Source organism: Canis aureus, chromosome 25 (genome assembly GCF_053574225.1).
Source record: "Canis aureus isolate CA01 chromosome 25, VMU_Caureus_v.1.0, whole genome shotgun sequence".
Lineage (NCBI taxonomy): Eukaryota > Metazoa > Chordata > Mammalia > Carnivora > Canidae > Canis > Canis aureus.
In genome coordinates this window covers 31,178,332-31,322,510 of record NC_135635.1, presented here as the reverse complement: position 1 = coordinate 31,322,510, position 144,179 = coordinate 31,178,332, and the positions used below count along the sequence as shown (strand labels likewise).

The window sequence follows — 144,179 nt, the reverse complement described above, 5'->3', positions numbered from 1 at the left end:
CTTTAAATATTTTTCTTAAACTACAAGAAGCTACTTTAAATTTATCTTATAGAAAAAAATCAGCACAAGGTCCCTGACTTCTGTGTGAAAGTGCCTTGTGGAAGCCTTAGCCACATGGTACTGATTTTAACTAGCAACTCAGTAATAACCGTGTAGACTGACCTTTAATAATGAAACATATTAGCCTGGCCATCATTACCATCAGTTGGATGCAGAGAACCTTGTAGTTCCAAACTACCCTCTCAAATTAGGTTGTGTGTGTTTAAAAAACGGAATATTCATTTTCGGATATTGCATATTAATTTAAGGCTTTAGTGAAAGATATGTATTAAGGACACTGAATCAAGCAGTGGAGCATTCTTAAATCTTTTCTAAATGTAAAGGAAGTTTATTTGGGGTTAATTTCTTAAGGAGGAAATTTTACTTAAAAAAATTCTGGATTGTGTTTTGAGATCTTGAAAACTTTTAGTAGGTGAATAATCAAGTGGCATTGATTTGAGGGTGAAAAAGACATGTCAACAGATAATTACAATAAAATGTGATAAGTGCTATTATAAGGATTTGTGCCAAGTCCTCTGAGAGGGCTCCTCCCCTTCCATATGGGAATTTTGGCAATGACAGAATCAGGGTGTGGGTGAATTTGCTGAAGTGATTACAATCAGGTCAGAGAATTAAAGAACTCTTGAAGTAGGGACTTAAAACAGTCTTCCTACTGATGGTATGTTGAGTATGAAGGAAATAATGTTAAATAGAATAAAAAAAGACATTATTAAGATTATCAAAGAACTCACGGTGGCATTCTAATTGGAATTAAAATTCCCCCTAAAATTGACTACAGTTATAATGCTTAAAATTTATGTAGCACTTTGTGCTTTACAGAGTAATTTCTCATTGTATTAGCATTTGCCTTAAAAAGTAATTTAATTTTTAATATATTCATTCATATACCATTCATTCACTCAATAAATATGCTCTGTGCCAGATACTGTGTCAGGAGTTGATAATTCCAAGATGAATAAGAAACTGCTCCTGTGTTTATAGAATTGTATTCTTGCTAGACTGTGAACACCTTTGAAAAGGCATTTATAGCATTTAGGTATTCGCTACATGTTTGCTGAATGAATAAATGAGTGTGTGTTTTGGTTAAGTTGGCAAATAAAAGATTCTTTTACCAAATAGAAGTTTGGGCATGATAAATTTGTAGGTACTGGAGTCAGAAGCCCTGTTTTAAGTTTTAGCTTAGATATATGATATGATACTGGAAAATTCACTTAACCTTTCCAGTCTCAATTTTTCTCACTGTGGGCATAAATAATAACTCTCTTAGAAGGTTGCTATGAGGTTAGATGTGAAAGTGCTTTCTAATCTGAAATGTTATTTAGATGTTAGTCATTATTACAAATATAGTCCCAATATTCTACATCATAGAGCAACATTTAAAGATAAGTGCCTCTATCAGGAGTGAAGCAATATAGCCTTTCTAGAATGGGTAAATCGAGAGTCCTAGTCATGGCAAAATGCCAGGTACCCTGAGGCAAATTACACTAGTGATTAGAATCAGCAGTCAAGACAGAAGTCTCTGTATAGATGGGTAAACCAAAGGGGACTGGAAGTTTGTGACTGGGAGGTAGCACAGATCCAAAGTAGTTGTAACTGAAGATACAGGGTTCTAAATCTGACCAGCAACAGGCAAATGTTGGTCAATGAATGCTAACAGTCACCACTCAGACATCTGAATTTTGGTTCTGGTATTCTGAGGACACTTGGAGTTTCATTGAATGGAAGCTACGGAACTGGAAAAGTATATAGATAAAGGGTTATCATGGATGTCCCTAAAAATATGTGAAGACAGAAGTAATTGATTGAGGTTGGGCTCACAGACAGTGGGCTCGAGGAAACGGGCGGTAATTGTGGTACTATGACTTACAATGATTGCCACCACCAGCACCAATAACTATATGTTGACAGTTTACCAAGTATTCCCCATTATCTCTGCTAATACTCATTAGACACTTGTAAAGCATTTATTCTCATTCCATTTTACAGACCAAAGCATCCATTCAGATGAATCAAGTCAATGATCTAAGGCCATCTTACAAGTAGATTAACCTAGGTCCTATGAATCCACATCCCTGTTCCTTTGTATAAGATGATTAACCCTTTATGTCAGGGTCCTAGGATATCAGAGTGCTGTGCAGAGCGGGCAGGATGAGCAGAAATTGTTTCTGGGTAGTCAACAGCATTTACTGCAGGATATCTTGTCTTTTACGTATGTGTGTTTTCTTCCTTATGAAGTGATAACTCCTTGAGAGCAGTAAACATGAACTTATTCTCCCTTTTCATTGACACAGCTCCAAGGACAGTATTTGCAATTATTAGTATTATAATAAAAAATATCTATTAAAAGTCTGCTTTCTATTCAAATAGCTAATTCGTGAATTACTGTCATTCTTTCCCTCTCTAACAGACATAGGCAGATTTCACTACTAAACCCATTTCGTTTTCGTGCTGCTAGATCCCTCTGGTGTATCCTACGACCAGCACATCATGGCAAAACTCTTCAGACAGGGAAGTTCCTGAGAATGGCTCCTTGCTGACTTGTTGTCCATGACCGTGATCCTCTTTTCTCTCCACGTACTATGCAGCACATCTAATCTGCCATACCCTATCCCATTTCTTTTTCTTGGTAGCTTCTCCATTCTTCATATTCTTTGAACTTTACATTTCAAAACTAAACATTTAGCTTATGAAAGGAAGGAGAGACAGAAGGGAAAAGTGGAAGGTTAAAGTGGAATGAATGAAGTGAAACAAATTAAATAATTGTTAGATTTTAAAACCTAACTTGTATTTAAAATTAGATTGCATGCTTTATCTTTAATGACTGAAAACTTATTCATAGAATGGAAGCTTAGGTGAGACCAAAATGTGGGAGCTTCATCAGTTTATGAAGCTGTGTCTGGTAGCATAGGATCTGTCTAGCTCTCCAGTCATACCAGACTCTTTCTCTCCTAGCCTAATTTTTTAGAAACCGAGTGGGATGAGCTTCAAAGGGTGGCCAGCTGAAATTGACCATGCTGAGACTGAAGCCTTACTCAGTAGTTCTTGACAGTTCTTCAGGCTATAACAGAAACATTGTGGGAGGTTTGTAACCCATCCAGGCCCACTCTTCCTCTCTCTAACGAGTTAATATGGCAATGGGCATATAAGATTTGAAAAAGTTTCCTCATTGGTTCAACGCCTATCTTTGCCCTGAGAATTGCTGGCCTAGTGGTTAAGAACATGATCTTTGGATTCAGTCATTTCTCGATTCAAATCTGGGTTCAGCCAGTTGCTAGATCTTTGACTTTGAATGAACTACATAATCTGATCATCTTGTTCTCTTGTTTGAAAAATGTAATTTAGTAATTCCTGAAATTCCTACACAAGATTTGTTGAAATATCATTTCAACAATATTGTGCTAGACCTGCCTGGTAAAACTAAGGACCCCTGATAAAAGAAATGAAAGAAAACCTGAATTAGAGGAAAGATGTATCACATTCATTGATTGAAAGATTTAATATAGTCCTTCTCAAATTGATATAGTCAATCCAATGTTAATAAAAATCTTATTGTAAATATGATTTTCATAGAAAATTGCAAATCGATTCCAAAATTTATAAGGAGGTACAAAGGGTATGGAATAGATAAAAAACATTTAGGAAAAGAGAAAGGAAGATGGAGACTTTCACTACTTGATTTTAAGATTTATTATAAAATTATAGTAACCAATACAATGTGATCTTGGCATAAAGATAGACATATAGATCAATGGAGCAGCATAGGGTCCAGACATATTATCAATTGATTTTGTATAAAGGTGCCAAGATAATTCAATGAGGGGGGAAAAGGCAGTCTTTTTAACAAATGGTGCTGGAAAGAGTGGCTATCTATACAGGAGAAAGACATGAAGCTCTGCCCTTATTTCACAACATAATACTAAAATAAACTGGAGGTGGAGCATGGATCTAAAGACAAGTGATAAAATCATAAAACACCTAGAAGAAAACATAGAAAACTCTCTTTTAAACATTGAGTAGACCAAGATTTCTTAAGACACAAAAAAGCGCACAAGAAAATATTGAATAAATTGATCCATATCAAAATGAAAAGCTTCTGCTCTTCAAAAGACACCACTTGAGTGAATGAAGAGGAAAACAACCAAAAGAGTAAAAATATTTGCAATATTTAACAAAGACTTGAATCCAGAATAGATCAATTACTCTTACAACTCACTAAGAGACAAACAACCCTCCAAAGTGAGCAAAAGATTTGAACAAAATCTTTAAAAAGAAGATGTATAATGATCATATTATTTTTCTTTTGGATACTTTATTTTGAAGAATCTGGAAGACATCCTTTACTATGCATTGGTGCCATATTCGTACTAAGTGCATAAGTATTATGACCTCAGGTACAGAAGGACCACCAAAATGAAGGTGGAAACTTGGGAAGTGGGCCAATGGTAAGAAGTGATGCTGGACACCTTTCTGAAGCAGACTCTGAATGAATTAGAAGGCTGTCTAGAAAAACAGTAATGGATTTGTACCATCTCTGGATTCCATATGTCTAAATAGGCTAACAATGAAATTGCTTTGAATCTGGTAATGGACTTGACTCATGTACCTTTCCAAGTATTAACTGAGATCTTACACTTAGGCAAAGAACACAAATGTACAAAATATTTATAGGATGGCTTGAAAAATATTTGTAGTTTTAATAGTTCAGTGTTTGATATATTTTCAGGGTTAATTTTTCTAGTTAAAATCATCAAATCAACCATACACCAACCAACCAAAACATAAAAACTAGATGTTATCTTAGGTTACAAAGATAATGACCTCTGCATTAAATGGCAAGGTAGGGACTGACGAGGTTGTGGAGATTTCATTAGGAAGGTGATCAAGTTAGTGAAGAACATGAAACATATGTTGGATGAAGAATGAATGAAAAAAGAAAGGTAAAATATTTGAGAGTCTGTCATGTAGAAAAGAATACAGAATTTTTCTTTGCAGCTATTAAGGCTGGAAACAAAGTCAATGGGTAGAAATTACAATGTGGGAGGTTTGGTTTTGAATAATTAAGTTATATAGTTTTCAGATGTTTTGCTTCTACTAGAGTATTTCTGGGAGAAGGGGAGAACTCACTTCACCATAGGGTAGCTTGATCTTCAATGAACGACTCTAATTGTTAACAGGGAGTACCGGTTCATAGTTAAGAGAGTGGGCTCCAGAGTTTGAATTCCATTTCTGCCATGTACTAGCTACATAACTTTGGACATGTTGCTTCACCTTCTGGAGCTCATTTTTTCCTAACTTTTGAACAGCTCTTACCTTATAATATTTTTGTGAAGAACTAATGCACAGATGGTACTTAGAACAGGATCTAGCACTTGGTAAGTGTAAATTAAATGTTAGCTACTAATTACAATTATTACCTTTCTGGGGGACTGAGGTGGAGATTTCTGTGTGAAGTAGGAGGCTGGGCAAGATGATTCCTAAAATGTTTTCCAATTCTTTGTTTCTGTAGATTCAGCATATTGAGAAACATCCTTCTTTTGAGAGGTTTACAGATCATTGGAAAGTGACATCCAGCCTTGAATGTGGAATTCTCTTCCATGAAGATTTTTTTTTCTTCCATGAAGATTTTGAAATAGTAAGCCCATCTGGTATGATTTCACATGACTTTTTAGGCTGGTTAAAATACTTGCACATGGGACTGGCTTTTCTCTACAACAAGTCTTTGATCCATTGTTCCTGGGTCACTTTTCATGTGCAATATTTGCAGTGAGAAAAAAGAGCAGGACATAATACCTCTTTCTGTTGTTTCCCAAGCATTGTACAAAAGGACATAGTTACATGCTATGGCAGTTTATTAGAACACAGAGTCTAAAATAGAGAAATTGCCACTGAACTATGAATTAGTAAATACTTACAGAATGTATGCTATGACATAAAACATTGTGTGAAGCATTGGAAAGATACTCACCATTTACAGTCTAAGTTAAATACTACTTAAAAAAAAAATCTCATCCAGATGTGTATCGTTACTGTTTGCCGTGTAACCAAACATCTCCAAATTAATGATTTTCTTTGTCTTGGACTCAGCCAGGCTGTTCTTGTTTCAGTTGGGGTCAGCTTCATCTTGGCTGGGACGCTCTGCTTCTGGATGTAGTTGGATGTTGGCAGGAGTTATGGGTGACTGGGCCACACATCTCTCATTTTTTCAACAGACAAGCTTGGGCTTCTTCTCACTGCAGAATCAGGGGTTCAAGAGAAAGATCTCCGGAGCCTAGGCTTAGAACATAATCCTCTACACCAAATTCTTTTTTTTTTTTTTAATTTATTTTTTATTGGTGTTCAATTTACTAACATACAGAATAACACCCAGTGCCCGTCACCCATTCACTCCCACCCCCCGCCCTCCTCCCCTTCCACCACCCCTAGTTCGTTTCCCAGAGTTAGCAGTCTTTACGTTCTGTCTCCCTTTCTGATATTTCCCACACATTTCTTCTCCCTTCCCTTATATTCCCTTTCACTATTATTTATATTCCCCAAATGAATGAGAACATATAATGTTTGTCCTTCTCCGACTGACTTACTTCACTCAGCATAATACCCTCCAGTTCCATCCACTTTGAAGCAAATGGTCTACACCAAATTCTATTGACTAAAGCAAATCACAAGCCCAGCCCAGATTCAAGACAGATTCCATCTCTTTACGGAAGATCTACAATTCACATTCCAAAGAGCATAGATACAAGGGAGGCCAATGATTGAGGCCATCAGTGCAATCAAGCTATCACAAGATGCAATCATCAGATGAGAAGCCCTAATATAACTCTGCTATAGAGTCAGACACTCTGCAAGACAGTGTAAGATATTAACCATATTCACCATACAAAGCTTCTCAGAAGTAATAGAAAGGGAATCCACACTGGGGCTCTGGCAGCCTGACTTTTTTTTTTTTTTTTTTCCTCAGACAGCATTCCCAACAGATGTCCAGTAAGCTGACAAATATCTAAAAATTTTAAAACAGCAGATGATATCAATTATAAAATTATAGTGTCCAGAGTAATTTAACCGGAGGTGCCAGAGTAAATAGCCAGCAATGTGAATGTTCTAGAAGTATGCCGATTAATTATATAGTGTGAGAATCAGGGACTTCTGTTTACAGACAAGGAGTTAAACTCTCACAGCAGTGCTAGAGAAGACTTTTGAATTAATGGCTAATTTCAAATAAAGCATTTAATGTCACCACTTGAAATGTTTCAGTAATAATTCAAATGGTTTAATTCTAAGCCACTTATGATTAAATTTCAAATATGCTAAGGTATTATTAGACATTTATGGGAAAAATCATTTTTTTCCCCTGCAAATTAAATGTTCTTCTGTGACAATGATTTAAGTTATGATGGGGGGGTTCTTGTTTCCTTTTAATTATAGCCCAAACACTTGTGTAGATAAAGCAGCAATACGATCACTATTTCATTTTGGAGCCATTATTACCGAAATGCAAAATATCTCAATATCTACCTCTCTCCCCCTCCCCCTAGGTTTTCTTTTTAATCCCATAAAAGCATCTGTCTTTGATTTCAAGTGGAGTACCTGCTGTGCAGGATGCAATGCAAATCCAATTTGTGTGTAACAAAACCAAATGGGCTGAAATGAACTCTGCATTTTAAAGATGTTTTTGTTTAATCATTGCCATCACTCGTCTTTAATGAATGCATAATCAAGTTAAACTTCAGGCAAGAAACGGAATGGCTCTTCTTAAGACAGAGAAAGCAAATTCCTGTGATATCCCTCACTGCTGATCTGCCTCCTATTCCTGTGTTGGCAGGAAAAAAATAAGAAAGATCTTCAAATGCATATTATGGCAAACTGTTGAGAACCATGGCGTGAACGGCAGCACTGCTCATTTTTTCTGCCTTCTTCAGAAATCATTATAATTATTGTTTAGAGCAGAAAGTGAGATGTAAGATCCTGGATTCTCATTTCATCGTCCCCTTTTCTACATCTCACAGAAATAGGAGGTATAATAAAGTGCTTTGGGAGTTTAGAGGAGGATCTGGGGCATTTCTGTGCCACATATCATCCAGCCTAAATGTGGATATACAATTAACTAAGTACAGAGTTTCTGTGTGGCAGTGAAACTTTGGTGGTTCTTTCTTTGGAAGGAAAGAATCTACTACAAAGACCTCAGGATGTCAGATGACTTTTGTATAATTGTGTAACACTGGGTGAATAGATCAATTACAAACAAGGAAATGTAGAAGAGAATGTTTCACTCATTTCACAGATGGGAAAGCCAAGCTTGAAATGTCACTGACTACTGTGGAGTCACATGGTTAATAGATGGAATAGTCAGAGCTGGGACACTGATCTCTTGGTCCTCAATCTTTCCAAAGCGATTCTAAAATAGAACACTGTGTTATTACAAAACAGAGACGATAGACTTCAAAATGGGAATCGTTAGGTGATCAACTGTGTACATGAGTTTTGTATTCAAGGTGAGCCTGGGTGATAGAGGGTTAAGCACAATGTATATTTGTACATTTTTTGGTTGTCAAGCAAAAAAATCTAGAGATTTATGAGGATGCTAGAATACAGGACTTTGTTTCTTCTGATTATTTTTAATAGATAAGAGTTAGGATTGATTTTATTTCTAGCTAAGAGTCTACTTGGTATGACTTATAAAACTCTGAGATGGACAGTTTGAACACCCACCATTATGTTTGGAATTCCAACATTGCAAGTTATTTTTATGTGATATGCACTGTCTATTAGGTAAACATTCTTTTGGAGCACTAACTTTGTGAAACAGCATCTGTCCTTTACCCTTAAATTTCCAAAGGGTCATTAACTTCCTTTCTGATTAGGAACATCTCACTGGGAGCAGGGTCCTGTGATTGTATACCACGATTGTGTTGACAGTTGTGGGGAAAGTTAAGGAAGGTTGGAGCACTGCTTACAGGGCAAGCCGGTTAAGACCTGTAGTGACTATTATGGAAAGCCAGGGGATGGGCCAACACTGAGAAAACTGAGAAAACACTAAGAAAAGATGCATCTACCTGCAACTTTTTTGAGGGTGGCTGCTCCTGCGTTAAGCCACTCGGAGGGCAGATATAATGATGCATGTTCCAAAGATTCCATCTTAGGAGTTCCGTTGTCCTTGTCCTTGATCTGTTTACCTTGTCTTCCACTTTTACCTGTTCTATTCAGATAAGGATATGAAAGTTGAGTTTTGAACAGGTCTAAAATTTCCCATGTGACAGGAGGAAAAAATTACAAGCATAATAATTAAAACTGCGTTCCAGGAGAACCATATGACATGGTATTTTTTATTGGCCAAACTCTTTCATCTCATGACAGAACAACACCAAACAACTTTCAATAATATTGTTCTAGAGAGGTTAAAAGACACAGTGTTCTTTCCTCACTGAAAAAATTTCAATTCCCAAATTGCACTAGCTGGTCAATGAGACCTCTTGACCCCTCTAATTTTTTCATTTTTTTTTCTACTGCCAAACGGAAGACTTCTTCAATATTGGTATGCCATGCACACCCTGAGGCCAGAAGGTCATCCATGTAAATGGACTGAATCAAACAGCTTATTATGTTCAGAATCTTTTTTGGAAGTTAATGTCATCACGTACTTTGGTTTAATGTGGTAGATCATTTTGAGCAGTGGACTATGACCTAGGTATCCAAAAATAAATTTATCTGGGGGAGATATACTTGCCAATTGAACTCTCAATACTAGTAGGTAGCTACCAAAGGATCCCATTTACAATCGTTTAAAAATTGTTAAAACCAAAAATCTTTTAGCATTCTTTGCAGCATAAGGGTTTATATCAAATCATAACGTATCATTGTAGTGATAATTCAGTTGTTATCAACCTAGGTGGCCACTGGATGTCCCCACTCTTCCTCAAATGCAGCCAAAGCATCACTTAACTGGCAGTTATAAAAACAATGCATTTTGCAGGGGAACCTTTAGAAAGATCCTGCAAGAGTTCTGGTGTGCTTAGCAGCACTGTTTGCCCCTGGCAACAACAGGGCAGACTAGAAAGGCTGATTTAAAGTCTTGTGTTGAGTGGAAGAAATTCTTGGGTCATGTCACTATATGTTATGCATGTTTACTTCCATATCTTTTCCAATGGCTCATTTTTCTAAAAAGCGTTTAAAAAAGAAGGAAGTCTGTGGATATTTCTGTTATAATTCACGCCGGTAAAACAAGTATGACTTGGAAAGGGTGAGAACATGGGAGCATGCCAAACTTGCAAAATACATGAAAACTGCCTCATGAAGGTACAGGATATAAAGCATAGGAGATTCTTTAGCAGAGTGGAATCTCTGAATTTTGATCACTCAGTTATTCTAAGCAGTTGTACCTAACCAGGTAATGGCTATAGGACAAATGATTGAACTTTAAATTTGGAGTTAGAAGACCAGGATTTGAATCATATTACTAGCTCTATGCCATTGAACAAGTATGCTTTATTTCTCTGAACCCCAGGCCCTTGTTTGTAAAATGGAGATAGAAGTCCCGTCCTCAGATTTGTTGAGAAGCTTAAATGATATTTTATATATATGAAGGGTCCTAGGACATGGTGGTTACAGAATAAATGTCAAATATATTAGAAATCTGAGATGCAATTAAAAGTTCAAAAAGGACTTTACATCTTCAAAAAATCTAGGTCTAGTTAAAATGGAAAATAGAAGGCTTTAGTTTTACTTACAATATATTTTCTTATCTACTTGGAATTAATGAACATTTGTTTAATCACATCAACTCTCCCTTTAAAGTGTCAGGGAGAGAAAATAATGCAAACTACTTAATGCTTCACCTCAAAAAAGGCCTTGGAAAGTAGAACCCTCTTAAAAAATGCTGTAGATACTTTGTTAATTCTTAGGATTTTATAGAGAGGGAAGGGGAGACAAATGATATGAGTTTGGGTTTTTGTTTTTGTTTTTACTGATGAGAAGCTGAAGCACAGAATGCTGTGCAAAGTTGAGGAATGATTTTGCACCATTAATTACATGGCTGTGTCAAAGTCAAATTGGGGGGATGAAATGCGGTAGAATTTGCATTTGTTCTGGAACCATGGTCTGAAATGTTCAGACAATTATGGAAAACTGAGAATTTTCCTCTCTGAACAGGGTTGGTAAGGCTCCCAAATGAAGTCCCATTTCTCTAATTCCATTCTACCACCAGACTATTTTATTTTCGTTTAGGGAAAACAATAAAACTTGCTTGTAACTAAGGAGCAGTCCTGGCACACAGTTCCTGCTGGGAAGACAGTATTGGAGCTCATCTACTGGGAGACACTTTCTCATGCTCACTTCCAAACACTGACTACCAGGCTACTAATTAGTATTTCTCAAAGGAAGAAGCTGACTCCTTTTTTGGTTATGTATTCTCTACAATAATACCAATGTTTCTATATAGTTTAGCCAAAAAAAAAAAAAAAATCAGAGAGTATTTCTGTCATTGGCAGCTTTAGCAAAAGTTATTTCAGAGATACTGTCTGATTTAAATGACTGAGAGTAAAATTCAAAGGCTTTTATTAGCTTTGGTTTGGTTGAGAGTGATTCTAAAATGCTGAGAGATTTGGTAGTTCAGGAGTTAGGTAGATAAAGAAATAATATTACTCAGGGTTTGTGGCCAAGGCAGAACTTTGTAAATTGGCTCTGGTTATCCCATTGAGAGCTTTTATTGTGCTTTTGTTTCATAAAAAGAATCCACCCACAATATGACCTCACAAGATGCTCAGAAGAGTGAATTACAGGCTCTGTTGCCTTTAAGATCTTTGGACCTACGACCCAGACATGCGTTAACCAAGAACTAGGGTAAGTCTCACTGATGTTTTCCTTTTTTGGAAACTAGTACTATGTCTTGATTATTAGTTAGGCATTCAAGAAATGCTGATGGAAAAAAAATGTTGCCCACTGTGATTAAAAATGATACTCTTGAAATTAGTTTTCCAGTTTGGGTAATAAGCTTGACTTTATCCAGATTGTTTCCCCCAATTCCCCATATTGTTTAGCTGTTTGTAATTGGGAAGAATGCTGAATAAATAAGGAAAGGGTAGAAGTAGAACTGCCAAGCAAAGTTGGCTCTTCTGTCTGAGAATTGAACTGCAGTCTAATTAGCTCTAACTAGCTGAGCTAACCAATCATAGAAGTCTAAACTGAGCTCAAACTTTTGTATATATCAGAATCATCTAAACAGCTTATTTAAAGCACAGCCTTGGGCATCATCCTCCAAAATTTTAATTCAGTGGATCTGTGGTAGGACCTAAGAATTTGCATATTTAGTAAGTACTACTGTGATTCATCCTCAGATGGTTCTTGGGCCAGACTTTGAGGAACAATGGTGAATGATACCCGAATCATTTGAATTCACTGGAGACTAGTCAGGATGCAATAAAGAAACAAAGCTTTACCTTCCTCCTGAGGGATGGAGAAAATGAAGGCGAAAAGGGGACAGGGAGGAAATGATGGTTAGATGCCTATAGTATTAACTGTGAAAGTCATACATCCTGGAAATGTAGGACTCTTTCCTTTATCATTAGATAACTACTACCCATTGTCTGTGAACCACACATAGTTTGGAGGGTAGAGTGGTCAAGAGCATGGGCTCTGGGACCAGGCCATCTCAGTTTGACTCTTGGTTCTGCTACTTATTAGCTATGTGACTTTGAGAAAGTTACTCTCTAAATATCTCGTTGTCTGTAAAATGGGAAGAATTAGTCCTCATCCCATCGAGTTGCCATGAGGAGGAGAGTATAAGTAAAAATGCTTAGAACAGTGCTCAGAACTAAGGCCTGGCCCTTAATAAGTGCTAGAGGAAAGTTAGCTGTTAGTACTCTGACTTCCAATTCAGTGCTTTTCTGGGAAGGAAAGGGGATGCAGGTGGAGCTGGAAAAATGAGCTCACTCAGAATAGAAGAAAAAAAAATCTAGAGCTTGCAAGCTCTTAAATTGTGCCAAACCATTTTGTGACTAGACTTCAGTTAGTTTAAGATAAGATATCTCTATCTTGTAAATGTATCTGTATTTGAACTACATTTGCAGTATTTGTTTTTTATTTTGGTTTTGCTTTGCTTCTTAGGGAATTCCTGTATGAAAAAATTCTAATGTTGATGTAAAGATAGTAATGCCCTAGAGCATTAATTCTTGGGCTTTGAGGGGTCTCTGAAGTGAAATTTTGCCCATATGTACTTACATGTTTTTGTGTATACGGGGTAAGAAATTTTTCCCTAGCACATTCTGGGAGAGTACTAGGATACCAGAAAGGTTAACTTGTGTCTTCTGAGAGCCAATTTACCTGTGACCTCTTCCTGACCCCGCTTTCTGTGACCCTAGGTGAGTGGTTGTCAACCAAGGACAGCTTCGCTCCCTGCTCTGGGGCATGTGACATTGTCTTGGGATGTTTTTGGTTTTATAAGTAGTGGGTGCTACTAGCATCCATTGGGTAGAAGCCAGGGATGGGCAAAATATCCCACAGTACATAGAAAGCCACTCATACAAAGAATTATCTGATCTGAAGTGTCAATAGTGTCAAGGTTGAGAAACCTTGTTCCAGAGGTAAAATCAGCAGAAGCTCAGCTGGGGACTGAAGGCAGAGCTGGTGAAGCTGAGTACTAAGTGAGAGGCAGCGGAGTTGGTGACAAGGGAGGCCACCACTCCTTTCCTTTAGAACTGTTCCGTTAACAGTAGTATGGGCACAATGCTAGATGCCAATGGCAGATAATCTTTGTTTATGTACAGAATACTCCTACCAACACTCGCTTTGGGTCTTCATGATTTGGCACCATGTGGGTACACCCTTGCCATGTTGTCTTACTACTTACCCTGCTTATAGGTCCGGTGTTGGGAATCACTAAAAATGTGGATGTTTGATTCAGAAGCAGGCAAATTTAAATTTCTTTCTTTCTTTTTTTTTTTTTTTACAGCATAGACTTTATCAGGGGAGACATTTCTTCACATGGGTAATGGTAATGGAGTCCCTATAATAATTAGCACTAATTGAGATCCAGGTAGGAGCTTTCGTAGAAAGGCTGACAACTCAATCACTCATGGTGATGACCTGGGGACTGGGGGACTAATCTCATAGGTCTTTGTTTAGTCACATGAATGAAGAAAAGGGAGGCAGAATTGAATGAGATTATTGTTTTCAGGAAGCATTACATTTATTGTAAGCAATTGGAAAGTTATTTATCTGGACTAAATGCCATGAGCCACACACACACACACACACACACACACACACACTTAAGAAGAATCTGAGCCATACCTAATTATACACAGAGATCAGAGGGTCAGCAGGATTATTCTTTGAATAATATATAGGTTCTGTCTAGTAGCCTGGGGACAAGATCACATATGTCCTAGTCATGTCCCTAGAGTCTCTTTTGTATGACTTTTACTTAACTTTTCTTCAGTTTCTCCATTATTAAAATGACCTAAACCTTTATTGTTTTCTGTTCTGTGAAAACTCTCCCATACCTCTGGAGAACTACATTTGGAGGGGAGGCTAACATCAGAGAGATCTGTGAAGTTTAGAAAGATATGAATTCATTAGCATTCTAGAATCATATCCTGGTTTTCTGGGGAAATAGAGTAAGTGTAGGAGAGAAAATCATTTAGACAATGAGGACGTTTCTTTTAGATGGATCACAGATGAGAAAAAATTCAGTGGGTAAAAAACCTGAAAGAGCCAGGGTACCTGCTATGGAAAATAGGATGTAAGACTTTGGCTTTGTCATATAAACCTAGGGAATAGATGCCAATCAAAGTTCACAAAATTTTGACAGTTTCTATCATTTCTCATGAGAGTACAGAATAATAAGTCATCTGGATTGGATGAAGGCAAATTTTCCATAATCTGGGACAAAGGTGGTAGATGCCAAATCTATGAGTGTCAGTAATCTTTGCCCTGTGGTTCTTGTGCTTTTTCCATGAGGAGAGAAAATAAAGAATTATTGATTCTAGTTCCAGCTTTGCCACTCGGTAGCTGAAAAAAAAAAGTGTTCTTCATATGCCAAGAAGAATCCCAAACAACTTTCTATGACAGAAGTTTCTATGAGAAATAGAGTAACATTTCTGTATACCATACTCTTGGGACTCCCCAATTTTGAACAAGATCTCCATCTTGGACTTCCTCCTGGCTGAATTCATCAGATTTAATTTACTGCTAGTGAGTCCCAAGCTTGTGTCTAAGCTACTGTCACTGAAGACAGTAGGACACATCTGTTCTTTTTGGCAAAACCAAGCCAGTGAGGTCACTGACTCCCTAGAAGCCTATTGGGATAGAGATCTGTCAACATTATGTAGTCTCTGTCCATGGTGGAAATTCTTGGAGAAGAGTTCTATGCCCCCAAACTTGCTCTGCTAGCCTTGGTAGTTGAAAAGTCTTTGAAAGTCCATTAGTTTTACTTTCCTATTGCCACTAACAACTCCAAGTGATCTAAGGGAGCCAGGCTGCTCTGCTTTGGTATTTAAGTGACAGGGTGGAACACAAAATGGACAAGACCTTTGTCAGGGAACAGAAGTGGGACTTCTGTGAAATGAGGACATCAGAATACAGAATCTAAAATGCTATAGCAGAGTTACACTGCCAAGAGCTATCAAGATACCCAGGGGGCTCTGACAAGGGGATCTGGAAGTGATGATACCTGGAGTGGTCTTGAGTACTTTGGAAGGAAGATCCTTCTGGTTGGTGGCCTCACTGTGGGTATATACTGCAGCGGTGCCAGTGACATCCTCTTGAGTGGCTTTTTAGGGAGTGTGTGTGTGTGTGTGTGTGTGTGTGTAAGAGATGTCACACAGCAATATGTACTCCATATGAGGTGGAGAAGTTTCCTCCAAGAGAAAGTATGAGGCTTACCCCAGGGGAGACTTTGATTTGGGCAGAAGCTCCAATGATCACTGGTCCCTGGTCCAGGGGCCGATCGGACAAACATGGTGTACAACAGTAAATGTGACCCCTTGTTTTCACTCTCCCTCTTCCACCTCTAACAGCATCCCCATCAGCCTCCTCCCTCTAACCACCTCCTATTCCCTATGATGAAAACCACCGGGTCAGAAATGAAATCTCATGGGAAGTTTGAATAGAACTCAGGTAAGTAATTGCAGCGCTAGTTACTACATGTTTGCAAGCAGTTCTTATGTAATAATTAGAAATAGAAATGCTTTCAGGGGGTATAAGATAATTCGATTGTAAATTTCAGATGATAATGGGAAAATGCTAAAAGAAGCATCCAAATGGAATATCCTGGAATAGAACTTGCACATATACCATAACTTCTTGGAAAAGAGCCATAGCAAAAGCTCTTGCTCTTGCACAACCTCACCTGGTGACCCTAGCTTGGAACAGGAAAATCATCAATGTAGGTTCCATGACTTCTCCGGGTTCAAATTCTGTGACTTTTAATTACACTGAGCTTTCTACCCTGACACCCTAGACCAGGATCATTATAATGAACTCTGATCTTTATTTTATTTTTGCTTCCTTGCATCCGTTTGCTCTACTTTTGGTGACTGTACCCCAATTTTCCTCTGGCCACCTACTCCACTCCTGGCTTTCTGTACATGCCCTTCATTCCAGTGGAGTAGTCTCAAACCCTAACTTCAGAGATGGGCATTGGGATAGATCTCTGAATAATTAGAGAATTATATAGAGAATCTAGTTGCAGTGATTGGCTCAGAAATGGGCATATGATCATTGGAATTAGCAAGATGCATTGAGACAGTCACTGGAAGTTTTGAGAAAGAACTCTACCTGGTTTGTTTTCTGCAGCCATCTAGTCACCATGAAATAAGAGCCTGCCTGAGAGAAAGGCCAACATGGGGGCAAGCAGCAGCAGCAGATAAGGAAAAAAGAGACATTGACTTTTGATGCTATTGTGAGCTTTCTATAACATCATATCAAGAGACTAGGACTAATTTTCCGGGTGTGTGTCCGGTGCAGGTACACAAGGCCCCATGCTCGGAAGGATGCTCAGCTGTTGTCTTGAAAATCTTAATACACTTCATTCTTTAACTTGTGTTTTGTAAGTGATGTCCAGGGGGAACAGTGGAACATGGGTATGAACACAGGAATACATGTAAATGTGTCTGCTTTCCTTGCCACCCCACCAGCATATAGCATTCATGATGAACCAGAAATACGGAATTTTAGTAAACTCCACAATGTGTAGAGGCTCAGTGAGATTCAGAGCGAGTACAAGGTAAGCCTGCCATGTCTGTGACTGAGTAAGCTGCGGTTCTGATGGTCCAGGGAGGCCATCCCTTCCCTCTGAATCAGAACTGACTTGGAATACAGCTAGCAAGCAAGGGCATTCTAAAAAACCATAATCAGACAACCCACCCTGTCAGGACTTTTCTTGCCTGTGTATTACTTCCCTGTATTAGTTAACCATTACTCTGAAAATGATCACTGGAAGGAAAGGGTAAGAAAGAGCAACTTTTAGTTGCTTTTCCTTTCAGTTCTTCCATATTCATCAATAAATGTAGGATAGACTGTGTTGGCAGGATTTATGTGTCTCAAGAAGTGAAATAGAAATAGTTGAGTTAGTTTCTGCAGTGTTTCCACTATTCTCATAAGATTGATATGTATATGCATGGAAAGGTTATGAAATATGAGTTGTGCCATTTTGGTGATCTTGCATGTGTGTTAAGTGGCCTTACATTTGCATTTAAACCTGGCATTGCACAATATAGAGATGAATGGTAAAATCCGTGCTAATAATTTAACATCATAATTTTTCTCTGCTTAAGATTACTTATATAGAAAAAAGTAAAAACAGATATGCTCCTAAAACCTAAACAACCACCACCATGATAAATTGGAGGGAGACAAGAAAAAGTGAAAAAAGCCTAATGTTTTACTATCATTTTTGGTGCCTTTTTTTTTTTTTTTTTTTTTTTTGCTGCTGCTTTTTGAACCAGGGGTGCTACAGTTTCATTTTTCACTAGGTTTTGCAAATTATATCCAGCCCTGCAAGGGACCGGTATTAGTTCGCTAGGGCTCCTGTAAGAAAACACCAGACTTGGTGTCTGAAACAACAGAAGTTATTTTCTCACAGTTCTGGAGGCTTAAAGTCCAAGGTCAAAGTCAGGGTTGGCTTCCTCTGAGGCCTTTTCCTTGGCTTGCAGATGGCCATCCTGTTGTTGCCTCTTTACATGGTTGGCCCTCTGTGCATGTGTACCTCTGGTGTCTCTTTGTCCAAATTTCTTCTTTTTATAGGGACAATAGTCAAATTGTATTAAGGTCCACTAACCTAATGACCTCATTTAACCTTAATTACCTCCTCAAAGTATTTCTACAAATATAGTCACATTTTGAGATTCTGAGGCTTAGGGCTTCTATGTATGAATTTTGAGGGACTACAATTCAGTCCATAGTTAGGCTATTCAAAGGCATGAGCAATAAATTTCCTTTTTTTTTAAAAAAAAAGAAATGAGTTAAAGATTTATTTGTTTATTCATTCATTTGAGAGAGAGAGAGAGAGAGAGAGAGAGAACACAAGCAGGGAGAGTGGGAGAGGGAGAAGCAGGCTCCTCATGAGCAAAGACCCTGAGGCAGGACTCCATCCTCAGACCCTGGGATCACACCCTGAGGTGGAGTCAAATGCTGTACCAACTGAGCTACCCAGGCATCCCTAAATTTCCTTTTTTATTTATTTATTTATTTATTTATTTATTTATTTATTTATTTATTTTTAAATGTTTATTTATTTATGAAAGTCACACACACACACACAGAGAGAGAGAGAGAGAGAGAGAGAGAGAGAGGCAGAGACATAGGCAGAGGGAGAAGCAGGCTCCATGCACCAGGAGCCTGACGTGGGATTCGATCCCGGGTCTCCAGGATCGCGCCCTGGGCCAAAGGCAGGCGCTAAACCACTGCGCCACCCAGGGATCCCATAAATTTCCTTTTTTAAATGCCGGGTGTGTTGGAGAGCTTGTAGCTGGTGTATTAAATTAAGAATATGCAGATTATGACCTGCTGAGAGATGGGGCATAAACTGCACACATGGGGTGGCAGATAGCTTCTTTAGCATCTTTGGGGAAGTCAAAACCCCAGAGTCATTTTGATTGAAGTTGTGGTTTCAATACCCTCACTCAAAAGAAATAAAATCTCAAGATTTATTACATAGAAATCCCAGAAGTGGGTCAGACACAATGAGCCTAGGGAAGGGCAGTCCTCCATCCCAGGTCATGTACGAACAGGGAATAGAGAGCAGAGAAGCAAGCACCTATTACATATAAGGTGGTAAGGACAGAGGTCACTAACTTTTTGTAGGCTCAACCATAGTGGTTATTTAATAGATGCTCTGGGAAAACCAAAGCAGGAACTTGTGGCGGGAATCCTAAACTCAGGTCCTTATCTAAATGTCCAGACTCTGGGTGTGAACAGATCATACAGTAAATGCCTAGGCAGCAAGATAGTTGTGTTCTCATCCCATCAAAGTAGATTTCTGTGGGATTTTTTGGGTCACTTAGAACTTAAAAGACTCTAACCGAGACTGCTTCTCAGTGCAACCTCTCAGCTCCTACTCCTCAGTATTCTATTCTCTGTAGACAAAATATTTTCAATGCTCTTAAGAGACTTGGAAACAAGGGAAGAGAGACAATGTTGCCATAAGGTGCAACGAGTTGTGTATGAAAATATACCTTCACGTTTTATGCATGAAGCTCAGAAAATATCAGTGGTCATAGACATCAGGTCTCAGCTCCTTCATTCTGCAGGTAGCAGAATGAGAGCCTGAGAATGAGAATGCAGGTAGTAGAATGTGTGCTTAGAGAAGTCAAATTAAATCTAGGTAGCCTGGTAAGCAAATACTAATACCCACATTTCCTGATGCCTAGGTCAGGATTCTTCCCATCCTACTCAGTGAACTTTACCTCCAATGTCCACAGTACCAAGATGAAGCACATATTTTTGATCCCTGAATTGACTCACTTGTTTGATAAAAACCTCATCCCTCACCTCCCGGGTGGTCTTTGTGAATTTTTTAAATGAATGATCATTTGAATGAAAAATGTACCGAATGTACAAAAATGTACCAAGATCCCCAGCTAAATTCAATGTAGCAAAATATGTGCAATAGAAGAGTGTTTTCTCATTTTAAAACAACCTCTTTTATAGAAATAATGCAAATGCATGCATTTCTCATTCAGGAAAAATCACAAATGCTACAATCTAAACCGAGATCTTTGTAGATGTGACTTCAATTACAGTATGTGCAAGGTAATCAATAATTATAGAAGGCAACTTCTCTAAGGCAATATTGGGCTGCAGAACCAGGATTGAGATTTGAAATTTAGAACACCCACTACTCATCCCCTGGAGTTAATTCTACATGCAGGGCATAGACTTTGGTCTCAAGAACGAACAGGGAGCAGAAAAACACTATTTTACTTGCACAATTTTCTAAAGAGGAATCACATATGGGGTGGATGGATATTTTTTATTTATTGAATATTCTCAGCATTTCTCATTGGTGTCTCTAAGCAGCAACACTTAGATCAATAGCAAGGCATAAAGTTGCAAGATGGGAATGAAAAATGAGATTAAGAGTAATGTTCGTAAAAATGCTAAGATACCTGCTTGAGAGACAGTGGAGGCTGGGGGACCGACTGTCTCAAGCTCCCCCCTGCTCTTCTTACATGACAGCACTGATGCTATGACCTCCTTAAAAAAAGCTCTTTCTAAAGTGTGGAAAAATATAAGGCTTCGTGGAATTTGAGACAGTGATAGAATGTGATTTCAAGGGAAACGACCATTTGGTCAAAGTTGATATACTTGTCACTGTCCTAAAATACCTCTGACTATCAAGTAATTTGGCTGTTTTTTTTTGGGGGGGGTGGGCTTGGTTCTAGTTTTTCACAAATATGCTAGCACATCCAAATAAGCAGTCACTTGGACAACGCATGTATTACATACAACATAGTAGCCATTACTTAAAACATCTTTGGGATTGTCTTTATTCTTTGAATTTTTTCGGAGCTAATAAACATGCGTCTACTGATTTCTGGAAACCGCCAAAAGCTTGGAAGTGCCAAGCTTGGTGAACAAAGCCATGATTTAAGCAAATCATCTCTTTTCTTCTTTTTTTTTTTTTTTTATTGTACAATTGCTTATCAAACACGGAGAGTCAATATGAACTAATGGAATTGATTTTCTATTGTATGGTTTATAAAATGATGCTGAAGTGTTCAGAAAGAGTTGAACAATGACAATACCATAAATAGAACTTCTGAAGGTGGCTGTTATGAAGGGTCTAATATTCAAGTACATCTGGTGATTTTTGCGGACACATGCATATACATACAAATACACACAGAGCTTGCCTACAGGTTGTACTGTTTTCAGTTGTCTTGGTTGTGTAAAAAAAATATAACTTTGTATGATTCGACTAAATGTACATTCCAAGACACCATTACTCCTTGGTTATAAACATGACAAACTAAGTCAATTCTGAGTTTTCTCTGTTTCTGGTTTAAGCCCTATTGAGTGATCATTTCTACTTCTTCCTAGGTCTGATCTAAGCTGTGGTGTTTTCATAGTCTCATAGCAATAGTGAAGAGATAGAACTACTCCTTGGTGCTTACCTGTCCTGCACTGGTCTCTCCTGAGATAAGCAGTTGTCCCATTTGATCCTCTATGCTGCATCATAATTCTGTGCTCCCTCATCATGATGTCAGGGTCCATTTGAGGACACTTGTTCTCTCTCTCTCTCTCTCTCTCTCCTCTTTTTAGAGCTAACATCTGTATCCTAAAACAGGTGAGGAAGAATGAAGAGTCAGTGTACTTCCCATTCTTTTTGGAGTGTTGCAGACTGGGAGAAATCTTGGAACCTCTACCTGAGACATTTTATGAAGTCATTCAGCTCCACTGCTGCCTTCTTTGGTGGTGTGAAAAAATAAAAGCCATATAAAGATGTGTCTGGAGCACAAAAATGATCCCTATGAATGTTTGTTGATCCACTGGCTGAAGGCAAATGTTTCCCAGAGTTCCAGAAGGGAAGTAGGGAATGTGTTTTTTCTTCTTTTGGATTCCCAAAAGTAAACCGGTTTCTATTCTTTTCTCCATTCTCTTTGAAACTATTCCTGAAGTGAGGGAAGAGGATGAAGGCCCTTCCGAGAAGCCTGGCAAGAATAATTCTAGATATCTCTAAGGACTCCCTGTATCAATGTAGTCACTTGAGGAAGCTGCTGAGCATCCCACCATATTAGGTTAACTTATAGACTTTTAGGGTCTAGATGAGACCTGCCCTTCATTTTCCTCTGGATTGTGTGCTCCATGAGGAGTCTTTTCTGTTTTTATCACCTTTGTATTCCCAGGTACTGTACTTGGCATATAAGCAGCCAATACGTACATTGGAAATAATTAATGTGAATGAGAATAACCAAACTATTTGAATCAGTAATTTGGACATTTCAGAGGATTATTGGTATTTTCTAGGTTTTGGTAGTTCAGTTATCTCAGAAGACTGGTATTATTGTCTTAGTCCTGGCTGCATCTTTACAAATCTGGAGATAGTGGGTTAAGAGGGAAATGTTACTGTTCCCAAGTTAATACCCTTTATTGAACCCAAAACTCAGGACATGATCTGGTTTTAAGATACCATTGATTTAACTTTTCAGATAGTTAGTTAAAAAATTTATTTTTGCACACATTTAAGGTCCTATTAGAGTGCCTTGGGACAACTTGAGAATTTGACAAAGTCAGTAATCATATGTAAATTTTTGGTTATATAACCAACAATCCATTTCTTACAGTCCAGATTCCTTAGTGACCATAAATGACTTTGAAAGGAAGAGTAATCCTCACCAACTAGTATGGGGAAATCTCTAATGGACACTTTGCACAGTGAAGATTAGGAATGGCTGGTAAATCTTTAATGGACAATTGGCTCCACTCTTCATGGGTTTATGAGAACAGCTGCACCAAGCTTACTAAACTGAAATGTTCTGCATTATGGTAGGAAGTGTCAACTTTTGTCTTCCTTCCTTCTTTCCTTCCTTCCTTCCTTCCTTCCTTCCTTCCTTCCTTCCTTCCTTCCTTCCTTCCTTCCTCTCTTTCTTCTTTTCTCCCTCCCTCCATTTCTTCTTTTGTTTGTTTGTTTCTTCTTTACTTTTATTTTCCTTAATACATTTCTGGCCATTGTTTCTTTAACCTAGCTAACTAGATTTGCACAGAAGTAATTCTACTTATGATTGGCACATGTGGGGGGAGAGAATAGTGCTTATTTCCATGTATTTAAACTGTGTCTATATCCAACTCAGTTATATGTAGGAGCTAAATTTTTTTTATGGATACAGAATACATTTCAAGAAAGATACCAGTTGTTTGGAATTTCCTCTGGACATATACCTTCCTTTTATTAGTTACCAAAGGCAGAGAGTTATTACGGATGCTCAGAGTCAAGATGAAAATTTATCATGTGCATGCAATATTCCATCTTTATTAACTTGGGTTAATCACAATGAGACCACAAAGCCAATATGAAGGATGGGAGTTTGAAGATGTTAGTCCTTTATCTTAAATTTGGAGAATATCATTGAACTATAGTTTTGAAATCTAGAGCTACTTTCACTGGGACAAACAAGCATTCATTTTTTTTTTTCTTATTTCCTTTCCCTTAGTTTTGAAGTGGATCTTCCAAAGAGATGGAAAAACTGGATGATCAGGATGCATTTGTTAAGCAACTAATTGCATGTCACTGATATACTGATAACATTTATAGTACACTTTAAACAAAAGTTTTTAGTTTGGAATTTTTTAGAGATACACAAAGTAGTGAGGGTAGTATATGCACCCAATATGCACCTTCTGTACACAATCCCAGCTCCAACATTTATCAACAGCCAAATTTGATTGACCTAAATTTTTTACCATTCCCCCTACTTTAATTACTTTGAAGGAAATATTAGACATCACAGCATTTCATTCACATTTATCTTAAGTGAATAGTCAAAGGAATAAGAATTACGAAAAAACCCCCATAACATCATGTCATTATTACCTAAAAATTAACAATAATTCCTACATTATTAAATATTGTCAGTGTTCAATTTATCTCATTATTTTTTACATTTGTGTGTTGAATCAGGATCTAAATAAGTCCAAACATTGGAATTGCTGTGATTTTTTTAACTTTCTTTTTAAAACTTTTGTTATAATAAGAACATTTAACATGAGACCAACTCTCTTAAATTTTTAAGTGTACAGTACATTATTGTTCACGAGAGGTCTAGTGTTTGACACCAGAAATTTAGAGCATATTCATATATTTAACCAAAAGTTTATGCTAATTAGTAACTTCATATTTCTTCTTCCTTCAGCCTCTGGTAATCACCATTCTATTCTTTGATTCAAGTAAATATTCCATCTTTATTAACTTGAGTTAATCACATGAGACAGCACAACCAATATGAAGGGTGGGAGTTTAACTATTTTTTATATTTTCTCCCATTCTATAGATTGCCTTTTTTCATTTTGTTGATAGTTTCCTTTGCTGTGTAGAAAGCTTTTTAGTTTAATATGGTCTCACTTGTTTATTTTCGTTTTTGTTGACTGTGTTATTCATATCATATCATAAAATCCTTACCAAAACAAATATCATTAAACTGTTCCCCTGTTTTCTCTTAGGGGTTTCACAGATTCAGGTGTTACATTTAAGTATATCCATTTTGAGTTGATTTTTTGTGTGTAGTATAAAATAGGATCTAACTGCATTCTTTTGCATGTAAATGTCCAGTTTTTCTAATACCATTTGTTGAAGACACTATCTTTTTTCCATAGTGTGTTATTGGCACCTTTGTCAAAGATCAGTTGACCCAAGAGGTGCGGATTTATTTCAGACCTCTGTGTTAAATTTCACTCATGGGAATACTGTAGTTTTGTGATATACTTTGAAATCTAGAAGTGTGATACCTCCAGCTTTGTTCTTTTTTTCCTATTTCTGTAAAAAATTGCCATTGGAATTTTGATGGGCATTACATCTGATAATATTGTCTTCCAATCCATGAATATGGCACTTTTTTTCATTTATGTTTTATCTAATTTCTTTCATCGATGTCTTAGTTTTACTATACAAGTCTTTCACTCCTTAATACTTATTACTAAGTATCCTATTATATTTGTAATTATATATGAGGTTGTTTTCCTAATTTCCTTTTCAGATAGTTTGCTATTAGTATGTGGAAACAGAATAATTTTTATTTGTTGATTTTGTATCCTGCAAATTTACTGAATTGGTTTATTAGTTCTATAAGTTTTTTATGGAGTCTTTGGGGTTTTTCCATATATAAGATCATGCCATCTGCAAACAGAAACATTCTACATCTTCCTGTCTGATTTAGATGCCTTTTATTTCTTTTTCTTGCCTATTTGGTCTTGCTATGATTTCTAATACTATGCTGAATAGAAGTGATGAGAGTGGGCATCTTTGTTTTTTTCCTGATCTTTGAGTCTTAGAGGAAGAGTTTTCAGTATTTTACCATGGAGTTGGTGTAATCTGTGGATCTTTTCTTTCTTTCTTTTCTTTCTTTCTTTCTTTCTTTCTTTCTTCTTTCTTTCTTTTTTCTTTCTTTCTTTCTTTCTTTCTTTCTTTCTTTCTTTCTTTCTTTTCTTTCTTTCTTCTTTCTTTTTTCTTTCTCTTTCTTTTTAAAAAGATTTTATTTATTTATTAAACAGAGAGAGAGAGAGAATGAGAGAGCACAAGTAGGGAAAGGGGAAGACAGAAGGAGAAGCACTGAGCAGGGAGTCCCACTGAACAGGGAGCCTGACATGGGACTCCATCCCAGGACCCTGGAATCATGACCTGAGCTGAAGGTAGATGTTTAATCGACTGAGCCACCCAGGTGCCAGTCTGTGGACTTTCCTTTATTTTGTTGGAGTAACTCCTTTTTATTCCTGGCTTGTTGAGAATTTTTATTGTGAAAGGATGTTGAATTTTGTCAAATGTTTTTACTGCATCTTGAGACAATTATGTAATATTCATCCTTTATTCTGTTAATGTGGTCTATCAAATTAATTGATTTTCATATATTGAACTATCCTTATATCCCAGAGATAAATACCACTTGGTTATGGTGATCTTTTTAATGTTGTGTGTTGTATTTGGTTTGCTAGTTTTTTATGGAGGATTTTTGCATCTTCATTTATCTGGAATATTGGCCTGTAATTTTCTTTTTTGGTGCTCTTTATTTGGCTTTGACAGCAGGGTAATTTGGCTTCATGAAATGAATCTGAGGTGTTCTCTCTTCTTTAAGGATTTGAAAGAGTTTGAGAAGCATTGCTGTTGATTCTTCTTTAAGTGTTTGGTGGAATTCACCAGTGAAACCATCTGATCCTGAGCTTTTCTTTGTTGGGAGGTTTTTGATTACTGATTCAACCTCTAGTTATAAGTCCCTTCAGACTTTCTGTTTCTGTAGGACTCAGTCTTGGTGGATTGTATATTTCTAGAAATTTATCCATTTTCTCTAGGTTATCCAGTTTGTTGGTGTATAAATATACATAGTGATCTCTTGCTTCCTTTTTATTTCTGTGTCATCAGTTGCAATGTCTCTTTATTTCTTTCCCGGGCAGTGGCTTCTACCTTACTGTGGCATTTATTGCTAAGAATTCCCCCTTAGTAGTGCTTTTGCTGTATTCTATAAGTTTGGATATGTTGTCTTTTCACTTTTCATTTGTCTTCATGTATTCTCTAATTTTCTTTTTAAATTTCTTTTACCCAATGGCTGTTCAAGAGTGTGTTGTTTGTACAGCATAATGTACAAAATTGTCACATCACTACATTGTACACCTGAAGCTAATTTAACATTGTGTGTCAAATATACTTTAATAAAAAAATACCTTGTTGCTTAATTTTTACATATTTGTGAGCTTTCCAGTTTTTCTTTAGCTACTGATATCTAGTTTAGTTCCATATGGCCAGAAAAGATGTATGGTGAAACTATAATCTTCTGAAATTTGTTAAGACTTATCTTGTGACTTAACATGTGATCTATCCTGGAAGAAGATCCATGTGCACTTGAGAAAAATGGTGTTTTGCTGCTGTTGGGTGCAATGTTCTTTATAGGTCCAAGTTATAGGTAACTTTATAGGTTAGTTAAGTACTTTGTTTCTTTTTTGAGCTTCTGTTTGGATGTTCTGTCTCTTATTGGAAGTAAGGTACTGAAGTACTCTACTATTATTGAATTGATGTCTATCTCTCTTTTCAGTTTCATCACTTTGTTTTATATATTTAGGTGCTCTGATGTTGGGTGCATAAATATTTATAATTGTTATATCTTTCTTTTGAATTGACCCTTTTGTGAAAGTTTTTGACTTAAAGTCTATTTTGACTAATATTAATATAACCATCCCTGCTTTATTTTAGTTACCATTTGCAAGGAATATCTTTTTTCTAATAGACAGCATATAGTTGGATCTTGAAGTTCTTTATCCTTTCAGCTATTCTATGTGTTTTGTTTGGGGGAATTTAATCAATTTACATTTAAAGTAATTATTGATTAGGAAAGATTTTTATTGTCATTTTGTTATTTGTTTTCTGTTGGTCTTTTAGTTCTTTGTCTCTTTTTTCTTCTCTTGCCATCTTCCTTTATGTTTTATTGATTGTACTGATATCTATCTTTTGCACAGGACAAATAGTAGAGTCAAGATTTGGTGGGAATCACCACACTGTGTCTTTCAAGTTCTTGATAGTGGCACTAATTTCTGCAGTTCTTCTAGGAGTGTGGTATTGCTTTTGGTTTACTAAAAGCAATACCTCCATAGAGTCCATTCTAATGGATTCCACTTGGCCTTTCTCACCATAATAACCCTTATTCTACAGGTCAGGGAGCTAATGTGGGCATTATGCCAGCTGCTAAGAGTGTCTGTTCCAATTATTCATTCTGGAACTGGAGAAACAGACACAGAATGGGCTTAGGGACCCACTGACCCACTGTGTGATAGACCTTAACTAAAACTGCATTGACCTTCTGGCACCTGTTAGTCCTTACTCTGTCTTGTGGGCCACAGTGATATTTTGGGTCTCTTGGGATGAGTGTCAGTTCAAAGCCAGTATCCAATAGTCTTCTCAATGTCTGATTATTTCCTTTTCCCCCCTGTACAGGTACTCTGGTAAATGGCAATAGATTCCTTTTGGGGAAAGCTGGGAGGAAAATTAACAGTATTGCATTTCTGTAGTGTACTGTGGTTCTTTCTCAAGGGGACCTGGACTCCCCTTCATCCAAGTGCTCTGGGTCTGTAAATGGGCTCAAGCCTAAAATTGAATAGCCATGACTCTCTGTCTTATGATCCAAGTTAGACTTTTGTTCATTTGACCTAGAATTTTTCTGCTTATACAGAGCGTATAAGAATTTGGTATTTCATATCTAGGAACATCATAAGATTAGCTACCCAATGCCAAAAGTCCACACAGGTCAGGATATTCTGATTGCCACTTTCATTCTGCTGTCCATTATGATAACTATGCCCATCCTGTGTTTGGTGGTTGAGTGCTGCCAGTCAGCTCCTGACACCTTGGATCCAATCACTCCTATTGCATTTAGGTTTCTCAATTCAGTGACTGCAGTTTCCACTGTAAATTTTTACCTACCAAGAAGAGTGATCACAGAGCTCTTCAAGGATTTTGGAGCTCCCTCACAAATTTATTTCTCATAGTTTTGGTAAAAGGTGTGTCTTCTATTTTTTTTTTTAAGATTTTATTTATTTATTTATTTATTTATTTATTTATTTATTTATTTATTTATGAGAGAGATAGAGAGAGAGAGAGAGAGAGAGAGAGAGAGAGGCAGAGACACAGGCAGAGGGAGAAGCAGGCTCCACGCAGGGAGCCTGATGTGGGACTCGATCCCGGATCTCCAGCATCAAGCCCTGGGCTGAAGGCAGTGCTAAACTGCTGGGCCAACCAGGCTGCCCCTTCTTCTGGATCCTTCCAGTGTGAGTGAGTAGGTCTTAAATAAAAAATCCACACTAATATTCCAGTGTCTCTAAACCCTTGAGTCCCTTCTTATACATTAAACCATTGCAGGTTGGGCTTTTCCAGTTTGTTCACTATGGGCTACCCTTTGGTTCATGTTTTGGCCAACTAAATGAAAAAACTGTTAGAAAGCCCTAACTTTCTGAGCTACAACATTACATGCACAATCTTGGTTAGTGAACCCATATCAATAAATTCTACCTTACCCAACTTTATATTCCTTCTACCATTATCCAAAATCCTTAGTGTTTATATCCACAGATGTTCCCTGATTTTCTGTCTTGTATAAATTAGAAAATTCAGGTGTTTCTTCTGGAATGTAGTGCATCTCTTCATGGGACACATGCTGTACCTCATCTTTAGGTGTTTACTGACACTTGAATATAATTATTAGGGCTAAAAGCAAAGAGGGGTGATGGGGTGGGTCTTGAAGATACTCAACACTAGCTTGAAAGGAAACTTCCTTGGAGAGGCCATTACAGTTTCTTTAGGCAATGCAGACTGAGATGGAAAGGTCAACACTATTATGCGTGAAAAGGGTGATTGCACTGAGGGTGGGGAGACCTCTTCCACTGGCAAAGACTCATGAGAATTTAGTTTTAATGTCCCCAGTTTCATCAAAGTATTCTCACACATCCCTGTTTCAGCCTACAGGATCCCATTCTTTTTCAATGAATGCCCTCATTTTAGTAGTAGACACTCTGAGAGGCCCGGAGTTCAACTTGGGTTGCAACTCAATACCAAAATTGTTCTTCTGCATTTGATTTTCAGCAATTTCATCTCTGCAGCTACAGAAGATAGAAGTCTCCTTTGGGACACATAAAAAAAAAACTCCTTAGGTTATTCATGGAGTGCTTGAACTGGAAATTGAAACCTCTTAGCTCATCTTTTTTTTTTTTTTTTTTCACTACTTTGTCCACCAACATTAGAAGTAATCAGCCAATGTCATTATATTCATTAGTTTTTAGAAAATACTCAAAAATATCATTACAGAGTTACCTAGCTTCTTGATTATTATAAGTAGTTGATTAGAATTATCTCATGCAGATGTTTGGGCTAGGTCATGCTGTGGACTATCAGTGTTCTCTTTACTATTGGAAACAGAGTCATCACCATCTTTATCTCTAATCAGGTTAGAGAATCAATTCCAGAAATTCTGGAACCAATTCAGAAAACTCATTCTTCAAGTTCTGTTTCTTTAGAACCACTTTTTGTATCAAAATCTGTATTAGTCAGGGTTCTCTAGATAAACAGAACCAACAGCATATACATATAGAGATTTATTATGAAGAACTAGCTCACACAATTATGGAAACTAAAAAATCTCACAACCTGTTGTTTGTAAGTTGGAGACCCAGGAAAGCCAGTGGTATGCTTCTAGTCTAAGTCCAAATGCTTGAGAACCAAAGGTACAATGGTATAAATCTTAGTCTGAGGGCAGGAGAGCAATTTCCCAGCTCAGTAGGCAGTTAGGAAGGGAATGAATCCTCCCTTCCTTCACTTTTTGTTTTATGCAAGCCCTCAATGGATTAAATAATGTCTACTCACATCAGGGAAGATAATCTACTTTACTGATTACACTGATTTAAATGCTAATCTTACCTGGAAACATCCTCGTAGACACACCTAGAAATAATGTTTAATCTGGGCACTTTGCGGCCCAGTCAACTTGACACATAAAATTAGCCATCACAGTTTCTTTCCGTCTTATATACTGATTATCTGTAGGAATTTCTAACTCCATTTATAATTCAATTATGAGTAGCAAGGAAGTGAAGACTTGCTAATTGTGTATCTGGAGAAATTCCAAATTCCATGAAGATTTGTTGTGATGAATCAACAGGGACTTTTTGTTATGATAAATGAGATTTCTACTTCTCCATCTCTTCCAGCTTTCCGATTGGAAGAATTCAGGGTCCGGTGTCAAGGTGATTAATATTAATGGGTAGCGATTTTTTTCGGAGTAAAATAAATAGGAAAGACAGAATCTTTTTAGTTTTCCCGAAATAATGGTGAGTAATATCATATTAATTAATATATATCTGTGAATGGTTTGGGGAGTATAGAAAATGTCCAGTGAATAATTGCTGATTAAAGAGGAGGAAAAAATAGTAGCTAATTTTTACTGATCATCTCTATGTCTGAGGGTCTTTGCCACATGTATTATACATGTTGACGTACAAAGTATCATGAAAAATATGTTCTTACTCTATGTTGCAGATGTAGGAACTAAGACTCAGAGAGATTAAACGACCTTATCAAAGGCTGCCCAGCTACTAGTATGCAGAAACTTAATCCAATTCCGGTCCTGGTTTCAAAGCCTATGTATTTTTTACTCTACCAGCATTTCCAATATAAAGTGAAGAAGATCAATGCTGAGAAGTATTCTCTGAGTAAAAATTGTGTGGCTACGTGAATTTAGAAAACTCTGGATAGAAAATTTGTTTCTTAGCAATTCCCAATATATATAATAAAGCTTCTGAGAAGTCTTGAGGAAATCAAACTAAATTGTTAGCTAAATCTAGCATTTGACTATGGACACTTTTGTTCTTTCATAATAATTCTTTGGAGAATTCATAGTCTACTGAGCTAGGCTAAGAGTCAAAATTTATGCAAGTTTTACTAGCTAAACAGGTGTTTATCAGTGGGAAAGTTGGATCACCTCTTTGGGCCTAGATTTCCTCATTTATGAAATAAAAAATTGGCTGGATGTTTCATAAGGTCCTTTTTAAGGAGAAATGATTGATGACTGATTCATTTCTAACATGAACAAAATCCATTTTGCCTTGCAGAGATCACCACCAAGGTATCTGAAATCTCCACTCAATTTCCTACGGGACACCTAAAATTCATTATATATAACATGTTCATATCTTGTCCACTATCCTATTCCCCCATCCTCCCATATTTCTTTATTTTTCTATTTTATTAAGTGGCAGTAATAGTTACTTAGTTGCTTGTCAGAAACCTTTTCCTTTGTTATCGCCACATCTGATCAGTATAGCTTGGTAATTAAATGTGTGGGCTTCAGTGTTAGACTCTAGAACTCCCAGTTCTTGTTGTAGGAAAATGAGTATGTAGCTTTAGAGATAATTAAATGCACAGTAGAAATTCAATAAATGGGTTTTTCCTATTATTCTACCTTTGAATTTCTTCTGTTCTTCCCCACTTCCCCATCCCCAGTGCTGCCACCATAATCTCAGACCTCATTATCTTACCCATATTCACTTGCAGGTAGTCACCAACCTGGGCTAACTTTCATCTAGTCTCCAGCAATTTAGCCTCTATATTCCTGACTGGGAATTCTTTTTGAATCACATATTTTGAATTCACATATATCTTTTGAATCTGTCATATTTTTCTGCCCTTGAATCTTGCACTCCAGTCAAACAACTGCTGCAGTCAAAAGTCCAAATGACTTGTAGTTTTCAGAATTAGCTGTGCTGTGTCACACTTTGGTATTTGCTTGTGCCACTTTCTAATGTTACCTGAAATGCTCCTGCCACTGCCCTTTGTTTGTCTAACACGCATCTGTTCATCTTTAAACTTAAAACATCCACAGCAACATTTCTGGTCCCAGATGAATTCCTAAGATCTTGCTATTTCTCATGAAGAGATGAAGCCTATTACTTCTCTTTTTAAATCTAGACAACACTTTCTAACATCTTCAACAAATAAAATCGATGTAGGTGATGCTGTATAGTCCCTGAGATTAGGTCTTAAGAGGCAACAGGGTTTATGCTTGGCTTTCCTTTTTTTTTTTTTTTTTTTTTTTTCTGGGATGTGGGTGGATACTTGCTTTTGGAGATCAGCCACCAGGCTCCAAAGAAGCCCAAAGTAGTCCATGTAGAGAAACAACATGAAGAAGTCCACATGGAGAAGAACAGGTTTCTAGCCAATAGCCAGCCTCAGTTGAGAGCCGGATTGCTCTCTCTCTCTCCCTCTCTTTCTCTCTCTTTATATATATATATTATATATATATATACATATAATATATATATAATGTAGAATATTAGAAATGTAGAATAGTATATATTATATATACTTTATATATTTATTTATATATATAAATTTATAATATTAGAAATGTAGAATAGTATATATATATATATATATATATATATATATATATATACTTTTTAAAGTATAAATGATTGATTTCTAACATGAACAAAATCCATTGTTTCTTGTATGGATCACCAACAAAGTATTTGAAATCTCCACTTAGTTTATATATATATATATTATATATAAGTTATATATATATAATATATATAGAGAGAGGGAGAGAGAGATGATGTGTGTGAATGTATATATGCATGTATGTATATATGTGGAGATAAGATATATCTCCACAGAACATATCTGCGCAAAAATCTCTGTCTTCTATATTCCCTATATATGGCCACATGTAGGAAATAAGGATACTATAGTGAAAGAGATGTTCTCAATGAAGCAAGAAGAGAGGAAAGTATCCTTTTAGATAGATTTACTCATTAATGTGAAAAATCATTTACAATTTAGCATGAATTAGAAGAGAAAGCTGGAAGGAGAGAAGCCCTTGGATTTTTTCCACCTGCTCATCTAGCCAGTGAACCTCATGGACAGTTATGCATTCAAGCTTCTTTGTAATTTAAGCCTTCTCTTGCACGCTGCATATGGTGATCTGGGCTAGCCGTATGGGATGTGACTCCTGCTTCAAGAGTAATGCTGAAGTTTGTAGCACTCGCTGCCGTGGTGGGAAGCAGACTGTTGTTGAAGTGTTATTATTAATGAGGATGACTGCTGGACAGCTTGAACTAGAGGATAATTTATTCTCCGTGAACTTCTAATTGCAGTAAAATGGTTCATTCATTGCCACACTTGTCCATCTTGTTTGTTCCCGTCTTTCAGGCCCGGTTGGCTGCAGGGAAATAAGGCAGAGCTGCATAAGCTGCACGAGAAACAAAAGTCTGCATTTCTGGAGACTTGGCGGAAACTGGTTGGAGAGCTTTATCCCTCGTAAGAGGCTTGGGGAAAGGATGCAAACCATTCCGGCACTGGCGTTCTCACTGGGGCGATGATCATGTCATAGGAACCAAGGCACCTACTATGTGCCAGACGTTAAGCCAAACGGGAAATGACTTTCCAGATGGCCTCTCACTGCTCTCGCTTCTGAAGCTCCCACTTTCTCGCTGGCATTTCCAATAGAGAGCTCTTCCTCTTATTTTAGAATTTAGCATACCCTTTCCATTCTCTCATTTTGCCTCAAGAGATTCCATCGGGAAGATGAAAACTGCCCATGATAATGACATGTGTACTTTCTTGGTAGTATCTTCGATGTTATAGTGACTTCCTCCTGATTTTTTTGCCAGATTTCTGTCTCTCATTGATTCCACTTTTCTCCATCTTTTTATCCCTGGTAGAACGATTGCTTTACTCTTTGCATAAATGTCACTAAACGTGCTCCTGACTTGCTGCTACCATGGTGATAGACGCTTATCATGGACTCATTACTGTATAAGAGATTTGGTCACTTGTGGCTTACCAGGCTTAAGTAACAACTGGATGCCCAGTCAATAAAATGATTCAAACCTGTCTAAGATGGATGATAGATTAGGGTTTGGGTATTATTATTATTTAATAGTTAGTAAGGTCTCTGTGTGGACTGGTGACAGTTTATCACCCAGGGAAGTGATCTTGGCTGTCAAATAGCATCCATTCTACTGTTGACAATCTTAATGAGACACTCAGCCAGAGAAAGAGGGACAGAAAAAGAAAGAGGGAACAAGAGAAAGAAAAAGACAGAGAAATCAAGTCTTGCCATCACTGTCCTTGACGACCTTTGACAATTTCGCACTTACTGGATAACAGGCCCGGAGAAATCCCAGGGATTTCTCTGTATGTATAGATGCTAAGGAAGTAGAGAACCTACTTGATCTCAGGCTCCCATCTTGATCTAACAATGATCGCTTTATGTGAGCAACAGATGGCTTACGTTGTGATTTAAGGACCACTGGGAAAGTAGCCATACAATAATCATTGGATAGATGTACCCATTCACTGCCACAAAGACTGAAATTCTGTCCTTCAGAGTCATGTGTTTGGCTTTAAGCAGGAGACAGTAATTATTCACAGAAGGGGCAGTTAGGGGTGTTAAGAATTGCTTGTTAAGAATCAATCTAGCCATTACTTACTGAAGAAGTCAGTTTCTTATGTGTTGGGATGGAAAAAGATGGGAATCCATTGGGCTAAAGCATTGCTGTCCCTGGAATCCCCCTGAGATTATATAAAAATCTTCTGTAGACAACAGCTGTACTGAGAAGCAGTATATAGAAAGGACTTGACCCTGGATTTTGTAGCCAGACTTCTGAGGTCTAAATTTCTACTCTGGCCATAGTGCCTGTATAATCTTTGGGAAGTCATTACCTTCTCTAAGCTTCATATTTTTATCTGTAAAATGGATTAACAATTGGGCTTTGCTTTAGGGTTGTTGTGATGACTAAATGAGCTAATATACCAAACTGTTCTCTTAAAGCAGTGTCTTACCCTGAGCAAGTATTACAGGAATCTTCACGATTATTAATAATATTTTGGGGGGCAAATTTGTGTTTCTCAAATTGTTTTTCAAGGCGGTTTGGGATTGACTGTAGCACATCCAGACCATTTTGATGAAGGGAGAAGGAAAGGATGTTTTTGAGCCCAAGCCCCCCCACCCCCCAGCCCAAAGGGGTCACTCTGGGTGCATATTTTCAGGGTGGTGCTTCTGACAGCCTATAATCCATGTGAGGACAGCTCATGTCTCCACCAAAGCTGGGTGAGGAGGAAGAGATGTTAGAAAGATCCTTGTTTTTTTTGTTATCCAGGGTCTCTAACCCTGCCATAATCTTTCCTCTCATTCTTGTTTCCTTTTAGATGATGTAGAGAGCATTTTGTCTAAGCAGTTGGGGATGAGCCAGTGTTGATGACATTGTGAGTGCTGTTTGTAGAAGTTGCTAGCACCTTAGAGACAGAAAGACCAAGGTTCAAGTTCTGTCTGTGACATCTACTATTTCTGTAAGTCTTGATAAATCACTTAACATCTGAGAGCTTTAATTCCTCATTTACCAAATGGCCATGCCAAAATGTGCCTACCTCCCAGAGGGGTGGTGCTAATCAAATGTGATGATATGTGTGACAGCAACCTGTAAACTGTAAAGGGTGACATAGATGTAAGTTGTTATTATTCGTGGTTCCTTTCATTTCCCGGTTCTCTACAAGCAGACCTGCATTTTAGCAGCACCTGTGTGCTGTCATCACTTGGCTGTTGATTTTATTTGAGGGCTTTACTCATAAGCCTATAACTGGTAATTGTACACTGGCTTCTCTTGCAGTGGAGGTGGTATATGCTCAGCACCGCACTGGTTCAGGAAACTAATTTTGAAGGTTTATGTCCATAAAACAAGGAATCCTGACAGTGTTTGGGAGGGATGATTCTCCCCTCAATTTGTGAATCACATGGTATTAATAGGAAACTTTTTGGAATCATGAGCTGTTTTTTGGTGATACTGTTACTCTGGTGGTTGATAAAACAATTTCAGAAACCAAGAGAATTAGAGGTTGGCCAGGGTGAAATGAATGCTGTAAATCAAGATTACCTGAGGGGATATGAGAGACAAGGGATTAAGTTGAGTAAAGATATAACGAGGGGAAAATATCCAAGGAGCTTGGAAAAATTTACTAAGTTGCAAGAGTAGATTTTGGAGTACTATTAAAAAAAAATCATTCTGATGGAAACATTTTCACGAGCAAATTCATGTACTAAGATTATGGTTTGCTTAATTTTGTATACAGGCTCAATGTAGTGACATTTGGCTGCATTGGCTTGAAGTGTTACAAGAAAAAAAGGAAGAGGCAAGAGATGTCACTGTCAGTTGTGGACAGAATCAGATGGGGTCAGATCTGTGCTCTGTGGGTCACAGAAAACATTTTCAAATACCTTGCCTTTCAGGTCTCAATCATGGACAAAAATAGAGCACAGAAGGCGCTTCTTCGGGAAGACTTCATTTTCCCAATCTTTCACAACTGAAAAAATGGAGCAAATGAGTGTGGGTACAGACCCTTGGCACCGAGTGCCTGGGAGGAATTGGAACAGTGCAGGGACACAGAACTTTGCCCGCCACTGAGCATATTACCCGAGAAATACAGTAGAGACCCAGCAGGCTTCTGCAAACAACACATCCCTTTAAGTTAATTGGTGTTATATAGAAGCTGAAATGCTCCGCTTATTTACAAAGCTACAGATTTATGTAAAGCAAAACCAATTACACTTAATGCCTAAACTATTCCAGGTGCTCAATGATAATGTTGCTAGGCTCTAGAGAAGAAACTGCAGTGTGAATGCATCCTGTTCCGAATGGAGGCATGTGTAGTTACTGCAATTTAGCTAATCACAAGTGTCAACCCCAATGTGAGAATTCTAAGCTCTTTTGGTGTTTGCTTTGGGTCAACTTTATAATTCTGTAGATCTCTTTTCATCTCTAAGGACGAGTGAAAGCATAATGAGCACTTTTTTCTATTCTGATGTAGAAATTAGGGAGATGAAGGCAAATTTAAAAAACACACACACAACAACAAAATAAAACAGACCCTTTTTCTAGTGGTGAGAGAGACTGCCAGAGCTTCTCACTTGTACTAAGGTGAGGTGTTTAAAGGTTTCTTGATATTTTGGGTGTTCATTAAACCCAAATTGCAAACGTGGCATTTAACCTTTTGCAGCAAAGAAAACCTCCAAGACATATCCAGGGGTTGGCCTTGCTATTTTGTCAGAGAACAAATACAAAAAAGAGAAAGATTTGGAAAAGTTACAGGGTAAGAATTCATGTGTGCAAGAGCTAGTCTTTTTGTCCTCAAAACAAATAAGGAAACAAAAAATCGTTTGAGTAAGAGAAACACCTGGTGCTTTACAGCTGCTCTTTTGCAATTAAAAATGCATATCATATCTAATCAAGATGAATAAATCTTTTATTCTATAGTTCTAAAATATTTTAGGCCTACACAGGGGAGGAGCTTAATTGCAGAACCATTTGCAATTGCTGATAAACCCACCTATCCTATCCACTGTGAATTGTCCTAGAAAGCAGTGGTGCTTATACTTTAGGGAGCACTGGAATGATTCAGGTGTATTTGTTAAAACCACTGTTCTTGGAAAAAGAGTTGGGTTAAAGTAGTCTTTGATAGGGACCAGAAAGATTCTCCTAAAGTAGGTGACCCTCAACCAAACTTTAACAAGCACTACTACAAAGGCACGGGGCATTAATTTTACTTTACGTTAGTTTATTATTATTATTTATTCTATTTTATTCTTTTACAGTGGGAGGGACAGGGAGTTGGGGAGGGTCTGAGGGAGAGAGAGAGAATCTTAAGCAGACTCTACACTCAATGCGGAGCCTGATGTGGGACTTGATCTTGTGACCTTGAGACCATGATCTGAGCCAAAACCAAGAGTCAGATGCCTTAGGTGCCCCAGTTCATTATTTTTTATATGAGTTTCCACATTGCTTTGTTTATACAGGAAGAATATCTTTTGGAAGATGATTTTGTAGATGTGTCTAAATTGGTAGCACTGGACACCAAAAGATGTCATTGGGGTTAGGGAATTGCTTTAATCTTCTCTATTATTTGATTTATCACTTACCCTCTCAACACTCATTTTACCTTCTTCAATTTTCCTTTTTCCTTTAAATCATTCCATCATTTACCTTTATTTTATATTTCCTTCAGTATGTGAATATTCTTTCTTTGTTAAGGACCTCTATTTTAGTTAACATTGCTTTTCAATTCAGAGAAAATTTCCTTACTTCATATCTTGATAGTGTAACATCAAGATTAGATACATACATATGGATTTATATGAAATAACATATAGATTTATTATTTAGTCAGACATATACAGTACATGATCACAAGGCCTGGCATGTAATAAGTGCTCAATAGACATGTAGAAAGGAATAATGTTAACATATGATTATTTTGATTCTATTAGTACATTAAAGCTAACAAATATAATTTATATTGCTTTTAGTGGCTGAACCATTATTGTAAAAAGTTGCAAAATATTGTAATGTATATGGAATTGTCATTTTGTTGGAGTACTGACAGACTTTGAAATTACTTTATTGTAATGTATAATGTGTTAATGTAAAAGGCATAATAGTTCACTAAAGGAGTTATGATTGGTCTTTATAAATAAAGTACGCAGATCATATTCATAAAGTCACTCCCATACATATTAGTTCTTAAACTAAAATGCATAAGATGTTCAGCTCTAGAAAACAATGAATACTTTGCTCATAAGACAGGTAGAGTCAAATATAGTTTCATAGGGCTGTCTCCCAAAGATCAATACTCGAAGAAACTTCCTGTGTACTGCCATAAAATTTCAGAGACTTTTCATGGAGGAGAAGTGTTTCTTCAAGATTACATCCACTGATGTTCTGGGCATTAAAATGATTTAGATTACAATACCTAAAAAGAAAGAAAGAAAGCTTTTTTTTTTAGGACCAGATGTAGATGACTTGATAAATCATTTGCTTTCTTACTGTGCTTGTCTACTTTTTATTATGGCCCATAGATACTGGCACAACAGTGATGATTATTTAAGAGCCCTGCTCACCAAAACAGTCTTTATAAAGCGACAAAAGGAGTTTTAGGACGTATTAAGGTTTCTCATAAGGGCCTTTAGATGGCGCTCTTTTACAATCTGCAATGGTCTGACAGCAAGAGACTTGGAAAGTCTGAAACCCTATCAACTCAACAATGTTCCTGGAGGCCAGGACTCATGAAAGCTTCATCAGATGCGTGGGGGATTTGTAAATTCGGTCTTGAACCTATGTGAAAAGCACCACTGTCAAAGAAGAAATCCATGAATACATTTCTAGAATGTGTACCCTTCACTCCTGACCCGAGGAATGCCTGGTTTTCCTCAGTGTCTTTTGAAGTGCCAGCCACCATGCTAAGGCACTATACCCATTCGACCTTATTGAATTCTCATTATAAGCCCGGAAGGATGATATTTCTATCCCCATTTCACAGATAGGGAAACTGAAATTCTAAAAGTTTAAATAAGTTCCTCGGGGCTCATGTGAGCCTTGGTTTGGAATCAAGTTCTTATTCAGAATCTTGGCCTTTTGGTTCTGTGGTATACTATGTCTAAAGACACATTATTTTCTTAAACACCTTTGAGTAAGCTTCAGGAGGACTTGACCTTCAGACTGCTTTATTCACTGCTATGTCCCCAGGACCTTGAACACAGCAGATGTTCACAAATACTGGTTGAACAAATGAATATGGGCGATAAGTCCAATCTTATCAAATACATGTAGGCCTCTGGGGACAGACATCTACTTCTGATGTGTGAAGTTTTCCAAAGTCCATTAGGCCTTCTTTTCCCCTCTCAATATATTGTTAAAAGAAACTGCAAGAGAAGAATGTACTTGAATAACTAGTCTTTTGTCTCTGATTTATGTCTCTTTCAATAATTGTTATGAGTTATGCACAAAAGATTACTGGTACCATTGGCAAAATTAGTGTGGTGGTATCAACTCTAAGATGTATTTACAACATTGGGGGAACAGCGGCGATGTTATAAAAACAAATACCCTTTGCTCTCCCTCCCTAAAACATCTGTGGTATCTTTATTTTAGCAGTTAATATGGGATACATATTTATATTCAGCACTATAGTGATGTTTTTGTCATGCTTTTCAGCTAGGGAGAGACACTTTATCTATCTACTTTCTTCATCTCCAACCTGGACACCCTCAGGTATGACATGTTACCTTTAGCCTATTTCAGATTTGATGGAGGAGGACTCTAATACAGACAGTGGCAGAGGGCTGTGTCATGTTTTGGGGTGGTTTTTTCATTTGTTTTTGTTTTGTACAAATGAAAAGTAAGTCTGGCCTAATATTCATAGATAATTCCTAACTATACTGAGTTAGGTGATATCCCAATGACCCTGACAAGATTTACTTGTTTCTAGGACTTATGCAAGGATTGTATCACACTAACATAAAACTCCGTGATGGGGGCACCCTTGGGTGCCAACACAGGTCTAGGGCCACCTATTTATTGGTGAATATGCTGTTTCATAATTAACATACTGTTCTCAAAATCTTAGGGACAAGAATGACTTGGGATTGTCCTGTTCTTGATAGATTTGCTGCCATTATCTGGCTCTGAACATGGCTGGGTTTGGTAAAAATTGGATTGTGACTCGATGTTTATTGCAATCAAGTACTTTCTGATTCCTAAATATGTTTCAATAATACTCTCCCTAGAGTATCTATATTTTCTCCTGTTTTTTTACATACTAATTGTTTGTTAAGTGTTTGATAGTCACAATCAGGATAGAAATAAATCAGAATCATTCACTCCTCACCAGAGACATGATGTCCTACTACTTACTGTAAGTTCCATATGATTTCTTGCCTGACTTCTGGCTTGGCCCATCCCACCCCAATGGACAATAGACACCCAAAGTAATGTGTGCCTCTGCACTAATGTCATTAGTTTTAGATGCTTGATCTTTACTGGCAAGTTTTCCAGACTCTTTTTTTCTTCTGATATGTGACATCCATTCTTTCCCTATGCTGATCAACAGGTGATGGTGGTATGGTTACTTTAACTGAAGGGACTGGTTTCTTTCCTACCCACCAGAGTCAAAGGATTGCCACAGAGTAGATAGAGGGTTCTACTATGACACTTAGCACACTATGGGAGAAAGTGTTTATAAACAAACATACTTGGGTTTTAATCCTAGGTGTGTTAACCTAGTCAATTTACTTACCTAGGTTTTCACTTTAGTTTTCTTATTTATAAAGTGGTAAGATTTAGGTAACAGGAGGGGCTAGAGAGTAAATGTTATTTGTCTCACATGCGGCACAAGATATAGGCGTGCGCAACACTGGACAATTAATTTCCTTCCTCCCTGCTTTGTTTTAACCTTTCTCTCTTTTTTTCCCCATTTCCTCAAAAAGTATACAGAAAAAGGAGGAAAAAAGATATAGGGAAATAGAGAAGATATGCTAAGAATCAGATTTATTTCTAAATAAATCTTCTGTTATCACTTAGTCCCTTCTTACCTTTGGTTCCTCTAATATTTCATGCTCTGTACAAGTTTAGCCTTGCCTGCCTCCTTCTCTATACCCCACTCCACCATATTTCACTACTTTATACTAATTAACATGTCTGACAATCACAGAGAAAGAATCACAAATAATTCAGTTTGAGCACTAGATATTAGCTCCATGTAGACTGGTTCAGTTCTATTTTTTCTAGTGCCTGGAACAGTGCTTAGTATATTCGTTGAATGAATGAATGAAGGAATGAATGAATGAATGGATGAGTAAATCCCTGAGCTAATAAATTCTGGTTCCAGTGCTAGTTCTTCTATGAATTCAGCCCATAATTTTGGTCATCTTGGCCACACCTCTGCATGAGTCTAGAAGCAGAATTAAAAAGGAGGAAGCAGGGGGCATGAGACAAAGTCTGAGGGCATTGTTATTACTGTAGCTAAGATTTTTGAACATTTTCTCACTCCCACAACTTTATGGCACAATTACTATTCTTATTATTTCATTTTACAAATGAAGAAATGGGCTTAGCAAGGTTAAATACCTTGCTGACGTTTGTACAGCTAAGTCGTGGAACTGGATTTACCTGGGCTAATTTGAAAGATCACCTTTTAAACTACTTTATGAAAAGACAAAGGTCAGATCTTACAGGGGGAGGAAAAATAAAAGTTGAGAAACTGAAGGTTTATGAGCAGTGGCATATGGGCACCACTTAGGTGTCTGGAAGGGAAAGCAGCTTTGCCTTCACCTTCAGTTTTCATTGATGACTTTATTTTGCTGCAAAGCTGAGGACATTTCTGTTGGATTCTCTTTTTTTTTTTTTTTAAGATTTTTATTTATTTATTTATTCATGAGAGACACACAGAGAGAGGCAGAGACAGAGGCAGAGAGAGAAGCAGGCTCCCCACAGGGAGCTTGATGCAGGACTCCACCCCAGGACCCCAGGATCATTACCTGAGCCAAAGACAGATGCTCAACCACTGAGCCACCCAAGTGCCCCTCTGTTGGATTCTTCTGTAAGACTCTCTGATATTCTAATTTTGTTTTTAATCCAAGACTGAGATAGGTATTTTAGAGAAACTATACATTGTGAAGGGTTAATTTAATAACATACATTTGGAAGGTAAGAAATTTAAAGATTCAGGGAACCATTAGGACTTCTGATTTTTATCATAATTCTGCCTTGTATGAGATTTAAGTGCCTCTCTCCTATACTGGACCATAAGCTCTATGAGAATAGAAGCACAGGAGCACTAAACATCTATTGACTTACTAACTTTGTGTTCTTCTAATTTTCTTCAGTACCCATCACATGACTGGTGTTCCAACAGAGATTTATTTAATGAGTAAATGAATGATTTAGGCAAGGGATAAGGGACAATGATGGGATAAAATATGACTAAAAAGACAAGTGAATGGAGGGAAATGAGACAAACAAAGATCTCTGTAGTGTCGACAATGTGACAGACATTATGCTCAGTCCTCTACCAAAATTCATATCCCTAAAGCCCTAAACCCAACAAGATGTTGGCATTCTTGATTTTATTTTAGAAGTATAAAAACAGAGGCTCAGAGAGGTTACACAATTTACTCAAAAGTACACAGCTATCCAAGAATATGTCAGTGAGAGAGAGAGAGGTGGTATGGCGATGGATGGATGGTAGATGATACATATTAAGCCACTGAATGGTCTCAGGTGACTGACTAAATGATTTTGCAGTTTGTTATTGACCTTGAAATGGTCACTGCTGATTTAAAGGTCTGAATGGAATCCAAATCTTAAGCATCATTAGATTTCTAGCTATTTGTTTAATGATATTTGCTTTTAATGATAATGACTCATTCATTCTTATTATCAATATGGTTATTTCTAATTCTAAAATAGTACTATACAGTGGAGAAAAAATATCTTCCTTCAGAACATGTTTTAGATTAGAGTAAAGCACAACTTTATTATAAGGATCAATGGAAAAAGTGAAGTGTAAATTGAAATTTCTTGCTCTGAGTAATCTGTTAAATTTCTCTAATATGCTAATTTGTCCAGTCATGGCATACAGGATTCCCGTTGGCTCAGTGATGGTTCCCAGATCAATATTTCATGGACTCAGAAATTGCTCATCTTACCACACACTTACCTTTGTGAAACACTCCAGAATCCCAGGACGTTCAACAACGTTAATGATGCCAAAAAGAAGAAGAAGCTTTCTAAATTGCCTTTGTTTAATGTGTTTGGAAACCAATTGCCTGTTTGGAACAAATGTAATTGTTATTCAACTGCAGAGTTATAAGTTTCTGTGAATGTTTTATCGTTCCACTATTCACAGAGATTTATTTGCTTCAATAATATCTACAAAGCAAAAAAGCTCATTTGAAACTCATTGTCAAAATTCATTTAATTCTGTAGTTAATGATAAAGTGACAAAACACCCCAAATATTTTGAAAGTCAAAACGGCTGATTTTGCATAACATAATATAGGTTCAGAAGAACTGGGCTATAAGAGTAACCCTGATTATGCTGATTTACCAGGACCATGTATATATCTCATTCATCCTTATATACCTAGTATCTAGAACAGTGCCTGACATCTAGGGATTGTTCAGTAAATATGTATTGAATGAATGAAAACTATTTACCACAATAGAAAGTCTGTTGCATATTCTAATTGTAAAGTTAATGACATAATACACATAGATACCAGATGTTAATTATTTTGACAACTTAAATCCAGTGTCCCCTCATTATAATATCACAGACCCTAATTGTCAAATTACTGGCAATCTCTGGTTGACATGAAAATATTTTTTGACCTGATAAGTAATGCCTTCAAATTAATACTTCTAAATAACATACCCCCACTTCCATATCATGTCAAACTGCTATATACAAAACTATTACATGAGTAATAGTGAGTATACATGAAACTACTTAGGATTCCAGGTAATTGGCTTTATTTTGCTGCTAAATTTTAACTTTTGCTTTGAATCTTTGCTATGATTCTCTCTCTTTTTCCATATCCAAATCTGTATCTATGCATATCATCTATATTTCTACACACATTCAACTTTCCTACAGTGAGTTTGAGATATTATTATTTAATACATTATATGAAATAATGTATTATATATACAACACTTTTTTTATGCAGTAATCTTTATTAAAAATATTTTATTTATTCATGAGAGACACACACATACACACACACACACACACACACACACACACACAGAGAGGCAGAGACACAGGCAGAGGGAGAAGCAGGCTCCATGTAGGGAGCCTGACGTGGGACTCGATTCTGGGTCTCCAGGATCACACCCTGGGCCGAAGGCAGGCGCTAAACTATTGAGCCACACAGGATCCCCTTTGTGCAATAATCTTAGAACAGCAATGGGATCTTAGCATTAGCAAATATATTATAGATACTGAGTATAACTGAATGTTAAAAAGATTGCTCAAAAGGCAAACTCTATCTTCATGGAGAGAACTTAAATTCAATTGCAATTCTGAATGGGTAGAATATTGCCCCCAAAAGTTATGCATTTTGAGAAAAAGAATTGATCTTATTTGAGCAGTCAGATGCCAAGGGTTTGGCATTTTCTTGCTTTGTTACAGGAGAAGCTCCTAGAGTGGTTGTGAAGGGGGGTGTGGTACCAGAGTAATCAGGCTATGTGCCCATCGACTTGATCTTCAGGGCTACCTTTGGTACATGGGATGTGAGTTACTTCCTGAACTAGGCAATGGTTCTTGGCCTCTTCCTTGACAGTGCACACTTTTAAATGAGATTTGAATTAAATGCTCTGTTCAGGGTTAGTAGTCAGCAAGTACATAAGTATGACAGCTGTGATTCATTGTGCCACTTCTCGTCTAAAGCTGTTTCTCTTCTGTCACTTAACAACGACTATTATTATGGACCAACCATACAGATTAGCTTGTGTCTTGGACCCATAATTAAAATCTAGTATTGAGTTTAAAGCTATGTGGTAGCTTCCCCCATTTTATTAATTTGTGTCCCATTACAATAGAAATGAATGGCGTGATTGCTATATTGACATAATGCATTCATCTGATAGGAGTACATTCACAGAACGTTTCCCTTTGTGTTTGTCTGTTGAGTCTAGGTAGCTCTGTGTGTGCGTGTGTGTGTGTGTGTGTGTGTATGGTAAGTGGGTGTGTGTATGTGTGTAGAAACTAAACATTTGATTGTATTTGAATGAAAGGAGTTGGGGTGGAAGTTAAGGCAAGATAACATCACACATATTTTCAGGAAGAGCTAACTCACCTTGCTAAGCTTATTCAAACAGTACTATTACCTTATTTCTCTTGAATTAATATCCCAATCATATTTCTGTCCTTTTCATTTCACATCAGCACCTTGCATGTGATGCGATTAGACCATTTTATCACTGTGTTTCTCTGGCTGGAGTAAGAGGAGTTTGTACAGAGTACACGAAGCCTCAGAATTACCATGACATTAATTTTTCTTGGAGCATGAGTTTTGGTCCATAATAAGTAATTGAAAAGGCTATCTTTATATTATAACAAAATCAGATGAGGAAGAAGAATGTAAATTTTGTAAGATCTTTAAAGGTAAAACATAATATTTCTAAAACATTGTGCAATTGCAGCAAATACCAGCCCATTGGGATATGGCACCAGCTCCCCCTGCGCAGGCCAGTGTTTTTGTATCTATTTGCCACTGGAGAACATGTGAGGGGCACAGGTGAAAAGCGCCATGACTTGGAATTATGGGCATGAGGGGTGACTGGAGGATGTTGTGCCAGGAAGGTTAGGGAAAGGCAGCTGGAATTTATGAGCAACACAAAACATATTGTGAGGGGTGTTATTTAAAAAATAAAATGAAAGATTGCCATATCACTTATTCAAACTCCTGAGAACATTTCTATAGTCCAGCCTGAATATCATTTTTAGTGTTCAGCTTCCTTCATAAGGCCAATCTTCATGCTAGTCCCATATTTTTGCTTTTGCTTAGCTATAATTTTTATGTTCCCTATGTAGCTAATTTCCGTGGTAAGCTCCATGGTAAGAGTGATCACCTGAATTGATAGTATGGAGTATACCCCAGCATTGAGTTGGACAGAGAGAGATACTTCATGAAACCTAAAATTTGTTTGATTTCTACAGAGATGATCAGTCTATGTAAAGAGATAGCTTTGAGTATGAAAAGACAGAGAAAGCATCAACTGTGGAGGCAGAGAGGCTTTTTTTTTTAAAGATTTATTTATTCATGATAGACAGAGAGAGAGAGAGAGAGAGAGAGAGGCAGAGACAGAAGGAGGGAGAAGCAGGCTCCATGCCAGGAGCCTGACGTGGGACTCGATCCCGGGACTCCAGGATCAAACCCCAAGCTGAAGGTGCTGCTAAACCGCTGAGCCTCCCAGGGATCCCCAGCAGAGAGACTTCTGAAGTCAAATATTGTCTCTATTATTTACTAGTTTTGTTTAGAGGCATTTGCCCAATTGGACCACTTTAGCCTTGATTTCTCCTCTTTAAAATGACACCACCTTTCTCACTGAGCTGTTATGAGAAGTAAAGGAGATAATAGACGTCAGGGTTGGATACAGAGGTGGCGCTCCATAAACTTTAGATTATCAATCCCCACACACACTTTAGAAGTAGCTCATACAAAATCATGTAGCTTGAGCTTGATCTTGGGCCCATTTCCTGTCAGATATTTCTTCATGTTCTTCATGTACCTTTTTTTTTTTTTTTTTTTTTTATCATTATCCCAGGACTGGTTGTAAAATGTTCCATTTAACATTGTCAGTTGACTCAGCTCTTAGGTACTATAACTTTATTTTAGTAGCTTATAAACTTTTATTGTCGTAATTCACATTTGTGCCATTTTTCATCTGACATTTCCAGTAGCTGATTGAAATCTGGGGCATCCTTGCAAAAGGAGACAAAGAGAAGACTTTAGCTCTAGAATGGGATGAACCAAACTTCTCCAGATCTTAGCTTGGGTAGGTAGGAAGGTTAACAACAGGAGAAGAAGTGTACCACATAAACAGTCAGGGACAGTGAGTGCCATATGTTAATGCTCACAGTGGACCCTAGTTAAGTATTCTAATAGTATAACCAGTGTGGTTAGTAACGAGCAATAGAACATTCACAAAATATTTTGCAAGCCTCAGAAGTCCTCCAAATATTTCTTGTTCAGTTAGATTTATTTGTTCATTTGAAAATCATTAGTTAAGAAGTTTTCATGTACCAGCAAATGGGCATTCCAAGTTGCTTAAGAAAAGGAGCTCATAGATTAGTAGGGGAGACATGCAAACCGATAATTACTCTGGAATATTAGGCCTTATAAATACTAAGTAAAATGTTTCTGTTTATTTTAAATTATCATGGCCATTTTAGAGACAAAAGGACTATGGAATTACCTACATTAATTCTTGTATTTTACAGATTAAGAGCGAAAGCACAGAGAGGTAAATTGAGGCATTGCTCAGTAGAACCCTCATCTTCTTACAATAGCACTACGAAAGCCCCCATTGATGCTAATAGACTTATGTTACTATGAACAGCACAAAGTTGCTAATATGAAAGAGAAATAGGCTTTCTTCTTGTCCTATATTATGCTTTGCATTGTAAGGCTCGAAATGTCATGTGCTGGCTTTATGTCTTGGAGTCCAACAGGGCCCCAAAAGACTAATCACATATTTCTCTGCTCTTTCAGATACACTCCTCACCCAGTGGGAAGTCCTCCCCACCTGGCTAGCTTCCCTATTAGTCAGACAAGCTGCCTGCTACTGGTCTTCATCCTAAAGCTTTTGCATCCTTACCAGCCTTCAATATTATTCAAATAGGCAATCACATCATCCTGCTGGACCCAACAGTTGCCTCACTGTGTTGTTACTACCAAACCTGCTTCCACAGACCCTTGTTTACTTCCAAGTGCAGACCCCATATAGCCCTGCATGTCACCTTCTCCTCCCCTGGGCCGTAAGTGTATGTGACTAATAACCTGCAGTCAGTCCATCATTCCAGTGCCAGGTGCCATGTTTTCAACCATCATATCCTATTTAGGTTGAGGATCCCTCCCACACCAAACAGGTGAATAGGAGGTAGATCAGAACATGCCCCCACACAGAAGTCAAGGTCAGTTCTAAACAGAATACTGGTAGCTGCTGTTGCTATAATGTATAATTACTGTTTTGAGGAGAAATAGTAATTCTGTATTCCATTCTAGTCAGTAGCCAGCACCAAGTACCTCTGCTTCTAGACTATATCAGGGAGTATGTCTCCTTAAACCTTAAGACAGGAAGTAGTGGGAGCATGACAGTCAAGGGGCACTGAATTCAGATAGCATAGCTCCCAATGAGAAGAATAGAGATGAATGTAATTTTTAGGGAGCACTCCATGTATGCTTGAGACCAGTTGACCATCACATCATTTGATCAGATTGTTGGACAACCAGAAAATGGTGTAAAATTCTCACTCTGGCCCAGCAGTCTGCCTCATAGTAACATGGGTTTTAATGGGTGAACTTTTGCAGAGCACTTTACTAAAAATTTGGAAAGTGACAGCCGCTAAGGGAACCTACACATATTCTTAGTTGGCAAGTACTGCCTCTCAGCAAATCTCTTATTTTGAGGATGACTAAATGCAAAAAAGGCCAATATAAAAAAGAAAAAGCAACTATAATATACATCACAACTGTTGCTTACAAAAAACACTCCTAACACAAATTGACAAAAGTTAAAATAATAATAATAATTTAGGAAATTATAAGGCAGAGGAAAAGGAAAAATCATGACAAAGGGACACTAAGGATCTTTTTATATTTATAAAAGGCACAGTTCAAATTAAAGATATGTCAATGTACATCCCTTAAGTAATAAAAACATAACAAGTCTGTTGGAAACAGGATAAAAACAGGTAGATCAACAATTCTTGTGAATGATTATATCACATTTTGGTCAATTTTTGATAGACTAGGCAAAAAAAGAAATAATATAAAGAATTAGAATAATGCCATTGATAAGAATTTAGTAAAGATTAAAATACTGTTTAGTAAAAAAAACATTCCTCTCTTGTAGAAGTTTTAATAACACCAATAGCAAACCAAATCTCCTAGAAATTAAAGATACTGCTCTTAAAAAATTACTGCTCCTAAATAATTAGTTGGTCAAAATGAAAATGGAACCTGCAACCACAAAGTATTTGAAAATGAAGAAAATGAAGAAATCACATTTACAACTTTAGGGATAGAGATGTAAATTCTATTCAGAGGTACATTTAAAGGCACATGTGTTTTCGTTTTTAAGGAAAAAGTAAATGCACTAAACATTCAGCCCAAAAAAAGCGCTAAAAAACAAAACAAATATAAGGAAAGTTAAAGGAAAAAAAATAAAGTGTCAAAAATCTTACGGAATAAAGACAATGTGGTGTATACAAATATATATATATATATATATATATATATATATATATATATATATATATATAAATGTAATGTTACTCAGCCATTAAAAAGAATGAAATGTTACCATCTGTAACAACATGAGTACATCTAGGGGATCTAATGCTAAGTGAAATGTCAGTCCAAGAAATATAAATAGTATAATATTTCACTCATATGTGGAATTTAAGAAACAAAACAAATGAATAAGGAAAAAAGAGACAAACTAAAAAACAGACTCTTAACTATAAAGAACAAACTGTGATGAGCAGAGGGGAGGTGGGGGGTTGGGTGAGATAGGTAAAGAGGACGAGTAATGTAGAGAATTGTTGAATCACTATATTGTACACCTGAAATAATATATTCGTTATAATATATGTTATGACACTGTATGTTAATTATACTTCAGTAGAAAAAAATAATACTTAAGAAAAATATGGAAATGGGATGATTATCTAGGAAAACCCTAATTGTCCAAATCGAGCCAAAAAGAGAAAAAAATCTTACTGGCAAGAAACAGTGGGGAAAAGTTACAATTATCTTCAAAAGAGACATTACATCCTGAATGCATCTTTTGATTTTCATGGAAGAAATGAATCTTTCCTCTGGATCTTTCCAGAGCATTAGCAAAAGGATCATCAACTACTGCTTCTGACAAGTATTGTTTATTTAATATTGAAAATCCATTGATTAAATGTACTATATTATCAGGAACAGTAAGAAAATCAAGAGGTGATCTCAAGAACTACTTAAGGAGAATTCAATAAAATCTAATCTGATTTGTTTAAATCTTAGAAAACGAGAAATAAGAGATTTTCTTATGATAAATAATATCCTTTAATATTATCTTCATAAACCTAAAAATATGCTTAATAAAAAATAAGAGAGATCCATATTAAGATTATAAACAGGATAAAATGTGAATGTCTTCTGGTATTAACATTGCTCTATAGGGCTGCATCCTGATAAAGATGCAAAACAGAGGAGTTAATATGGGAAAAAAGGATTTTTAGAAAAATTGTATTTAAGATTAGATAATTTTGCTATGAACTTAAAAAGATAAACTAGAATACTCTCATAAATTTACTAAGAAAGTTTAAGAAGTTGAATGCAAGACACAGACATAAATTTTAATAATCCCCCTATATAATAATAATTATCTCAGCGAGTTATAATGAGGGAAGATGCTTCAGTTCACAAAAACAAAAAAAGTAAAAGAGCATAAAATGCCAACAATAAGTTCAACAAGAAATGTCCAGGATAATAATGAAGAAAAGAGTATCTTATTGAACTGAATTTTTTTACATTGAATAAATAAAAAGGTTATATACTTAGATGGAACACTACGTATTATCAAAGCTTTATTTTTTTAATTAACTAGCAAGTTTTACTTTTTTAATTAAAATAAAAATGAGATTTGGGGAAAACTGATAAGATGATTCTAAAATCCATCTGAAAATACACACCATAGGAAATAAGATTTTTACAAATGAAGAATAACCGTAAGGACAAGTATGATTAGCAATAGTTGATATGTAATATATATCATAAAGGTGTAATAATTAAAAAGAGGGTGACACTAAGCTAAAACCAAGCGGTAGCTGAAAGGTAGCCCCCAAAGAGCCCGAGAATCTCCTAAGAACTAAGAATATAAGAAAGTATATATTATTAACTGATTAGTTCTGTTCCGTTTATCCTATGGCTACGGAATATTTATGGTTTAGCTTTTCACAACAGATATCAAATTACACTGTGAAATTTGGTTATTTGAAGGAAATAAGTGTTTACTTAACACATAAATAAAGTCCACATGGATGAGAATCTTATATTCAAGATATGAAACTACTGAAATTTCCACAACCATAGATAAATGCAGTGATATTAGTCACAATGAAAAAGGTTAATAGATCTGATTACATGTATCAGCAAAACCTATGCAAAATAAACTCCTCTATGAAATTAAAATGTTAACTAGGAAAATATTAGCAATAAATTTGACTAAGTGATAATATCCCTAAAGTTAAAAAAAACAGGTAAGTCAAAAAGAAAAAAAGACAAATAGACAAAAAGAAAAATGAGCAAAAAATATGATCAAGTTCATCACATTAAAATTTTCAATTTTCTGTTCTGAAAAATACAAATTAAAGTAATAACACAATATAATTTTGTCAATCGTATTAACAAAGATCAAATATTATGTTCAGGGCTGCAATTAACACATTAAGACAAGTAGTATTCTACTGCAATGGTGGCATAATTGATGCAGCCTTTTAGAAAACAATTTGTCTTTACTTCTTAATAGTCTTTAAAATGTTTATCCTAATTGAATGAATAATCCCATTTCCAGGATTTAATTTCAAATGACATGGAAATCTGCTCCTGATACTTCTAAGAGGAAGAGAAGTAGGAACTTGATATAATTTTTTAATTGAGCATTCAGCAGGGTATATTCAGAGCCTAATTTTGTTTAGAACTTCTCTCTCTATATAAAATCTCATACCCACACACAGATGCACACAAATAAAAAAATATTAGGAAAAGCTTTACCCAAATAATAATTGCCATCATCTTGTTGGTCTTTCCCCACCCCTACTTTTAGAATTTGGATTTCATCATATATTACCTTTACAGCAAAAAATAATATTTTAAAACCACTTCATCAAGCATACATTTGGAAAACTCTTACTTCTAAAAATCATTTCTGGTTTATTACAAAACAATGGAAACGGCTGGTGTTCTGTTGTAACCTACTCTTCCTCAGCAGTTGAAGCATTGAATAGTGGCCTGGATGCTGTAACTTAAAAGTTACGTGCTATGTATAAAACTGTCTTAAGATATTATTTGGGGGATCCCTGGGTGGCGCAGCGGTTTGGCGCCTGCCTTTGGCCCAGGGCGCGATCCTGGGGACCCAGGATCGAATCCCACATCGGGCTCCCGGTGCATGGAGCCTGCTTCTCCCTCTGCCTGTGTCTCTGCCTCTCTCTCTCTCTCTCTCTGTGACTATCATAAATAAATAAAAGTTGAAAAAAAAAATTAAAAAAAAAAGATATTATTTGGGAAATCATAACATCCCGAGTAACAATAATCAATCTATTCTGAAACCTAATTTTCATTCACTTCAGTGATATGTCCCTCTACTCCCTGCTGAAACCCTAGATTTACCAAATTTCTCAAATATACACAGCATTATTTTATTTTATTTTATTTATTTTTTTTTTCACAGCATTATTTTAAATGCTACAGCATAACGCTTTTGATTAGAAGCAGATTTCTGCTGTCTTTTTGGAGGGAGATTGAGTAGTTCCCCTTTTTGCTAACACTGTTTTATTTTGAATGTAATGGAACTCTGAAAATATTAAAATATGCCTTTTGGAATCTCTTCAAATGATAGTTGGGCACAGCGAACCATTACTTCCCCTCAGACTTTGTGAGATGTGTTTTTAAAGTTATTTTTTGTAATGCTAGTGAGCTAGTAAATGTCCAAAATTGTTGAGACAGAGCCGAAACGGGTTTTATACCTTACTTTACCTCTCGATTCACTACCTGCTGAAGAATAAGTAATTAAAAATGCGTATCTGCCATTCTCCAGGACAGACGTGCGTCTGTGCCACGGGAAATGAGCCCTGGTGTAGCAAAAGGAATTTGGGAATCAGGAATCCATCGATGCTGTAGGATTTGGGCAACTTATATAACTTTCTCAGTTCATTTTCCTCTTACCTGTGATGGGGCTACAAACATTTACCCCCAAAGAATTGTTGTGAAGATTTAATGAAATAATAAATTTGTGAAGTACATACAGCAAAGTCTGCATATAACTGACACTTAATAAATGTTAATTTCTTTCCTTCCTTCTTTCAGTAACCTGATTTAAATGCTTCATTTGAGATTCATAGTTCTCCTACCTGAGTTAATTTTTAAAACACATTAATTTTCATGATATCTGAAGGAAATAATATCTAACAACTATCTGCTAACTTTGGCTTTTCTACCACTTTTTCATGTTTGTCTAAGTACTCGTATTATTACCCTCAATTTACAGACAAGGAAACAGAGGCACAGAGAAGCTGAACTGTTTACCTAAAGTCATGCAAAGGAGACAGAATAATTATTTGTTGATTCGATGGGTGAACTGAGGTTGGGCCCCAAATTCGCACATGCTTGATACCTTGCTCTCATAACAATGTCTGCTTTGAGACTCTAATTTGCATTTTTACTTTGGGAATTGTGGATAAAATGAAGTTAGGTTGCTGTTTTCAGGAAGGGACACCGTGTCTTTCAAAAATGTAGAGAAATCACTATGCATTGTTCACCTGAACTGCAGAAAGAATGAGCATGGGTGATACTTGGGATAACAGGCTTTTTCATAAGGGTGAGTTCATTCTCTTGAAGAGCATTGGGAGGCAAAAACCCATCAAGATAGTGTGTTCTCATGATGATTTCAATGAATTATCATGGAAATGAGTTTTAGAAGAGAGGTAATGCTTTGTGATAATAGCCCGATAATGCCATTAGCTATGAACTGTAATTGTAATAGCATTAGTCAAATGAATATATCTGATATTAATTTGAGTGTCAAATATTTCTATAAGATTCTTCTTGTTAATTAAACATCAGCCCCGGTATTATTAATTCACTATCTGGCCAGTGCTTGCACATAGTAGGAACCCAATATGTATTTGTGAACTGAATTTATAAGTCAACCTCAAAGTGGAGCTATTTAAAATGGTAAAATACTGAGTTTAAATAATATCATGGATGTAACAGGAACTGATTTTGCCCAATATCTCCTTATTTGTAGAGTTTGTTCTCTAATTTGTAACTTCAGTTAGCTAATGATGGAGATTTATTTCAGAATTTGAAAAGATATCCACCCTCCCTTGCATATTTGGAGGGAAATTGCATGTAAGATTTACTTCACATTACTTTCATTCAAGAGTAGAATTTGTGCCTTTTTCCCCATCTTGTGGTCTTTAGACTGTTTACAAGTCTACCAGACAGCTTCATAACTGCATTGGACACCTGAATAGCACTGGACAAAATCACGCTTTAGGTCATTCGGTATCACTCTTCATGGTTACCAGCATCAACTGGCCTTCAACACTGTTGGCAATCTTAATGCTTTTCTTCTAAACCATCTTTTCTTTCTCTTGCGATAACACGTTCTTAGCTCCCTGCCCTTCCTTTTCCTCATTTTCATCCAAACCCCCTTTTGCTCTCATGAATGGCTCACTGCATACTTCATTAAGAAAACCGAAAGTCTTGAAAAGTAGCTGCCAGCATCTGTCTAAAGCAGAACCACAGCTCTGTTTGACCCTGCACCCATACCTCCCATTCTTTCTTCTGTATGAATGCAAGAAAGAAGCATCCACCCTCCAGGGAGAAGTCAATCTCTTTTCTTTCTCTTGAATTTTTAGCTTCTCCATATACACCAGATGTTTTCATCAGTTAAATATGTCCAAGTATCTCTTGAAATAAATACAAAAGTATCTTGAACTCACACCTAACCTCCTAGATAAAATACAGAACTCACAGTTAAATTTGAATATCAGAACAACAACAAATTATTTTTTAGGATAATTATGTCTTAAACAGTGCACAAATAAGTTTTTGGTGTAAAGTATGTTCACAATATTGCATGGGACATGCTTGTACTAAGAAAAATATTCATTGTTAACCTGAAATTCAAATGTAACTGGGTGTTCTGTATTTTTATTTGCTAACTCTGGCAAATCTACCCACTTCCCCATCTAGCCACCACTTTATCTCTTAAGTCTTCTTCATTGACAGGTTCCTTTAAAAAGTTGTTTGAATGTGATACTTTATTTACTCACCACCTACATGTTCTTTACCCCTACTCCAATCTGGTTTTCATTCCCTTCACCACTGAAATGACTCTTGATAAAGTTTTTGGTGATCATAAAGTTGCTAAATCTACAGATATTTTCCATTCTTCATTTTACTTGACCTCACAGTAGGATTTTACCCAGTAGGATTTTATCCAGTTTACCATTTCCTATTTGAAACAATCTTCTCTTTTATCTTCACTAAAATAGTATGCATATACATACACTCACACTCACATATATACACGTGTATGTTTGTGTGTGTGTGTGTGTAAGTATATTTTTCCCAACTTCTCTGGCTGCTACTTTTCTTTCTTTGGCAGGCCATTCTTCCACCATCTGAACTCTAACATGGGCCTTTTCAGGTTTAAGTACTGTGCTCCTTTTTTTTTTTTTTTTTTTTTGCCCTCATTCTCAATATTCACACTAGATAATTTAATTCACTTCTGTGGGTGCCAATCCTATTTTCGTGCCAAGGATTCTCATAATTATATATCTAACCCAGATCTTTTTACTGAGCTCTAGAGATTTCTATTTGGATGTCTCACAGGTATGCCAAAATTAATGTGTTAAAAAGTGAACAGGTGACAAGTTTTCCAATCTGTTTGTCTTCTAGTGTTCTCCACTTAGTAATTTGGGTGGATTTTTGTCCACCCAGTTGCTCTTGGCAGAATCTGGATGCTTCCTTGATACCACTTCTCTTTCCTGCATCCTACCACCTCCTGACTCCACTAGGCATTCTTGATTCTACCTCTAAAATCATGCTTATTCATTTCTCTCCATCTGCCTACTTCCCCTAGTTTATCACTATCCTAGACTTGCCTGAGTTAGTTCAGTTGTAAACTTCACCCAAACCATTCTTTTTGCCTTCTAATTTATACTGCATCCATAGTAATTTTAAAACAAATAGATCATGTTACTTTTTTGGTGCCTTTATGATTTCATATTGCATTCAAATTTAAAAAAATTCCCGTAAGCCAAAGGTCCTGCATGATTTTGCTTTTAATTCCTCAGCCTGACTTTATGCGATTTCCTCCCATTTGCTGATCATTTTCATGTTACTATTTTTTTTCTTTTTCTTTTTTTTCATGTTACCAGTTTTTGAGTTCTTCTGATGCACCTATTAATTCTTACTTCCAGGGCTTGGTATATATACTTGGTATATATACTCTCTGCCAGAAATATTTTACTCCTATATTCATCAAGCCAAATACCACTCATCCTTCTAGTGTTAAATTCAATGTCTAGTTTCAATTTCCAGCATGAACATTAATGCATATGCAATTCCATGTAGACTTGTAAGTTTTCAGTGTGAAGGAAGTGCCACTAATGACATAGGTCCATGAGGCCAAGAAGAATCTTAGAGTACTACTTTATTTCATCTCATCCCAATCCAGACCTGGAATTGAAGCTGAGTAGGACACTTGATGTCCTCATTTATGGAACACATTCTTGTTTGAAGAATTATTAAAGCCATACCAGATCATCGTACCCATGATAATAATCCTGGCCTAATTGAAAAAAGTTGAGATCCCACTCAATTTATAATAACAACACCACAAATCATTATTTATGTGCACTTTTATTAACCTCATGCTTTATATCTATTTCCTCTGGTCTTTATAGAAATCTTAGAAGTTATTAGTGACATCATCTTTGAGAAGGAGAAACTAAGGCTCAGAAAAGTTAAGTACTGTGGTCAAGACTCACAGCTTGTTAAAGGCTGAATTGAATTTGAATTCCAGTTTGTCTGACTCAAAAATCAGCCCTTTCTACCTCTTGCAAGCCAACAGCAGTAGATAATTGCTTCCCATAGTCTAAGTGGTATTTTGAGCTCTATTTTGATACTGTTATGAATCCTGAGGCCTCTGAGCAGTCTCCAAAGTTTGAGGGTGTAGAATAAGTTATATCTGAGATTCAAAACCTCATTGTACAAGGAGAATTCTGAATCTACTTCTGATTGAAGACCATGAGCAGGATTTGCCTTTGAGAGTTGTCAGGGGTCTCATCAAAGAAGCCCCAGGAACAGTGGCATTAGACCAGCTGGATGGGCAAGTAGAGTCTGGCCTGGCTAAAGGTAAATTATGAGGTGGCAGGTCACGTTCTCTACCTAGGTCTAAAATCTCATCTCTAAACACAGATGAAGTTGGATCTGGGGCGCTGAGATGAATCTGAAGAAACATATTTTTAAGAAAATAGGCATGGGTCCATGGAATCCATCTAAATAGCTTTTCAGGTGGATATTTTCTTTCAAGTTTACTGTAACTGTAAATTCCTGTTTCAAGAGCAACTCAGGGATTCATGCTGACATGGCTGTCAGTGGTCTCAATAATCACAGATATTCAAATGAGAATTTTAAAAGATCATATTTTTAATTTAAAATGATCTTGTTGGGAATCAAACAGCTAAATTCTTGGCTCCTTTCCAGAATTCTAGGAGGCAGGACTAACAGGGATAAGAAGATATTTCCCTGACTTCTTGATTCTGCCCAATTATTCTTTTTCCCTTAGACAGTTTGCTTTGGATCTTTCAATCACCTGCACGTCCATAACTAAGATGTCACTTTCCACTGAATTCTATTTTGTTATTTTCGTCAAAAGGTAAGCTTGAACCCATGAGTGTGAGAAAACTGATCTGGTTGCTAATGGGATAGAGTGGAAATAAGCAGTTTGAGTGACTTCTTCACTCCCTTCTATTAGCATTGCTACTTTTAGAGAAACTATTCCTGAAATGATTAGTGTAGGAGGATGGGTTTAGTCTTGTATCTTCTCCTTTAAAGCACTCGGAGTTAGAGATCCCAGAAGGATCAGTTTTCTCACTTGTACTGAAAATGTCACTCTAACAGTTATCTGTCTGCACAGTCAAGTTTTGAGAAATCTTTTGAATTTACCGCATTCACACCATTCTCCATCATGGTGCTAAAAATGACTAATGCGGCTTGGAGCCCGGGAGACTGTGAGAGCCGATCGTCTCTCCCAATCGTACACCAACACTCACACACACTCACATACACACATGCTCAGCTGACATGAATCCTTAAAGGTTTAAAATATCTTATATGCTAAATGGAATGTGGAGGCGTGTGGGATGCTTAAGCACATAGTTATTGTGTTGGTGTCACTCTGGTTTATCAAGAAAATTGGTCTGGTTATTTGACTAAAAGACTGGTATGTTTTTAACCAAAGGGGCCACTATAATATATGACTTAATTTTCTATTTAAAAGAATCTCTGGTATGGAAATGATCAAATGCATTATTTAATTTTATCCTCTCGTCATCTCTGAGAAAAGTGCAGTACAGCATTCCCTTTTTTAAATAAGAGGAAACAGTCTTAGAGAAGATGGTGACCTACTCAATGTCATGTATACAAAAGATCACTCTTTTTTAGGGACCCTAATTAGTCACATAAGCCAATTTAGGGTCACAAGAACCAAATCCTCTAAATAAACTTCATTTCCTTTCTTGATGAATGCTATTCTGATGGCTAAAGGAATTTTCACAAACACAGATATATCCTGCTTCCAGAAAAACATATGACAAAGTGTCCTGTGACGTCATTCAGGGAATGATGGAGAAGTGCATGGGCTGAATGATAGTAATTAGATGAAGTGGGAGCTGATTACATCCAAAAGGGGAAGATTAGTTTATAACTTGCAGTGAGATTTCTAGGAACTTTCCACAAGGCTCTATTTTTGTTCCTGTCCAATTCAACAATTTTGTCAATTACCTGGAAGAAGTCTAGGAACTTGCTTACTAAGTTTGCAGATGACACAGAGCTAGTAAAGAAGTTAAGATTAGTAATTCACTGGGTGACAGAATCAAGTTTTAAAAATGTCTATTATTTAAGATGATGAGTTGACATTTATCAAGGATAAAGATAAAGTCTTGCATTTAATTAGAAAAAAATTGTGAAAGATGAGTGAAACTGAACTGGGAGCAACTGTTAAAAACAAACAAACAAAAAAGCCTCAGGTTTGAATTGGCCGTAAGCACAATCAACTACTGAAAAAGTCAACACGATCTTTGTTGGCATTCAGAGAAAGCGAGAGAGGGAGAGAGACACCAGTTTGATAAAAGTAACATCTTGAGTATTGTGTTTAATCCTAGATGCCATACTACTAGAAACATAGCTATCTTTACTGAGTATTTACTGTGTGTATTAATCATTTAATCCTGATAACAGCATGATGAACTATGTATTGTTGTTAGTGGTAGAGAAACTGAGAACACATACTTAGACTGCCTGGATTTGAACAATGTACCTCATTATTTCTCTGAATATTTATCAAATGTTGGAAGAGTTGATATGTGGATAGAAAATCAGATTTATTCCTTGAAATACTGTCATCAAGAGAGCAGACACAGGTTACATCAATGCAGAGAATTTTTCTGGGCATTGGAGGATGCTGGTACATCTAGTTTTCAGTACAATGTTAGACTAGATGGCTTCTGATGTTAATGTCCAATTGTCAGATTCTGATTTATTGGGATTGGACTTAATGTAACACAATATTACTATGAACAACAACATAGCAAAAACCTTTAAAAGAAGAAGTGAATTAATTAGTGGTAATTTAAATGGTGTTCTCGAATACAAGTGTACGAGAGCGCCCTACTCACATCCATGTGTCTAAGATGTCCTTGCCATTTGTCCTAGGTAAATTCTGCCAAAATTATATAAACTTTTGTTTATCGATCTTTTATTATATCTAGAATATTATCAGCAAGTAATATACAACATGCAGACCCCCATCAGAGGAGGTTGTATTGCAGAAGTAACAAATGTCATTAAAAAGTCCTTATATTGGGATCCCTGGGTGGCGCAGCGGTTTGGCGCCTGCCTTTGGCCCAGGGCATGATCCTGGAGACCCGGGATCGAATCCCACGTCGGGCTCCCGGTGCATGGAGCCTGCTTCTCCCTCTGCCTGTGTCTCTGCCTCTCTCTCTCTCTGTGACTATCATAAATAAATAAAAAAAAAATTAAAAAAAAAAAAAGTCCTTATATTGGGTGACTCCTAATAGCTCTTTGGTGTATTAAAAGCAATGTTGATGTTGGTTTCAAAATGCTGAAAGGGTCAAATCTCTGTCAGATACTAGTTGTGATGACTGGACCACTTTGCTTTCTTTTGTCGGTCTTAATTATTACATCTCAAAAATAAGGAGAATATTGCCTTTATAAGATTGTTGCAGTAAATGCAATAATGTAACAGTTCCTACCATACTATTCAGATTTTTAAGAAAAATTTAGCTTTTCAATGAAATGGATTGCAAGAATAACCGTGTAATAGAGAATTTGCCGGGCCTTTGTCCTGGTTCCTCTTTAGTAAACACTAAACCTTTTGAGTTTTCTGAGTAATTGGAGTATCTTTGTTACTCATGATGGACCCCTGGAGGCCCACCTGATGGTTTATGCTAATGAGATGACACAGAAGGGGCCTGGCCAGCCAGGAAGACCAAGCACGGTGATTAGAGGGTTGAGGCTTTGACTCATGTGATAGCCCAACTTCTGGAGGGAAGAGGCTAGAGACTGTGTTCAATCACATGGCTAATAATTCAATCAATCCTGTGTACATAATAAAACCTCAATGAAAATTCTGCACATGAAGTTCAAGTAAGCTTCCCCGGCTGGCCATATTCTTCATATTGTCACACGTTGGTGTGCCAGTTGGCCCTTGCATCCCTGAGGATGAAAGAACTTTCATTTCTGAAGCCCTCTTAGGCCTTGTTCTGATTTTTTTTTTTTGCTTTGTTTTTGCTATATAAAGCTGTAATCATAAGTACTGTGCTTTCCTGAATTCTGTGAGTCATTCTAGCAAATTGTCAAGCCGAAGGGGAGCTGTGGGGACTTCCACATTTGTAGCCAGCTTATCAGAAGCAATGGCAGTCCTGAGGAACCTATGAACTTGTGGCCAGTGACTAAACTGAGCACAGTCTTGTGAAGTTTGGCCTAACTGGGTACCTTCCTCAAACATATATGTGAAAAATGGAGATTTATATACCAAGATAAACTGATGGCGCCTGGGTGGCTCCATAGGTTAAGTGTCTGCCTTGAGCTTAGGTCATGATCCCAGGGTCCTGGGATTGAGCCCCGTATCAGGCTCCTGCTCAGGGAGGAGCCTGCTTCTCCCTCCCTCTGCCTACAGCTTCCCCTGATTGTGCTTTCTCTCTCTCTGTGTCAACTAAATAAAATCTTAAAAAAATATAAACCGATAGTAATATTGACTTCATGGTTCTTCTAGAATATATCAATGTGGTTTGATTATAGACATTTTTAAAAGCAAATTTTCAAAAACATTTTCATTGAGTAATGTTGAAGCATATGCCGAACACATAAGATGTTTAGGTAAAGACATAGGTAAGACTTTTTGAGGTTATCTTATAAAGGTCTAATACCGGTGCTTTGTTCCTTGTTTATACATAAAAGAATCTAACCACTAGAGCAGTCAACAACCTGCCTGCTGTTCACACAGTTCTTTATGACTATTTGAATATTCGTCCTTTGAGAAAAGAGTAATATCTCACAAATTCCGTGTAGCACAGAGCCTGGCACACAGTAAATATTCAATACATACTTGTTTAATTTTCTTGTTAACTAATACAAGGGCAATACTTGATCTTATTGATATTCCCTCAAGGATTGTACATTTGTTCCCTAGATCTCTACCTATCATCAAATTTATCATTTTTAATTTCACTGCTTCCCTACACCCTTGGGAATTTTGCAAGGATTTTAAAGTGTTTATTTTCTTGTCATGGCATGCCAATGTGTCCAACATCGTGCCTAGAACAGAGTGCGTCATCCATATAAATATTTTTTGAATGAAGATAGTGTTAAAAAAAGTTTCTTATTCATAGAAGTTAATTTTTCCATAGTTTGAAAGTAAGTAAATTAAATTTGTTATAGGAGAACACAAACCCACACTTTCTTTACATTATTTTAAGTGCACAATTGTAAATACTTTTGAAGGTAGAGAATAAGCTTGTAGTATTTTATAAAATAAGCAAGAGTAAATTTTAAAAAATGTTAAGCCATGTTATCATCTTAGAATAAATAAAGGAAAAAGTCTGTGGATTTAAAATACAACCCAAGGCATTTCACCATGACATCTAATCATTGTCATCCTGTCGCTTTTTCTGTCAGCACATATATAAGGAGTATTTTTTTGTTGCATTTTTCAGATGGGGTATTTTTTTTGATCAATTTCTATGGGAAAAAATTTTCCAAGACCATTTGCTTTTCAATTCACAGTTTCCTTTTGGCTGCATAAATATGATTTCTAGAAAATCACAAGGAAAAAAGATCGTTTAGATACCCCATCCTCCTATGTTTCTACAAGACTTACCTTTCCTGAGGAATATCTGTGCCACCTATGAGGCATTATTGAATATGACCTCACTGAAAGATCTAATAAGAATATAATGACCGATTTGTTTTAAAACACACTAAAGAAAGACAGCAGACAGGGTCTCATGAGAAGTGACATTCTGTAATTACCTCCTCCTATCAAAAGAAAAACAATTCCCAGAAATTAATGAATACAGCAAGAGTCTATTTCCTATCTTAATTCTATCTTAATTGCAAAAGTGGATCAATTAAAAAAAAGACTACACTGGCAAAGTCCTTCTTTTAAGATTTTGTCTCCTGATTCTCTAGTCATCAAATCAATATATATATATAAACATATATATGTACATATATATATATATGCATACCATGAACCTATTTTTACCTTCTGAGATGAGATATACCAACTCCACCAGCAATGCCCCCATGAAACAACCAAATCCATTGAACAGTGTCAGAAAATTCATAGAGGTTCCTCTGATGGTACTCGGAACAAATCTGTATATTACAGAGACTGAAAGGAAAAGAGAAGGTCAAAATTCAGAACATTCTCTGTAAAATACTTCCATAGATATTATTCAAATTAGTATTGATCATACCTCAAAGAAAGTTTACTGATAAAGGCAAAATTTGGGTTGGACTTTGTTAAAGTTACTATAGTAAGACATATTATGATGTTATAGTTTACATATGTCTAAAAGGAGTAATATTTGGCAAACTATACTCTTGTATAGCTACAAGGAAAATTTAATTATTTTGGGGTTTAAGTGTCCCAATATATTCACCCAAATTTCACCCTGATTTGAATATTTCTTATTAATTTTGGATTGAGATGAGGCTTGTACTAGGTAATATGACAATCTAGTAATAAGACCCATGATCCTGTGATTCTATGTAAATTATTAGTTTTCCAATAGAAAACTTGAATTTATCATATAAAATTAGCATGGAGGTTAAGAGGATGGGTTCTGGAGTTGGACAAGATTGTGCTATAATCTCAGGTCAACTACCTCTGGAATTTTAAATAAGTTAGTTAGACTTTCTGAGCCTCAGTGTTCTTCTCTGTAAAATGGGAATATCATCACTCACTTGCAGAGGTACCGTGGCTCTTACTTGCTATAATGTACGTATAATACTATAATATGTATAAAATGTTGACTTGTAAGAACTGAATCAGGTTGGCTATTTTTAACAGTATTAATCTTACCAAGTCAAATGGCTCCTACTTGTGCAAAGTCCTTTACATGCATTTAAATTATCCTGTTTAAGGAGAGGTTACTTAAAGAGAGATGATTGCATAAGCTTTGGATCTTCAAAAAGGTTATCTTTTTTTTTCTCCCAAGTCATTACTGGGGTAATGGTGGCAAGAGGTTGAAAAAAATCATGGAATAATTTTTTTTTTAAATTTCAATTACAAATAATTTTTTTAATAGACTCAATTATAGAGAATAAACTGATGGTTACCAGAGGTGAGAGGATGGGGAGGATGGGTGAAATTGATGATGGGGATTAAGGAGTGCACTTGTGATGAGCATCAGATGATGTATGGAACTGCTAAATCACTATATTGTGCACCTGATACTAATATAACACTGTATATTAACTAACTGGAATTTAAATAAAAACTGAAAAAAAATCAAAATTTTTCTGGTATCAGGCATAGATGAAAATGAGTATATCTGATTTTGTACATATGATATTAACTATACTAAAATATGCATGGCAACCTTAGGGGTACATGCTAAAATATTTACAACATTTATCATAATATGATATCTGGGATTTGCTTCAAAATTATACAATGAAGAAGAAGAGAGTGTGCAAGTGAGGGTAGAGATGAGACAAGTTTGGCTATGGCATGAAAATTATTGAAGCTGGAACATGAATACACAGGAGTTTATTACACTAATCTCTCTCATTTGTATATGTGTCACAAAAAATTGGAAGGAAATACATAAAATAACAGGAACAGTGTTAGCTTTGAGTGTTTGAATTATTTTTAATTTACCTTCTCCTTACTCTTCTATACTTTGCAAATTTTTCTATAGTGAGAGATCAAAAATAAACACTAAAGTTCATTTTAAAAAGTGGTGATAGGGTAGCCCCAGTGGCTCAGCGGTTTAGCACTGCCTTCAGCCCAGGGTGGGATCCTGGAGACCCGGGATCGAGTCCCCTGTCAGGCTCCTTGCATGGAGCCTGCTTCATGCCTGTGTCTCTGCCTCTCTTTCTATGTCTCTCATGAATAAATAAATAAAATCTTTAAAAAAATAAAAAAGTGGTGATAGAAAACTGATATACTGGAGAGGCTAAAACTTCAGTTTCTTTTTTCTGTCTTTTCTTTTCTTTTTTCTTTTTTTTTTAGAAAGAGGAGGGGCAGAAACAGAATGAGAATCTCAAGCAGGCTCCACACCCAGCACTGAGCCCAACTCAGGACTTGATTTCACGATTGCAATCATGACCTGAGCCAAATCAAGAGTCAGAGACTGAACTGACTGAGCCACCCACACACCCCTTAGTTTCCTTTTCTATAAAAAGATCTTATTATCTCTTCCCTTCTGTCTTGGGAAAACTTTACCCTCTGGTTTACTTGCACTTTACCCCAGAAAAAGTCTGCATTTGTTCAGCCCCTTTAAAGAAACTTACTAATATGTAATATACATGTATTTGTGTTTCTTCCTAGCATTCATATAACATTTCTGTTTTGGTTTCTGTTGTCCTCCACATGTTTTTATTGATCAGCAAAGAAACATTCGAAGAAACAAAGGAGTCCCCATCTGTGCTCCAGGGAATGTGCAGCGTGCGGAAGCTGAGGCCAGCCCTCAGCTCGGGCACGGGTGCATCATTCCTAGATTTTAAAGCCTGGGCAGGCAGACAGCAGAGACATACAGGACACTAAAGATAGTGCTAAACAGGCACTTAATACCACAGATGTTTATTGGAGGTGAAGATAATGATGGTGATAAATAAAATACTGTGAAGAAGGGCTTCAAATCTTGGCAGCAAGGGGCCATGGGTCTCACAGCTCTCTTGTGTAGTGCAAATCACCAGCAAGAGCCCCAGGCCAAGCTCACAAGTGTTTTTCAGGAAGATCTGGACGACAGGGTGAGGGAAAAGCTGAAGAGGTTTTGGGAAGAAATGATTCACTGTTATAAAAAGGATTTGGCTTATGAACTTTCCTTTCTATAAATATGAAGAGACAAACAATGGGCAGAAAGACCGATTTCTTTCACTGAGAAAAAGCAGAATGTACAAGCCCATTATTACTCTGCTAGTTAATTATTAATCCTATGCTTTTCTCTTGCTAGAACTTCTGGTGCGGTATATAATTCATGAACACACTTTGCCAGCTCTCTGCCTGCTGGTTAATCTCTCTTTGGTGTCATTTTAGTCGTTTTGAAAGCCTCCGGTTCCCTTTTAGAAGACTTAGCTTTTCAAGTCTTCCGATCTTCATTTTCGGGCATCCCCTTGAACATTCTGATCTCTTTCTATGTTAGCGATCATCAACCTGATTTTTTAGGCTCCGTGGTACTTCTTTTAGCACATAATAGTATAGATAGTGGCCACAAGTCTGCCACTATTCCAAAGTTCTCATTTTACCATGAAGACACAGTAAAAAATACTCAGTGTGTGTGAGAGCTCGTCTTGCCAATGAAAGCTGAAATGTGCCTCCAGGCGGAGGCTGCTTAGTGTTTGCAGAGATGCCCCATCACAGCATCTGTGGAAGCTCTAAACCGTAGGGCTGTTACCACCTTCCTGAGGCACCTGGTACTGGGGACTCATTGCTGAAATTTCTTTTACTCCAATTGTTCTTAAACGGTTAGATGGGCTTCTTATGTTGGGTGAGTATTTCGAACATATGTAAGAAAGGACCTCTGTCTGGGGCTTTGGAACTTTGTCCAGATCACCATTCCTCCCTCATCTCTCAAGAGCTTCAGTTCATTGTTTCTGATTATATCAGTGTTATTCAATCAGATCACCTTCTACTTCTCTTTTGTGTAGTCACCTGTCAATTTCTAGGCCATCTTCCTCTGCTAGTCAACGTTATCAGCTCCTCTCTCCTTGTCACATTCTCCAGTTCTATTCCTGCCTTAGTTCCTGACAATTATGTATAAAGATCATCCTTCTAAACTTGCATCCTGCCAGCTCTTGGTTTCTCAGCCCCTTGACCTTCTTTCTAATGTCCCTGTCCTCAACACTACCTTAGCCGCTCATTACCATGCTCACACCCTAAACCTTGGTTGGCCCCCAGGCCAGCAGACCAGGACTTGGTGAACTACCATCAGGTAAGGTTCAGCCTGCCAGGTGTTTATAAAGAAAGTTTTATTGGAACACAGGCACACCCATTCATTATCTATGTGTCTATGACTTCTCGTACACCACAATGACAGAGTTGAGTGGTTGTAACAGAGACTGTCTGCCTGGTGTGAAAAATCTATTTACTATCTGACACTTTTCAGAAGACATTTGCTGACCCATGCCCTAGACCAGTAATTGTAAATGCTCCACAATCTCAACTTTGTGCATCCCCCACTAACTACAACTTTCTGTCTTCCCAGTTAACTGCTGCTCAACCACAAAGGTGTTTAGACTCCTTCAGGGCCTTCACTCCATCGCTCCTTTCCTTATGCTCACCTCTTTCATGCCTCTATGATCCTATTCCTCTTCTTAGCCAAGTTAAGTTCCACAGTCAATTGCTATGATGATACTCTTTCACATACCCTCTTTCCCTTGCCTTTCTCTTGCTTTCTGGAAATTGATTGGCCAAAAAATTCACGCTCTGCCATCCCTGCCCCTAGATCCATGCTGCCCAATATTTCTGGAAGAAGAACGCATAACCATGTTGACCAACTCATTTTAAATTCCTGACCACAATCAAATGGTCTCTTGTTGCTCCCTAGCAATGTTCCATATCTTCCTGGCTCATTCATTCTCTCATATTAGACAACAATTTCATACCTCTCCTTTCTCTTCAACAACCCCCCCCCCCCCCCCCCCGTACAGCCATATCTTCACTCAAAGCTCATGGCCTTACATCTTACTTCAATCAGCCATCGGGGAGTTTCCATATGAATCTCCACACCTATTTATGTACACAGAAGTTCCTGCACCTATATACTCTGTCCTCCAAACTGTTAGCATTAATGAAGCATCCTTGCTACTACTTACAGCCACATTCTCAACTTGTAATTTAGATCTCAACCTCTCTCCCTGCAGTGATTTCCCCCACTCTAATACTATTAATTTTCCCTCTCTCTCTTATTTTTCTCTTTCTCTTTCTTTTGAATCATTCCCACCAATGTGCTGTATGATACCATTCACTTTCCTTCCTTATACAGATATAAAAAACTCATTCTTAACTCCATTACTTTGTCAGCTACTGTCCCATTCCTTTATTCTCTTTTGCAGCAAAATTCTTCACATGAATCATCTACAATACTTCTCCTCCCATTATCCCTTAAACTCATTCTAAGCAGGCTTTTGTGCATTCCCACATCCCACATAAGAAAGCTCCTTTCCAAACCACCAATAACTACCATATTGCTCAGTCAGATAGTCAATTCTCAGTCCTCATCTTGTTGGATGTATTAGCAGCATTTGATGAACACTCCTTCCTCCTTGATATCACTTTTTCATATGACTTCTAAGATACTGCTCTCTTGGTTTTGCTTTTTTGGTTTTTTTTTTTGCTTGTCACGTCAGTTCTCTCTTTGAAAATTTCTCATCTTCTTCTAATGTCTTGATGATGTGCTTCAGGGTTGAGTTCCTGCATCCTCTTCTTTGTATAACACCAACTCCTAATGTCCCTGACTCCCTTGGTGATCTCAACTAATCCCATTGCTTTAAATACCATCGATAAGCTTGTGTCTCTCAGATTTGCATATATCCCCTAACTTAATATGAAATTATAGACTTGGAATCCAATTCCCTACTTGTCAACCTCTATCTGACATCTTATTCAGGTCCAAAACTAAACTTGATGATCTTTTCCCCAAAGCTTCTTCCACCTGTAGTCTTTTGTCTCTCTGAAGATGGCAACTCCATCCTTCCAGAGGCTCACGCCATAAACCTTGATGTCATCATTAACTCTTCTCTTTTTCTCATACCCTATTGTTCCTTCCTCAAAATATAACTAAGCTTGGATTATTCTCACCACCCACACTGATACCATCCTGGTCTGAAGCACTCATTTTTCTTTCCTTAATTCACCTATCTTCTATCATTTTCTTCACTGTAGTATATTCTTAATCTGTCCTTTTCCTCAGGGTAGTATATTCTCCACAGCAGAGAGAAGGGTTCTTTAAAAGTGTAAGTAACTGGGCAGCCCAGGTGGCTCAGCAGTTTAGCACCGCCTTCAGCCTAGGGCATGATCCTGGAGACCCAGGATTGAGTCCCACATCAGGCTCTCTGCATGGAGTCTGCTTCTCCCTCTGCCTGTGTCTCTGTGCCTCTCTCTCTCTCTCTCTGTCTCTCGTGAATAAGTAAATAAATAAAATCTTTAATAAAAAAAGTGTAAGTAACTGAAAATAATCTGTAACATCCTTTTCAGAATAAGATTATACCAGTTCTCTTTGGAGAATTTTCTTCTGGCCTTTTGCTGTATAAAGTAGGACTTGACTTCATTTGTGAAGCCTAGAAAAATACACCATGGGGTAAACAGAGCGCAGAAATTGCCTCCAGATCAAGGGAAGTAGTTATCAGGCATGGAAGTCATTGGAAAAGGAGAAAATACTGACTAAATATTTCAAATACTGGTTCAACAGTGAAAGGTAAGGAAGATCAACGTGTGAGTGGGAAGAGATGAGGAGCAGAAAGGAGAACTGGAAGACTGGAAATGTTTGAAATTCTTTAGAGTCTACATGTACACAATTACAACCTATAGTTTTATACAGTGATGCTTGCTGGAACTTTGTAAGGATGGTAACCAACTGCTACTTTTCTATGTATGTGTGGAACATGAAATGAAGAAGGCAGATTAAGTATCTTCAGAAATATTTTTTAAAAAGTGTAAGTAAGTAATAGCATGTCATTCCTTTTCCTGCTTCACTCAGAGCCCAAGTCAGAGTCTTTACAGTGGCCACTCTGACTCATCTCTTACTAGTTTCTCTCTTCTTCACTCTCCTCCAACTTCACAAGACCTCTTACACTACATTGTCAGGTATATTTCCATCTTTGCATTTAGTAACTCCCCTGCTAACAGTAATGTTCTTTCCAGATATCCATGTGGTTGATTCCCTCAACTTTTTTGAGGCTTTGCCTAAGTAGTATCTCTCATTGAGGTCTATCCTATCCATCCTTTAATGCTGCAACCTGCTGCCCCCTATGCTAGGCAATACAGTCCTGCCCTATCTTTTCTTTTTCTAGAGTACTCATCACCCAACATGTTCTGTAATTTAATTATTTATTACACTTATCATTTACCTTTCTCCCTTTGGTAGAATGTAGGTTCTACAATGGCAGAATTTTCTTTAAATTGATGTGCCTTAAGGTTCTAGAGTAGTACCAAGCATATTGTAGATACCAACACAGTATCTTTTGAATAAATAAAACAAACACAGGTTATCAGATAGCTGGGGTATACATTGCTATAACTAAGACATAATTTGAAAAGTTTTCCATTTTTTTTCTTGTAGATCATCTCTAAGATATGATATGACTTAGTACAGTAAACAATATCCCTGAAATTTGGGAGTAATCCACTGTACCCTCTTGCTCAGTGCCATCACTGTGGGTCATTGTCAGTAATTTGAATGATATATTTTTATTATGCTCACATAGAAGTAGCTATAAATTTTATCAATTCATTTGCTTATTCAGTATATTTATTAATAATTTTCCCTGTACATGCACTTTTAAGGGAGAAAGAACTTCATAACTTAAGGATGGACAATAAGGATAAGAATCTTTGCTTAAAGATTGTACATTCACATGGTGAGAGGCAGGCAGTAAACATACACATATAAATAAGATAATTGTGGGTCCTGACAAGTGCTATTAGAAAAAATGGAACAGGGTAATGGAGTGAAAGTGATAGGATCACCTGGACAGCCTCTCTGAAGAGATAATCTTTGAGAAAATTTGATGCTGAGAAGAAGCCAGACACTTGAAAATAGAGGAAAGGAAATTGTAGGCAGAGAGAAGAATAAACACAAAGGCCTTGGGACAAAAGTAAGTTTGACACTTTAGAAACACAGAATGAAGATCATCAAATTTCTAGTGGAGTAGTCAGAAGGAATAATGTTATAAAATGTAGTTGGAGCAGTACAAGAGGCCAAATCATGGGCAGTCTTATTCACCATTTAAGGTATTAATTTCAAAATTCTATTGAGAAATTTGAAGCAGGGGAATGATAGGACTTCTTTTGGAAAGAACATGATGCCTGTTTTGAAGAGAATGAACTCCTGGGGCAGAAGAAGAAGCAGAGAGATGAGTCAGTAGGCTCTGATTGAATTGATGAGATAATGGTGACCACGTAGACTAAGTGAATAGCAAAGAAGATAGTGAGACATGGCCAGATTTATATTATATTGCAGAGTAAAGACTGAGTCTTTTTGGATTGGATGTGAGAAGTAAGGAGAAAAAAGGGATTTAGGATGACTCACGTGAGAAAGACACAATTTCACTCACACCACCAGTGTTCAGGTGGTGATAGGTGTGGTAGAAAGAGGTATGAGCAGGACATCTGGGCTTGAATTCTGAGTCTTCCCCTATTAATTCATGTGAAAGATTAGAATAATAATAGCAGCACACATTATAGCTGATAATTATTCAGTGCTATCTATATACTAGGTACTCTACTTTTTCTTCTACATAAAGTACTTCACACAGTCCTGTCAACAATCTTTCCCCATTTTATAGGTGATGAGAAAGGCTCAGAAATGCAGAATAATTTGTGTAGAGTCACACACTTAGTCAAGGCACAACTGGGTTTAAACTTGGATTTGTCTGACTTTAAGACCATAGATATTAACCAGTATGCTGTACTGCCTCCCAGAAGAGTAATTCTTTTTTTGGGAGGGTGGGTGGGAGGTTCGAGTAATTGTTGAATTTACAGTTCAAAACACCCTTTCACATGTTGTCATTTAATTTTCATGGAGCAGTCCCCATTCCCATTGATTCTTACACTCATGCTGTGATATAGAGAATTTCAATTATTTCCATTTTAAAGATCAGAAAGATGAAGCTTAGATGTTACATGAATTCTTAAGGTCACAAATGTAGTAAGAGTCACAGCTGGAAATCAAAACAATCTTCTGGTCCCTACCCCATGACCTATATAGCAGATAAGACAATTGACTTAGTTGGATGTCAATTTCCTGATGGGTAAATCAGGGAAGGGTAGATTAAGAGGTTTATATTACATGATATACCTTTTTAATTGTCTATGGTTGTAAGTACTTCTCTGACTTTTGTACGTTGAATCACTATTGTTAAGATTGCTGGGAATTTTCTGACTTTATTCACTAATCATCTGCATTCATTCCCATGCTTCATTTCTAACCTACAAAATTTTGGCTACCTCCAACAATTTTCTAGAAACGATGTCAGGGAAGTCACAAACATTTGTGTAGTGGTGTTCTTTTATAGTTCTCTTGTATTTCTTGTATTATCAAACAGTGACATCAACATCAAAGAATCTCATAAAACAATTTACCTATATAATATGTATTGAATGGAAGGATTTAAAAATATAAAAAGAAGTCAAATACAGGACACCTGAGTGGCTCAGTCAGTTAAGCATCTGACTCTTGATTTCAGCTCAGGTCATGATCAAGCCTTAAGTCGGGTGCCACACTTAGCAGGGAGTCTGCTTGATATTCTATCTTCCTCTCCCTCTGCCCCCTGACCCCATCCAAACTAAATAAATAAATCTTTTTAAAAAGAAGTCTAACACACATATATGATTATAGTCCCATAAACTTTCTTTTTCTTTTCTTTTTTTCTTTTCTTTTCTTTCTTTTCTTTTCTTTTTTTTCTTTTCTTTTCTTTTCTTCTTCTCGCTTTTTGAAAGTCAGACTGCCACATGCAGCACCTCATTTAGATGTGTCTGGAGCATTGGAAGCTTGACTACCCTACATTGTCCTATGAATGTATGCTGAGAGCTTGTTTGGAGGTGCTAGCATAGGCACGCAGCTACTCACATACCCTTGACTGAAGAATGCTTCTCCTCTGTGCGGAAAATCATCTTTTTCCACTGAGTGTGCAGCTTTGGGAGAGACACACATGAAGCATTGAGGGAGGAAGAGGACACCTGTCTAGTCAGCCTGATCAGCCAGATCAACCCTGAGGATCAGTGGGGTGACAGATATCACATCCCACACAAACTCTATTAATTGATTTTATTTTTACCTTATTCAATGAATTGCTTTGGTATCATATATATGTATATATATATGTGCATATATATGTATCTTTACTAAATATATATAGTTAAGGAATTTGGAAAAATAATAGAATAATTGAAGATTTTAGACAAGTGAAATGATCAGAACTGTCATTTTGGATGATTGCTCTAAAGATCATGTGCTGGTTGGTAGCATGAGAGATATAGTGGAGGTAGGAAGATAGGAACCAAAAAGCAATCTTGATGAAGTATAATAAGTTATAATCAGTTATAATCCCTCTTACTGCAGGGAAATATAACGAAGGTAAAAAATAAGATGCAATAGATTACTCTAATAAATACACACACACACACACACACACACACTCCGTTGTATAGCAAGAATCACTGAACTATCTTGATGAATTGTAAAGTGGCTAGTTTAATTAATATCAGCTATCTAGATAATCCAGAAAACCCTTGATATTTAATAAAGTTATTTTGAACCCATCTTATAAAACACCAGTGATCACACTTAATTTAGTGTAACTTAATTTAAAGACATTGAGTTATCTGGAAAATTGGCTCAAATTTTCATTTCATTTGCATGTTTATACACTCTCAGAGTACATTATAAATGTCATTTTGGAAGGACTATATATATGTGAATTTATGTATGAGTGAGAGGGTGGGAGGTGGAAGAAGAAAGAGAGGAGAGTTTTTATCTGAGTATACTGGATTTGTCTTCTATGTTTTAGCAGTTTTTTCCTCCCCTTGTGTATTTGACCAAATAGTTACTGCTTTTAAGTTCGTAAATCTTTCCTTCCGTCTACTTTCAGGTAGAATTAATAATTGTTCTGCATCTGGCAGAGGAATGAAGAGAAATTAAGCATTTTTTAAAAATGAGAGTGATTAATAGGTTGTTCTGAAGCATTGTGGGAAATCTCCAGGGAGTGAATAGGTCGCCAACCGCTTGAGGTGATGTGTTCTGTATAAAGACTTAGTGTGTTCTTACATGAGGTGGTGAAATCGTTACTCACAGGCTGGGTTGACCAGTGTTTCAGCCACTCCAAGTAAAATGTACTGAAGAACCAGGTGAAAACAGGGCATGGAAGAAACGGTGAGGACTTTGCCTGAAAGAGGCTGCTCCACTGGAGGGAAGTGTTTTCTGTGTATTTCAAAGAAGCCAGCGACCATCACAGACAATGCAGCAGAAAGATTTCCAGCGACTGAAGGAAAATAATGCAGACAAAGAAAAGAAAGAAAGAAAGAAAGAAAGAAAGAAAGAAAGAAAGAAAGAAAGAAAAAGTCCCAAATCAGTGTAATAGACCACAGCATTTCTTTCACATTGATACTAGGGGACGTTTCCTCAATATTTTTTTGCCTTGGAAATATCCAGATGCCAGCTAGCTGTGTTATATGACTTTCCTGTACTTCTACTCTAGTCTCTCAGAAACAGCTGCACCTACTCCTTATTTCCTGACTTACTGCTTAGAGGGCCTCTGGAACGTTAGTTAGCCTCATGATCACTTTCCTCAACTCTATGGTGGGGTTAATGATGCTTACCTTGTAGGGTCACTATGAGATTTAAATAAGATACTGTACTGGTATTATTATAACAGCTCCTGGTAGCAATAGGGAGCAATTATTGAAAGTAAAGCAATAGTTTTGAATTTTGTCCTCAGATAAGATATATTATTTTTGATATTATATTAGTCAAAAATAATTTGAGAGAAATTTAAAATAAAGTCTCTTCATAAGATTTTAATCATTTAAAAATGGTTTGACATAATCTGTCTTCAGTTTTCTGACATTTCTCTAATCTTTGCAGAAGTAAAGCAGCCATTAGAGAATTAAAGACTAGAAACTTTTGTTTAGAAAAAAATAGTAAAGGTGAATTAACCAGATAAAGAGTATAAATGGAGGCAATTATGAAAAAACTGGTCTAGCTCTTCTTTTCCTTTTACTCTTTTTTGAATTTAATTTTTTAAAGATTTTATTTATTTATTCATGAGAGACACAGAGAGAAAGCAGAGACATAGGCAAAGGGAGAAGCAGGCTCCTTGCAGGGAGCCTGATGTGGGACTCGATCCTGGGGACCCTGGGATCACGCCCTGAGCCAAAGGCAGATGTTCAACCGCTGAGCCACCCAGGCATCTCCCCTTTCACTCTTAAGGAATTATCTAAAAATTTTGGTTGAAAATGAGTAGGGATTTTGTTATGATTTTTTTATAGTTTATATCCACTGTAACCATTCCATTCCTCAATTTATCATTAATATATACTGGACTTAATCCCATCGTTTAAACAGAGGCAAACTTGAGGTTGATGGAATTTACTTGAAATTTAGAGATAGTCACATTTTGCTAACTTGCATAAAATTTCAGATAAGGCAAAGCTTTCAATTCAAAAAAATCAATCTAATGTTTAAATAGCTTAGTGTTTGTTTTGGTTGATAGAGAAACTGGTAGGTAAATTTTTTGATTATATCTCAGTATTTAAATGCATCTGTAAGGTCTGCTCTTTACTGGGTCTCTAAGAAATAGATGGTATAAAAAAGGAGGAATAACAGAAATTTCTGAATAACAGAAAATTGGAGGAGTTTTTAATTATTTTAAATTAGTTTCCATAAAGGCTCATAGATAGTGGGGTAGAGATTTTGGTTCTTTAAACACCTCGTTTAAAAATTTGAGTTTCAATATTATCTACTTTTAAGATCACATTTATCACAAACTTGCATTTATTTAGATTACTTGGCACATTATAGACTTACCAAAAAGAGCTAATATGTCATTTCAATTTACTATTTACTCTCTTCCTGCTGTATGCAAGGCAGTATGTTAGGCATAGTTGGAGATATAAGATTAAAAAATATCTGTTCTCAGTCATTGCCAACTCATATTCTATTGGGGAATCTAAGAAGAAGAACTTATTTCTATCTGGGGAGATGAGAAAAATAATTTTATGCTTTAAAAAAAGAAGAGTGTCCATATGGAGAGGTGAAGGTAGTATCATTGGCATGAGCAAAAACAGACTTGTGAAAGATTCAGACAGATTTTCAGAATAGTGAGAAACAAGTTATTTGGGAATCAGGGGATGAGATAGATTGAGGTCAGATCATAAGAGGCATTTAATATATTTTTAAGGAATTTGTAAATTGCTCTGAAGATAATGGAATCACTGAAGATGTGAGACACAAGTGAAATGATTAGAACTGTCATTCAGGATGATTGCTCTTAAGGCTATGTGCTGGTTGATAGAATGGGAGAGGTAGTGGAGGTAGGAAGATAGAAAGTTAAAAATCTTGATATAGTATAATGGGGGCTTAAGTTACAGTCAGGGCTCCCACTTCCAGGAAACAGAGAATATAAACATAAGATGCAATAGATTCCACTGATAAAACCACAGCAAGAGCAAGGAGGAAGCAGATGTTAATGTTGAGTGTAAGTCTAGCTGACTGGAAAGATGGTACTACCCATAATATCAGTAAGACCCATGATAGGGAGAAAATGAATTTGATTTTGAGTTGAGGTAGAGGCACAAAGAGATAATTCAAAGAGAAGTACTCAGAAAACACTTGAAAATGTGAATCATGGGTCAGAATACTGGTTGAGTCAAGAGATGAAGATTAATGAATCATCTACATGGAATGGAAATTTAAGGTCAGGTGAAATTAAAAAATGATGGGGAGTGAGTGAAGAGAACATTTAGAAATGTCTTTCAACGTATTTACATTTGGGGCAAGAAAAAGAGCTAAAACCATGGAAAGAGGTCAGAAATACAAGTAATCTCTAAGGGAAGTTTTCAAAGAAGTGATTACACAAAACAGAACTTTTGATCTTTCCCCTACTTCTTCTTCACTCTTCCCCATCTCCTCCAGTACCTTCACATGCTCAAGGCAGAAATCAAGGGTCCTCTGTCTTTCCTCCTATCTCCAAATATATTATTCAGTTTTCCGGGTTCTATTTCAAAATATATTGTGAATTAACCTGCTTCACTTTATAGCCACTGTCATCATTCTAGTCCAAGTCATTATTATTTTTAACCCAGACTATGTGTCTTCCATTTTTCATTCTTATCCACCTGTACCCTATTAAGTACCTAAGACTCAGGGAGATCTTATATAAATGCAAATTCAATGTTACTCTTCTGCTAAATTTCTTCTATGGATTTCCATATGATAAGATGAAATCCCAAATCTTTAAATTGGCCTTTATGATCTTGCCTGTGCTTATCATTTCACTCTAATTGCTTGCTACTTTCTCCTTTTTGGACCATTTCTCAGACACATTTTTTTGGTTTTTCTTGATGACCTTAAATTTTTTCCCATCTTAGAGTCTTTGCTTTGTTCTTCTGAAATATTTTCCCCTACTTTTTACTGGCCCACACTTGCTATTGATATCCAGCATACAATTGGAAGTCCTAACCAGAACAATTAGGAAAAAAGAAGAAATAAAAGGTGTCCTGAGCAGGAAAGAAGAAGTAAATAATTTGTTTGCAGATGACATGATCTGACACAGAAAATACTAAGGAATACATACAAAAAATTGTGAGAACTAATCAACAAATTCAGTAAAGTTTCATTATACAAAATCAACATGAAAAATCACGTGTATTTCTATACACAAGAATGAACTATTCAAAAAGGAAATTAAGAGAATGATCCCATTTACAATAGCAACAAGAAGAATAAGATACTTTGGAATGAATTTAACCAAGATGACAAAAGACTTGTAAACTGAAAACTCTAAAACATGGATCAAAAAATTAAATTAGGTATAAATAGACATCATATGTTCATGGATTAGAAGAATTAATATTGTTAAGATATCCATATTACTCAAAGTGATCTACAGGTTCAATTCAATCTCTATTAAAATCCCAGTGACATCTTTTTTACAGATATTGAAGTCAACAATTCTAAAATTCATGTGGAAACACAAAAGATCCCAAATAGCGAAAGCAGTTTTAAGCAAGAACAACACTGGAGGCATCACACTTCTTGATTTTGAAAAATATTACAAATGTACAATAACAAAAACAGTATGGTAGTGGTGTAAAAACAGGCATATAGACCAATGGAACAGAATAGAGAGCCCAGAAATAAACCCATGCATATACGGTCAAATAATCTTCGACAAAGGTGCCAGAAATACACAATGGGGACAGGACAGTCTCAAATTGGGAAAACTGGATATTCACATGCAAAAAAAATGGAATTGAACTCTTATATGTACAAAAAATTAACTGAAAATGGATTGAAAACTTAAGCATATGGCCTGTAACTGTAAAACTCCTAGAAGAAAACATGGAAAAGCAATGGTCTTGGTGATGATTTCTTGGATATGACATCAAAAGTACAAGGCAAAAAAAAAAATAGCAAAAATAGACAAGTGGGACTGCAACAAAATAAAAAGGTTTGGCATAGCAAACAAAATAAAAAGGAAAACTATAAAATAGTGAAAGTATTTGCAAACCATGTATCTGATACAGAGGTAATAGTCAAAATAGATAGAGAACTTCTAAAACTCAGTGTCAAGAAATCTGGTAGAAAATGGGCAAAGGAACTGAATAGACACTTCTCCAAAGAATACATGGAAATAGTCAACAGGTATATGAAAAAGTACTCAGCATCAGTAATCATCAGGCAAAAACAAATCAAAACCACAATGAGCTATCACCTTATACCAGTCAAGATGGTTATTATGAAAAACAAGAGATAACAAGTGTTGGTAGGGGTGTGGAGAAAGAACTCTAATACACACTATTGGTGGGGATGTATAAATTGGTGTAGCCACAATGGAAAACAGTACAGATATTCTAAAAAAAATCAAATAAGGAGCTACCAGGTAATCTGGCAATCTCAAATCTGGGTATGCATCCAAAGGAATCGAAATCAGGATCTTGAGATATCTGTGTTTCCATATTCAATGCAGCATTATTCACAATAGTCAAGACATGGGTGCAAACTAAATGTCGATGAATGGACAAATGAATAAAGAATGAATAAAAAAAAGGTGGTATATACATACAATGGAATATTATTCGGTCTTAAAAAAGAAAGAAATCCTGCCATTTGTGATAATATGAATGAAGCTGGAAAACATTATGGTAAGTAGAATAAGCCAGACACAGAAGGACAAATACTACATGATAACACTTACATATGGAATATCAAGTAATCAAGCTCATAGAATCAGAGAATAGAATGGAGTTGCCAGGGACTAGGATGAGTAAGAAATGGGGAAGTGTTAGTCAAAGGGTATGAAGTCTCAGTTATACTAGATGAATAAGTCCTGGAGACCTACCATACAGCATAGTGACTATAGTTAATAATACTCTATTGTGCACTTGAAATTTACTAAGAGGATAGACCTTGTGTTCTTTCTTATCACACACAAAAAGTTATAAATTATTATATATTATATACTATATTTTAAATAAATATAATTATATTTTATAATCTGTAATAAATATACATAATAAATAATCTATTTTATAAATATAGTATGTGTGTATATATGTAAAACTAATCACTGATCTAAATAAAAATATTTTAGTAATCATATTACTTAGCAGTATTCACTTAGACAAATAACACTTAAAATTTGAAAACAATTTCAGAATTTTTCAGAATTATTTATTTGCTAACCTAACATGTTTCCTGAATCTAAGATGAATTCAACTATACGAAGAAATACATTTTTATGTATCGCTGAGAAAGAAAAAAAATATCCTGCCAATCCATTATAATATGTCACCCAATTTCAGAGATGGATTTATACATATATTTGGTGTTGCTATGGACTGAGTTATGTTCCTTTAAAAATGCATATATTGAAGTTCTAACCCCCAACATCACTATTTGAAGACAAGGGTTTTAGAGAGGTAATTAAGGTTAAATGAAGCCATAAGGGTAGGGCTCTAATCCAATAGGACCAGTGTCTTTAGAAGAAGAGGAAAAGACACCATGTCTGTGCATGCACAGAGGAAAGGCCATGTGAAGACATAGTGAGAAGATGGCCACCTGCAAGCCAAGAAGAAAAGCCTTAGGAAAAACCTAGTCTTCCTACACCTTGATCTTGGGCTTTTATTGTCCAGAATGGTGACCAAAAAAATTCTGTTGTTTAAGCCACCTAGTCTGTGGTATTTAGTTATGGCAGCCTGAGAAAACTGATACAGGTGTGTTCAGGCATTATATAAAAATTAAGTTGTACTGGGGCACCTGGGTAGTTCAGTGGTTAAGCATCTCTCTTTGGCTCAGGGCATGATCCAGAGGGTCCTGGGATCAAGTCCCGTGTTGGGCTTCCTGCAGGGAACCTGCTTCTCCCTCTGCCTATGTCTTTGCCTCTCTCTGTGTCTTTCATGAATAAATAAAATCTTAAAAAAAATTAAGTTGTACAAATTGCACAAACTATTTTGTCCATGATAATCATATGAACTGTAAAGAAAGTGCTCAAACTGTCTCGTTTTAGAATTTGAAGTCTATGAGAATCTTCTATGATGCCCTTCATCCTAACTAATTTAGGGTAATCTAGATAAAAAAAACATCACCTCCACCTCTTCATCCCCCTTTTTTTGGTTATCACTTTGTACTATTTAAACAAGGTTATCTTTTATTCAGAAAAGTTTGTAGCATTAGAGGCAAAAGCTTAGACAAGATATTTGCTATTTTTTTCTGTTAAAGCCCAATAATAAACATTTTAGATTTTGTGGGACAAAGGGCAAAATTTTGAAGATATGAAGGTAATTTATGCAACAAGAGATAGAATGTTCCACAAATTTTTGATTGATGAAATTCAAAATAATGATTCTTTTGGGGAGGTGATGGAATTTCAGTTTATTGGTATTTAAAGTTATTGTTTCTTATCATCGGATCAAATGTTCATCTGTTAAAATAATTCTTAGTTTGCTGGCAGTGTAAAAACAAATGGTGGGCCAGATTTGGCCCTGGTTTAGCCATCAGCTTTTATTGCCTACTCCTGAATTTTAGCTCTGACCTCATGAGAAATTGTGGCAGTTTTTCTGGGCTCCTGCTGCCTGAACACAAGCATGAAACATGACAGAGCAGTCTCATGGCCTCTTTGTCCTGGATACTCAACTGTAATCCCTATCCAGCAGCATAGGTATCACCTGGGAGCTTGCTAGCCCTGCAGAATCTCAAGCTCCAGCCTAGAAGGAATGAATCAGATCTGCATTTAAACAATAAGCCTCAGAGATTCCTGTACACATTAAACTTTGAGAAGTACTACTCTCGAAGAAAGCACTATGAGACCTAATCTAGCAAAATCCAATGAAAGACGGTTCTCTAGACAATTTCAAGCGAAGCGCAAATATTTAACTCATTTACCCAGATATTTTAGGGCAAAGCATATTTTTACCTGAAGGATCTAGATAACTACATTTGCTTTTTATTTGCTACTGCACTCTGATGCTAGTGAAAAATGACTTTCTTAAAATTCAAAACAAAGTTTGATTCCAACCTAAATTTAATCCATTCCATTTTTATTCTTAACTTCTATGAGATCATAACTCGTCTAAAGCAGAGTGTAGTTTATCAGAATGTACACATTTTAAACTTCCAGCAGATCTGTATTTACAAGATAAAGCACATGGTTCCACAGGAGATACTATATTCAGATAAATAATGTATGTTTTAATATCAGCTGTGTAGTTGTAGACAAGTCCATAAGAGTCTTGAAGCTCTTATAGTTTATTCTATTACCCTGCCATGTAATAATTTTCCAAATTAGACCACAATGAAATAAAGAAAAGTCAGAATTTATTCAAATATTGCCATTTCATATTGAAACAAAATCTAATACTAAAAAATAGATATGTTAAGATTCTTCAGTTATTGGTTAAATTTACTGACTGAGAAAACTATGGTATTTTTTAATGGGTATTCTGATATATGAGTTTCTGATACATAACATAACTGTGAGTATGAAATTCTAGTGAGCCATGATCCATGATTTTGGCCAATTCCCAGAATAGAAAATTTGCTCATGTAAGAGTATATGGGTGTCCATAAACCACTCTCACAGAGACAGCTATGATTTTATTGTCATATGTATCTGCTACCTTGCAGAAGATATTACTTACCCACTACAAGAATGGCATATTTTTTGCTTTTATTGTTCCTATTAGTAGTGTGTTCCTATATTTGAATTGAGGTATTCATATTCTATCTTTTGTATCTCTTTAGACCACTGGAACTCATTTCAGGATAGTCAGCTTTAGTTGGTGTTTTAATTTTTAAATATGGAGCAGGTAACACATTTACATAGAGATCAGATTCACAAATGTATCTATAAGACATCAATTATTGTTTCAGTTGGTGTTCTAGATAGCCTACTTTACCTCAAGTTTAATCTGTTGTTGATGTCCACCTTAAAAATAAGAACTTGAGAACATTGATATGCTTTAATGAAACAAATCAACAATTGAGTGAATTAATGATTCAGGAGAGATATTTACACATTACTTTTTTTTTTTACTAGTATTTACAGTTTCTTCATTGGGTATTTTCAATGGGCATGCACTGTGATCCTTTGGGGGGGGGGGAAGCATCAATTCTAAAACTGTAGTAATAAAAGAGTGGTTTTGCTAAAATAATCCTATGTGCAATGAAGGTAATTGGACCCCTGACTCAATTTTTAGTTTATCAAGCACTTTGGCTCAAATCAAAAAAGGAACCTTTTTAAAAAAGATTTATTTATTTATTCAGGAGAGAGAGAGGACACTTGCACATGCACAAGTGGAGTAGGGGCAGAGGGAAAGAATCTTCAAGTAGACTCCATGCTGAGGGTGGAGCCCCAGGCAGGGCTCAGTCTCCTGTTCCATAAGCTCACGACCTGAGCCAAACCAAGAGTTGGCTGCTTAACCGACTGAGCCACCCAGGCTCTCTCAAAAAGGAACCTTTTATCACTGTCAATTTTTAGAACAAGTATAGTTACTGGTTTCGTAAAAAGTGACCAACACCTTGGCTGTCCCTTTATCATAAAGGACATGGGGTTAAAATGTGAATTTTCAAGTTTTTATTTTAAAGAGGAAGGTCTGTGAGATATTTGAAAGTACTTCATCCACATTTCAATTTAAATGTTATTTAAAAGCCAAGATAATTGCTACCTACTGTGTTATACACTTCTGCTTTATGTAAGACTTAATAACAATCTTAATTAGGCTAATTTTAGTCAGATTAATACTTGTGTATGTCAGCACTAAACCACTAAATACCACATACTGCAGGATTTTAATTAACACTAAGGAAAGGAAATACTCATAATGTAAACATTTTTGAACTGAAAAAGGCTAAAATGAAGTATGTCCAATTATGACAGAGAATAAATCACAATATCACTGATTTTAGATTTTAGGTGAATTAAGGTTGACTTTTAAACAGATAAATCTGTTCACATGTAATGTTAGGAAAATAGTCTTTATAAAAGTCTGAGTATATCAAGCTTTGGCCTTCCACAGTTCTGGGGGGTTTGGAGATATTTTATAGTTGGTACTGTGATATACTTTTTGATTTCTTTAGGCGATAAATGCAAGACTGTCATATCTTGAATCAGAAACCCTTCTTTCGTTGCATTGTTTATGAGCTAGATAGAAGAAGTAAGTTTATTTTTCCCTTTGTTAAATTTGTAGTTTGACCAACCCTCACTTTTGGCCTGGGCTGGGATTATCCATGTCAAACACTAGGCATCTACACTGTCTGCATCATCTGCCTCCTGAAACATGACAGTTTCTGGGAGGGAAATAGATGAATGTGGAAGAGAGACTGTGTGTGTGTGTGGGGGAGGTCCAAACGTAACTGTCCCTTGTGGTGATGAAAGGATTTTTTTCCCTTCATTTCATAGACTTAATTAGAAATAGCAAGGAGGTGCCTGGGTGTCTCAGTTATTAAGCATCTGCCTTTGGCTCAGGTCATGATCCCGGGGTCCTGGAACTGAGCCCAGCATTAGGCCTCACATTGAGCTCTCTGCTCAGGGAGGAGTCTGCTTCTCCTCCTTCAGTGCGTGCTCGCTCTCTCTCTCTCTCTCTCTGTCTCAAATAAATAAATAAAATCTTAAAAAACAAGAAATAGTAAGGGTTCCAATTAACAATGATAAATTATTTACCTGCTATAACTTAACAATTATTTATAACTGGTATGTAAAATAATAATAATAATAATAATAATAGTAATAATACAATGGCCTTAGAATGAGATGACTTGAACTCAAATGGCACTTAGTCTCTCTTGAGACCTTTGATCTATTAAATGATGGTTTATCATGAAGCTAAATAGGATAAGAAGGTGCGTAGGTTCAAATTAGGAACTCATAAAAGGAAATTTTAATATTGGACTAATTCACTTATGTAAATTACTACCAAAAAAACTACCCTGTTTGTGCTTGTATGTCCTGATAAAACTTGTTAATCTTCCATAATCATAAGCAGAATATGGAGAACTGAAGCAAACATCTAGTTTTAAAAGATGCATATCATCACACTTTTTTTTATATTCCCATAGCAAAATATTATGCAAATAAATGAACAAGTATGTAAATGAACAAATGAATGGAGTCTGGCTTAGAAACAACTGAATTCAGTATTCTGTACTCAGAGGAACATAGCTTTTTTTTCTTTTAATGAGTCTAGTTTTTTCTTTTTCCTGTCCAACAAGTCTGTTACCAAACTTGAAGGGGAATATTTAGTTCATATATATGAGATATGTCAGGTAACTCTGCCTAACTTCCCTCCATCCATAAAAAACATACCCCTTTTAAAGAATAGAAATGATTTTAAATATGTAAGAGTGAAGAACTGTCCAAGAGAAAGTAACTCATATTTAAAATGAATTTAAGATATCTTATTCTCAGGAATGGCTTCTAATGTAGTTCTTTCAGCCATGTTGTATAGCATATTTTCCTAAAATGGCCCAATTAAAAAAATTAGTAATTAAGCATAATTTGGGAGCCCAGACTGGATTTCCAGTATACTGTACACGACTGTTGAAGTCTTTGCCATTTTGCAATATAAATTACCCCCCTTCTTTCCCACATTCACTCTGTTTTAATAGTGTACTTGCTGAGGGCTCCTGGGTGGCTCACTTGGGTAAGCCTTCACTCTTGGTTTCAACTCAAGTCATAATTTTAGGGTCATGAGATTGAACCCTGCATCAGGCTCCACACTCAGCATGGAGCCTGCATGAGATTCTCTCCCTCTCTCTCTGCCCCTTCCTGCGTGTGCTTGCTCTCTCTCAATAAATAAATAAATAAATAAATAAATAAATAAATAAATAAATAAATAAAATCAATCTCTTAAAAACTAGTGTACTTGTTGAGGGCATGTACAATGTCTTGCTTTTTGTTTATATCTTGAAATAATGTTGGGCATTCACTAAATACTGGTTTTAGAATTTCTACAGTGGCAGACCAAAAAGTACTTTTTTAAGATTTAAGGATTCTCAAAGCTTAGTAAGATTTATGGTTTGCCTAAATCTCTTACAATAAATAATGTTGAAGTTAGTGGCTTAAGAACTATATCAACAAAAGTTATTTGCTAAGGTCCTCTATACTTGGAGATGGCAATGTACACCGAGGTAAGTGTAGTCATTTTGGATTCTTTCCAAAAACAAACCTATCCTGTGATGTGATCTGAGGTAATCTGGTTGATGGCTTTGGTAAATAACAAGAAGTATGTTCCTTAAAAGTAACTTCTACAAACAGAGAAACAGCCAAAAATATATAATAACAGGTTACTAAAAGGCTACATGGTCTCCACAGATCTCTAAAAGGAAAGAATTAAGAATAAGAATGGGTTAACCAAGAGAAGAAAATTTTCTAGATGCCTGACCCTGACTATTTCAATGGAATTACTTCTCAAGTAGACCATAAGACATTAAGTTACCATTACATGATATTTCTTAAACGTTTCAAATTCCTTTTTGCTTTCTGTTTATACCCACCAGCTAGACCTGTTCCCTACACATGATAGCTCAATACTAGTTAATTTTTTAAAGATTATTTATTTATTTATTCATGAGAGACACAGAGAGAGAGGCAGAGACACAGGCGGGGAGCCTGACTCAGGGCTCCATCCCAGGACCTCAGGATCATGACCTGAGCCAAAGGTAGACACTCAACCACTGAGTCACCCAGGTTGTGCCTCAATAGTAAACATTTATAGAGCTTTCACTATGTGTCCGGTCTATGCTCCAGGCACTGAAGTCATCTGGAGTGATTCTGAAAGTCTTTCAGAACAGAGGGACCACAAATGTATCTAAGATATGCCCCTCAGTAAATAAAATAAGCGAAGTAGAAGACAGAAAGGTTAGGTGACTTTTCCAGGTCACCCAGCAACAGCTCAGTGGCAGATCAGAGGTTGAGGCCCAGAGCTCTGATTCTTAGGTTGAACCTGGTTTTTGCTATACCAGCACTTGTCCCCTGTTCCCTGGTGGTGCCTGAGGGAGCTCGGCCAGGAAGAGGCGAGTGTGATCAGAATGGGCTTCAGCTCCTTCTCTCCCACTGAAATGGGAGAAATTTTATTTTACGGTCTACTGCTTGTGTTCTGAGTAAGATGACCTAATGTTTTCCCCTTTCTCAAAAATGAGAGTAGAGCTTCCGTGTTCTCACCATAACAACAAGAAAGCAGCAGTTATGTGAGGTAGAGGAGGTGTTAACTAACCTTATTGTGGTAAACACTTTGCAATATATACAATGTATCAAATCATCACATCTTACACCTTAAATTTTCAAAATCTTATATGATAATTAAGCTGGAAGATGAATAAAATTGGGAAAAATGTTTGAAATTTTTGCTATGTACCTTACTTTATGAATAAGTATTATGTAGAAACTCTGAATCATACTAATAATTTTTAGTAAATTTTGCTACTGGCTCAGAAGTTAAAGCCTCCCAAGTACAGCCAGGCATTTTATGGGTTCGTTAACCTGTGTTACTTTTTTAATTTTTTTTATTTTTTTTATTTTTTATTTTTTATTTTTTTTTCCTGTGTTACTTTTTAAGAACATATTCAGCATTGACTCAGGAGTAAGGACTGCCTCCCTTGAGGGAAGATAGGCCATTTGGTAGTACTGGAAGTTTCACTGGGTCTTTAAATTAGCTGTGTCCTCTGAGGAAGCATAAAAGGATGGGAAGAAAATGGGCTGCTGATGTCTGCATAGAGACTTGAGGAGCTGGCTGTTATTCTTCTTAAATTCACCCTCTTCTCAATTTGCCAAAATGGGTCTCTACTCCAGAACATATAGCTAGCTTAGATCTTAGCAGAGTTTTTTTTTTTTTTTTTTTTAAGTTACAAACAATTCGCTTGAGATGCTGAGTTGTACTTACTAATGCATGCCAACAAAAATGATCCATTTCTCTTCAAGGGAAAGAGGCAGGTGCTGAAATACTCCATACAAGGAGCCAGAATTAATAGTGGTAGGATGCTGATGACATTCATTACTGCAACTGGCAGAAGAAATCCATCCAAATTCAGGTTGGAATTCATGGTCTGCACATAATATCCTGAAGGAATCTGTATTTGAGGGAGAAAGCAGCCAGGCATTAAGATAGTAGTTTAACTCTGGAGAAAGCGTCCTGCTGCAGATGCCTTCTTGCCCTTTGTACGTTCTCTGTGACAGATGAGCAGGATGTTCCCCAGCTCTTCAATGTCCCAATTATGAGCTGACAAAGGGCAATATGAGCTCTGTTAGTCTATTGACAATATTACTGATCCTTTGATCCTTTATGGAGAATCTTTTGTCACTCAGTCTAACTTCTTAATTTTCCTATGGAAAGTAAAGGTGGCCTGGCCCTAATTTTGTGCTTAGGATGACACATAAGAAATCAAATAACTTACTAAAAAAATGTAACATTGCTTATAATGAAACAGACTTTTCCCTCAAACAATAAAATAAAAGACAGTACAAAGTATTATGGATGTTTGTTTTTACACTGATGAAAAAAAATGGAGGCTAGAAAAAAATCCTTTGTAAAGCATCTAGTTTGGTGGCAAAATAGATAGGAATGATTGTTACAAAGAAGAGAGGCCCAGTCTAGAAACACAGCACTTGTCACAGGCTGTCTTTATTGCCTTCTTGGATTGGCTTCACTTCTAAAATGAGCCAAGTAACACAAAAAAACGAGAAACAAAACATACTTGTGTTTACACTCCTGTTTTATTTTTTTTAATTTTTTTTTTTTATTTATGATAGTCACACACAGAGAGAGAGAGAGAGAGAGAGAGAGAGAGGCAGAGACACAGGCAGAGGGAGAAGCAGGCTCCATGCACCGGGAGCTTGACGTGGGATTCCATCCCGGGTCTCCAGGATCGCGTCCTGGGCCAAAGGCAGGCGCCAAACTGCTGCACCACCCAGGGATCCCTACACTCCTGTTTTAAACTAAGTGTGTGGCACTTGCGGACCACAAAGGAAGCTGCATGAAAAAGGCTTGCATAATAAACTAAGAGATAAGAAATGAAAAATAAACACACAAAATCCCCCCCAAAACCAAAAAACCAAAACAAAGAAAACCTGTACCCCATCCCAAACCCTCAGAGTAGTAGTATCAGAATTTCTTCATTTTTAAAAATCCCTAGTCCTAAGTAAAAGCATAACCTTAACTTGGAGCCTTTCCAAGTATTCCAAACCTCTTGTTAAAAAGACGGTGTCACAGGAAGGAGGGCATCTCGTCACTTTTCTGGTTTGTGAACTTGGTTGCAATCACTCATCATTGTCACTCACAGTGCTTAGTATGTCCTTAATTCCCAGTGGAACACAAGGCTGCTAAGTGGCTTGGAGAGGAGGTCCCCCTGAGTCTTGTCCTTAAGGAATGGATTCTCCAACCATTTTTTCTAGCTGTGCATGCACTGCATTAGGATTTCTGCCTTCCCACCATATTGGGAGCACAGCCCACCTCAAATAGAGAACTTCCTGTTTGAAACTTTTCACTGACTCCTGTTATCAATTGTACAATTTGAGAGAGTATAAGAAGAGTTAGAGTCTCGAGTACAGCTGTTAACAAGCCCACCACTTACGAAATGAGCCTCCTACTATGTTAGCTATGTTAGCTATGTTAACTACCTAAAACCAGAATGGACCACATTTTCACAGACATTCTTTCTATCTATATAAAATCTGTCCTTGTGATAATTCACCTTCCAAGCTTTCATTTGACCTTTAGAATTATAAACAAGGACTGCTTTGGTTGGGTGCAGACGGCAAGACTGAAGGGGACATTAGCTAGTTCTGCCCTCCTTCAATAAAATTATTAAGCACGTATCCCTCAATCAGAGGAAAATGAATGATTTTTTTTTTAAGTGCTGGCAGCAGATCTGCTCTAAGACTGAAAGGCTCCCAGCATAATTTGGAAGTTTCTGTTACTGATTTCAAATGAGAATTATTGTTAATAGGAATAAAGTTATTATCGGCATGAATCACAGACACAGAAACCTGTTAACTTAATAATGTGGTGAATGTACTATTAATCTTTAGTGAAGCAATATTAATATATTGCCTAATCTAAGAAAAGGCTCCAGTGTCTTGAAAGCTTGAAATCATTTCTGCTTCTGCCTCAAGTTCTGAAATCATCCCCTTTTAAAATTTTAAATACTTTTATTTCATACAAGCCTCTGAGTATTCAGAAATAATTGCTGTCAATAGAGATTCATTTTCACCTTTGAGTGGCCAGTAATGTCAAATGGCAACATCATCAGCCTTAATATCAACATATTTTAAATGTATGCCTCGGAACTGAAGGTCAATAATAGCTACTAAATTTAAAATATGGAATTCAAGGATGTTTTATTCTTGATACTTTGATCGCTTTTATGCTGGTGATTATTTCATCTGAAGGGAAAAATCTAATTTCAGCTTATCCCATTGGAAGTTTTCTCTGCCTCCCTTGAGAAGTACATTCTAAACTACTTCTTCTTCTTCTTCTTCTTCTTCTTCTTCTTCTTCTTCTTCTTCTTCTTCTTCTTCTGTTTGGATTTTCTGGCATAACATTACTGTGAATAATTTTGGAACCAGTAGGTGTTTCTCAGGAATTTTTAATGCAGCTGAAAGAGAGGCATTTTGGGTAATAGGAAAGTGTGGGTATTGATACCAGCACTGAGTCGGAATGCCATATGTTAGTGGGGTGACTGCAAGCAAGTTAGAAGTTATTTAATGTTTCTGAGCCTTGGATTTAGGATCATAATATCAGCCTTTGTAAGCTTGCTATGGGGATTAAATTGGATGCTGTAAAGTCATCTTTTCTGAGCTATGATACATATAGGTGATCAAAAAATAGTAGTTTTGTTCTTTGCAATAACTGGGCATCTAGATTTGGTGAGGGAGTTAAAAACTGGTTTATTGATATTTATGGTAATTTATGTCAAATTAAAAAATTATGACAATTTGCAGAAGAAGCTCAAATTTAGTCAAAAGAAATAGCAAGTGTCACTGCATTACGAAGATAAAGAATCAGCTATTTGCACAGAAGGTTTGAGGCTGGCTATGGACCACTTAGTAATTTTGTACTTACTATTAATTTTGCTTTTTAATATTTTTTATGATATTAAAGATCATATATATGGGTTATATTTTTGTGTTTTTGTGCTGGCTCCTAATGTGGAGTCAGGAGGGAAGTTGAATTTGCTAAATTAACTTAGCTTTCATGCAGTGTTTATAGCAAAGGTTCTTGGCAAACTTTTTTGCAAAGTTCTAGATAAAAAATGTTTCCACATACTGATTCTATTGCAAATACTCAGTCCTATTGTTTTCATGCATTAGGAGACCTAGTATGACAAATAAAAAAGAATGGCTATGCTCCAATAAAACTCTATTTATTGTTCCTGAATTTTGAATTTGTTGTAATTTTCATGTCATAAAATATTTTTTCTTTTGATTTTCTCAAGCATATAAAAATATAAAAACCTTCTTATCTTGCAGGGAATGAAGAAAAAAAAAGCAGTGAGCTGGATTTGGCCTGCAGACAGTAATTTGCTGACCCCTGGTCTATTAGAGCAAGCTTTGTCCTCAGAGTCAGCAGGTGGATTTGTTTTTCCTTTCACTAATATTAACTATGTGACTTAGCTATCCCTTCCAGAATCACTTAATTTTTCCGAGTCTCAGTTTCCTCTTCAACAAATGAAGTAGTTGAGTAAGTTAATCTCTAAATTTCTTTTCAGCTCTACTGCTCTAAGATTTATGGATATAACTTACTCATTAGCCTTCTAAATTCAAAGTTGTGGCTTAGCAGCAAATATGGTCCTGAATTTCTTCAAAGACTTTATAATCACTTATATTTCTTCATAAGTTTGTCTTTGACAATTATCATATTAAAGTTGTTTTTTTTGAAATCACATTTATTTATGAAAAGTACTTTGGACTTGCTATTTTCCCTCTAATTTCTCCATAGCACAGGCACTGATTCACCAAGGAACTAAAGGTGGGTGGGGAAAAAAAAATCACTTGCTCATTAGTACATATACTTAAGAATACAGTGGAGGTGGTACTTAAATCAGTCAAGTTAGTTACATGTTAGTACTAATTTTTAAAGGCTTAATGAAGGAGGAAGGCCAATCTTTGGCTGAAAAAAGGTTGGGTAATTGCTCATAGATCTTGTATTTTCGTGTATTGCTCTTATGTCTTGTGACTATGCACTCTGAAATATCGTCCACATCTTCTGAAAGACATTTCCAGTTTTACGAGAGAAACAACATACTGGGTGCTCCTCAGGTATGCCTCAGCCTGACCTCACTTGTCTTTTGAAATTAAAGCCTATGGTGATGAGAAACATTTATAGGATGACTGCCTGACAAAGTTAGGCAGTGAGGAGAGTCTGATGGGCTGAAAATAAATATTTACTTGTAATGTTCACATACGATCATTTTATTATTCTTGGGTTAGTGCTAATTACCCTTCCTTACCTGCATAATGCATATTTTGTAGAGGAGCTGGAAAATGAAGAGAGGAAGAAGGGTGAAGAAATATTTTGTGTCTTCCACATGGAGCTCACTGTAGCAACCACCATTTTTTTTCTTGGCATGGTCTAACCAGCTTGTCACATCTCTAGCAAGACTGCAATAGTGCAGACAGCATATTTTCAGTGCATTAATAAACACCCCAAAGGTTGTCAGGAGGGAGCAACCTGCAAGTAATTCGAGATATTATGTATTAGTAAAGGAATTGTTCTTCAATTTTCCAAGATGTCAATCAGAAAGATGACAATTGCAAGGATGAAGGGCAGTAAAGTGACTGAGAAGGTTTTAGCACCCAAGGGGTTGAATTCAAAGGAACACTCTTCTGACAAGGGTTCTGGCATCCTGGTGACCAGCCCAAGGTGGTGCCTGACAGCTAATGTAAAAAATGAAAAAGATAAGATCAATGGGAACATACTAAAAAGGGAAGAAAGGTGACAAAATAAAACACCAAAGTAAGAAATTCCACAATCTCTTAGAAGTCTAACTCATTAATGAGTAAGACAACCAGAACTTTCTTTTACAGTTGTAACACAAAGAACTAGTACTATTTCTTAATATAAATTGTTATATAAATAATCCTCACTTGTCAGGTAGAGGGTGGTTTCTTATTTTGACATGGAGATGAAGAGAAATGTATTCTCTGCTTTGACTTTATCCTTGAATTTCAGACGTACGGTTAAACTTTGAACTCTTCAAATGACTTTATACATGTTGATAGTGTCACTAAAAGTTCAGATTGGATTAGCTGGCTTTTGACTTTTCCAGTAGTTTCATCTGGGTTTATATGGCTGTCACTTCAGCATCCGAAGCATTTTATTGCTTCAGATGTTCGCAGTCACTTGCTGCTTGTGATTTGCAACCTCACTGTTGCTTCTTTTATGATCTTTCAGATTCCACCTTCTCTTTGACTCCATTAGGACTTCCTGATACAATGAGATAAGCCCCCCCCCCCTTTTAGTTAGCAGTACAGCTGTGTCACCATAATTGTTACAATTTTTCATGGTACTCCCTTGACCATATAAATCCTCCCACAAATTACTAGACACCAAATCATGGTTGCAGAATAAGTGGTATAATAAATGTAAAAATGTTTGGGTTTCCCCCAGAGAAGGCCACTATAGAAATTAAAGGTATAATCTGATTGTTATTTTGTTTATGTTCAAATTTCCCATAATGAAATTCTACATGAAATACATTCTAACCAAATTCATATAAGTGCCACTGAGTATTGGTTTTTATATTTAAATAAAGAATATTTATTAAAAATTTTTTATAGTTATAGAGTGATTATATTGATTTGATCTCTTTTAAGAGTTGTAATAGACCTATTATGTCAGCCTTTGATTAATTGAGGAAGCTGGGGGGCCTGGTAATTGAATATGGAACCTTTAACCTCTAAGTCACTGAATCAAATCCAGTCCAAATTGGTAGTGACCAAGAATGATTACAGCAGTGGCCCTTTGGTGGCCTCTGTGAAGTGTGTTGAGGTCAAGTGGAAGTATGTTGGAATAATTGCATCGCCTATAGGCTCATACCTGTGGTCACTATTGCCTCTTCTTAGTCACTATTGCCAGACACAGAGGAAAGCCCCAGGCGTGAGAATGCCAAGGGCCTAGAAACACCTGTGAGTGCTATGTCTATTAGGAAAGAATAGGGACATCTTTTTATTATTGCAGGAAGAACTGCTCTATTATGAGACTTTCTTAGCTATTTCAATTAGTTTACTTAAGACTTTAGTAAAATGAGAACTGAGAATGTCTTGATGAACAGTCTGGAGACTGAATTTGAACAGGTCTGGGCTAGGAGGCTTAACTTCCTGACATTTCCTTATGATGTTGTCTCTGTTGCTCATCAGCCTGCTCTCTGCTCAACTTTTGCAAAACAGGGATGTGTAGATGGTAAGGTTATTACTGGCATTAATCCAACTTACTCTATGCTTTCAAATAGACTTTATGATGATATGATCGCTATTCACAGCATGGAAGACTAATTCCAAGGATATTCTCCCCAATTTCCCTACTATTTTTTAAAACTTAGGCACTTATATTGAATACATGTTTTGAACCCATTTTTCCTTTTTTGTTTAAGCAAATCATTATTTGTTTCAAGATGAATTAGCATCTGCTCTTAATTTTTTTTTTAATTTTTATTTATTTATGATAGTCACAAAGAGAGAGAGAGGCAGAGACACAGGCAGAGGGAGAAGCAGGCTCCATGCACCGGGAGCCCGACGTGGGATTCGATCCCGGGTCTCCAGGATCGCGCCCTGGGCCAAAGGCAGGCGCTAAACCGCTGCGTCACCCAGGGATCCCCGCATCTGCTCTTAATGCATGGCAAATTGATATATGTAATCTTATTAAACAGTTGAATATCTTTATCATCTTATTTCTATTTTTTCTTTTTAAAGATTTTATTTATTTATTTATAGAGACACAGAGAGAGAATGAGAGGCAGAGACACAGGCAGAGGGAGAAGCAGGCTCCATGCAGAGAGCGTGACGTGGGACTCAATCCAGGGTCTCCAGGATCATGCCCTGGGCTGCAGGCGGCGCTAAACCGCTGTGCCACCGGGTGTGCCTATAATCTTATTGCTAAAGAGAAATCTTTAGATTATTACTTCTTAAACTAGCTGTGCTAAAAAAAACTTTTTTTTTTTTTAAGTTTCAATCATTATGGTCAATACATTTTAAAAATACTGCAAAATGTAATACCTAAATAATAACCTCATTTAAGAATAAAATAAAATAAAATATAAAATATAAGTTCTGACATTTTTATTATTAGATTAAACAGACATAAAATCTAACTTTATGTAAATATTTCTACATGTTTCTTCTCAGTGTCTGTATTTATTTTCTTGCACACCAGTAACAAACAGTTCATTGATCAGCACTGTTCCATGGACAAGACTTTGAATAGCACTAGCTTCAACTGAATACAACTTTGAAAAATAAATATATTTAAACAAATAAAATTATATCTGATAGGGTAATATGAAGCAACAAAAACAAAATGGTTAAGAACAAGAAATGATTGAGCATGAAGGAGGTCTAAAGTTTTAGCTAGGACAGGGAGGGCACATAATTGATTCCAAACAAATGTGAATGCAATCATTCATTCATTCAACATATTAAGTACCTACTATGTGCCAAGGGCTTTTTGGGTCCTGAGAATATAATAGTGAACAAGATTCACAAATCCCTGACTTTTCTTTATGGTGGGGGAGGCACTAAATAAGCAGAAAAATATTAGGCATGTTCAATGATGAAAACAAAATGGACCGATAAGGTAGACATTCATTATGGGATAGAGTATGAAGACTACAGAAAGAGTTGAAAATTGAACTGAGGATTGAATGACCAGAAGTAGGCAAAAGATATGGAAGCAGCATATGTGAGACATGTCATAGGGTAGAAATAAGCTGAGGGGCACCTGGGTGGCTCGGTCAGTTAAGCATCTGACTTTGGCTCAGGTCATGATCTCAGGGTCCTGGGATCAAGCTCAGGGTCAGGCTCCCTGCTAAGTGGGGAATCTGCTTGTCTCTCTCCTTCTGCCCCCACCCTCTGCTTATGCTCTTTCTATTTGTCTCTCTCAAATAAAATAAAATAAAAATCTCTTAAAAAGTAAGAAGAAATGAAAAAGAAAGAAAGAAAGAAAGAGAAAGAAAGAAAGAAAGAAAGAAAGAAAGAAAGAAAGAAAGAGAAAAAGAAAGAAAGAAGCTGAAAGAGGTTCAGGATCCATAAAGGCCAATGAGGCAGTAGCTCAGTTAGTAAGAATATTGAAGGAAGTGAGGTCCAAGAGTTGGCCAGGGATCAATCAGACTTTACAGGCTAAAGTAAGAAGCTTGGGGTCTGACTCGCATGTTATGGGAAAGTATTAAGAAATTTTATGCAGAGGGGGGATATTGTACATTTAAGAAGTTACTCTGGAAGTCTGGTAGTGGTGTGGATCATAGGTTTTAGAAAACAAGAAGGGAAGCTGCTAGAGGGCAAGAGGTAGTGGTAACTTGGACATAGTGATAGCAATGAAGAGAAGTGGACAGCAGGGGATATGTGTTTGAACAACCAGCAATATTTTATGATGTGGGGGGAGTTTGAAGAAATGAGACAATTTGAGGATGACTACTTATTCTTCCCTTAAAAAACTGGATGTTGGTGATTTACACTGAGATGGAGAAAACAAGAAAGGGGCTGGGTTACAGCTTGGTGAATCAGGGGTTGAGTTTTGGTCAGGTTAAGTTTGAGAGGACTATTAGATAAGCAGGGCAAAATGTCAATGCTCATCTTCAAGAAATGTATGAGCTCTTGTCTTCTAATAACCTATTTCCTTTTCACTTTTTGAGGGCTTATACCTTTTCATCCTTGTATTTTTATTTTAATGACGTTTTGAGAAGTAGCATTAAACACATGTGACTAATCCACAATTTGATTAGAATTCTTCTCTCTGAATTTCAAAATGTATATATATGATAGGAGAGGGGAGGTAAACTGTGTAGAAATGTATCAAATTGAAAAAATAAAAGTTTTGTGTGGTAAAAGAAATGTTAACTAGAAGTTGGATATACGAGTTTCAAGGTGAGGTCAATATGAACTTGGGCATTTGGTGCATAGCTGGCATTGAAAGTGGGATAAGAGATTACTTAAGAAAAAATGATATGAAGATATGGGGTCCCTGGAATGAATCCTAGGGTTTCGCATCAGTTAGAAGATGATCAGAGGAGAAAAGAAAAAGACTATCAAGGGCATTGAGAAGGAGTGGACAATGTGCTATACGGGTTTTAAGTCAGAGGGGAAAAGAAAGCAGGGGAAATAATAAGCCTAAATTGATCAGCTGGCCTGGGAGGGAATCATAAGCTAGTTGGAAAGGGCAAGAAAAAGAATCGTACAGTAATCTGTCTGCCCGAGGAGAGCAACAGTTGCCCCATCAAACCAGGGAGTTAGCTCTGAATGTCAGGAGAGATAATCCTGTTGAAAACATTGACATCTAAACATCACACCGCCTCCTTGGATTAATCCATTAGACTTAATAGAAAATTCATGCCCTCTGTACAAATAATTTGGGGTGTCATGTAGACTCCGTTTAAAAAAAATCCATTGTCATTATAATTTTCAAATTGCTTTTCTGCACCAGGAGCAGAAATGGGAAGTTGAAAAAAAAAAAAAAAAAAAAAAGGAATGAAAATGCAACTGAGACTTCAAGCTCTAGTTTAAATGTGCATGGCAAACACACCAGGCGTGCACATTTTAAAATAAAACAGATGAGCTATTTTAAATGTTTTATTGCAAAACTTAAAGATTGTAGCTATTACTATTAAAAAAAAACTTTAGAAAGCAATTTTTCTATTCTTTGTACCTTTAAGTCCTTGGCTCTGATGTTCTGCTCCTCTGACCTTGATCTAATCATGAATATCTATGCTACTTAATTATAATAAAAAAAAGCCTACATTGCACTCTAGATGGTAGATGCACATTTTTTCTTCTTTGGTCACCTGCCAGTTCTCAAAATTATAGCAGTGGGAAGAAATGCAAATGAAGGCCGTGCTTGACAGCTAAACATAATGGAATGCATGGTCCACATTTGAAAAGTTACCTTAAAATAAAAGGTAGCATATAAAAAATCATTTCTTTAAGGTCACCTATGGCTTTGAATTACAGCTTTGAGGAATTTCCAATTTAGTCATCAGAGAGGAAGAAGCCAAAATAAGGATTATATAGTTTGCTAGAGGGAAGACAGAGTTTCACTTCATCATAGTTGGGTGATCTTATAACTTGGAAATAGAAAACAAAACAAAACTCAAAACTGCGAAGTATTCATTTTATGGAGTGTTGTATAAAGTAAACAACTCATGAAGATTTTCTGTCATATTTTTAATTGCAACTAATAATTTTTTCTTGTAATTTTCCAAAGACAGTTTACTTCATCTATGTTAAAATATGTAATATGAAGAATTATACTTCTGTATTGAGATAAATATGTTCTCAAACAGGAAATCAGGAAGCAAATGGATGGATGCCATAATAGTTTTTAGAAAATTTAAATCTAAAATTTATATATTTTTGTATGTGCGTGTAATAAATACATATATTCACAAAACTCCAGGATTATGTGCTAATTATACACTCTAGAAATAGCTGAAGTTGTCTTTCCATAAAATTTAGTACTTTACATTTTTCTCTTTTTTTGCCATGTGGGGCTGACAAAGACCATCCCTCAAATACCTTTCTGCATATTGAACCCATTCCACAGCCTGCTAGGAGGATATGCACTGCTTAGCTGTGATCCACAGACTACAGGGTCCTGAGAAATGAGGTCAGAAGCTCTTGTGGATGAAATTTTCTACACTCTTGATTGTGCTGTGATAAAATGAGCTGTATGCTGGGTGTCGTATATAAGTGATGAAGCACCGAATTCTACTCCTAAAACCAATGTTGTACTGTATGTTAACTCAAATTTAAATAAAAATTTTAAAACATAAAAATAAGTAAATAAAATGAGACCTAGCCTGAGAAAAATAAGGCCTGCTTTCTGGTTCCACATCAGCCATTTTCTGTGAGGTCCTTGGTAAGTCATTTAGTTTAATTATGCCTCAGTTTCTGCAGTCAGTTTACCAATAACAAACACTGAGCATTTACCATATAAGACACAGGAATACCTAACTGTATTCATAAGTAGATCATTTCAACATAATATGGTGGATCAAATGGCAAAGATGTGCTGAAGTTGCCACAGGAGCAGAGTAAAACATATGGAATCTGAGCTATAAAAGGATACACAGTACCCTTCCCACCTACTTCACAGGTTGGGGGTGAGAATAAAGTAATGTTGGTGAAGGTACTCAATTTGTAAAAATACACCTCATTTCATCACTCTTAGTGATCATAGTTGTAGTAAAGACATTGATAGTAGTAAAAGGAAAATTATAAGAAATTAAGGTTAGAGTTAGACAAGATAGATAAAAATAGACTGACCACAGGAACAGAGCAAAAACTCCAGAAATACAAGTTGCTGTATACAGTGAAGCTGACATCTCAAAATAGTGGGGAAAATACAGACTTTTAAATAAGTGAGTTGGGATAATTTGATAGTTATATGGAAAAAATAAAACTGAGTTCACTCTTAAAACCTATTTTATTTTTTAAAAAGATTTTACTCGTTCGTTTATTTGAGAGAGAGAGAGAGAGTGTGTGTGTGTGTGCAAGCAGTGGGAGGAGCAGAGGGAGACAGAAAATCTTAAGCAGACTCTGTGCTGACCATGGAGTCCATTTCGGGGCTCGATCCCATGACCCTGAGATCATGATCTGAGCCAAAATCAAGAGTTGGAGGCTTAGTCAACTGATCCACACAGGCACCCTCAAACTTATTTTAATATAACTTCCAAATGGGTCAGAAATGCAAAGGTAAAAAAAAGAAAAAGAATATGAATACTGATAGAAAAGTTATGAGTGAATATCTTTATAATCTGGGAGTAAATAAAACTTTTCTAACGTAATTCAAAATCTAAAGCAATTAAGGAAAAGACTGATAAATTTTATTTTAAACCTAACCCCCCCAAAAAAAGACAAAATAAACTAAAAAATCTTGCATGTAGAAAATAACACAGGAATCAAACTCAAGATATATGACAAATGAGGAATAATATTTGCAAATTTGGGGCACCTGGGTGGCTCAGTGGTTAAGTGTCTACCTTTAGGTCAGGTCATGATCCCAGGGTCCTGGGATCCAGTCCCACATTGGGCTCCCCGCAGGGAGCCTGCTTCTCCCTCTGCCTATGTCAGAAAAAAATATTTGCAACTTTTATCATTAGACAAAGTTTTAACATCTCCAATACAGAAAAATCTTCCAAAAACTGAAAGAAAAAGTCCACAATCCTATAGAAAAAAAATGGACTAGATGTATGAACAGATAGTTCACTGAAAGAAATACAAATTGTTCTAGACAACGAAAAGATGTTCAACTTTTCTCATAAGAGAAATGTCAATTAAAACTTCAGTGAGATGCCACTGTCCACCCTCAAACTGTCAAAAATCCTAAAGTTTCACATTACTCTTGGAAAGACTATGGCAAGATAGGCATTCTCATACATTTTTGGTGGAAACACAACATGGTATACTATGGAAGGGAATTTGCCAAAATATAGCAAAATTGTGGGTAATTTACTTGATTAAATAATCTTTTAAGAATCTATCCTTAAGGTGAAGGAAAAAATGCAAAGAGCAGATTACATCAGGCTGTTCATTAGAATCTACTTAACATAGCAAAAGCAAAAAATAACAACCCAAATGCCCAACAATATGAGACTGGTGAAATAGACAATGGTTCATTACACAATGGAGTACCAAGCAGTTGTAAAAAGGAATGGGGCAGGGAACCCTGGGTGGCGCAGCGGTTTAGCGCCTGCCTTTGGCCCAGGACATGATCCTGGAGACCCGGGATCGAATCCCACGTCGGGCTCCCGGTGCATGGAGCCTGCTTCTCCCTCTGCCTATGTCTCTCTGCCTCTCTCTCTCTCTCTCTCTCTGTGGGACTATCATAAATAAATAAAAATTTTAAATATATATATATATATATATAATTAAAAAAAAAGGAATGGGGCATATTTTGTATATACAATCATGAGGCAATCCCTACGTTATATTCAATGAGAAAAGCAGGTGAGAAGAGTGAATAATAGCTATTGCTTATATAAGGAGGGAAGAAAATACATACATGGAGACATATACATATGCATATAAAACTTTAGTATTTTCCCTTATTCAAAAATGAAATCCTTCCATTTAATTTTTAATTATTTAAAAATATATAAGTGTAGACCTAAGGGAATAGGAGAGGATAGAGGAATACAAATACACTTTGTTTCGTCCATGAATTTTAGTACATGAAATGTTCACATGTCTTAAAAAATTAAATTTTATTTTTTTAAATTAAATTTCAAAAACATGTCTAAGTATAAAGAAAAATGGAACAAATACACTTAATTGTATATAAAGTTAGTGACATAACCAGACAAAGAAAAACTATAAGTGACTTTAAAACACAGTAAGTTTGGTGTGCATTCCTAGGGATTATAACATAAAGAAAAAAAACCCTGCAAGAATCTTGAAAGTGTTTTCAACAGCCATACTGGGGGTGTTATTGTCAAAGATACAGCAAATGTGCAAATGTATTGCTGTCCTTAAGAACCAGGATTGTCGACCTGGGAAGAAATAGAAAAGGATCTGAGTTTGATAAGTAAAAATCCTTCAGCACTGGTTTTGATTAGAGTATTAGTATATTACAAAATGTATGTTATTTTAGAAAGAAAAAAATTACATTTTGTAGTTCTGTGCACAGAAAAGCCTAGAAACTGTGATAGACTAAATAGCATTGAGCGTCCCCAGAGCCAAAATTATAGTCTCTAAATACCAATGTACATGAAAAGGAAACAGTGTTTTGGGGAAAAAAGATGATTCCAAGTTCAGGGAAGGAAATGATAACCACAGAGTTTGTTGTCATATCAGAAAGCAAGAGAGCAACTAAAGATAACGGAAGGACTTATCTGAAGGACTCAGCCACCAACATGAAAAGGACCTCACTGCCCAAATATGGAATAATTTGAACATCAATAACTGCAGTGGATTGAAACTTATTGAAGGTTTTAAGTCCATTAATTAATAATAATAGTTTAAAAAAACAACAACTAACAGGTTGCCAATGGACGATATTGAAGTTCAACTCATTAATTTGAAGGCTTAAAAATAGGGGAAAAGAATTAAACATTTGTTTTCTTCTTCTTATATAAACTGTACCTCTGTATAACTGAATAGTTAATGAGGAGATATTTCTTTTTATAGAGTTATTTCAGGTAATAAAGGAGGAATAACTATAGACTACCACCATCTTGCAAACCAAAGTGGAGTAAGGAATTAGACAGAAATCATCAGCTGATACTGTAAAAACAGATAAGCAGACATCACACCTCTTCATTGAAGTACGGAACACCATCTATGAAGGAATTTTGCCAAAAAAAAAAAAAAAATCTTAATCTGATCAAGCATTTAAGTCTTTCAGAAAATTAACAGGAATTAAGGAGAAACACCTGTTGAGTGACAATACGTGATTGCAATCAGCAAAATCCAGACTATGAGAAATGCTCTGTGAATGTACAGATTTCTTTAAAAAATTTTGAAAAGAGACAGAAATGAAAGGGGACTATAGAGGATGTAAGGGGCATATCTGCCATTTAGAATGTAGGGACCTTATTTGGATTTGATTAGAACAAAACAAAATACACAAATTTAAAAAATGGAAACAGAGATCTTAACAGTGAGCAGATATTCAATTGTGTTGAGAAATTCTCTTTCATTGTGTGTGTGTGTGTGTGCGTGTGTGTCTGTAATAATGACATTGTGAATATGTTTTTTAAAAAGTATTTCATTGACATACATTCATGCACACAGATGAAATGTTATAATATCTTAAATTTTTAAATATAAATTTTAGTTAACATACAGTGCAATATTGATTTCAGGAGTAGAATTCAGTGACTCATCACTTACATACAGCACCCCAGTGCTCAACCCAACAAGTGCACTTCTTAATTCCCATCATCCATCTAGCCCATCGCCCACCCACCTCCCTCTATCCACCCTCAGTTTGTTTTTTATTTTTAAGAATCTCTTATGGTGGGTCGCCTGGGTGGCTCAGCAGTTGAGTGTCTGCCTTTGGCCCAGGGAGTGATCCTCAAGTCTCAGGATTGAGTCCCACATGGGGCTCTCTGCATGGAGCCTGCTTCTCCCTCTTCCTATGTCTCTGCCTCTCTCTCTGTCTCGCATGAATAGATAAATAAAGTCTTAAAAAAAAAAAGAATCTCTTATGGTTTATTTCCTTCTCTGTTTTTTCTTTTCCTCCTTGTCATATGCTTATCTGTTTTCTTTCTTAAATTCCACATCTGAGTGAGATCATAGGGTATTTGTCCTACTCTTACTGACTTCTTTCACTTAGAAATACTATAATATTTAATTATTGCTTCAAAATTACCAGGCAGGATGGGGAAAGACTGGAGTTGATGAGAGTTGAAGCTGAGAGTGCATACATGATTTTTTTTCCTACTTTTGTTTATGTTTAAAACACCCAAGTATTAAACTATTTTCAACGAGGAAAAAACAAAACAAGTTAGAGATTGTTGATATTCTTGCAGACCCTGTTGCTTTCAAGTATAATACCTAGGAGACTCTACAAATTCTGTGAGTTGAAAGAGAAGTTACAGTGGATCAAAGATGAAGAGGATTGAGTAGATCAAGAAAACCATAAAAATCAAGAAATTAATGTAAGTTGTGATTTACTTACATTTTTCTGGCTGATAAATCAGGTTACAGTGCATCATATGAAGAGTTATCAGAGCCATAAGTGTAGACATAAAAGGAATGAGTAAAACTAGGACCCAGGCCCCTGAGTGCTGAATGTAAGATATTCCCAGAAAGACAACAGTTGCTTTCAGGTTCATGATCCAACAAAACCTGTGATACACAGACAGTTACTTCAGATACCATTCAGTTACTTCAGAGAACGATTGCTAAGTTTAATGCTTTGATCTAAATGTAAGCTATGAAGTGTTGGTCTGTTAGCTGAACTAGAATGTGCAAATATTGTTTATTGGATTTCTTACTAAGTGTATACATATCAGCTATGGAGTCTTATCATATTCTTATCATATTCTTATACATATCTTATTCTGTTATCTTGGTTTCATTCCTTTTTAGAACAGAGGTAGAAAGAATGTGTTCTCTTATCTAAAGTAGAAGTTGACAAACTTTTTGGAAAGGGCCTCAGTGAATATTTTAGGTTTTGTAGGTCATACCATCTCTATAGCAACCACTCAACTACGTGTTGTGGCACTAGAGAAGCAGTAGATAATACTTATTAAAACATGCCTAATGAGGGCACCTGGGTGGCTCAGTTGGTTAAGTGTCTGCCTTCTGCTCAGGTCACCATCTTAGGATACTGGGATAAAGTCCCATATCCAGCCGCTTGTTCAGCAAGGAGTCTGCTTCTCCCTCTTTCTTTACCACCTGCCACCCTCTGGTTCATGCTCTCTCTCTCTCTCTCTCTCAAATAAATAACACCTTTTAAAAAATGTGCCTAATGAATCTGGAAAAGATTGTGTGAGTAAAGAGTTGATCCTTCCTATTTATTCTACTTTTTCAAAGTAAGGGTAAACTCAGGAATACCTTGGTAATACTAGATCATTCATTAAACCAGAAAAATGAGTGTCATTTGAATAACACTTTCAGTACCTCTTCCTAACAAATAATATTATAAGGAAGTACCTATAGCAGTAGTCTGGTTTGTAATTTTTGGGAAATAATCTGTATCACTCAACTTTTCATCGGGTCTCAATCCCCACTATTGGAATCCCATTGCAGAGGAGGAGTCTTAACATTAATTAAAAAAAAATTGATGTAAAATTAAATACAATTAAATAGCTGCTCAATATAGAGTTTTATGAATTCTGATAAATGTTTCATTTGGGCAAACACTAAGAGATCTAAGTTTTAGAACACTTAACATTATCATTAAGGTTTAAAGGCCCTACCTAGTTAGATAAGGCCCACCCAGGATTCCAGGGTAATCTCTCCTTTGACGAATTTAAAATCAAATGAATAGAGACTTAAAAAAAAAAAAAGATTTTATTTATTTTAGAGAGAGAGAAAGGGAGAGTGTGTGTGTGCAAAGGGGGGAAGAAGCAGAGGGAGAGGGAGAGAGAGCCTCAAGCATACTCCCTGCTGAACAAGGAGCCCAATGAGGGTTAGATCTCATGATCCTGACATCATGACCTGAGCTGAAACCAATTCAGAGGCTTAACTGATTGAACCACCCAGGTGCCCCTAGAGCCTTTAATTACACTGCAAAATCCCTGCACTTTTGCCATATAGCAACATAATCAGGGGTTAATATCTGTCATCTCTGCCATATTCTATTGGGTGGAATCAGGTAACAGGTTGTCCCCAGACTCTGAGGGATGGGTCTGTCAAGGATAGGGCTCATCCTATGGCATTTCCTCTACATGTTCTAATTGATCCTTCCTTCCTTCCTTCCTTCCTTCCTTCCTTCCTTCCTTCCTTCTTCCTTCCTTCCTTCCTTCCTTCCTTCCTTCCTTCCTTCCTTCCTTCCTTCCTTCCTTCTTTCCTTCCTTCCTTCCTTCCTTCCTTCCTTCCTTCCTTCCTTCCTTCCTTCCTTCCTTCCTTCCCTCCCTCCCTCTCTCCCTCTCTCCCTCCCTCTTCCTTTCCTTCCTTCCTTCATCCCTCCCTCTCTCCTACTCCCCTTCCTTTCCCTTCTCTTCCCTGTACCTTTCTTTCTTCTTTCTTTTTCTAAGTGAAAGAAGAAACAGAGTCAACAGGTAAGAATGGCTATAGGGATACTGAAGGTTTGAGGAGAAAAGAAAAGGTTAGAACTCATCTAAAAGAGGAGGAAGGGAATGATTGAATACTGGTTGCTTGCTAGGTAATACTAAGGGGCTGCTTGAAGTTGATGATAGTGACTGGTTGGCTTAGTTGGTAGAGCCTCTGATTCTTGATCTCAGGGTGGTGAGCTCAAGCACCGTGTTGGGTATGGAGCATACAAAAAAAAAAAAAGTACTCTTTTTATCTGGCTTCTTTCATTTAGCATAATTATTTTGAGACTGACCCATGCTGTTTTTTTTTTCTTTTATCAGTTCATTCCTTTATATTGCTAAATAGTATTCCATTACATAAATATACCACAATTTATCTATCTGTTGATGGACAGTTTTTCCAACTTATGGCTGCTACAAATAATTTTCTGAACATTCACATCCAAATCTTTTTATAGATATAGACTCAGTTTTGGGTGTGGAGGAAGCCTAGGAGTGGAATGGCTGGATGATACAATAGATGAATATTTAACATTTTAAGAAATTTCCAAATGGTTTTCAAGTAATTATAACATTTTGCATTACCCACAAACTGTGTATGATAGTTCTGAAACCTCCACATCTTGGCCAACACATTGTATGATCAGTCTTTAATTTTACCCATTTTAATAGATGTGTGTTCATATCCCATTATGGTCTTATTTTACATTTTCCTAATGACTAGCGATATTGAGCAACTTTTCATGTGCTTTTATCCTTCTTTGTGAAATTGCTGTTCAAAATTTTTGCCCATTTAAAACAAAACTAGGTTGTCTATTTTCTTATTGAATTTTAAGTGTTCTTTATATACTCTGGATGCAAGTCTTTTCATCAAATATATAATTAATAAATATTTTCTTTCAGGCTGAGACTTGCCTTTTCATTTCTTAACAGCGTCTCTTGAAGAACATAAATTCTTAATTTTGTTGAAGCCCAATTATTATTATTTTTCCCTCTTAAGGATCATGCATTTAGTGTTGTATCTAGGAGATCTTTCCCTAACCCTAGATCACAAAAATTTTCCATCTCTGTTTCGGAGAAGGAATTTTGGCATTGGAGACCTGAACTGATTCAACTAAATTCTCATGGCTGTGTTGTTGCAAAGCCATGAGTAGGAGCCATCTGTGCTGGTGTACCCTCTAAGAAGAGGCTAACTTTAGGTGTCTTTTTATACTTCTTCCTAGGTCTTTCTAGTTATCAAGTTGATGACACCACCATTTCCTCATTAGTATAAGCTTTAACATTTGAAATTACTTTTCACTCATGCCTCTCACCACATTTTATATATTATTAATTATAAATATTGTTTTTTTCTCTTTAGAATGGTACTCAAAAGACATGAATTTGGAATGTCTGGGGGCTCAGTTGGTTAAGTATCTGCCTTTGGCTCAGGTCATGATCCCAGGGTCCTGGGATTGAGCCCCATAACCAGCTCCCTACTCAGCAGGCAGCCTGCTTCTCCCTCTTCCTCTGCTTCTCCTCCCTGCTTATGCTCTCTCTCTCTCTCTCTCTCTCAAATAAATAAATAAATTAATTAATTAAAAAAAAGACATGAATTTGAGTGATTACTGTGAGAATCACAAACTGTGTCTTAGGCATTCTGGAAGTTTGGGTCTTTGTTTTTAAAATAGGGATCATACCCTCTAGACAGGGTTTTTGTAAAACCTGAATGAAGAACATTGACTGTAGCTGCACTGCGCTAAGCTAACATCGTCTTGTTCTTCACTTTTCATCCATCTTGATTTCAGAAACAAAACAAGCCGTGAAGTTGGAGCATGGTGAGCAAGGAATAGAGCGTTTGAAGAGAGGATCAGTGAGTACAGGTGATCCAGATTATGCAGGGACTTGAAGTCCATAGTAAGGAGTTTGGTTTTTATTCTTAGTACATTGGGGAGTCATTTGAAGGTGACTGATTAGGGGGCTGAAATGATTTGCTTTCAAATGGGAAAAAGGATTACTGTGTCAGCTCTATGCATGTAGATAGGGCCTGGTAAGGAGACCAATCACAGGTACTGTAGTTGGAAGAGAGCCAGGCGTGAACTTCTGTGGGGGTAGCAAAGTCAAGGAAGAGAGGGAGGTAAGTGTGTGATGTATATTTGGAAAGGAGACATGCGCCCAGCTAGCCTTGTCCTTTCACTCTCCTCTAAACAGGCTTGCTCATTTTCATCCCTATAACTTTTTTTTTAAGATTTTGTTTATTTAATTGAGAGATAAAGAAGAGTGTGTGCATGAGCACACACCGTGTGCAGGGTAGTGGAGGGGGTGTGAGGAAGAGGGAGAAGCAGGCTCCCCGCTGAGCCCCACGTGGGGCTTCATTCCAGGACCCTGGGATCATAACCTGAGCGGAAGACAGATGCGTAACCAACTGAGCCACTAGACACCCCAATCCCTACTTAACTAAAGTCCCATATCAAATTTCTTTTCCTTCATTCAATATTGTCTTAAATAGAAGTTCTCTGAACTTCTAAAACAATCTGTTCTGGAATGATTTCACTTTTGTCCGTTCTGTCTTCTCACTTATAGATTGTCAAGCTCTCTGACAGCAACAGCTTATTCTTTGTCTCCACAGGACATAACATGGTTCTGGGTCCACAGTAAAGGGATAGGAAATAAATGATTGATGAATAACATGGCATCTCATTAAAAATATCAAGTGATCAAACAACAACATATAAAGACAAACTTTCAATAATTGAACTAGGAAAGTGATAAAGCATCAAACATGGCCATGCTGAGGAACCTGGTTTACTATAATTCATGACTAGAAACTTGTCACACTGCAGGTGAGACACAAAGTTAGAGTTTTATAGGACAACTGGATAGAGTCCCTAGGCTCTGTCTCTGGTCATCCATGCTGCTTCAGCTGCACACTTGAGTTGTGGCTGTAGCAACTGGGAGAAGCTGGGGCTGCAAGCAGTGTATATTTCTTTCAATCTTTAGGAAACCCTTTTTTTAAATGTTCAATATTGCTGAGAAAATCCAAGAGGACATTGTGTGGCTCTTCAGAACATGGTGATATAAGCTAAAATGCTCTAAAGAGGGTCAAGGAAAATTATAATTATTCTAAGACTTAAATCTCGTGAAAAGTGGTTAGAAACAAAAGAATTATAGTGTTGAATATCTATGTATAGGAAGAGATTTCACACCAAGTACTAAATGTATTTTAACAAATGCCATCCAACCTATTTGATTGTGTAATTTTCTGGAAGAATTACCTAGTACAAGCATGTTTTATATATGCCTTTATTGATCCATGGACAGGATAAGCCATAGATAATTAAGGGTGAAATTGTATATGTATCAACTGTAAAAAAAAAAAAGAAATAAAAATCCACAGTGTTCAAACTCACCATTAAGACTCCTTTCATCTCATAGCTCACTAGCAAATTGAGTATATAAAGCACCTCTCACACAGAAAGTCAGAGAGCAAAGCACTAAAGCAAAATAAATACCAGTGATTAAGGAAAATTGAAAGCAGCAGTAAAAATATGTTTCCTTAGCCTACTTTTAAATACAGACTGGGAACTGCAAATAACTGGGAGTAGGTATAAGTCTAATTTTTTTTTTTTTGTCTGCGTGATCCTATGGTATTGAATACAAATAAGGTGGGAAAAAACTTGTCGCTGCAAATCTCAACAGTCCCTTTGAAATTATTTCTTTTAAACATTTCCCATAACTTATTTAGTAATAATGAATAAAGTTGCTCAATTTTTTTGTCATTTCTTTGACCCATTTTGACATACTTCAGACTTATTATCAGTGATTTTAGGGAAAATGGTTTGCATTGCTTTGCTTTTGTTTGTTTTTTGTTTTAGTCTAAGAGTGAAGGCAAGTTCTTGGGTCTTTCTGGTAGCAGTGGACAGTTTACAGAGTTCAGGGAGAATATTTTATTTTGCACTGAACAATATTGAGATACTTCACTAGGGGATTGTGGCTCCTGGGTGGGATAAAATGGAACTGTTTAGGAAAGTCAAGGAAACACTTGGTTGCTAATTTCTTGGTGGAAGGTAGTTGTCAATGGTTGCTCCTTTTACCATAACCATTGACCCATTGAAGGACTTCAAGGAAAACTCTGGAAGCCATCAATTTAAGAACGAAGCAGCAAATGGAAATTTTACAATTCTAGGTACTTTTATCTGTAATTTTTTTCAACATTGCAGTTAAAGAAAAGACATTTAAAAGGAAGATTTTTGATTTTTGGTGAGTAGGCAGCACAATTTAAGTAAAGGGAATATTTTTAATTAAGAAATTTAGGAGAATGTCTCACTCTTTATCTCTTACTCTCCTTGCCTCTCCTTCTTTTAACTTACTCTATTCTTTTTCTCTCTTGAATCCCCCTCCTTTTTTCCTTCAACAACCATAACAGTTGTTCCTATATATCCTTTTCTTATTTCCTTCATTTAAGATTTTTAGAACACTGCATGTTTGTTGATGAAAATAAGCCCCTAGTCATGTACCTACCAAGTTGAATAGCAACCAAGCAGGGCTTAAGAAAAAGAAGGAGCAGTAAGCCACATAAAAAATGTGTCTTTCTTTCTTTCTTTCTTTTCTTTCTTTCTTTCTTTCTTTCTTTCTTTCTTTCTTTCTTTCTTTCTTTCTTTCTTTCTTTCTTTCTTTCTTTCTTTTCTTTCTTTCTTTCTTTCTTTCTTTCTTTCTTTCTTTCTTCTTTCTTTTTTCTTTCTTTCTTTCTTTCTTTCTTTTTTTCTTGCTTTTCTTCTTTCTTCTTTCTTTCTTTCTTTCTTTCTTTCTTTCTTTCTCTCTTTCTTTCTCTTTCTTTCCTCTTTCTTTCTTTCTTTCTTCTTTCTTTCTTTCTTTCTTTCTTTCTTTCTTTCTTTCTTTCTTTCTTTCTTTCTTTTCTTTTTACTTTCCTTAATATTCTTTGGTTTCCACAGTTATATGTTGGAGAGGAATTCTGAGTGTATTTCCTGAAAGCTTACAATTTTGGCAAAGGTAAGGAAGGAGGTGACTGTTGTTATTAGAGTGGGTGGGTAGCATTTGTTCAACTTGGCTAGAGCCCATGCAAATAGAATTTTGGAAGGTTTAGTGATTTTTTTTTAAAGCTATTTACAGGCTATGCCTCAGTCTGCACCTCAGATGATATTCTGAGTATTAATACAGTTATTCTATGAACTGCTTTGAATTTGTTGGCTGAAATATACCTTATAAATTATGATTTTACTAGTGCAGAATTAAGTAGATTTCTATTTCTTTTCTCTTCTCAAGGATTAGGTAGGATCTCTGAACCAGATATATTTCTAAGTGTGGTGAAAAATTGCTGGGAATTGTCAAAACTTTCCAAAGCCACGCAGCTTCCAGTATGTGCACTCAAAAAATGTCCAGTTCCATTTCTTTTCAAAATTATCTCTAGACCACATTAGTATCCCCTTTCCTTATACCTCTGGAATTGTTTTCAAAATTCTGAAGCACTTGATAAAAATCGTATGCATTAACAGCGATGCTTCCAGAAAATTCTGATTTTGGGTGTTACAGGTGGGGCCTGGGAAACATTTTTAAATAAAGCCCTTAAGTGATTCTCAAAATTAGATGACTACTTGAGAGCAGTAGTTCTTAAACCTGACTACTTAGGCAACTTAAGAAAGCAAAAAATCCTGGTCTTTGGAACTCATCACAGACCAATATATTTTGGGCTTTTGATATTGAGGCCCAGGAATCAGTATTTTTGAGTCTTCAGGGGGTATGTCCATCTAGGATTGAGGATTGCTGCTTTCAAATAACACTCAAGTGAATAGTAAAACAGCTTCTGAAAAGAAATTCTGTGGGATAATAAATTTTTACCTCTAGTGTCTCCCTAATATAAAAGTTATTAAATTCAAGTATTAACATCAGAATATTTTAGTGTGAGACAAATGTTATGTAGAATCAATCTGTGTACCAGATATTTAAAATTTCTGGAATAGAATAAGTCAGTCTCTAGATTTTTTTCAAACTCTACCAATATTCTATTTGGACTTTTAAATCATGTATAATTCACTCTGGTAACTGGTTAGGAACAGACTATGATATGCAGATCAGATGCAAATTACCAGGTGAAGTAAGTAGAGAAATGTGGAAGCAAGATTTGAAGTTAATTGCAGTAGAATTTAAAATTATGGTTATAGACAGACTTAATTATCCACCTTTCTTTTTGCTTCCAGAAAAGATTCTGCACAGGTGTATTTACCTAGATGATCTCCAATGTGGTGAACTCTTAATTGCACACCTCAGATTTTGGAAAATGCTGGAAGATTCAGGTTCTAATCTAGATAACAGCACAAGGATGTTGGAAGATTATTATGCCTCTTGATTTCAGGGAGTTTAGCTTTATTCTTTCAATAAGGTACATACTTGAGGAAGATCCAGTACCAGATGGTAATGTTGGCTGGGAGTGGTTTTCTCACCTACACTTGGCAGCTCTACTCGGAAGTGGTGCTTTCAATGCTCGAGACTTCCAGTCTATACTATTTAACATAATCACTGGGAAGCTTTAGGTGGTATAGATGCAATGACACATCTCATTAAAGGTCCTGTGACTAGGAACATCTGACATCTGTGCTGAAAATAGAACTGGATGCAACTTTCAAGCGGTTACAGATTCAAGTGGTATGCTGTTTTTTTAAAGACACTACTGAAATTCATTATATTAACCAAGCTTGTGATTTCTAGAAGCATTTTTTACTTGGAGAATAGATTTTAAATTAAGGCACTGCCCATTTAAAGATGGCCTCCTCCTAAATGGGTTCCCTCTTACCCAGAATTTAGACAATGATTTTAGCTGATTTGTCATTTAATAATAATAGCTATCAGAATTTGAGTATCTATGATGTGCTAGGATACTTTATTTATAAGCTATACAAATGCCCCAGAGTATTCTCGTTTTGTGGATGAGATACTGGTGCTCTGAGAAGTAAAGGGACTTGCCGAAAAGCATAAAACTCCTGTGACAGAGCTGGGATACTGTCCCTTCTGTCTTCTGTAAGTGTCTCTGTCCATCTTGCTACCCACCCCTGCAGTATGTATACCAATAGAGTTAGCATTCTTTTCTATAAATTACAAAAAGCAGTTGCCCAGAGAAATTTCCCTGTAGGTTGGTATTATGATTTTAAAAACCCCTCAAAACAAACTACCAAAAAACCTGTAACAAGCAGATTCAGCCTTCAAGAAGCTTACCATCCAGAGAATCCTTTACCACATTAAAAAGTAACATCTTGGTTCCCCATGCACATTTCTAGGTGCTTTAACTTTAGGTTTTAAAAACTCTGCGTGATTATTTTGATTATCTATTTAATTTTAGGGAGAGAGAGAAAAAGAGAAAGCACTTGAGCATGGTGGGAAGGGGGAGGGGGCGGGGAAAGAGAGGACCTCTAACAGACTCCCCACTGAGCATGGAGCTGATGCAATGTGGGCTAGATGTCTTGACCCTGAGATCATGACCTGAGCCAAAAACTGAGTCAGATGCTCAACCAACAGAGTCACCCAGGCGCCCCTGCATGATAGCTTTTATTAGAGATTTTAGTGAAATTAGGAAAGAATAAGAAACCACATTGAAATGCGTTCATTCTAAATTTGGCCTGGCTCCTCACTGCTGCAGAAATTCATTTTCACCCTACTCCCCATCCCCCCTTTAAAGGCCTAAAGTACAAACTCATTGGGAGTCCCCCCTTTCCCAAAGGAAATATTTCATTCATATAATGTCTCCTTTGTAATCAACACTGAGAAATGTCACTTTGATTAAACACAACTCTGAATGACTAAGACCACAGTACAATAAATTCTCCAGAGCTATCTTTCAGAACAACTGATTGCTCTCCAGTCTTAATCCTCTAGAGTCTTATTTAATCAAAATGATGTTGCTAATTAAGGATTAAAACCTTCGAATAGAATAAAAAAGAAGGATTTTTCTTTCTCCTTTGGGCAGGTCAAGGAGGCAGAATTTGCTATAAGAAAGTAGAGAGTCCCTTCCACCTTTGGTAAAACTGCATTATTTTCTGACGTTTGGACTGAATCCAAAATAGGCCTGAGTGCTTTGTAATATTAATATAATTGGGGGGGGAGAGAAAGAGAAAGAGAAAGAGAAAGAGAGAAAGAGAGAAAGAAGAAAGAAAAAGAAAGAAAGAAAGAAAGAAAGAAAGAAAGAAAGAAAGAAAGAGAGGGAGAGAAAGAGAGAAAGAAAGGGAGAGAGAGAGAAAGAAGGAAAGAAAGAAACTGCCTTGGATAGTTATATATACCTAGATTATTTATTCTAAATTCTTTCATTTAATGCTGCTTTAAATATGAATTTTCTTTAAATGTTTTGTCTGATTCTGTCTGTGCATTGATTTTTTTTTTTCCATTGCTAACACTGGGAGAAAGACAGAATAGTTAGAAAAATGTTGACAACTCATTTCACAGAAAAGAGGGAACAAAAGAATGTATCTCAGATCTACTTGACATCCACTGACAAATAATAATAACAACAAAATTCCGTACTAAACACTGAAGAACTCTATGTAAAGATCAAAATTATTTTTTGAATTTGTATTGGATAATAAAAAATCGATTACTTAAAACCACATAAAACTGTCTAAGAACTTGGAGAGAAAAAAGATTCACAGAACAGCAGTTTGATTTTTGTGGAATACAAACTCTTTTAGATGTTAAGGGCAAAGTGGATACAAAACAGAGTTGCTGGTTGATGTTTCCACAAATTATAAAATACTTTTTTCTATCCTCTTTATCTTCTCTGCACTATCCTGTGAATTTATAATCTCTGCCAAATATTAGTCTCTTCCAGTGTGGGCAGAACTGGTAATAGCTACCACTTATTTTCACCTACTATGTGCCAGGTTCTCTGGCTGCAAGACACATCTTATTGCCTCTAATAAAACCCAAGAAGAGGTATTATAACCTTTTACAAATGATTAAGCTGAAACTTTTTGAGAATAAATGACTTGACCAAGGTCAGATAGCTTGTGTTAAGTAGAGTAAAGGCTTATTTGGCTCCAAAGCCACCTTCTATTAAGTATGACAAGCCACCTCACATTTGTTTATAATTTATCTATGTGTTTTAGGAAGGCTCTGGTAAGCTGTGTTGGTCTGTACCTGACTCATAGACTCTCACAGTTACTGGCTGAATCATTGTCATAGGCACTGTCACGTCATCACTTTACCAAGGCCAGTCAATGACAAACAGTGAATTACTACCATCAAAATGGGAGCAGAGAGCAAACAATGAGAAATCTCAGAAGAGGAGAAATGTCATAAGCCTCATTTCTTTCCTGGCCAGTGATGCTTACCAGTTAAAAAAAGACATCTGTTTCTGGGATCCATACTCCTGAAGGCTGTAAGCACTCAGTGGGCAGACGATGGCTCTCATTCCTCCTGTGCCAAGGCAGATGGCTAATAGCGCTATGTAAAACAGCCTGTTCTGCTCTTTTTTTGGTATATTGTTAATCATATGGTAAGTGCCTATATAGAAATCTTCCAAGGGAAAAGCAACCACAGATAACAAAGCAGAGCCTGTAGGTAGAGAAAAAAGGAGAATAAATATGGCATAGACCAACTGAATCACCAAATGGCATTATAAATAAGGTTTTCCTCTGAAAGTAGCATCCTTATGTGATTTTTTTCATTGAAATATTTGTTAGTCACTGCAATTCTGGAGATAGCATGATTTCCTAAATGTGAAAAATTTCAATAGGTGTTTTAATTCATCCAGAGGCCTAATTATTCCCCCCCCCCCCTTAACTTGACCTATCTCCTCTCTCAGAATGTATAAGCAAACCATGTCCATTCTAACAAAATTTGGAAATATATAAGAAATGAGAGATGCCTGTAATCTCACCCCCAGAGAAAACCACTGTTAGTAAGGGTTATTTGTTCTCAATCACTAGAGAGATAGAAAATTTGAAGATCTCAGACTTATAAGGAGCCTGTTAAAGAAAATGTTTTACAGAGAACATTATCATAGTGGTAAGAAGAATATAGATCTCTTTTCTTTTTCTACTTCTCTTTCTCCTTTTCCTGCCCTTTGATTTCTCTCACTTCTTATGCCACTGAGCAGAGCCATCTTGGCACACACAAAGGTGAGAAGGTGAGGTGGGTGATTCAGTACAGGGCGGGAGAAGAGGAGGACAGGAAAGGACAAGGAGTGGGTGGTGAGCCTCTTCTCAACTCCATCTCTCAGGGACTACAACACTTTCCTTGTTTAATAGAAATTATGATTCAATTCCATACTTTTGCTAAGATCTTTAAATTCTGTAAAACATTTACATGTATTATGTTGTTTCATCTTGGAAAACCTTTGTGATGTCAGAAGATAGATTTTCTTAGTCCAATTAAAAAAAAAAAAAACACAACTCAGGTTTGGTGAGATTAAGTGGCTTTCCCAATGTTACAGAGTAACCCGATATAATCTGCCACTTTTTGTAATTCTCGTCAACTGGTCAAATCATCTTTTTTTTTTTTTTTTCTTTTTGTCAATTTGATTAGCGAAAAATGGCTTCTCCCTATTACTTTTGTCCTCCATTTTATTGATTTAGCATTCATATTTTTGGTATGATTTTTTTATTTTTAATTTTTAAAAAAGATTTTATTTATTTATTTGAGAGATAGAGATAGTGAGAGAGCATGAGGAAGGAGGAGATGGAGAGGCAGGCTCCCTGCTGAGCAGGGAGTCCTATGCCAGACTCAAATCCAGGACCCTGGGATCATGATTTAAGCCAAAGGCAGACACTCAACCAATTGAGCCACCTAGGTGCTGGTATGATTTTTTTTAAAGATTTATTTTTATTTGTTTATTTATGAGAGAGAGAGAGAGAGAGAGAGAGAGGCAGAGACACAGGAGGAAGGAGAAGCAGGCTCCATGCAGGGAGCCCCACGCAGGACTCGATCCTGGGACTCCAGGATCGTGCCCTGGGCCAAAGGCAGGTGCCAAACCGCTGAGCCACACAGGGATCCCCTGATTTTATTTTATTTTATTTTATTTTATTTATTATTTTATTTATTTATTTATTTATTTTTAATGATAGTCACACACACAGAGAGAGAGAGAGAGAGAGAGAGGCAGAGACATAGGCAGAGGGAGAAGCAGGCTCCATGCACCGGGAGCCTGACGTGGGATTCGATCCCGGGTCTCCAGGATCGCGCCCTGGGCCAAAGGCAGGCGCCAACCCGCTGCGCCACCCAGGGATCCCTATTTATTTATTTTTAAATGGTGGCTGTATGTGTTTAGTTTTCTCATTTGGACTATAAGTTTCTTAAAGGCAGAAATTAGGTCTAATGTTTTTTCTCCCTTATAGTGGACTTTACAATCTGAAGAATATGTGTACTCAGTATGTGGTATCAAAATGATTTATCATGAGAGTAGGCCCTGTAAGTTAGTGAGTTTGAAATGTTTCCTATTAAGTTTGGCCAAATATGATCCCAGCTGCTTTCTCTCTGCCCCTCAATCCTCCTTGTCTCTGGAAGTGTGATGTAAAGCCTGCTTAGGCTAAGGGTTAACCAAAGGAGATGGGCAGAGGAGTTACTTCTTGCAGCAGCCATATATTTAGAGACAAAGCACTTTTAGTGGTACCTTTGTGCAAATTAAGAAGGCACTCTACTTCCATCTCTTGAGAAAAGGTCATAATATACTGATTGCATTAGATCAAAACTTTATTTTTATCTGTTATAAAATTGAAGTAATAAAAATACAAGTCTATGACATGTATGATAGAGTCTCTTCGATGTGTGCTATTGTGCACTACAAAATCAGCACATATCCTTAGTAGCTCTGTATAAAACACCAGGATGTGTCATATCTTCTGCTAGGTGGTGGGGGACAGCTGACTTTCCACTCCAGGAGCTAACAAGTCCATCGTAGAAGACAGACATGCAGATGGAAATTATAATGTGGTAAGTGAAATTGTAGAGGTATGATTAGAATGTGGTTGAACACCTTGGGTCTTAAAGGGAGGACAGGATTTTTCTTGTCTTGGCTATGGGGTAGAGAAATAAAGGAAGGTTGATAAATTCAGGCATAGAAAAAAGTATAAGTAACAGGAGAGAAGTAGGGGATTAGAGGCAAGCAAGAACTTCAGCATGGTTGAGGTCATTTTTGAGACAAAAGTCTGGTAAGGTAAATTTGGGACAGATTGTAAAGATTCTTATGAACTAAATTAGGTATTGTTTTTTAGGCAAGAGAGCCAATATATAGATGTATTCTTTGAGCAAGTCAATGTTGTGAGTAGAAAGGTGTATGGATTGGAGTCACACTGATTGTCTGATAGCCCAGTAAGCAGGCCATTGTAATGGCCTTGAAAAAGAAAGCTGGATTTTGAGCTAAGGGTTAGCATTTGAAACAAAAGGCACATTTTTTATAGAAACTCTGATACTCAGTGATTGGTTAGAATTTGATGGCAGCCATGAGTAAGGAGCACAAGGAAATAGCTTTTAGTAAGAAAATGAATGGCTATGGATCTGACTTAGGTCTTTTGTTTGTCAAATTCCAAAATTTGGACTCAATTCTAGTCTGATGCTTACACAGGAATTTAGACTGATAGGAATTGCCGTGTTAAATAAGAAGTTGACAAGTACCATGGATATGGCCTGTTACCAATTTGAGAAAAGTAAATCATTCAGACACTAACTTAAATGACTCCTCATCAGAAAACATTCCCTGATACAGAACAGCAATCATGTCACTGTCTAGTCTGTTCTGTCCCTTACCCACCTATATTTTTCATCATAATACTCCTGAACACCTTACATAATATCTTTTGCTTATTTGTTTTCTCTTTTCCACACTGGAAAGTCAACTTTGGTAAAAAGAGATTGCTTTCTTTTCTGTTGCATTCCCAGATCCTGGGACAATGCCTGGCACTGAGTGGCCACTGAAGAATATTTGCTGAATGTCGGATGAATATTTGCCATGCAGTGACTTCATTTTTACTTAACAAAACTGATGAGTTATGTTTGGATCACAATCTAATTGATGAATGGTGAATGGCAATTTATTGGAGGGTTTGTTGAATACTTGATATTCATCCCTCACTCATTTATCTCTTCCCTTGTCTCCCCACACTTGCATTTCTGCTAAATTTCTCAGTATCGGTAAACCACATACTAGCTTCCTAAGTCCCTCAGCTCAGAAACTTGGAGTTAATTTTTGTTCCTCATAATATTTGTGCTCTTGTTTAGTTGCCATGTTTTTACAGTTTTTCATATGCTTTCTCCTGGATTGACATTTCTCCTAGACCATGCTCCTGAGGTATTCTGGTCTCCCTCTATTAAACCTCTCACTTTGGTTGCCTATCTTGTTTATTGAAGAAAAAACATTTCCCAGATATTTTCATCATATCTTCAGTAACTCCTTGTTATACAGAAGAACAACTGAACTTTTTAGTCCAAAATTCTAGACTGTTCATCAACTCACTCTCTGTACCTTATCAAACAATCTTGACATTTCTCCAACATTTCTCACAATCACTTCACTCCCAAAGTTTTGTAGATATATTTATTTTTCTCTATGCAAAGAAGCCTACTGTAGTGTTTGAATTTATTAATGTATTTAGCATGTAACCATAGTTCATAATATAGAAATCATATCTTCATATGCAATCTTAATTACTATATGACTAATTAAAAACCACCTTTTGATGAGAACATTCTTCAATTGTTTTACATGAACTTCAAAAATCTTTAGCACACTTCATCTTAGCTGTGAAGCAAATGAACCTCATGTTTCATTTAGAATTTGTCACAAATTTGGGCTTGGAGTAGCAAGGGGGAAAAGAAGTGTGTTTGAGGAGTACAGAAGATAGATATGTAAAGAGATAATTATTATAAAATACAATCAGTACAACAATATAGGTATCAAAGCATCCACATATCCACACACACACACACGCGCACATACATTTACTAACATCCCCCAAATAATACAGAGAACAAAGCAAATTGAAACAACATTCTTACTTCATTTATCACATTTTACACTAAGAACAAGATAAAGATAACAGAGAGTAAAAATTCTAACAAAAATCTATTCAACTAAGTTGCAAAACGATCCAGCCAGAAGGACACTCACCCAGAAAATGTAGACATAAGCAAACATATACCAGTTTGTTTCTTCCTAGACAGACATCAGCAAGCCATCCTGCAAACATTGGGCTAAGTACTGAAGTTCCAATAAAACACAAGTTCAAAATGGCTGCTTGGTAATTGGGATAGCCAAGCTTGACAGTGCAAAAGGGGATCATATTGCAGACAACTTCAAAGAAAGTGAACCTCTCACACATCTCCACCAGAAGCAAGCAGATTCCAACCCAAATTTTTTTCACAGTATATCCCAAAGAGAAATAACCAGGTTGCCTTATAGATTTCTCCTTCTCAGTGCTGTGATGTAAGGATACTTTCTCATCCATTATTTTCAAATCTGTAACAGACATGACTCCCCTTCTCAAATACAACTTATGTCAGTGTTTTGAACTGGGTGATTTTTTACTCCCACCCTCCTAATGAAAAAATAAATAAGATCTCTGCTTTGAATTTCACAGCTCCATGCTAAAGTTTCGCAAGGTTCTTTTGCACATTAATGTTGGGGAGCACAGGAGAGGAGACACAAGGATTTAAATGTTCATGGTAGCCCAGAGTAGCCAAATCTGATTTGTTTGTCTAATTATTTGGAGGCTAATTAGGCTCTTCCTCCAAACGTATATTGTATTACACGAATCTTGTTGCATATGTGTGGAAACTCATCTGTCTCACACTGATAAAGGTTTAAATACTGAGGCAAAAGAAGCAGTTTTTCGAGAGAATTTGAGCGCTAGATCAAGAAATAATTTGAGCCTAATAATTTCTGATACTTTAATTAAACAAGCCAGAACGGCACCAAGAGATAAAGCGCGGAAGGAAATCTGTTTTGAGGGGGCAGGATACCTTATCATTATTACATTTCTTGTTATTTTTGGTTGGAATTCTGATAAGAAAGCTAATTAGGTAACAAAAAGTGCTAGTACATTTAGGTAACAAGCAGAGTTTGTAAGAAAGTAATTTAAGTGCGCTAATGAAAGGAGAAAATATTAAACAAAAACCCTTTTTCCTTTAAGTTGACCCCATGCTTGTAGAACAGCCTCTCGGAGGAAATCAAAATCAAAAGGTGCTTTTTGACTCCTTATTATTAGTCAGCAGCAGGGATGCAGCAACCATCCCACACATGCTTTGGGGAATATTGGATCCGGTATCACCCCGACCCTCCTCCAGCTGGGTGAGTGGATGTTAGCATTCTATTTTGGAAAGCAGGAGGGCACCAATTAAGCTAAAAAAGCAGCAGCAAAAGAGGAACACTTGAACATTTCTGGATTTAGCTGCAAGGACATAGGAAGATGAGGAGATGGAACTATTGGCTTAAAGTCATAATTCAACAGTTACTCAAGTAAAGGAATGTTAATTTTATGTTGGAGTCAGAAGCAGAAGCCTGATAAGGGCTTTTGACTCTGATTCTTATCTTTTGACCTGAGAGATTGGGAGCAAATGCTTTGCTTCAGCTCCTACTAATAGTTTCATTCTATTTTCATCTGCTCAGCATCCACTTCCCCCTCTTTGGTAACAACGCCCTATTTTTCCTTTGTGTAGAGTGATCATGCAATATGTTATCTAAACTTGGACATTTTCGTGAGTGAACATAAAGCTATTTATAGTTCTTCCTGAAAAGTCGATAGAAACTGGCACCACCTAGGGCAAGCCCCAAGATAGTCTTACTGTTGGGGAATAACTGCCATCTATTCCATGGGATCCTGGTGGGGTTTTCTTCTGGCCAAAGGAATCAGCGCATGGTCCCATGCAATCCTCTTCTATTTCCTCCCTGAGAATTTTCATCATGGGTGGAATGATTCCAGTTTGGATGTGCAAGCGGAGTCATTCAGGTGTAGCTCTCAAAAAAGGGATTGTTCATGAGGTACTGATGGAGAATTCAGTGCCATCCTGGTTGGTATTCTTCAGGAGACATGATTAGTTGTTCTTCTGTAAAGGACTCACTTTTCAGTCAATTTTAGTTTTGACTAAGTTAGACATGCTTGATTTCTGTGGTTTACAGAGAACCCTAAGTGATACTTTGTTGTTGTTTGTCCCAAGTTCAGGGAACAGTTTTTTCCCCAGCCACTGGGTATATATTTAATTAGCACCTGACACAGGGGTGTATCAGAAGTAGGATAGCGCTAACCCTTTCCAGGGCCTGATGATTAGCATGTTTGAATTCTTCAGCTACAGTGCATTTCCTTGTCCCCAGACGGGCCACAGGTAATGCAAACATGTGGTTTGGAGGTGGTTGAGTCTGGAAGTGCAACAGCAATTACTGAGTCGAGTTAAAGCAATAGGAAAACACCTCTTTTTTTTTTTTTTTAACTATTTCTCAATATCAACCTCAGAGAGAGCTTAAAGGACCAAGCGTCAATTCCACTAGACAGTAACACTTTGCAGGGATCAGTGAATACCATCACCTTTATCAACAAATTTGAGCCTGTAAATGAGGCTTATGCTAACTTCCTGCAAACTTTCGCCAACCCGTCTCCCCTCCCCCCCAAACATCAGGCTTGTTTTCTTTCTCACTCCAGCTCCCTTAATAAAATCATATTTTCCCTCCATTTTAAAAGCAATGCATGTACCCTAGATCCAACCTGGAAAATATCTGGAAATAGAAAAAGAGTGAGAGTTTTTGCAGAATTTATTTTGCTGTTTTCCCCTGTAACTCTTTTTTATTAATAGACTTTAAATATTTAAATTATATAATTATATGCACCTACTGTATAATGCATTTTATATCCCTTTTGTAGGTAATTTAACATTCCATTATGAAGTCTTTGTGAACATAAATTTCTATGGTTGCATTAATAGATACATCATTCACTTAACTATTCCTCCATTTTTGGTTGGTTACATTTGTCCCAGATCAGTTATAACCCAGATGTTCTTTAACTTTTGAATATAAATTTACATCTAAAAGAAAAAACACCTTTATAAACAATGCTAGAATGAGTATTTATTCATAAAGCTTTGCCTATTTCCACATTACATTCTTTTAAAAAATTTAAATATTTGTTTCAGGTGTACAATTAGTGTTTCAACACTTATATACAATACCCAGTGCTCATCACAAGTGTACTCCTTAATCCCCATCACCTGTTTAACAGGTCCCCCCCACCCATCTGGTAATGCTCAGTTTGTTCTCTATAGTTAAGAGACTGTTTCTTGGTCTTCTTCTCTCTTCTTTCCCCCTATGATCATTTGTCTTGTCAACAATAGCCAAATTATGTAAAGAGCCCAGGTGTCCATTGACTGTTGAATGGATAAGAAGAGGTGGTATGTATACACATACACACACACACACACACACACACACGGAATATTACTCAGCCATCAAAAAGAATGAAATCTTGCCCTTTGCAATGACAAGGATGGAGCTAGAGAGTATTATGCTAAATAAAATAAGTTAGAGAAAGACAAATATATGAAGTCACTCACATATGGAATTTAAGAACCCACATTATACTCATAGACTAGTATTTAACCATATTACTGAGTTAAAATGTGGGAAAGCTTTCAGGCATGTTGACATAAATCAAATTGCAATATAAACTTCAGGTGTTTTTTTTTTTTTTTTTTTAATTGAAAAGCCTTTGTTGTTTTTTGGAATGCAAAGACTATACTTAACAGTAGCATTCTTCATTGGCAAAACAAAAGTCATAAGTCAATGTGTAGGGTGGTGTTGACCATACTTATAAGTATTGGAAAATGTATCTTATTTAATATGGAAAATTAGTCACAAGCTCATTTGATGAAGTAATGATCCTCCATGGTTTTTACTAAGAAGCCAGAGCGTGACTGCATCAGATCCCATGAGGGCTGCGATAATGTACCAGAAATGGAACCCTTGATTTTAAGGAGGCTATTTTTAGCAATGCAGGATTATAAAGTATTTTTATAATCTCCAAGTTGATTATAACTTTTGAGAAAGCTGTAGTATTTTACAATGTGTTACTGTAACACTTTCAAATTTTATGTACATTTGTGGAATGACTTTTCATAGGTCTTCTAAACACTTAATAAGCATTTTTTAAGGGAAGAGCTTTCCTAGCTCAATAATTCTCTGTATATGATAAGCACAAAGGTCATTTGAAGATATTTACTCTTTTAGGCCTATCAATTCCATTTTATTCCGCTGACTATGAAGTTTGGTAAAAACCTGGTTTGAATGTTGTCAAGAACATGACCAAGGACTGGCCTTAACTATAACTTAATTATTAAAAATTGTGCACAAAGACTTGTTGGGATGAAATTTTTGCTGCATTGTTCAGGCTGAAAGTGGAAACGCAAAGGTACATATTGGGCTGTAGTTTTGTTTTAGGAAAGACATTCTGTGTTAATCCTTACTCTTCCATTATACAGAGGTTCTGGCAATTGTATATATTTCTACCCTGGTCCTTTTATCTAGTGAGAAAGAGAATTACTTCAGACCCCAGCAGATAATAGCTCATGCAGTCCCGAGTACACAGAAAATGTTCCATTCTTCTTTTTCTGTGGATAACTAATAATGAAGGCCATTGTCTTCCAGAGGGGATTTTCTTCCATACCAACTAATGACTATTATAAATTTTGCTATTGCACTGAACTCTACATAGAAGATATATGTGTATAAAGTCAGTAAGATGAGAAGGATTTATCACATGTACACTGTAATACTTTCATGTGTCACCTTGGCTAGGCCACAATGCCCAGATAATTTGGCCAAACAACATTCTGGATGCTTCTATGAAGGCATTTTTGGATGAGATTTATGTTTCAATCACTGACTTTAAGCAAAACAGATTGCTTAATCCAATCAATTGAAGGCCAAAATAGAACAAAAGGCTCACTCCCCTGAGCAGAAGGTGATCCTTAAGGAAATTGCCTTTGGACTTCCCTACAATATAGGCTCTTCCTGTTTTTCCTTTGGTCCAGAACTGTAACTTTCTCCTGGTTTTCGAGCCTCTCAGAGTCCTCAATCAGATATAGGACTCATAAAACCTCCACAATCATGTAAATCAATTCCTCACAATAATCAATTCCTACATAGAAGATAAATGTGTATCCTTTTGGTTCTGTTTCTCTGGAAAATGTTGACTGATCAAAACCATCCATACCATCCCTATTTTTCTGTCTTTGTTTTGATCATGAAGGAAAAACAAAGATGTACTTAAGAATATGGAATTGATTAGCTACCAAACCTATATGTGTAACCAGGACATTTGTCCTGAGTTTCTGGTAAACTGATGGACATCACCATCTAGATTTCTACTGAAAAATTCAGATTCATCACATCCTATGCTAACTCATTATCTTCTTTCCAGGTCCTACTCCTCTTGCTCTACTTTCTTTAACATCACCACCTACCCAAATATTCAGACTTGGAAACTGTGAGATTTCTTAGACTTTTTCTTTATTGTTTACTCACCTCTTTTATCTATCCTTTCGTAGAAAATATTTGTTGGGTTCTTTCCACGTGCCAGGCACCATCCTAGACTTTGGGAGCATGAAAGTAGTGTCAATTCAACCTTCTAAATGTTTCACAAATCCATCTTTTTCTTCTTCACCTTTTCTACCCTGATCTAAATTTGAATTTTTAACCTTTCTCCCTTTCTCACTGCCTCCAGTTTGGCTTCCTTTGATCTCAACCCCAGTCATGTGTACATTATTTTCACCTATTTGCCATACCTGTGTATTCTCTTGTCCCTCTGACTGTCCTGATTTTTTTCATATGTTATATTATTTCCTTAGCAGTATTGTTTAGAATGATTTGCTCTTTAAAATCAAGTAAGTCTATTTAACAGGAAAAATTAAATAATTACTATAAATGGTATCACTCACCCTAATAGAAGATAAACATAATAATACTAATTAAAAATAATACCTAACATTTATTAAGTGCTTTTCGGTCAGGCTCTGTTCTAAGAATTAATTCACTTATTTTTGAAACTACTTGATGGCATAAATGTTATTTTTATGAACTCCATTTCACAGTTATGGAAACTGAGGCCCAGAATCCAAATAACTTATTCAAGATAATCAATTCTAGAGCAGAAACTTCAACCTAGGTGTTCTGACTCCAGAGCCTACACCTAACAGATGCTTTTTCTTTTTATATAATAAGAATATGGAAAGATATGTAAAAACAAAAACAGTTTTTTTTTTCACAGAATTCTACATTATTTAATGCCCAAACTACATATCACCTAAAGTCATTTCCAATTCCAAGATATCGGGGAACATTCTTCCATTTAATTCTCCCTAAACTCTCCAGAGGCTTTTTAAAAAATTTTGAATTTGGTCAGCCCCGGTGGCTTAGCAGTTTAGTGCTGCCCTCAGCTCAGGGTGTGATCCTGGAGACCCGGGATTGAGTCCCACGTCAGGTTCCCTGCATGGAGCTTGCTTCTCCCTCTGTCTCTGTCTCTGTCTCTGTCTCTGTCTCTCTCTCTCTCTCTCTGTGTCTCTAATAAAAAAAAAATCTTAAAATTTTGAATTTGATCAATTTTCTTCCATGCTTAAAGTCATTGAACAACTCCTTTAGACTAAGAGATTAAATTAAAAATTCTTTGCTGGCACCTAAGGCCTCTGAAGATCAAGTTGCTGCCTTGTGACAAGAATCTTCCCTTGCCAGTCTGCCATGGAGCTGGATAACATACTCACAGTTTCATGACTAGGCTATGCTTTTTTATCTTTTCATGCTTTTCACATGCTACTGCTTCTGCCTGGAACACTTCTCCACTCAGGGAGCCTATTTTCATTCCTTAAAACTCAGCATAAGTATCACATCCTCAGGAAAGGCTCCTCTGATTCTCAGATAATCTTTTCTGTGCTCTGAAAACACTATACCTCTTTTTCTCTTTCCCTTCTCTTTCTCTTTTTCTCTTCCTCTTTTTTCTCTTTCTTTCTTTTTTCTCTCTCTCTTTTAATGCATAATGTTATGTTCTATTAATTAGTCTGCATGACTATTTTCTGCACTGATTATGAGATCTTGGAGAACAGGAGCAGTTTACTACTTGATTTTATAGCCCCACTGCCTAGCACATTGTCTGGAATGTACTAGTTGCCTTAGTATGTGTCTAGTGGCTGACGGTGGCTATGCCATTTGCCAAATTCAGATACAAATAACCTTTATTCAGAGTTCTCAAAGAAGTGCTATTCCTTTGGTTTTCTCAGTCTGCTACCAGGATCTTGACTCTAGTAACTGAGTAAAATCCACTTGATGCCTATGTATTAAAACATTTTGAATGGATGAATGTGTTGTTGACTTCCTGAATGAATACATGAAAGAATGTTTTAGGATTAGATATTTGGGGGACATTATGAAGAAAACAACAGCATCCCTGTGTACCAGTGGACTTTATCTAACTATAACCCAATATTTATTAAGTGCCCAGTAGAAGCCAGGCCCTGAGTATCCCATAATGACCAAAATACCAGCCTTGACTTTCTGGGGCTTACCATGTAGTAAGGAATATCAACAATCAAGCAAGAACTACAGTCCAGTGAGCTATGTGTCATGATGGAGGATAAAGAAAGTGCCACAGAAAATACAGTAGTGCTTGTATCCGATATCAGCAAATTCACAAAAAGGTTTCCATTGAAGCAATATCTATGCTTGGGTTCTTTTGAGGGATAGAATTCAGTTTGTGGAAAATATGTAAGGCGAAGGGTTTCCTAACAGAGTGTGTTGTCTGTAATATAGAGCATTTACTCTGAAAGACCTGAGAATTTGTTTTTAATGGCTCAAGGCAGGAGCAGAGTCAGAAGATCTGGTTCAGAGAGCGCACTGGCATGACTCAATAATTTCTAGCTACTTCTTTTTCCCACCATTACCACCTAGAGTATGAATATAGCAATCTAGGTAAAAATAAATAGGGGAAAAAAAGCACTGGGATTTGATAGAAATTCAGACAGAAGTTTTAGGGCTCCTTAGATGTGTGGCATGAGGAAGGAAGGACATTAAAGATGATGGTCCGGGTGGCTCAGCAGTTTAGCGCCGTCTTCAGCCCAGGGCCTGATTCTGGAGTCCTGGGATAGAGTCCCAAGTCAGGCTCCCTGCATGGAGCCTGCTTCTCCCTCTGCCTGTGTCTCTGCCTCTCTCTCTCTCAATCTCTCTCTCTCTCTGTGTCTCTCATTAATAAATAAATAAAATCTTTAAAAAAAATAAAGATGATGTGTAGGTTTCTAGTATAGACATCTCTGTGGATAGTAGTGTTATGCAGCACAAAGGAACAGATCTGGGGTAAAAGAAGATGACCTATGTGACAGATGGAGTTTGAGGCCCCAATAGCATATTCAATAGGCCATGAAAGAGGGGAATCAGATTCACTTTTTTTTTTTTTTTATGCATGTGGAAAGAGTTTCTTCTTGCTTTGAGCCCAAGTAAACCTACCTTCCAATGAAACATTGTGTAACAATAGTACACATTCCCAAAGCAAAGAAAGCTTAGAACATTGTTTAGTAGTTAATCACCTCTATTGGATACCATTCAAATTTCATGAGAATTTATGGGGCTCTTATGCTATTCCTATGGAAGGGATTTAGAGACAGATGTAGGAGACCACAGCCAATGCTAAACATAAACTGTAGAGCAAAAATAACCTTTTTTTGAGAAAAAATTGAAGTTTTTATTAAAATAGGAAAACAGATATGCTTTAGTTGTTTTAAAATTAATTACAAAATACAAATCTAATTTAATTTTAATTTTTTTAAAAGATTTTATTTCTTTATTTGAAAGAGTGCATGAACAGGGAAGAGGCAGAAGGAAAGGGAAGAGCAGATACCCCACTGAGCAGGGAGCCCTTTGTGGGGCTCAGATCCCAGGAGCCTGGGATCATGACCTGAGCTGAAGGCAGCTACTTAACCAACAGAGCCACCCAAGCACCATTTAATTGTAATTTCTTTTGAGTCACTTCCTCTTATTACTTAGAGTAAATTAAACAATGTGGCTGTTATTTTAACACTAGATTATATTTTCATTAAAACAAAAATGAAAGTGGTTGGACCACATTCTATGTTAATCAGCAAGAAGGTAAAACTAATTCTCTGTCATTCATCTCAGATTTGGGTTTTGCCTGCACCACTTTTGGGGAAAATATGTAGGAGGAAGTAATTAACTTCTATAGCACTGGTCTTGAAAACTTAAAGTAATGATGAATGTTAACACCCCACCCACCACCCACCACCCACCCTCCCGCAAAACAATCATTTGCTTAGACTATGAGCTTGGCCATAAGTTAACAGACATGCTTTAAAGGAATGATGCCTCCCCTAAGGAAGATGTCTTACCATTGGTGGGGGAGGTTGGAAATTGGGGATACACAGATAGGACTGGTCGTATCTCATTTTAGAAACTCATAATTTTAGACCAGCTAGCCTCTAATTTCAAAATTGTATAATTTTAGATCTGGGAGAGGGCATTTTGGCCAAGCTCCTTGTTTCACAGTGTTTTACAACTGAAGGTCTGAGAGGTGAAATGACTGTTCTAAGCTATTTTAACTAATTAATAGCCTGTCCTGCCATAAATTCATGTCCTTTTGCTGCTAGTCTAATTTTATTTTTATAACACTGCAGTTGGGTAAAAATATGTCTTAGAGCTTTGAAGTTTGAGTTCTTTGAAAATTAGAAACTGATCTGGAACAATAGAGCTTATGCTTAATCGAATCTATAATATTATAGGAATGTGTTTAGATCCAGTTTTTCCACTGTCTACACAAATGTGTACAATAAAATTTTTAGGACCTCCGTTTTCTTAAAAAGTGACTAAAGGCCTTGGATTAGATGAGATTTAAGGTCCTTTCTGGCTCTCTGATTCTAATTTCCCTTGCTAAAGACCTTGGAAATTTATAAGAAATATATCCCTTTCACAATAGTAATGGAATTGTCTTCCTATAAATTTTTTCTTTCATATATGTAAACTATGCAGAGGGCATAAGTAAGATTTAACTATTTTAAAAGATACAATTACCTTGGTTATGGCTATTTCTATCTTTGTAGTACTGTCCCTGTGGATCCAATTTGAGAGGTGGGGAAGGTAGAAAGCACAGAAGAGCTCTACATCGCTCTCTTTTTCTGGACCCCAGAGTTAAAAATTATGCCTGGCCTTTCAAAATTTATATAAGAGGAAAAAAACCCAGAAAATTAAAAAATATATAGCTATAAATAGCATTCTGGTTCTGATTTTATTGGTTTTTTCAAACTGCAAATTTTATTCTGGGGACTTTATTTGAACACATGTAATTACCTAAGCTAAGCAGTTTTTCATACTTTCAAAGCTCTTGCATTATTGCACCTGTACGGCGGCTTTATAATTCAGTAGTAATTGAACAGCAATTATTTTTCATGATGCATGTACATTTTTATATCAGATTGTTGGCAGATATTCTTTATGATGATGTCGTTTTCACTAATGAGGAAATTAGAGAGAGTTATCTCATAGAGTGAGATGTCTTTTTCTGACTCATTTCCTAGCTCTTGATAGGGATTTTAGAAAAGTTTTGTATTGTAAAACAGCATCCACAAATGGGAACAAGGTTACCTCTGAATCCATAGAGGGCAAGGGGTGTGTAGAACTATTTTATAGGAATAGTAAGGCCTTTCTGTCTTGATCGTGTGAGGGACTCTGGTATTAAACTTATATATGCAACTATGTAAAAATTCCAAGAGAACAAAGACCAAATCTTTTAAGGTTTTCACAGTGTTTGCTTAATATAGGTCTTCAAATGACAGACTGACAGACTAAATTACTCCATAGTTTGACATAGGACAAGAGAACAGAGGGCTGGCATGGCTTTCCAGGGAACTCAGGCACCAAATCGTCTCAATCTGGAGTATTTAGGGCCAATAAAAATTTAACATTTATTGAATACTTGTTGTATGTCAGCCATTCTGCATGATGCTAGGGATTCAAGGGTAAATAAGACCTGATCATTAACTCTCAATTTCCTCAATAAGTATATACTTTAGATATTCCATATGTACATATGACTGTGACAAGATGACTTTATTCATCCAAGAGATATTTATTTAATTTTGCTTATCCTAGAAAACTATAGAAAGTAGAGAGGACTCAGAGAAAGAGACATAGATCTGGCCTTCAAGGAATTTATAGTCTGATGGTAGAGATTGAAATAAAAATAAAATTAGAAAATAGTGACATTGGGGCACCTGGGTGGCTCAGTGGTTGAGCATCTGCCTTTGGCTCAGGTCATGATCCTGGGGTCCTGGGATTGAGTACCGCATGGGGCTCCCTGTGAGGAGCCTGCTTCTCCCTCTGCCTATGTCTCTGCCTCTCTCTGTGTGTCTCTCATGAATAAATAAAATCTTAAAAAAAAGAAAATAGTGACAATTGTTTTCATAGAAGTATGCACTATGGGACAACACAACACAAGGCACTATGGGATAACAGATGAAATACACTTTAAGGCAACTGTATACAAAAAGCTTTCTGGAGGTGGTAGGGTTGAGTGAAATATCAATGGAGAAGAATGGGTTATCCAGGCCAAAGGAAGTGCATTCTGGGAAGGGGGAGGAGTGAGCCACAGGCAATGATATGTGAAACCAAAGAAAGAGTTTGAGAACTGCAAATATTTTGATAGGACATGAGAACTGTGAAAAGAAGGGGGTAGTGAAAGATGAATTAGATGAGGTGAAATTGTGGAGAATCTTTTGTAAAGATAAAGGGTATAGATTTTATTCTGAACTTAGTAGAATGCCATCAAAAGTTTCCATATATGGATTGATGCAGTCAGAACTATATTCTAGGGAGCAACGAGGAACATTTTTCTAGCAGCAATGGGAAGTATGAACAGGAGGCCATAGAAACTGGTTAGTATAGAAGCAATCTGGGTAATAAGTAATGAGACTCTATTTAAGGGTATTTTTTAACCTCTATTTATACCAAGATGCTTTTTATTTCAGTATAGTAGTTTTCTTCGTTTGATATTAAATATTTATTAGTTTAGTAGTCGTGCGTGAGTGGGGGGCTGCATATCTATGTCCAGTAAACCCAGAGCATCCTGCACTGCCCTTGTCGGTCGGCAGGCAAGGGGGGCGCATGTCCACTGAAACACTATAATTCTGAGCGCTCTGTGCTGCGCCCAAAAGCCAACAGAGGGCAGGCAAACTCACCATTAGTGAGCCACGTGGAGCACATGCACATTCTTTAGGAGCATTGCAGGGTAAACTCAGTGAGGAAAAGAGCTTCATTTCCTCCATACCTACTGCCAGATACCGCAGAGGCTACTGGACAATGGAAGAGGCATTCAATGTGGAAAATTCTCCCTATCTCTATTCCAGCCAATGAAATGGCTGTGTTTTGGGATTTCCAGGACTTTTTTTTTTTTTTTAATTAAGTATAATGAACATACAGTGTTATATCAGTTTTAGGTGTACAATATAATGATTCCACATTTCATACATTACTCAGCACTTATCACTAGTGTACCCTTAATCTCCTTCATCTTTTTCACCCATCCCCTATCTACCTCCCCTTTGGTAACCACCAGTTTGTTCTCTGCATTTAAGACTCAGCTTTCTCTCTCTCTCTCTCTCTCTCTCCTCTCGTTAGTTTTTTAAAAGCATGTGAATGAAATCATCTGGTATTTGTCTTTCTCTACCTGATTTCTTTCATTTAGTATTATACCCATCAGGTCCAACCATGTTGTTACAAATGGCAAGATCTCATTCTTCTTTTATGGTTGAGTAACATTACTACATTATAACACTATTTATGATGAAGTATATATATATATACTACTTCTTAGTTCACTCATCCATGGATGGACAGTTGGGTTACCATATTTTGGCTATTGCAAATACTGCTGCAGTAAACATAGGGGTGCACATATCTTTTTAAATTAGTGTTTTTGTTTTCTTTGGGTACTCAGTATCGGAATTACTGGATCATACAGTAATTCTGTTTTCTATTTTTAATTTTTAAAGAAATCTTCATATTGTTTTCTACAATGGCTGCATGAATTTGCATTTCCACCAACAGTGCACAAGGGTTTCTTTTTCTCCACATCCTTGACAAGTCCTGTTATTTCTTGTCTTTTTTATTCTAGCCATTCTTACAGGTGTAAGGTGATAACTCATTGTAGTTTTGATTTGCAATTCCCTGATGATTGGTAATGGTGAACATCTTTTCAGGTGTCTGTTTAAGGTATTTTGATGGGGATAGAAAACAGGGTACACATTAATGAGTCATTAAAGCGGCTAATTTAAAATATTTCTGGCTGATTTAAATATCTGTGCTAGGGGAGAAGAAATCAATTTGGACTCCCAGGCTGGAGAAGTTTTACAATGCTATTTCCTGAGACACAGATTGGTGGAGGGACTTTGTAGTCGGAAACCTGATGAAATTGAGGAAAATAATGAACTAAGTTTCTTAAGAGGCTTTTGAGAAGCCTATGGATCATACAGAAAGAGATACCTAGTATATTCATATCTGAAGTTGCAGAGGCAAACATGGACCACAGATACTGGTTGAGTCAGCTATTTACTGATGCTAAATGAAAACATAAAAGTGGTTGAAGCCAGTCAAGAAGGGTGGGAAGAGAAAAACAAAGGCAATACAAAACATCTTAGAGAATTTTAATATTTAAGACAGAGAAAAGAGTTGTGTGAGTGGAAACGTAGGAAGAAAACAGGAGTGGCAGAGGTGGGATTGCCCAGTAGATTTAAAAAGAACTGAATGTCAAATGTCAAGTTAGATAAGAATAAAATGTATCCTTAATATCTTTGATAAGGAACCAATTTCATTGATACATTAAGTGCTATACTGAAGGTGTTTTCAAAGTGCTGTGAGCATGTTGCTTGATGCTTATATAAGATGCCTGTGTAAGAGGTGAGGTGAGGAGACAATCTGTTTGTATTTGAGGTAGGTTTGAAGACAGTGGAAACTTGCTTTGTGGAAAAGGTGAAAAAAAATTCTATCCAGAGTTTGAGAAAAACCTTGAAGTCTGATAAATATGGAATAGTTGGGTCTCTATGTGGCTAGAATAACTTGATCCTCTTCCTTCTCCCAGCCTCCAATTTTCCACATGTGCCACTCACCCTGATCAAACTGAAGCAGAAATCAATTGGTAAGGGAGCTTCAGAAACGAAGTTTTCAGAGGGACCACAGTGATACAGAGCTAAGTAAGAGAAAAGCTGGGAATGAACAAGTGATAATAGAGATACACAAAAAGAGAAACTCAGAAGACACGTCTTAGGTATTGATGTCTAAATATGCTGACTAGTTGGAATGAGCCAGGGATATTGGTACCAGAAGGATGCATAAAATGCGACTTCATTACCCTTTTCCTGGGTCCCCACACACATTTGGGTGAAAGATGTTTAACCGGGATGGAAAATATAGAAGAAAGAGCAGGTTGGGGCCAGATATTTAGTGTGAATATAGGCATATGGTTGAAGTTACTGAGAAATATTCAGATCTCAATAGAAGAAATATGGGTTGGGGGCATAAGAATATGAGCCATAATGATGTTTATTTAGGAATCATCAATGTATATATTATCATTAGAGCAAATAGAATATATGAGGTCATCCAAGAAAGGTGGGTATAAGAAGAAAAGACCACCAAAGACACTTCTGTGTTGGGGACTTGACAATTCTGGATTAGATATTTATAATATCTGTTTTCATCAACAACCCTTCTAGATACTGATGCCATTTTTGCCAAGGGTATCCATGGTAAGTAGGTTAGTGAAGTGAAAAACTGAGGTTATTCTAATATTGTTAAGTATTCAAATATTTCTTTTAAAAAAGAACTTCTAGTACTGAGAGAAAATAAAGATTAGATTGTTTAATTCTTTATTTGCTTGTATTTTTATCATTCTTAACAAAATAACCATATAGAAGATTTCGGGTTGACTCATTTCACTTCATCATCTAATTTCCAAATACCTCCCTTTTTTGGCTTGTGTACTTATAGTCATACCCAGTTAATCTGCTTTAAAGAATCTACTTTGGGCCTTCCTTTGGCCACCTCTACCGAGAGAAATCAATGACTATTTCCTGAATCTCTTTGTGCTATGCTGACAGTCTCCATTTAACACCCAGAGAGCACAGAACATTTAGTTGTTGCATTCCCTTACATTTGCAATTCATTTTCTGTGTCAATTCATGTGGCTGATATTATAAAAATCATTTTAAACCTAGTTTAACTTTTCTTTTTTAACGTTTGGCTTATTCATAATTTTATGAGCTATAAATTTTATTGCATTGTGAATTGCCTTTCCCATCTGCAGATAACTCTGAGGAAGTCCTTGGAGGAATTGCTTAGGATGTGGTAAAATATGAAAAGAAAGAGACTTCTGTTGTGATTTGGTTCATGTCAGGCCAAAATGTATCCTTGAGTAGAAAATGACCAAGAAGGAAAGATTTGGACTCTGTAAATTTAGTTTTATTTGAAGTATTCACTCTAGCTGAACAGGTAAATGCTGTCCACAACATGGAAAATGAATATGAAATTTAATACAATTGCATGGTTTACTGAAAACAATAGTTCTAACTAATTCGTATAAAGTCCTTCTCAGTGAAAGATTTTCTTCAGTATGAATTATACAGCTAAGCTGTCAATAAGAACTAAAATGATGAGAAAATCCAAGTTTTTAAGGGTGTGTGTGTGTGTGTGTGTGTGTGTGAAACACTTAGTCTTGGTACAGCTTAAGGCTGGGGTTATTATCATCATACCAAATATTTATTGAAGGCTTTGAGATTTCCACACCCATATTTTATTATTAAGACAAAGGCAGAAATATGTAGAAGAGAAATTATACTGATTGGTCTCATGTTGGGTTTATTTATATTGACAGAATCTAAATGACTCAAAGAGTACTTATTATAAAACAGCTACAATGAATTTTGGGTCCAAGTTCATTTGGTTTGGTAATTTAGCACAAATATAATTTTATCTGATCACTATTTAAACTTAGTATTTTTATATTGCCAAAAATGTATAATTATTCCTCTAGAGAGTTTGTAGAGGTCCAATATCAGACTATTAAGAAGTAGAAGATCCTAGATTTGAATATTGCTCTTCTGGCTCAAACCTCACTCATTTAATTTTGCTGCCTTGTAGACATTGTCCATCCATGACACATACTTTCACAATGTTCACAAACACCCAATATGTCACTATTGCAGGGCCTTTTCCTTAGCTTTTTCCTCTGTCTTGAATACTTTTCCCCTAAATATCTACATATCTAACTTCCTCACTTCCAACAAGGCTTTGCTCAGATACCATCTTCTCAATTAGGCATACACTGAACTTCCTCTTTAAAATTGTTTTCTGTCCTCCCCCCCCCCCCCCCCCCCACACACACACGTTAGAGTGCCAACTTGTTCTGGTTTGCCTGGGATTTTTCTGGTTTTAACACTGCAAGTCTCACATCTTAAGAAGCCCTTTTAGTCCAGTATACCTTACCCTGCCTAATTTTTAACCAATGTATCCATCCATCTATCCATCCATTTATCTATCCATCCACACACACACACACACACACACACACACACACACACACATACACACACATTTAATTGAATATTTCCCTATTGTAGATTAAGTTCCATAATAGCAGGATGCTTTGCTGTCCATCCTTACCCCCTCACAATGGAAACATCCAATAACCTCAAAGTAGTTCTCAAAGAATACTCACTAAATGAATGAAAAAATTTATATGTCAGGGCAGATTAGTAAAAATTAGAATAGAAAGGCCATGTTGATATTCCATCTGTCCAAATAGCTACCAGAATTAAGTTCTGATTTTTATCATTTTCTTAGCTTGTACTTACAGGTAAACTCTGAATGATTCAGAGTTTCCAAATGTAATGCCTTAAATACTGGTAGTTTGAACTGAAAATTGAGATTTATATAATGAAAATGCTGATTCATATCAGAATTGTGCTACAGGATAATCAGATTGAATAGAAATTTTCAGTGTGTCTCAGTCTGTTGGAGACACTGATAGAAAAATAAAGAAAAGAGAAGGAAATAATAGGCCTAAAAGAGCATTATAGAACTAGTTTGGCATCTGACTTTAAAGAAGGCATGGAACAGTAAGTACTAGCAGATTTAGATTCAAATTCAATCAACCAAAATGTACTGAGGCACTTTTATATGTAACATACAGATATATGTTATCTAGTAAAACAAAACAAAACAAAACACCGGAACACAAATATAATAAACCTGGGTATGTTATTAGATAGTGTTGGGGAGGAAAATTTTTCATTTACCCTTCAAAGATTCTTCCAGCTTGTCTAAGAATTAAGTTGACATGAGACAGACTAACAGAAAAAAAAATTAAATTTAATTTCATGTGTATGGGAATCCCACATGTATTAGGGGTTCATGCCATCTTGTGCTAAGGAATAGGATGGGGGACTGGGGCTTCAAAGGGGAGGAGGGCAATTCATAGGGCAATAAGAAGAGCAGATGTTTGGTAATTAGATGTTCACTCTGCCATGCTGAAGGGTCACTCAGATAAAATTTACCTCTAGTAATTACTTTAATTCTGGAAAAGACCTCCAGTTTGTATTCTTCTAGGTAGTAAAGGAAGGGGCAAAAAGTTTCTTGTGAGACCACAAGATCACCATATTTGAGCTTAGCTCAAAATAATCCACATGTTGGGGATTCTTGCTCAAATCCCTTCAATGGCATCAGTGCAAGTACCACAGGTAAAAATGAAGACTTTAGCTCAGGGAAATGGCATGATTTACCAGGATTACTCAGAGTCTCTTCCTACATGTCTTTATTATGTTTTCTTTTTAGCTTATGTCCTGGCCCTGGGGGTAAGCATTGTTACCTTTCATTGTTTCCCTTCCCCTTTCTCATTTAAACATCTGCCATTTGAGGTATTTCTCTTCTTTCACTGTCTTCCACATCCAATCAATCATTAGGCTGTAAGTATTTTACCTTCAGACACTTTTCAGATTGTCTCCTCTTTTTTATCCTTAGTGTTTCTTATTCCGGTCTTATTATCACTTGCCTTAATTATTGTAAGAGATTTCCTATTAATCACTTTGTCTGTACTTTGGTGACATTACAATCCCTTCTCTAGCTTCCATAGTCCTTTCCATATCCTGTCACTCCCCGGGATGAAGCCCTTGCTCCTTAAGAAGACTCTCATTGCTCACCATAATGTGGCTTCTCTCCCTCTCCCTTCAGGGTTCTCTCTGCTCCAACATTGAACTAATAGTTCCCAATGTAGCACTGGCCTTACTTTCTTTCCTTTGGCCATGAAGTTTTCTATTTTGTGAATACTATCCTCTCCAGTTGGCTAAGTTTTCTTCACATTTCCAGATTTATTTCAGCTTTTCTGTCCTCTAGGAAGATGTCCTTATGCTTTCAGTCCATGGCAGGTGACATGTTCTTTCTCTGTGCTTCTATGTAGCTGTAGTTCAAGATGTTATATTATTACACTATTTATATCACCTTTCCCCCACTTTGTCCTTCTCTCTTGAAGACATGGATGGAGTCTTATTCCTCTTCAAATTGACAGCATCTGGCAAAGTACTTGGTGATAAGACAACTGTCTATCAAATGATTGAATAAATGAATGAATGTTTATATGGCTTCACTGTTATCAGTGTTACATCTGTGGGCACGCTGAAGTCATTCATTGATCAGCAAAGGATTTCCTTTTAACTTTCTTTTCAAAGGACTCTCTTTTGTTTCTCTTATAGAGAATCTTCTTTTACTTCGACACCTGACAAATGAGTCACACCTCAGCTGTAATGAAATTTTCCTTCTACTGCCAATTCTCTGTTCCTCATGGAAGGATCCATGTTAAAACTTTTTACTTTATTCCCTTCAGACTATTGTAATAGTTTTTTGGCTGGTATCCCAGCACACATAATTAACAGACTTCAGTTGGTATGAAATGTTGCTGCTAAAATCCGATCCAACACTGGATCAAATAAGCACATAACTCTGGTTTTTGTGTCATCAAAATTAGAGATGGAAAATTATTATTAGTTCCGCATAGACCCATTCCTCTGGGGAATTAAGGCAAAATTATTCCCCTCTGGTGTTTTGTCCACTGAGTTTAAGTGAATCAAGCAACAGGTCCTCTACTATTTCCCTTGGGAGATTCTTTCACTGTCAAATAGAAGTGATTAAAAAGGAGAAGGAAAAGAAGGGGAAAAAAAAACCTTTCAACTTATATTAGGTTTTCTTAACTTTTTTCTTTCTAGCCTCTGCTCAGTTGAATTCTGAAGCATCTGTACATGATGGAGTGTATCTTTTGGCCAAAAGGTTTATTTTCCTTTGCGATGCTCATTGAAGGCATTGCCTTTATAATGACCCATTTAATCCCAGTCACTTGGAAATGAGTTAAATACTGCCTCCTTCACACAATCTAAATTGGCTTAACATCTTTCAATGCAAGTTATTTATGTAATTCCCTGCACATGCTAATGTGTACACCTCAATCTGACTACATAGACATCAGGTCCAAACAAATGATTTCAGGGGCCCAGGAGTGAATTACTGTATTGATCTATTAAATAGACCTAAAATGCCTGTTTGGATTTGGAAGTCACTTGCAATCAACCGCATTTTAGTGAAAAGTCTAGTCTGGGAATGACTTAGTAGTAGGATGCAAAGCCATTGCCTAACTACTATAGGGATCAGTATTCTAAGAAGTTTCCTAAAGGTTTTCACTACTAGCAGGCTTTGCTATGAGACTTGATGTTAGTTTTCTCCATTAAAATAATTCTTGAAATTAGATTATGGTCATGGGGGAGAATTTCTCCATGAAGATCTCTTCACAGTTATATACTACATTCATTAGGGAGGATTTTAACGTAGGGGAAAGGAAGTTTGCTGGAATTTGAAGCCAGATGGACTTCCATTCAAATACCAATTCTTCCACCTTCTAGTGAAACATTAAAAACATTATTTGCCTCTCTAAATCTCTGATTTCTCATTTAAAAATTGGGAATGGTAATGTAATACTCATATGATTGCTGTGGGGATTAAATGAAATAACATATTTAGTCTATCTTGGCACATGGTAGATACTCAATAAAATTTTTATTTCTTTCTCCCCTTCCATAGTCTTGCTAAGACTATTCTACTACACAGACCAATGAGGATGTGTTGGAAAATGTAGATGAGCATCTGGAAGAAATTTAAGATGTATTTCATAGAGATAGGAAATCAAGGTACAGTTTATGTTTAATTATTAACAAATTATCACAAATATTATTAAATAAAAAGTTCCATATAAGTTCAAGATACTGCTACTGCTAATATCCATTTAGTGATTCATCACGTCCCTTAATAGCTTCCTCTTCACCAATAAAACCTTTTAAACTCTTTTCCCAATTTATCTTTCTATATCCTTAAATATTTGGGACACCTCAATCTTACCTGTTTGCATCAACAGTGTGTAAATGTATCATACTAAGAAGTTATCTCCTATGTTCTGGAGGCACTTTCCCCCCTTCTTATTTACAATCAATTGGTCAATAATATTAATTAAGTTCTTGGAGCAAGCAAAGTATCTGTGTGTGTGTGTGTGTGTGTGTGTGTTGTTTTGGGGGTACACAGGAATGTTGAGCAAAAAGTGAAAGAAAGAAGCATTATGGTATTTAATTGGATCCTGTCTTCAAAGCTTCCATCATCCTCCAGGCTGGTTTTTTAGGTCCTTGATGCTTTATTATTTGTTTTGTGTTACTGTATGTATATCTTACTTTGTTGCTTAAGTAAAACACAGTAGATTTTATGGACTTAGGATGTGGGTGTGGTATGGGTGTCCAGCAAGAGTGACCCAACCTCACACTACCAGATGGATTTCTTGCTAGTCTGGGCCAAGACTATAGAAAGCCAGTTTGATTGAGGTCCTATAGGAAACTCAGGAGAGGATGGACTGCTGTGAGGATTGTGATCTTTAGTACATGATCCATAAAAAAGCTGGTAGTGTCAAGGATTTCTAGAGGGTGTTTCAAGCTAAGTTATGATTCAGGAAAGAGAATCCATCCTTTTTTTGCTTTCTGATTTGTTTTCCCACCCAAAAAAGTTTCTTTGCTGCCTTAGCATTTAAGTCGCATGTTGTATTTAAAGAGGTTTTCTAACTTTCTTTTTCCTTAAATAACTCTGTGAGACAGATCAAAATCAATCTTGGTTGAAGAAAAATAGTTCCTAGAGGCAGATGTTTACTTTAACTTGTTTCTATCTAGAAATAGGCTCTGATCCCATTAAAAGAAGTGTCACAGCAGTATTAATTTGGTTATTTTTACATAAATCTGCATTAATATCCAAGACCCTACTCCAAGTATGCAAAATAAAGTGGCATTAATTAATTAGTGCTACCTCTGTCAACTATATTCAGCCCAAGATTTAAAGCGTGAAAGTGGCTGAAACACACAACAGGTATATAAACCAATTAGTGCTAATTCATGCTTAGAGGACACACATAAAGCAAGTTTCCATACATGCACATGCAAAGGAGGATGTCAAGAATAGATACCTCCATATTTGTAACTGGAAACATGACCACTCCCTTTCCATTCCTCCCTGCCCTACTTACCCAAAGAGTCGTGTCACAAATAACAACACACACACGCAGGCTGGAGGGACAGAGAACTTTTGTCAAAGGCTTAATAAAGGCTTCATGTACAGTTTTTCAAATTTTATTATCATTTTAACTTTTAGATATGCCCTACTCTCAAAACTTAATGCAGAATTAAATGAGGTGGGGATAGGGAGCTGAACTGCTCTGCATTGGTATATTGAGAGCATGTGGGGGGTGGTTTAAGAGAGAGGCAGAGGGAAGGGAAGGGCTGGGAGGAAAGGAGGGAGTAGCCAGGAGGTCTATGCAGTAAGGATGAGAGGAATCCTGCAAAGGCTGACTATATACTTTGATTCACTGGAGCAGACAATATTATATAGGGAGAGATTAAAGAACAAGAAGAGAACAAAACTTGGGGGGAAACTAATTTATGAAAAAGAGGAAGAAAAGTGCCTGTGAAGGAGATTAAAAGCAAGTTTTCCTTTTCCTGAGTATGCTCCACCTTCTTAATTTTCATAGTACCGACACAGCACATAGCTCAGAGTGTGGTTATCTCCATCCTGGACCATTGCTAACACCTTTTCTCTAAACTCTGGACTTTGGAGAAAAATTGAAAGCAACCTAATTTTCAACAGCAGGAGAATTAATAGAGAGCTTGTATGACATTCACATGTGAACATTATACAGCAGGTAAATTGAGTGAAGTAGAGCTACATGTATTAGAAAGGGACAAAAGTCCTCAAAAGCGTAAGGATGAATGGGAAAGAACGTGCAAAATGATATATCTAGTATGACACCATGCATATAAAGTTTAAAAACTAAAAAAAAAATCTGTATCCAGTGTCATGGACACACAGATATGAATGGGAATGGTAAACAGGAATTTCATGATAAAAGTTATAATCGGAGAGAGGGTAGAGGGAATGGGATTTCGTACAGTTGATTGGGCTACGTCTCTATCTGCATATCATATTACTTCCTTTCTTTTCTATAGGAATAGAACTTTCACCTGAGCTTAAAAAGGGCACTTGTCTGCCTAGCTAAAGGTTATGTTTTGCAGTCACTTTTGCAGCCATTGTATGCTCATATGACTAAATTCTTGGTAGTGTGATTAGAAGTGATGTTTGTGACTTCCCGGCCACTTCCTTAGAGAAAATTGCTGTCTTTGCATCTTCTTCCCCTTTCCCGAGCGCTGGAATATGGGTATAATGCTGGTACTTTTTTTAACCCTGAGGACATGGATAGTACCGTACAGCACGGGTCCTTAGGCCAATGACCTCATCTGATGCATATAATAGTAATTCATTAACATTCATTCCTAAATCTTATTTTATTGTGTGAACACACCATGGTTTACCCTGTTGATGGACATTTAGGTCATTTCCTGTTTGGGGCTATTAAGGGTATCCTTATATAAGTCTCCTTCCTAAAAAAAAAAAAAAAAAAAGTCTCCTTCCTCAAAGATTAAAGTTTCTCTGTGGTAATTTTCTGTCTTAGTCTGTTTGGGCTACTATAACAAAAGTACTATATTCTGAGTGGCTAATTAACAAACATGTATTTCTCACAGTTCTGGAGGTTGGGAAGTCCAGGATCAAGGCGATAGCAGAGTCAACATCTGATGAAAACGGAGCTTCTATTTTTTTTTCTTTTGTATATTTTTTTTTATTGGAGTTTGATTTGCCAACATATGGTATAACATCCAGTGCTCATCCCGTCAAGTGCCCTCCTCAGTGCCTGTCACCCAGTCACCCCATCCCCCCTACCCACCTCCCCTTCCACTTCCCCTTGTTCATTTCTCAGAGTTGTGAGTCTCTCATGTTTTGTCACCCTCTCTGATTTTTCTCACTCATGTTCCCTCCTTTCCCCTATAATCCCTTTCATTATTTTTTATATTGCCCAAATGAATGAAACCATATAATGATCGCCCTTCTCTGATTGACGTACTTCACTCAGCATAATACCCTCCCGTTCCATCCATGTCAAAGCAAATGGTGGGTATTCATTGTTTCAAATGGCTGAGTAATATTCCATTGTATACATAAACCACATCTTCTTTATCCACTCATCTTTCAATGGATACCGAGGCTCCTTCCACAGTTTGGCTATTGTGGACATTGCTGCTAGAAACATTGGGGTGCAGGTGTCTTGGCTTTTCACTGCATCTGTGTCTTTGGGGTAAATTCCCAGCAGTGCAATTTCTG

General features: G+C 36.6%; 1 protein-coding gene across 2 annotated transcripts; it reads right to left on the bottom strand.

The window, feature by feature from the left end:
- Window positions 1–38,868: 38,868 nt before the first annotated feature.
- On the bottom strand, window positions 38,869–120,862 carry SLC15A5 (solute carrier family 15 member 5). 2 transcript variants are annotated; one of them, XM_077871865.1, is made up of 9 exons: window positions 120,486–120,862; window positions 115,714–115,936; window positions 104,359–104,528; window positions 92,981–93,201; window positions 88,417–88,603; window positions 75,114–75,302; window positions 64,138–64,266; window positions 44,279–44,387; window positions 38,869–39,535 (listed from the first exon to the last, which is right to left on the bottom strand). In XM_077871865.1, the coding sequence occupies exons 1-9, from the start codon at window positions 120,844–120,846 to the stop codon at window positions 39,388–39,390; spliced, it is 1,737 nt and encodes a 578-aa protein (XP_077727991.1). In that variant the 5' UTR covers window positions 120,847–120,862; the 3' UTR covers window positions 38,869–39,387. The 2 variants fall into 2 exon arrangements, with proteins under 2 accessions (XP_077727991.1, XP_077727989.1); XM_077871863.1 differs by lacking the exon at window positions 75,114–75,302.
- Between the last annotated feature and the right edge of the window lie 23,317 nt (window positions 120,863–144,179).

Bases quoted from the DNA above. Each gene is read 5' to 3' on its own strand.
- SLC15A5 (XM_077871865.1), bottom strand. From the start codon at position 120,846: ATGTCTGTTACAGATTTGAAAATAATGGATGAGAAAGTATCCTTACAT. The intron at 88,604-92,980 runs GTAAGGAAGGGT...CCTCAAATACAG, and splicing joins ACAAAATATGCATTATGCAG to ATTCCTTCAGGATATTATGT. The intron at 75,303-88,416 runs GTAAGTACAACT...ATTTTCCTTCAG, and splicing joins ATTTTTGTTGGCATGCATTA to TCGCTGGAAATCTTTCTGCT.